Below are 144,179 nucleotides of genomic sequence, written 5' to 3'. Positions count from 1 at the left end.
AAAGAGAAAAATAGAGAATCTAGGAAAGAGAAAAATAGAGAACCTGGGAACAGTGAAATAGAGAATCTAGGAAAGATAAAAATAGAGAATCTAGGAACAGTGAAATAGAGAATCTAGGAAAGAGAAAAATAGAGAATCTAGGAACAGAGAAATAGAGAATCTGGGAAAGAGAAAAATAGAGAATCTAGGAACAGAGAAATAGAGAATCTAGGAAAGAGAAAAATAGAGAATCTAGGAAAGAGAAAAATCGAGAATCTAGGAAAGAGAAAAATAGAGAATCTAGGAAAGAGTGAAATAGAGAATCTAGAAAAGAGAAAAATAGAGAATCTAGGAAAGAGTGAAATAGAGAATCTAGAAAAGAGAAAAATAGAGAATCTAGGAAAGAGTGAAATAGAGAATCTAGAAAAGAGAAAATAGAGAATCTAGGAAAGAGAAAAATAGAGAATCTAGGAACAGAGAAATAGAGAATCTAGGAAAGAGAAAAATCGAGAATCTAGGAAAGAGAAAAATCGAGAATCTAGGAACAGTGAAATAGAGAATCTAGGAAAGAGAAAAATAGAGAATCTAGGAAAGAGAAAAATAGAGAATCTAGGAAAGAGTGAAATAGAGAATCTGGGAAAGAGAAAAATAGAGAATCTAGGAATGACAAAAATAGAGAATCTCGGAAAGAGAAAAATAGATAATCTAGGAATGACAAAAATAGAGAATCTAGGAAAGAGTGAAATGGTGAATTTAGGAAAGAGAAAAATAGAAAATCTAGGAAAGAGAGAAATAGAGAATCGAGGAAAGAGAAAAATCGAGAATCTAGGAAAGAGAAAAATAGAGAATCTAGGAACAGAGAAATAGAGAATCTGGGAAAGAGAAAAATAGAGAATCTAGGAACAGTGAAATAGAGAATCTAGAAAAGAGAAAAATAGGGAATCTAGGAACAGAGAAATAGAGAATCTGGGAAAGAGAAAAATAGAGAATCTAGGAACAATGAAATAGAGAATCTGGGAAAGAGAAAAATAGAGAATCGAAGAAAGAGTGAAATAGAGAATCTAGAAAAGCGAAAATAGAGAATCTAGGAAAGTGAAAAATAGAGAATCTAGAAAAGCGAAAATAGAGAATCTATGAAAGAGAAAAATAGAGAATCTAGGAATGACAAAAATAGAGAATCTCGGAAAGAGAAAAATAGATAATCTAGGAATGACAAAAATAGAGAATCTAGGAAAGAGTGAAATGGTGAATCTAGGAAAGAGAAAAATAGAAAATCTAGGAAAGAGAAAAATAGAAAATCTAGGAAAGAGAGAAATAGAGAATCTAGGAACAGAGAAATAGAGAATCTGGGAAAGAGAAAAATAGAAAATCGAGGAAAGAGAGAAATAGAGAATCTAGGAACAGAGACATAGAGAATTCAAAAGAGTTTGTTTAAGAAATAGAGGATTCAAAAAAAACACACTTCAAAAAGAGTTTTCCAAAACCCCTGAACAAGCCAAAATCCTTCTGGGAGAATGTCCTGTGGACAGATGAGACCAAATTAAAGCTTTTGAATAAAGCACATCATCTCTATGTTTACAGAAAACAAAATGAAGCCTTCCCTTCAGTCAAACATGGATTTAGATTAGGTTCAGTGATGTTTTGGGTTGCTGTGCTGCCTTTGGCACTGATTATCTTGAATGTGTGCATGGCATCATGAAATCAGGAGATACCAAGATATTTTGGAGCGCAACGTTCAACCCAGTGTCAACAAAGTTGTTATCAACTGTCTACTTTTTTTGAAGTTGTCAACAACAAAAGTTGTCAACAAGTTGTCAACAACAACTTTGTCAACTGTCAAGAACAATTCTCCATTGTCAACAATAATGTCAACAAAGCTGGGTCTCCATCGAAGGTCATGGGTCTTGCTTGCAGCAGCACTAATGACCCCACACAAACTTCCAAAAAGCACCGATGAATTGTTCAAGACAAAACGCTGGACTGTTCTGAAGTGGCCAGCAATGACTCCAGATCTAAATCCCATTGAACACCTCTGCGGGAGATCTGAAAACAGCAGTTGGGAGAAGGAACCCTTCAAATCTGGGAGAACTGGAGCAGTTTGCACAAGAAAAGTGGGCCAAACTTCCAGCAGAGAGGTGTAGGAAGCTCATTCATGGCTATAGGAAGTACTTGACTGCAGTTATTTTGTCCAAAGTCTGTGCTACGAATTATTAAGTTTAGGTTGTCAATAATTTTGTCAATGCCATTTCTTTTTCATTTATCGATTATAAAATATATATTAAGTTCTGAACCAAAAACAAAGGTTCTGTAATATTAACAGTGAAATAAAGAATTGTGGAGACCAAATGCTTTTGTCAATTATAACTTATTTTTAGAGAAAATTGTGATTTATTTGAAAAAAGTGCAAGGGTGCCTATGTTTTTGGCCACGACTATATAATTATGAAGAATCACTTAAAAATAGATGGTATTGCGAATCTGGATTTGGATCTTCACCAAAATCTAATAATATCGTCCTTGTCACACACCCGACCGATCCAACAAATTTCGTTTTAATCCATCCACAACTTTTTGAGATATCCTGTTCACAAACAGACAGACAGACAGGGGTGAAACCATTACCTCCATTTACCTTTGATGGTGGAGACAAACAGATTATTTAGTTCCTGAGCCGAGCACGTTTCTTTTCACTTTCATGACCATATCATCAGGATTTTACTTTGAGTTTATCATCAGGAAAGTTTTTAAAAACTTTGAAAAAACAATTTTTTGTTTTTTTTTTGTTTTTGTATACTGAATCGAGGCTCGTGAAAGAGCTAACATTTACTTCACAAACAAATCAACCAGACAAACAAAATATATAAAAAGAGGGAGCGGAAGACAAGATGGGGAGAGAAGGGGAAGCGCACAAACACAACATTTGAGAACAGGGAGATGTGTGGAAGGGAGAGGGCTTGGGGGGAGGAGGTGTGGGAAGGGGGGGGGGGGGGGAGGGAGAAGTATAAAACCCAAGGATACCGAGGACTTCCAGAACAGAAGTTGGTATTTCAAAAAAGTGGAATTGGGGTGAAATTAGCGGGGGTAGAAAAGATCAAGGTTTTGGAGGGTGGAAGATAAGAGATGGTGGTGAACAGCTGTTTTAAAGACCTGGAGGGTGGAGTGGGATTGAAGAGAGTGAGGGAGTTTGTTCCAGAGGTGGGAGAAAAGAGGAATGAAGGAGTGAAGGTGAGCAGAGAGTCTTGATTTTGGCAGTTTAACCATAAGAGGGTTGCAGGCAGATCTTGTGCGACCTGTAGTAATATTTGTGGGACAGAGCCCAGAGAGAGCTGGAGGGGCAAGGCCAGAGAGGAGTCGGTAGAAGACGGAAAGACCACCAACCTGCCTGCGGTGAGTGAGTGAGAGGCCCTTGGAGTTTTTTTTTTTTTTTTTTTTTTTTTTGTTTACTGAATCGAGGCTCGTGAAAGAGCTAACATTTATTTCACAAACAAATCAACCAGACAAACAAAATATACAAAAAGAGGGAGCGGAAGACAAGATGGGGAGAGAAGGGGAAGCACACAACCACAACATTTGAGAGCAGGGAGAAGTGTGGGGGGGAGAGGGCTTCGGGGCAGGAGGCATGGGAAGGAGAAGGGGGGGGGGGGGGGAGGGGAGAGGTATAAAACACAAGGGGACCGAAATTAGCGGGGGTAGAAAAGATCAAGGTTTTGGATGGGGGAGGATAAGAGATGGTGGTGAACAGCTGTTTTAAAGACCTGGAGGGTGGAGTGGGATTGAAGAGAGTGAGGGAGTTTGTTCCAGAGGTGGAAGAAAAGAGGAATGAAGGAGTGAAGGTGAGCAGAAAGTCTTGAGTTAGCTTCATCGCGGGAGATTCCAATGATTCTGAATGCTTTGGTTTCAACAGCGTGAAGACGAGCTAGGTGTGAGGCAGGAGCACCAGCCCAGAGGGGAGAGCAGTATTCCATTGAGCTGCGGATGAAAGCCTTGTATGTGGTGAGGAGCTCAGGTGTGCCAAGGAAGGACTTCGCACGACGGAGGATGCCCAGTCGGCGACTGGATTTGGAGGCCAGATTTGAAATGTGGTTTTCCCAGGAAAGATCATGGCAGATAGTGAGACCCAAAAGCTTGAGTGACAGAACTTCTTGGAGAGGATCATTCAGAAAGTGGATGGGAGGGTTGTCCAGTCGGTCTTTTCGGAGAGACATCGTAAGAGTGTGAGATTTGTCAGGATTGAAAGACATGTTCCACTTGTTTGCCCAGTCTGTGATTTTGTCCAGGTCTGCAGAGAGTGAGGAGGATGCAGACTGCCGATCTGAGGGATGAAGAATGGAGCGACAGAGAGTAGAGTCATCAGCAAAGAGATAGAGAGGATTTTCAAGAGAGTCAGAGAGATCATTGATGAAGACCAGAAAAAGCACAGGGCCCAGAACACTGCCTTGGGGAACTCCAGCCTGAACAGGAAGAGGAGATGAGAGAAACCCATTCAGGGCCACACGTTGACTACGACTAGAGAGGAAGTCCGCCAGCCATGCGTGGAGATTTCCATGGATACCAAAAGAGGAGAGTTTGGTGACCAGAGCGGGGTGCCAGACCGTATCGAAGGCACGTGATATGTCATGGGAGACTGCTCTAATTTCCTGTTTGGCATTGAGGACCTCCATCCATTGTTGTGAAAGCAGAAGCAGCATGTCCAGAGTAGAGTGTCCAGGTCTGAAACCAAATTGATGATCAGAGATCAAGCCATTGGAGAAGAGGAAAGATTTCATATCTGAAGCAATGATGGATTCCATGACTTTGTGATAATTGGGAGAAGGCTGATTGGTCTGTAGTTGCTGGGATCTGTTTTTGCACCTTTTTTGTGCAAAGCGGTGATGTTGGCAGATTTCCAAGCAGATGGAAGATGACCTTGAGCAATAGAGAGGGTGAAGAGAACAGAGAGAGGGAGTGAAAGAGTGGAAGAACAGGATTTTAGGACCCGTGGACTGATGCCGTCAGGTCCAGTTGCAGAATCCGAGTCGAGGGTTTTTTTTTTTATATACTGAATCGAGGCTCGTGAAAGAGCTAACATTTATTTCACAAACAAATCAACTAGACAAACAAAACTTTGGAAGAATTCCCAGGATGAGTTGATGTCAGAGGCGGTAGAGATGGGAGACCAGTCCAGATGATTGATGGCTGCTTGAAGACCATGCCAGTTGGCCTGAGTGAAATGTCAGACTCGTCGACGCTGAGGAGGCTCTCTGAGAATGGTCAGAGAGATGTCCACTTTAACAAGCACATGATCAGAAGAGCCGATTGGAGCAGAAGAAGAGCAGCAGACATTTTCTGGGAAGTTAGTCATAACCAAGTGCAGAAGAGAAGATGCTCCGTTGACTGAAATCCGGGTCGGGAAATTGACAGATTGAGTCAGTCCCAGTGACTCAAACAGTTTTACCGCTTGTTCCCATTTGCAAAACTTGCATGACAAGTGGCAATAAATTTCAAAACGACCTTTCATATAGAGAAGGAAGTGTTCGAGCCACAGTTTGAATGTCACCCCGGTACATTATCTTCATGGAGAGCAGGAACGGGCCCCAGGAGCAAACAGTATTACCGTCATGGAGAGCATGAACGGGCCCCAGTGGCAAACAGTATTACCGTCGACGAGAGCAGCCATGGTCCCCAGGGGCAAACCGTATTACCGTCATGGAGAGCAGGAACGGGCCCCAGGGGCAAACAGTATTACCGTCGACGAGAGCAGCCATGGTCCCCAGGGGCAAACAGTATTACCGTCGACGAGAGCAGCCATGCTCCCCAGGGGCAAACTGTATTACCGTCATGGAGAGCACGAATGGTCCCCAGGGGCAAACTATTACCGTCATTGAGAGCAGGAACGGGCCCCAGGGGCAAACAGTATTACCGTCATGGAGAGCAGGAACGGGCCCCATGGGCAAATAGTATTACGGTCGACGAGAGCAGCAATGGTTCCCAGGGGCAAACAGTATTACCATCGACGAGAGCAGCCATGGTCCCCAGGGGCAAAGAGTATTACCGTCGTGGAGAGCAGGAACTGGCCCCAGGGGCAAACAGTATTACCGTCGACGAGAGCAGCCATGGTCCCCAGGGGCAAACAGTATTACAGTCGACGAGAGCAGCCATGGTCCCCAGGGGCAAACAGTATTACCGTCATGGAGAGCAGGAACAGGCCCCAGGGGCAAACAGTATTACCGTCGACGAGAGCAGCCATGGTCCCCAGAGGAAAACAGTATTACGGTCGACGAGAGCAGCCATGGTCCCCAGGGGCAAACAGTATTACGGTCGACGAGAGCCGCCATGGTCCCCAGGGGGCAAACAGTATTACCGACATGGAGAGCAGGAACGGGCCCCAGTGGCAAACAGTATTACCATCGACGAGAGCAGGAACGGGCCCCAGTGGCAAACAGTATTACCGTCGACGAGAGCAGCCATGGTCCCCAGGGGGCAAACAGTATTACCGTCATGGAGAGCAGGAGCGGGCCCCAGGGGGCAAACAGTATTACCGTCGACGAGAGCAGGAACGGGCCCCAGTGGCAAACAGTATTACCGTCGACGAGAGCAGCCATGGTCCCCAGGGGCAAACAGTATTACCGTCATGGAGAGCAGGAACGGGCCCCAGGGGCAAACAGTATTACCGTCGACGAGAGCAGTCATGGTCCCCAGGGGGCAAACAGTATTACTGTCATGGAGAGCAGGAACGGGCCCCAGGGGGCAAACAGTATTACCGTCGACGAGAGCAGCCACGGTCCCCAGGGGCAAACAGTATTACCGTCGACGAGAGCAGGAACGGGCCCCAGGGGCAAACAGTATTACCATCGACGAGAGCAGCCATGGTCCCCAGGGGCAAACAGTATTACCGTCATGGAGAGCACGAATGGTCCCCAGGGGAAAACAGTATTACCGTCATGGAGAGCACGAATGGTCCTCGGGGCAAACAACCTCACCTCTCCCCCACCTCCACCCTTTGTCTCTCTTTTTAAACTGTTAAAGGATCTATCTAAAAAGAACATCCTAAATTAGCCGAGCAGCATATGCTGTAAACTGTAATGCATGAAGTGTAAAGCGCAAGGGTTTTTTTGTTTGCTTTACTGTTAAAGTAGGATTAAATGAGATGTGAAAAGAGAGGAGCTCATTAGGCCGTTCACGGACCCCAGTCCCAGGACACCGACCCTCTGTCCCTCCTATCTTGGTCCATGATTACTGGGACAGTGAACCCGGTCCCTCCTCTCGTGGTCCATGATTACTGGGGCAGCGACCCCCAGTCCCTCCTCTCATGGTCCATGATTACTGGGACAGCGACCCCCAGTCCCTCCTCTCGTGGTCCATGATTACTGGGGCAGCGACCCCCAGTCCCTCCTCTCATGGTCCATGATTACTGGGACAGCGACCCCAAGTCCCTTTTCTCATGGTCCATGATTACTGGGACAGCGACCCCCAGTAGTCCGGCAGCTAAGCTAAATATAGCATAACAATTGTGCATTTTGTGAGGAAAGCACCAAATTTGGCACACTACTAGACTATCATATTATGAAAAGATCTGGATATTGGGCCATCTCAGATTCAGAGATTTGATTTTTGCAAGATTTGCAGATTTTGCTGATTTGTAGGCTTTTTTTTTTGTTTGTTTTTGTATACAAGATCGAGGCTCGTGAAAGAGGCCAGGGACGGCCGACTCCTTCCTGCGAGCTGCCCACGTCACCCGCACAAGAAGAGCTCATCAAATCACTGCAGCGGCACTGCACATCCTGCAACACCGTGCGTATGAACGCCACTGTATGACATGCTGATGATGCAGAAGACCTGCCTGAGTTTGAAGACCTGTGTCACCAGAGAGGAGAAGACATTCCCAACTTTCAGTACTGGGCAACTGTGCTGGAACTAGAGATGTTGGTACTGGTCTACGTGCGTTCTCTGCGGCAGGCTTCATTCACGACGTACCTTGATGCCCTGACGGAACTGGTCCCATGGTTCCATGCCTTAGACCACACACACTATGCCAGGTGGGTCCCTGTTCACCTGAGGGACACGGTTGCACTCCCAATGAAGCACCCAGATGTAGCCAGAGAATTCAGGGCTGGCAACTTCACTGTACAGAAGACGAAGAAGGTGTTCTCTTCGATCCCAATCGAATCGAAATCTTGCAAAAATCAAATCTCTGAATCTGAGATGGCCCAATATCCAGATCTTTTCATAATATGATAGTCCACTAGTGTGCCAAATTTGGCGCTTTCCTCACAAAATGCACAATTGTTATGCTAAGTTGCCCCACTACAGTCCCTCCTCTCATGGTCCATGATTACTGGGACGGCGACCCCCAGTCCCTCCTCTCGTGGTCCATAATTACTGGGACAGCGACCCCCAGTCCCTCCTCTCATGGTCCATGATCACTGGGACAGCGACCCCAGTCCCTCCTCTCATGGTCCATGATTACTGGGACAGCGACCCCCAGTGCCTCCTCTCATGGTCCATGATTACTGGGACAGCGACCCCCAGTGCCTCCTCTCATGGTCCATGATTACTGGGACAGCGACCCCCAGTCCCTCCTCATGGTCCATGATTACTGGGACAGCGACCCCAGTCCCTCCTCTCATGGTCCATGATTACTGGTACAGCGTCCCCCAGTCCCTCCTCTCATGGTCCATGATTACTGGGAGAGCTTCCCCCAGTCCCTCCTCTCGTGGTCCATGATTACTGGGTGAGCGACCCCCAGTCCCTCCTCTCATGGTCCATGATTACTGGGAGAGCGACCCCAGTCCCTCCTCTCATGGTCCATAATTACTGGGACAGCGACCCCAAGTCCCTCCTCTCATGGTCCATGATTACTGGGACAGCGACCCCCAGTGCCTCCTCTCATGGTACATGATTACTGGGACAGCGACCCCCAGTCCCTCCTCATGGTCCATGATTACTGGTACAGCGTCCCCCAGTCCCTCCTCTCATGGTCCATGATTACTGGGAGAGCGACCCCCAGTCCCTCCTCTCGTGGTCCATGATTACTGGGAGAGCGACCCCCAGTCCCTCCTCTCATGGTCCATGATTACCTGGCAAACTGTTGCCTTGCGAGCAATTCTGAAATCAGCGATTCTGCCGCTGATTTTGAGCTAACGAGTCTGAACGTGTGAACAAGTTCCACACTTATTTTTGAATTTTAAGTACAGTTCTATTTTAAGACGAAAGTAAAATCAACCTCAAGAATCAGTTACGAAACCCTAAAAGGAACCCTCTTTTCATTTCTCAGCCCACGGTCTAATTAGGCAATTTTTTATGCATAATATTCCACGTTTTTTTGAAGAGTGAAGCGAGATGTTTAAAATTCAGAATTAATTGAAAGTCACAAACGAATGGAAATCGGATCGGAGATTGTTTTGGGGCATTGATAATGTACATTTATAACTAGATTGACCTTCTTTCTAATTGATCACGCATAAACAATAAGAACAATGTGATGTAAGAGTCTGCTAATTATTGATTATGGTGTCTGTTTCGATGATCTTGATCACATGTCACTGGAGAACTGATCACGAATCAAATTCAACAATTATGATGCATTCAGTGAGATCTTCACTTCTGCGAAAATGAATCATTGCACAAGTCGAAGACAAAATTGACCCCTTGAAAATTGTTTGACGTCGAACACGAGTATTGCAGTACAATGGCAATTCAGGTTCTCTGAGTACCAACAATAGTGACGTCAGATTCGTCACTGTGAGCAAATTCACAAGACTTTTCTTTTTTCTGGTTAAAAGTAGAACATTCTGACTATTTGCCAGAGAGTTGTTAGGGTTAGGGTTAGGTTTAGGGTTAGGGTTACGGTTGTTAGGGTTAGGTTAGGGTTGTTAGGGTTAGGGTTTGGGTTAGGTTAGGGTTAGGGTTAGGGTTAATGTTAGGGTAAGGTTAGGGTTAGGGTTAGGTTTAGGTTTAGGGTTAGGGTTAGGGTTGTTAGGGTTAGGGTTAGGTTTAGGGTTAAGGTTAGGGTTAGGGTTAGTGTTCGGTCGATGATGTAAATTTGTCATGACCGTACATGAGTGGTTAAGGCCTGGTGAAGCCATGAAATCTGAATACATTTGCATTGTCATTCTAGCCAGGTATCACATTGCCTCCAGGTAAATAAGCAGTGAAACGTTGATTAACTGCCAAGAACCAGTAATTGTTTATTTTCTTCATTTTCAAACACGACTATATCCAACTTTCAAGGTAGCTATAAGGTGAGTTTGCCAGGTGCTGAAGCACAACATTAGCTTGCTGTATACCTGGCATTGATGAGCCAACAAAGACTTTTCCTGTAACTGTGGAAATCAGGCCTATTATTAATATTAACTACGTCAAATGATGCAAAAATCACAAAATGGTGAAAAACGCAGTTTAATGTCAACTATTGATTGGTTCATTGAGAACAAAAACTTAGACAGTCATGATATATTCAAACCAAGTGAAGGCCATTATATTGTCGAAACATCAAAGCATTATGATTGTGAGTTAATGTTGGATACATTGACGAAATCAAATTGTTCGTTGGTTCATTCATTCATTCATTCATGCGCAGCATGCGGCTGCAGGTTGCATCATTTCTGGGAGCACACCTGTGCTGCTGATGCAATGTGCCCTGGACATCAGACCAGATGTTGAAGTTTGTTCAGGCAGTTGGCGATAACTAGTGAACTCTTTGCGAAAGACACCGTGGGATTTGAAGGTACACCAACAACCACATGGTCCTGTCAGACGACCCCTTTGGCCGAATGTCCTTCAAATGGACATTGACACTTGAATATTGACACTTGAACCTGCATGTGAAACACCAGGATGACAGTTTATAGATGGGTCGAGAATCAAACCCACGAGAGACGGCTCAGAAGTGAGTGCTATCTGTCAGCGCATGAAGTCCAAAAAACTGTGAACAGTTACTAAGTTGTCATGTGGAAGTGCTATCAATGTTTTCCCTTTTATAGTTAACATGTTACCATGGAGTACAGTAGTGTCGTGGAATACAGTGGTACTCCATATGTATGGATGGCACAGGAAATAAATGGCTGCCCATTCAAATGTGTACAAAATTATACGCTTCAAGGTTATTACGGAGTGAAGTCGTAAGCTTTTAGAAGCTATAGATTTTATTATCGAACGTTTTTTATAACTACCAAGAATGAAAAAGACGCCAGAATACATCGTTCAACTTCCAGATCGAGAGATCACAAAATCGGCGATTGGTTCATTCACAGAATTGTGGATAAATATCATCATGCCCAGCGCACAATAACGGCTGAAACAGTTCCAATGGTTCCAACAGAAGGAAGTGACATTCCCTCTTGTGTAAATCCATCAGAACCAGAACAAAAAAGTTATTTAATCGGATTTACAAATTAATACACCACAAAAGAGAACCAAAGCGATGACAAAATATTGGCCTAACAACGCACGGCCTGGTTTGATACTTTTGTAGGATATGACCGTCGTAGCTTTGTGAAGATAGTACAGGGTTTCGTTCCGGATTGTAATCACCAATCGGTGAATCATACAGTGCTTTCAGAAAGTATTCACACCCCTTGACTCTTTTTATAATTTGTTGTGTTACAGTCTGGATTTAAAATGGATTTAATTGAGATTATTTGTCACTGAACGACAAAAAATACCCCATAATGTCAAAGCAGAAAAAAAAATTGGAATTTTTTTCAAAATAATTACAAATGAAAAGCTGAAATGTCTTGAGTCAATAAGTATTCAATCCCTTTGCTATAACACTGCAAATTGAGCTCAGGTGCATCCAATTTCCTTTTATCATCCTTGAGATGTGTGTACAACTTAAATGGAGTCCACCTGTGACCAATTCAATTGATTATACATGATTTAGAAAGAAACACACCTGTCTATACAACGTCCCACAGGTGACAGTGCATGTCAGAGCAGAAACTGTACCATGAACTTCAAGGAACTGTCTGTAGAACTCTTTCTAGAGTGTTGAAAGTTCCCAAGAGCACATTGAGGTCCATCATTAGGAAATGGAAAGAACATGGAACTGCCCAGACTCTTCGTAGAGCTGGCCGTCCGACCAAACTGAACAACCGGGCAAGACGGACCTTTGTCTGGGAGGTGAACAAGAACCCAAGAACCACTTTAACAGACCTACTGCATCCTTGGCTGAGAGGAGAGAACTTGCCGAAAGGACAACAGTCTCTGCAGCACTTCACAAATCTAGGCTTTAATGGGAGAGTGGCAAGATGCAAGTCACTCTTGAGAAAAGGACCACAACAGCACACCTGGAGTTTGCAAAAAGGAATGTGAAAGACTCCGAGAGCATGAGGCAAAGGATTCTGTGGTTTGATGAGACATGGATTGAACTCTTTGGCCTGAATGCAAAGTGCTACTATTGTCGGAAATGGAGCACAGCTCATCACCAATCTAACAACATACATACCATGTGGCATGGTGGTGGTAGCATCATACCATGGGAATGCTTTTCAGTGGCAAGGACTGGGAGACTTATAAGGACAGAGGTAACAATGAATGGGGCCAAATACAGGAAATCCTGGAGGACAACTTACCTCACAGTACAAAAGATCTTAGACTGTGGTGAAGATTTATGTTCCAACAGGACAATGACCCCAAGCATACAGCCAAATCAACACTGGAATGGCTTCTGAACAAGAATGTGAAAGTCCTTGAGTGGCCCAGCCAAGGCCCAGACTTGAATCCCATTGAGAATCTGCGGAAAGACGAAGATTGCTGTTCAGTGACGCTCCTCATCTAACTTGACAGAGATTGAGAAAATCTGTGAGGAAGAATGGGAGAAACTCCCCAAATTCAGATGTGCAAACCTGATATAGATATACTGAAGAAGATTCGAAGATGTAATCACTACTAAATGGTGCTTCAACAAAGTTGTTGGAGGAGTTAATTGTGAACTCAGGGGTTGAATATTTATGTAAATTCGATATTTATGTATTTCTTTTTTAATTGTTTTCTAAAAATTTCTAAAAGGAAAATTCCACTTTGACATTATGGGGTATTATGTTTAGATCAGTGACAAAAAAAAACTCAATTTAATTCATTCTAATTTCAGGCTGTAGCACAACAAAATGTGAAAACGTCAAGGGGTGCGAATACTTTCTGTAGGCACTGCACCTGCAGCTTTTGTCATTTTCCGAAGGAACCAAGTGTTAAGCAACGGTGGATTGAACAAATAAGATGATGACTTATCACTTTTATTCTTCCTCTTCCTTCTCCTCCCTGAATAATGGGGGAGATCCAATGGTACCAGGCTTCTGCCCTGCCTTAACCAGGATTATCCTCCACCCCTCCCTCCCCCCATCTGTCCTCAGCCAACTCTCTCCACACTCAAACCATCCACCCTATTGATATCCCTCCTCACACAATCTTCCAATCTCACCCGCAGTCTACCTCATTTCCTCCTACCTCGGCTCTCTTAACCTTTCCGCTCTCTTTACCATTCTCTCTTCCCCCATCCACACCAAATGTCCAGCCCATCTCAGCCACATTTCACCAACCTCCCCATCAGGCTCATCTGCGCATCAATCTCCTCCGTCAGTTCATCCATTCTCCTTCTATCCACCATCTTCACTCCCACAATCTTCCTGACCAAGTTGTTCTCGCAAACCTGTAGCCTCTGTTGTTGTCTCTCTGCCAGTGCGATTGTCTCACAACTGTAAAGGTAGGCCGGCATTACATACGACATCAGCACCTTTCCTTTCAATCTCCTAGAAATATTTATATCTGCCATTACACCCTCCACCCTCCTCCGCACATTCACAATCACTTGAATCCTTCTCCACACTTCAACCTCTGACTTACCATCTCCGGTCATTGGGTTAGGGTTCATGAAGATGTACGAATATGAAGTTATGGCATGAAGCTATGGGTTAAGGTTCATGAAGATGTATGAACCCACCCAGACCTCAAACCTTTTTCTCTATCTGATCACCTTCCCCTCTAACCTGATATTTATTTATTTTCTCTGCTGCCCGACACACATTGCCTCCATCTTCCCCATGCTCATTTTCAGCCCATGTTTCTCAAATTCCCCCTTTCACTCCCCCAGTACTTCTTGCATCTCCCACTAACTGTCCACCCCAACAGCCGGATTGTCCACATACAATATCCTCCCCATAATACCCCTCGTGTTTACCTTCCTACTTAACAGCTCCATCACCATGATAAACAGGAGTCGGCTGAGAGCGCTTCCCTGCCTCAAACTGAAGTTCACAATTAACTCCGCCGCTCCAACATCCCAGGACCAACCAAAACTCTTCCCTTCATTCCCTTGTACATCCCCTTCCACCAACCTAACTTCTGCCTCCGGTGCTCCCATCCATCTCAGTGTCTCCATCACCATCTCTCTCGGGACAGTGTCCTTCTCCAGGCCCACAAATCCCAATGCCACTTCACCTTGCACCTCCAACCTCTTCTTCACCAGCTGTCTCAGCACTAACATCCCATCTGTAGTTCCCTACCCTTTCTGAACCCCTGCTGCTCTTCTCCGATCTCCTTCTCCACACTCTTATATAGGCAGAGAGTAAATTGAGGGGGAGAGAATGTATAACGATAGGAGAAGGAAAGCACCCTCTTTTGTTCTTTTCACTCTCTCTTTTGCTCAAGGTCATCTGCCAGCATCTTCGAAATCAGCCAATATCATCGCTTTACACAAAAAATGTGCAAAAACAGATCCTTGCAACTGCAGACCAATCACCCTACTCCCAATTATCAGCAAAGTCATGGAATCCGTCATTGCTTCGGATATCAAATCCTTCCTCTTCTCCAATGGCTTAATCTCCGATCATCAATTTGGATTCAGACCAGGTCATTCTACTCTGGACATGTTGCTTCTGCTGTCTCAACAATGGATGGAGGTCCTCAATGCCAAACAGGAAATCAGAGCTGTCTACCTTGACATGTCACGTGCCTTCATTACGGTCTGGCACCCAGCTCTGCTCACCAAACTCTCCTCCTATGGTATCCATGGAAATCTCCATGCTTGGCTTGCGGACTTCCTCTCTGGTCGTAGTCAACGTGTGGCCCTGAATGGATTTCTCTCATCGCCCCTTCCTGTTCTCGCTGGAGTTCCCCAAGGTAGTGTTCTGGGCCCTGTGCTTTTTCTGGTCTTCATCAATGATCTCTCCGACTCTCTGGAAAATCCTCTCTATCTCTTTGCTGATGACTCCATTCTCTGCCGCTCCAATCCTCATCCCTCAGATCGGCAGTCTACAGCCTCCTCACTCTCTGCAGACCTGGACAAAATCACAGACTGGTCAAACAAGTGGAACATGTCTTTCAATTCTGACAAATCTCACACTCTTACGATGTCTCTCCGAAAAGACCGACTAGACAACACTCCCATCTACTTTCTCAACAATCCTCTCCAAGAAGTTCTGTCACTCAAGCTTTTGGGTCTCACTATCTGCCATGATCTTTCCTGGGAAAACCACATTCCAAGCTGGCCGCCAAAGCCAGTCGCCGACTGGGCATCCTCCGTCGTGCGAAGTCCTTCCTTGGCACACCTGAGCTCCTCACCACATACAAGGCTTTCATCCGCAGCTCAATGGAATACTGCTCTCCCCTCTGGTCTGGTGCTCCTGCCTCACACCTAGCTCGGCTTCACGCTGTTGAAGCCAAATCTTTCAGCATCATTGGAATCTCCTGCGATGAAGCTAACTCCCAGGGCCTTTCACTCACTCACCACAGGCAGGTTGGTGGTCTTTCTGTCTTCTACCGACTCCTCTCCAGCCTTGTTCCCCCAGCTCTCTCTGTGCTCTGTCCCCCAAATATTCCGACAGGTCGACACAAGATCTGCCAGCAACCCTCTTCTGGTGAAACTGCCAAAATCTATGCTCTCTGCTCACATTAACTTTCATTCCCCTTTTCTGCTGCCTCTAGAACAAACTCCCTCACTCTCTTCAATCCCACTCCTCCCTCCAGGTCTTTAAAACAGCTGTTCACCACCATCTCTTATCTTCCCCCATCCAAAACCTTGATCTTTTCTACCCCGCTAATTCACCCCAGATACACTTTTTTGAAATTCCAACTTCTTTCCTGGAAGTCCTTGCAGTGTCCGTATGTTCTATACCTCTCCCACCTCCCCCCAAGCCCTCTCCCTCCCACAGTTCTCCCGATATCCCCGCTCTCAAATGTTGTGTTTGTGTCCTTCCCCATCTCTCCCCATCTTGTCGACCGCTCCCCTTATTCCGCTCCCCTACATTTTCATACAATTACACCAACACACACCACAAATCTACAACTACCTCTAACATAGACATTTTCATACAATTACACCAACACACACCACAAATCTACAATTACCTCTAACATTGACATTTTCATACAATTACACCAACACACACCACAAATCTACAATTACCTCTATCATAGACATTTTCATACAATTACACCAACACACACCACAAATCTACAATTACCTCTAACATTGACATTTTCATACAATTACACCAACACACACTACAAATCTACAACTACCGCTAACATAGACATTTCCATACAATTACACCAACACACACCACAAATCTACAACTACCTCTAACATAGACATTTTCATACAATTACACCAACACACACCACAAATCTACAACTACCTCTAACATTGACATTTTCATACAATTACACCAACACACATCACAAATCTACAACTACCTCTAACATAGACATTTTCATACAATTACACCAACACACACCACAAATCTACAACTACCTCTAACATTGACATTTTCATACAATTACACCAACACACACTACAAATCTACAACTACCTCTAACATAGACATTTTCATACAATTACACCAACACACATCACAAATCTACAACTACCTCTAACATAGACATTTTCATACAATTACACCAACACACACCACAAATCTACAATTACCTCTAACATTGACATTTTCATACAATTACACCAACACACACTACAAATCTACAACTACCTCTAACATAGACATTTTCATACAATTACACCAACACACACCACAAATCTACAACGTGAGAGATCACGGCGAGGTCACGTCTTTTCGAAGCTCTTCCATGCGGTCACGCTTTCGAAGCTAAGTGATATTTCTCAATTGTGTTTTTGTCGAGACTGTATCTATCTTTCGGTGTATGTACCTATAGCGTATCTTTTGGAAATTTTTCGGTGCTAATTTTTCGTACATGTATACACAATCGTCGGTTAATGCGTATCGAGTATTCTGCGGCCCAGTACTCGTAGGCTTCGGCTACCGTACCGTCTCCGACCTTGTGGTTTTGTTTTTCTCTCAGCGATTCGTCGAATGCGCTGAAATTATTTTCGTTCTCTGTTTCGTCCCAGTCGTTCACCCCATACCTCCTTGTTTAATATCTCTACTCACAAAAAAAAAAAAAACCCAAAAAAATATTTCCTTCCCAGGTCTTATTCGTTTATTTGTTGTTCTTTTTGTTCGTTCGTTCTTCGTTCGCGATCACGCGGTTAGAAATGTATAATCTCTCCCTTGAACAACTATTTTCTCTCATATATTATAACACCCTTTTCTTCTTTTCCTACAAAAGGATGCTTTCGTCTTGCTCACCAAATCTATTCATTCCAAAATATATATATAATACCATCTCTTACAGTTCCTCCTTTCTACATTCCCTAAACTATCCAGAACTCCACCCCTCCTCCAGTGTCCTCAAACGTATTTTTGACTCGAAGGTCTCAAACTCATTTTGCAAAAAATGTTCGTTTCCCATGAATCGTACACTTTTCAAAATGCAATCTCACCCCTCCGCTCCAAATCCTCCCCATCACCCATCCCTTTCAAATCTCCCCCCTTGCCCCTTCCCTCCCCTCCCTCCTAAACTCCCCCCACACCCCTCCCCTCTGAGACTCTCCCTCGCTCCTCCCATCCTAGACTCCCCTCTCACCCCTCCTCCTCAAAGCATCCTCCCTGCTTCTTCCCCCTTCCAACTTTCACCTTCATCTCCCCCAACCTTCTGCCTTTGCTCTTCCCCCTCCTCAAATAACACCTCACTGTGCCTCACCCAATCTCCATCAAACCTTTTGTCCGCCCCATTCTTCCCTTTCTCCAAGCTATTCTGAAATCTCTGACACACCTTCAACAGCTCTCCCTACCTCTTCCTCCTCTTCCACGTCTTACCCTACCCCTCCCCCCCCCCCTGTTCTGGCCCGATGCTCCCCCTTCCTCTTCATTAACGGTATGGACCTCAAACATCCGGGGCCTTCGCTCAAACTTGACTGACCTCTCCATACAGGTTGCTTCTGACAAACCAGATGTGATCTGCTTAACAGAAACTTTCCTCCTTCATGATATCTCTGATGCCTTGGTATCTCTCCCAGGTTACTCCCTCCTCTGGTATGATAGACCTGAGCCTCGTCCTGGAGGTGGGGTTGCTATCTTTATAAAAAACTCTCTTCCTCACTCGCCCTCCACTGCCCTCTCTCCACCTCACCCCCAGGAATACCTTTGGCTACGGCTTCCCCTTCGCTCCCACCTTTTGTTCATATGTGTGTTGTACCGTCCAGCAAACAGCGATGACTCCATCTACATCTCACTGTCTGATAATATGGACCAACTTCTATCTACCCATCCCAACTCTCTCTTCCTCATATGTGGTGATTTCAATTGTCACCATGCCAGTTGGCTGGGTGTGGGTACCTCTCTCACCAGCCATGGCTCTTCAGCAAAGGACTTCTGCGACTCACTGGGACTGACACAATCTGTCAATTTCCCGACCCGGATCTCAGTCAACGGAGCATCTTCTCTTCTGGATTTGGTTATGACAAACTTCCCTGAAAATGTCTGCTGCTCTTCTTCTGCTCCAATCGGCTCATCTGATCATGTGCTTGTCAAAGTGGACATCTCTCTGACCATTCTCAGAGAGCATCCTCAGCGTCGACGAGTCTGGCATTTCACTCAGGCCAACTGGCACGGTCTTCAAGCAGCCATCAATCATCTGGACTGGTCTCCCATCTCTACCGCCTCTGACATCAACTCATCCTGGGAATTCTTTCAAAGTAAATTGCTCTCTCTCATGCACAGATTTATCCCATCTCGTCTTCAGTTGTCATACCCTTCCTCCCGTCCATGGTACACGGATTCTTGTGGTGAGGCTGTTGCCCTGAAACAACTTGCTTTCGTCTCCTGGAAAGCAAATCCAACGGAAGGAAATCTCATTTCCTTTCACAAAGCCCGAAACAAGTGTGTGTCCACCCTCAGGAGAGCCAGGAAACAATATCTCACCATTCTCAAGACCGAACTCTCTTATCTGTCTCCCTCTTCCAAATCCTGGTGGCGTCTGGTCAAATCTGTTTCTGGTGTTTGTTCCCCCTCCATCCCCTCCCTCACCTCAAACGGCTTAACGGCTGACTCCGCACGTGAAAAAGCTGAATGCCTCAACTCTGTGTTTGCCTCTAAATCTTGTGTCCCAAACCCATCCCTCTCTGTACCCACCGTACCCAGTCGTACTCAGCTGCTCCTGGACTCTGTGTCCTTTCCTCCTGACAAGGTGGAAAAGTTTCTGTCAACCCTCGACTCTGATTCTGCAACTGGTCCTGACGGCATCAGCCCACGGGTCCTAAAATCATGTTCTTCTGCTCTTTCACTCCCTCTTTCTGTTCTCTTCACCCTCTCTTTTGCTCAAGGTCATCTGCCATCTGCTTGGAAATCAGCCAACATCACCGCTTTGCACAAAAAAGGTGCAAAAACAGATCCTAGCAACTACAGACCAATCAGCCTTCTCCCAATTATCAGCAAAGTCATGGAATCCATCATTGCTTCAGATATGAAATCTTTCCTCTTCTCCAATGGCTTGATCTCTGATCATCAATTTGGTTTCAGACCTGGTCACTCTACTCTGGACATGCTGCTTCTGCTTTCTCAACAATGGATGGAGGTCCTCAACGCCAAACAGGAAATTAGAGCTGTCTCCCTTGACATTTCACGTGCCTTCGATACGGTCTGGCACCCTGCTCTGCTCACCAAACTCTCCTCCTTTGGTATCCATGGAAATCTCCACGCATGGCTGGCGGACTTCCTCTCTGGTCGTAGTCAACGTGTGGCCCTGAAAGGGTTTCTCTCATCTCCTCTTCCTGTTCAGGCTGGAGTTCCCCAAGGTAGTGTTCTGGGCCCTGTGCTTTTTCTGGTCTTCATCAATGATCTCTCTGACTCTCTTGAAAATCCTCTCTATCTCTTTGCTGACGACTCTACTCTCTGTCGCTCCATTCCTCATCCCTCAGATCGGCAGTCTGCAGCCTCCTCACGCTCTGCAGACCTGGACAAAATCACAGACTGGGCAAACAAATGGAACATGTCTTTCAATCCTGATAAATCTCACACTCTTACGATGTCTCTCCGAAAAGACCGACTGGAAAACCCTCCCATCCGCTTTCTGAATAATCCTCTCCAAGAGGTTCTGTCACTCAAGCTTTTGGGTCTCACTATTTGCCATGATCTTTCCTGGGAAAACCACATTTCAAATCTGGCCTCCAAAGCCAGTCGCCGACTGGGCATCCTCCGTCGTGCGAAGTCCTTCCTTGACACACCTGAGCTCCTCACCACATACAAGGCTTTCATCCGCAGCTCTATGGAATACTGCTCTCCCCTCTGGTCTAGTGCTCCTGCCTCACACCTAGCCCGTCTTCACGCTGTTGAAACCAAAGCGTTCAGAATCATTGGAATCTCCCGCGATGAAGCTAACTCCAAGGGCCTTTCACTCACTCACCGCAGGCAGGTTGGTGGTCTTTCCGTCTTCTACCGACTCCTCTCTGGCCTTGCCCCCCCAGCCCTCTCTGGGCTCTGTCCCCCAAATATTCCTACAGGTCGCACAAGATCTGCCTGCAACCCTCTTATGGTTAAACTGCCAAAATCAAGACTTTCTGCTCACCTTCACTCCTTCATTCCTCTTTTCTCCCGCCTCTGGAACAAACTCCCTCACTCTCTTCAATCCCACTGCACCCTCCAGGTCTTTAAAACAGCTGTTCACCACCATCTCTTATCCTCGCCCATCCAAAACCTTGATCTTTTCTACCGCCGCTAATTTCGGTCCCCTTGTGTTTTATACCTCTCCACCCCGCCCTCCCCCTCCCACGCCTCCTGCCCCCAAGCCCTCTCCCTCCCACACTTCTCCCTGCTCTCAAATGTTGTGGTTGTGTGCTTCCCCTTCTCTCCCCATCTTGTCTTCCGCTCCCTCTTTTTGTGTGTTTTGTTTGTCTGGTTGATTTGTTTGTGAAATAAATGTTAGCTCTTTCACGAGCCTCGATTCAGTATACAAAAAAAAAAAAAAAAAAAAAAAAAAAAACTACCCCTAACATTGACATTTTCATACAATTACACCAACACACACTACAAATCTACAACTACCTCTAACATAGACATTTTCATACAATTACACCAACACACTCCACAAATCTACAACTACCTCTAACATTGACATTTTTATACAATTACACCAACACACACCACAAATCTACAACTACCTCTAACATTGACATTTTTATACAATTACACCAACACACCACAAATCTACAACTACCTCTGACATTGACATTTTTATACAATTACACCAACACACACCACAAAGCTACAACTACCTCTAACATTGACATTTTTATACAATTACACCAACACACACCACAAATCTACAACTACCTTTAACATTGACATTTTTAAACAATTACACCAACACACATCACAAATCTACAACTACCTCTAACATTGACATTTTCATACAATTACACCAACACACAATACAAATCTACAACTACCTCTAACATTGACATTTTTATACAATGACACCAACACACCACAAATCTACAACTACCTCTAACATTGACATTTTTATACAATTACACCAACACACATCACAAATCTACAACTACCTCTAACATAGACATTTTCATTCAATTACACCAACACACACCACAAATCTACAATTACCTCTAACATTGACATTTTTATACAATTACACCAACACACATCACAAATCTACAACTACCTCTAACATTGACATTTTTATACAATTACACCAACACACACCACAAATCTACAACTACCTCTAACATAGACATTTTCATACAATTACACCAACACACATCACAAATCTACAACTACCTCTAACATTGACATTTTTATACAATTACACCAACACACACCACAAATCTACAACTACCTCTAACATTGACATTTTTATACAATTACACCAACACACCACAAATCTACAACTACCTCTAACATTGACATTTTTATACAATTACACCAACACACACCACAAATCTACAACTACCTCTAACATTGACATTTTTATACAATTACACCAACACACACCACAAATCTACAACTACCTCTAACATTGACATTTTTATACAATTACACCAACACACCACAAATCTACAACTACCTCTAACATAGACATTTTCATACAATTACACCAACACACACCACAAATCTACACCTCTAATATAGACATTTTCATACAATTACACCAACACACACCACAAATCTACAACTACCTCTAACATTTACATTTTCATGCAATTACACCAACACACACTACAAAGCTACAACTACCTCTAACATTGACATTTTTATACAATTACACCAACACACACCACAAATCTACAACTACCTCTAACATTGACATTTTCATACAATTACACCAACACACAATACAAATCTACAACTACCTCTAACATTGACATTTTCATACAATTACACCAACACACACCACAAATCGACAACTACCTCTAACATAGACATTTTTATACAATTACACCAACACACATCACAAAGCTACAACTACCTCTAACATTGACATTTTCATACAATTACACCAACACACATCACAAATCTACAACTACCTCTAACATAGACATTTTCATACAATTACACCAACACACACCACAAATCTACAACTACCTCTGACATAGACATTTTCATACAATTACACCAACACACAATACAAATCTACAACTACCTCTGACATAGACATTTTCATACAATTACACCAACACACACCACAAATCTACAACTACCTCTAATATAGACATTTTCATACAATTACACCAACACACACCACAAATCTACAACTACCTCTAACATAGACATTTTCATACAATTACACCAACACACACCACAAATCTACAACTACCTCTGACATAGACATTTTCATACAATTACACCAACACACAATACAAATCGACAACTACCTCTAACATAGACATATTTATACAATTACACCAACACACGCGAAAAATCTACAACTACCTCAAACATAGACATTTTCATACAATTACACCAACACACACCACAAATCAACAACTACCTATAACATAGATATTTCATACAATTACACCAACACACACCACAAAGCTACAACTACCTCTAACATAGACATTTTCATACAATTACACCAACACACACCACAAATCAACAACTACCTATAACATAGATATTTCATACAATTACACCAACACACACCACAAAGCTACAACTACCTCTAACATAGACATTTTCATACAATTACACCAACACACACCACAAAGCTACAACTACCTCTAATATAGACATTTCATACAATTACACCAACACACACCACAAATCAACAACTACCTATAACATAGACATTTCATACAATTACACCAACACACACCACAAATCAACAACTACCTATAACATAGACATTTCATACAATTACACCAACACACACCACAAAGCTACAACTACCTCTAACATAGACATTTTCATACAATTACACCAACACACACCACAAATCTACAACTACCTCTAACATTGACATTTTCATACAATTACATCAACACACACCACAAATCGACAATTACCTCTAACATAGACATTTTCATACAATTACACCAACACACACCACAAATCTACAATTACCTCCAACATTGACATTTTCATACAATTACATCAACACACACCACAAATCTACAATTACCTCTAACATTGACATTTTCATACAATTACACCAACACACACCACAAATCTACAATTACCTCTAACATTGACATTTTCATACAATTACATCAACACACACCACAAATCTACAATTACCTCTAACATTGACATTTTCATACAATTACACCAACACACACCACAAATCTACAATTACCTCTAACATTGACATTTTCATACAATTACATCAACACACACCACAAATCTACAATTACCTATAACATAGACATTTCATACAATTACACCAACACACACCACAAAGCTACAACTACCTCTAACATAGACATTTTCATACAATTACACCAACACACACCACAAAGCTACAAGTACCTCTAATATCGACATTTCATACAATTACACCAACACACACCACAAAGCTACAACTACCTCTAACATAGACATTTTCATACAATTACACCAACACACACCACAAAGCTACAACTACCTCTAACAGACATTTTCATACAATTACACCAACACACACCACAAATCTACAACTACCTCTAACATTGACATTTTCATACAATTACATCAACACACACTACAAATCTACAACTACCTCTAACATAGACATTTTCATACAATTACACCAACACACACCACAAAGCTACAACTACCTCTAACATAGACATTTTCATACAATTACACCAACACACACCACAAATCTACAACTACCTCTAACATTGACATTTTTATACAATTACACCAACACACAATACAAATCGACAACTACCTCTAACATTGACATTTTCATACAATTACACCAACACACACCACAAATCTACAACTACCTCTAACATTGACATTTTCATACAATTACACCAACACACACCACAAATCTACAACTACCTCTAACATTGACATTTTCATACAATTACACCAACACACATCACAAATCTACAACTACCTCTAACATAGACATTTTCATACAATTACACCAACACACACTACAAATCTACAACTACCTCTAACATTGACATTTTCATACAATTACACCAACACACATCACAAATCTACAACTACCTCTAACATTGACATTTTTATACAATTACACCAACACACACCACAAATCGACAACTACCTCTAACATTGACATTTTTATACAATTACACCAACACACACCACAAATCTACAACTACCTCTAACATTGACATTTTCATACAATTACACCAACACACACCACAAATCTACAACTACCTCTAACATTGACATTTTCATACAATTACACCAACACACATCACAAATCTACAACTACCTCTAACATTGACATTTTCATACAATTACACCAACACACACCACAAATCTACAACTACCTCTAACATAGACATTTTCATACAATTACACCAACACACACTACAAATCTACAACTACCTCTAACATTGACATTTTCATACAATTACACCAACACACATCACAAATCTACAACTACCTCTAACATTGACATTTTTATACAATTACACCAACACACACCACAAATCGACAACTACCTCTAACATTGACATCTATCTATAATTCCAGTAATCTCTGTCTGTACGTTTGTACGTTTGTACGTTTGTCTGTGACCGCTGTTTCTCGACAACCACGGGTCCGATATACTTTTAACTTGCCAGGTATATTGCTGGGGACCCGAGGATGTGCCTTTTCAAGGTTTCATATTAATCGGACAATTACTTACCGAGCTATGTCCAAAAAACGATTCAACCAATCAGAGAGCAGCGAACTATCGCGTGATTAGCCGTTCGCCGTTCGCTTTGGCGTTGCGAATGGACCAAACCATTGCATGTAAATAGAGGGGGGGGGTTCTGTGGTCGTTGCGAATGGACCAAACCATTCATGTAAATAGAGGGGGGGGGGGGGGGTTCTGTGGTCGTTACTGCCACGTGGTTTCAAAGTTTTTTTTTGTTGTTGTTGTTTGCACGCATGTTTTTTTGCACCCACGTACGGGCACGCCCTAGGATGTTTACACACACACACCCCTACACAAATTTTTTTTTTTTTTTTTTTTGGCAAGGAACGGGCACCCACGTACGGGCACGTCCTAGCTTATATATAGTACGGGCATGCCCTAGTTTTTATACAATTACACCAACACACACCACAAATCTACAACTACCTCTAACATTGACATTTTCATACAATTACACCAACACACACCACAAATCTACAACTACCTCTAACATTGACATTTTCATACAATTACACCAACACACATCACAAATCTACAACTACCTCTAACATTGACATTTTCATACAATTACACCAACACACACCACAAATCTACAACTACCTCTAACATAGACATTTTCATACAATTACACCAACACACACTACAAATCTACAACTACCTCTAACATTGACATTTTCATACAATTACACCAACACACATCACAAATCGACAACTACCTCTAACATTGACATTTTTATACAATTACACCAACACACACCACAAATCTACAACTACCTCTAACATTGACATTTTCATACAATAACACCAACACACACCACAAATCTACAACTACCTCTAACATTGACATTTTCATACAATTACACCAACACACACCACAAATCTACAACTACCTCTAACATTGACATTTTCATACAATTACACCAACACACAATACAAATCTACAACTACCTCTAACATAGACATTTTTATACAAATGCACCAACACACACTACAAATCGACAACTACCTCTAACATTGACATTTTCATACAATTACACCAACACACAATACAAATCTACAACTACCTCAAACATAGACATTTTTATACAATTGCACCAACACACACTACAAATCTACAACTACCTCAAACATAGACATTTTTATACAATTGCACCAACACACAATACAAATCTACAACTACCTCTAACATAGACATTTTCATACAATTGCACCAACACACACTACAAATCGACAACTACCTCAAACATAGACATTTTTATACAATTGCACCAACACACACTACAAATCTACAACTACCTCAAACATAGACATTTTTATACAATTGCACCAACACACAATACAAATCTACAACTACCTCTAACATTGACATTTTCATACAATTACACCAACACACACCACAAATCTACAACTACCTCCAACATAGACATTTTCATACAATTACACCAACACACACCACAAATCTACAACTGCCTCTGACATAGACATTTTCATACAATTACACCAACACACAAAACAAATCGACAACTACCTCTAACATAGACATATTTATACAATTACACCAACACACACCACAAATCTACAACTACCTGTAACATAGACATTTTCATACAATTACACCAACACACACCACAAATCGACAATTACCTCTAACATTGACATTTTCATACAATTACACCAACACACACCACAAATCTACAATTACCTCTAACATTGACATTTTTATACAATTACACCAACACACACCACAAATCGACAACTACCTCTAACATTGACATTTTTATACAATTACACCAACACACACCACAAATCTACAACTACCTCTAACATTGACATTTTCATACAATTACACCAACACACACCACAAATCTACAACTACCTCTAACATTGACATTTTCATACAATTACACCAACACACACCACAAATCTACAACTACCTCTAACATTGACATTTTCATACAATTACACCAACACACAATACAAATCTACAACTACCTCTAACATTGACATTGTTATACAATTACACCAACACACACCACAAATCTACAACTACCTCTAACATTGACATTTTCATACAATTACACCAACACACAATACAAATCTACAACTACCTCTAACAGAGACATTTTTATACAAATGCACCAACACACACTGCAAATCGACAACTACCTCAAACATAGACATTTTTATACAATTGCACCAACACACAATACAAATCTACAACTACCTCTAACATAGACATTTTCATACAATTGCACCAACACACACTACAAATCGACAACTACCTCAAACATAGACATTTTTATACAATTGCACCAACACACACTACAAATCTACAACTACCTCAAACATAGACATTTTTATACAATTGCACCAACACACAATACAAATCTACAACTACCTCTAACATTGACATTTTCATACAATTACACCAACACACACCACAAATCTACAACTACCTCTAACATAGACATTTTCATACAATTACACCAACACACACCACAAATCTACAACTACCTCTAATATAGACATTTTCATACAATTACACCAACACACACCACAAATCTACAACTACCTCTAACATTTACATTTTCATGCAATTACACCAACACACACCACAAAGCTACAACTACCTCTAACATTGACATTTTTATACAATTACACCAACACACACCACAAATCTACAACTACCTCTAACATTGACATTTTCATACAATTACACCAACACACAATACAAATCTACAACTACCTCTAACATTGACATTTTCATACAATTACACCAACACACACCACAAATCTACAACTACCTCTGACATAGACATTTTCATACAATTACACCAACACACAATACAAATCTACAACTACCTCTGACATAGACATTTTCATACAATTACACCAACACACACCACAAATCTACAACTACCTCTAATATAGACATTTTCATACAATTACACCAACACACACCACAAATCTACAACTACCTCTAACATAGACATTTTCATACAATTACACCAACACACACCACAAATCTACAACTACCTCTGACATAGACATTTTCATACAATTACACCAACACACAATACAAATCGACAACTACCTCTAACATAGACATATTTATACAATTACACCAACACACGCGAAAAATCTACAACTACCTCAAACATAGACATTTTCATACAACTACACCAACACACACCACAAATCTACAACTACCTCTAACATAGACATTTTCATACAATTACACCAACACACACCACAAAGCTACAACTACCTCTAACATAGACATTTTCATACAATTACACCAACACACACCACAAATCAACAACTACCTATAACATAGACATTTCATACAATTACACCAACACACACCACAAAGCTACAACTACCTCTAACATAGACATTTTCATACAATTACACCAACACACACCACAAATCAACAACTACCTATAACATAGACATTTCATACAATTACACCAACACACACCACAAATCAACAACTACCTATAACATAGACATTTCATACAATTACACCAACACACACCACAAAGCTACAACTACCTCTAACATAGACATTTTCATACAATTACACCAACACACACCACAAAGCTACAACTACCTCTAATATCGACATTTCATACAATTACACCAACACACACCACAAAGCTACAACTACCTCTAACATAGACATTTTCATACAATTACACCAACACACACCACAAAGCTACAACTACCTCTAACATAGACATTTTCATACAATTACAACAACACACACCACAAATCTACAACTACCTCTAACATTGACATTTTCATACAATTACATCAACACACACCACAAATCTACAATTACCTCTAACATAGACATTTTTATACAATTACATCAACACACATCACAAATCTACAACTACCTCTAACATAGACATTTTCATACAATTACACCAACACACACCACAAATCGACAACTACCTCTAACATTGACATTTTCATACAATTACACCAACACACACCACAAATCTACAACTACCTCTAACATTGACATTTTTATACAATTACATCAACACACACCACAAATCTACAACTACCTCTAACATTGACATTTTCATACAATTACACCAACACACATCACAAATCTACAACTACCGCTAACATTGACATTTTTATACAATTACACCAACACACAATACAAATCGACAATTACCTCTAACATTGACATTTTCATACAATTACACCAACACACACCACAAATCTACAACTACCTCTAACATTGACATTTTTATACAATTACACCAACACACAATACAAATCTACAACTACCTCTAACATTGACATTTTCATACAATTACACCAACACACACCACAAAGCTACAACTACCTCTAACATTGACATTTTCATACAATTACACCAACACACAATACAAATCTACAACTACCTCTAACATTGACATTTTCATACAATTACACCAACACACGCCACAAATCTACAACTACCTCTAACATTGACATTTTCATACAATTACACCAACACACACCACAAATCTACAACTACCTCTAAGATTGACATTTTCATACAATTACACCAACACACACCACAAATCTACAACTACCTCCAACATTGACATTTTCATACAATTACACCAACACACACCACAAATCTACAACTACCTCTAACATTGACATTTTCATACAATTACACCAACACACACCACAAATCTACAACTACCTCTAACATTGACATTTTCATACAATTACATCAACACACACCACAAATCTACAACTACCTCTAACATTGACATTTTCATACAATTACACCAACACACACCACAAATCGACAACTACCTCTAACATTGACATTTTCATACAATTACACCAACACACACCACAAATCTACAACTACCTCTAACATTGACATTTTTATACAATTACATCAACACACACCACAAATCTACAACTACCTCTAACATTGACATTTTCATACAATTACACCAACACACATCACAAATCTACAACTACCTCGAACATAGACATTTTCATACAATTACACCAACACACACCACAAATCTACAACTACCTCTAACATTGACATTTTTATACAATTACACCAACACACAATACAAATCGACAATTACCTCTAACATTGACATTTTCATACAATTACACCAACACACACCACAAATCTACAACTACCTCTAACATTGACATTTTTATACAATTACACCAACACACAATACAAATCTACAACTACCTCTAACATTGACATTTTCATACAATTACACCAACACACACCACAAAGCTACAACTACCTCTAACATTGACATTTTCATACAATTACACCAACACACAATACAAATCTACAACTACCTCTAACATTGACATTTTCATACAATTACACCAACACACACCACAAATCTACAACTACCTCTAACATTGACATTTTCATACAATTACACCAACACACACCACAAATCTACAACTACCTCCAAGATTGACATTTTCATACAATTACACCAACACACACCACAAATCTACAACTACCTCTAACATTGACATTTTCATACAATTACTCCAACACACACCACAAATCTACAACTACCTCTAACATTGACATTTTCATACAATTACACCAACACACACCACAAATCAACAACTACCTATAACATAGATATTTCATACAATTACACCAACACACACCACAAAGCTACAACTACCTCTAACATAGACATTTTCATACAATTACACCAACACACACCACAAATCAACAACTACCTATAACATAGATATTTCATACAATTACACCAACACACACCACAAAGCTACAACTACCTCTAACATAGACATTTTCATACAATTACACCAACACACACCACAAAGCTACAACTACCTCTAATATAGACATTTCATACAATTACACCAACACACACCACAAATCAACAACTACCTATAACATAGACATTTCATACAATTACACCAACACACACCACAAATCAACAACTACCTATAACATAGACATTTCATACAATTACACCAACACACACCACAAATCAACAACTACCTATAACATAGACATTTCATACAATTACACCAACACACACCACAAATCAACAACTACCTATAACATAGACATTTCATACAATTACACCAACACACACCACAAATCAACAACTACCTATAACATAGACATTTCATACAATTACACCAACACACACCACAAATCAACAACTACCTATAACATAGACATTTCATACAATTACACCAACACACACCACAAATCAACAACTACCTATAACATAGACATTTCATACAATTACACCAACACACACCACAAATCAACAACTACCTATAACATAGACATTTCATACAATTACACCAACACACACCACAAAGCTACAACTACCTCTAACATAGACATTTTCATACAATTACACCAACACACACCACAAATCTACAATTACCTCCAACATTGACATTTTCATACAATTACATCAACACACACCACAAATCTACAATTACCTCTAACATTGACATTTTCATACAATTACACCAACACACACCACAAATCTACAATTACCTCTAACATTGACATTTTTATACAATTACATCAACACACACCACAAATCTACAACTACCTCTAACATTGACATTTTCATACAATTACACCAACACACATCACAAATCTACAACTACCTCGAACATAGACATTTTCATACAATTACACCAACACACACCACAAATCTACAACTACCTCTAACATTGACATTTTTATACAATTACACCAACACACAATACAAATCGACAATTACCTCTAACATTGACATTTTCATACAATTACACCAACACACACCACAAATCTACAACTACCTCTAACATTGACATTTTTATACAATTACACCAACACACAATACAAATCTACAACTACCTCTAACATTGACATTTTCATACAATTACACCAACACACACCACAAAGCTACAACTACCTCTAACATTGACATTTTCATACAATTACACCAACACACAATACAAATCTACAACTACCTCTAACATTGACATTTTCATACAATTACACCAACACACACCACAAATCTACAACTACCTCTAACATTGACATTTTCATACAATTACACCAACACACACCACAAATCTACAACTACCTCTAAGATTGACATTTTCATACAATTACACCAACACACACCACAAATCTACAACTACCTCTAACATTGACATTTTCATACAATTACACCTACACACACCACAAATCAACAACTACCTATAACATAGACATTTCATACAATTACACCAACACACACCACAAATCAACAACTACCTATAACATAGACATTTCATACAATTACACCAACACACACCACAAAGCTACAACTACCTCTAACATAGAAATTTTCATACAATTACACCAACACACACCACAAAGCTACAACTACCTCTAATATCGACATTTCATACAATTACACCAACACACACCACAAAGCTACAACTACCTCTAACATAGACATTTTCATACAATTACACCAACACACACCACAAAGCTACAACTACCTCTAACATAGACATTTTCATACAATTACACCAACACACACCACAAATCTACAACTACCTCTAACATTGACATTTTCATACAATTACATCAACACACACCACAAATCTACAATTACCTCTAACATAGACATTTTTATACAATTACATCAACACACATCACAAATCTACAACTACCTCTAACATAGACATTTTCATACAATTACACCAACACACACCACAAATCGACAACTACCTCTAACATTGACATTTTCATACAATTACACCAACACACACCACAAATCTACAACTACCTCTAACATTGACATTTTTATACAATTACATCAACACACACCACAAATCTACAACTACCTCTAACATTGACATTTTCATACAATTACACCAACACACATCACAAATCTACAACTACCTCTAACATTGACATTTTTATACAATTACACCAACACACAATACAAATCGACAATTACCTCTAACATTGACATTTTCATACAATTACACCAACACACACCACAAATCTACAACTACCTCTAACATTGACATTTTTATACAATTACATCAACACACACCACAAATCTACAACTACCTCTAACATTGACATTTTCATACAATTACATCAACACACACCACAAATCTACAATTACCTCTAACATAGACATTTTTATACAATTACATCAACACACATCACAAATCTACAACTACCTCTAACATAGACATTTTCATACAATTACACCAACACACACCACAAATCGACAACTACCTCTAACATTGACATTTTCATACAATTACACCAACACACACCACAAATCTACAACTACCTCTAACATTGACATTTTTATACAATTACATCAACACACACCACAAATCTACAACTACCTCTAACATTGACATTTTCATACAATTACACCAACACACATCACAAATCTACAACTACCTCGAACATAGACATTTTCATACAATTACACCAACACACACCACAAATCTACAACTACCTCTAACATTGACATTTTTATACAATTACACCAACACACAATACAAATCGACAATTACCTCTAACATTGACATTTTCATACAATTACACCAACACACACCACAAATCTACAACTACCTCTAACATTGACATTTTTATACAATTACACCAACACACAATACAAATCTACAACTACCTCTAACATTGACATTTTCATACAATTACACCAACACACACCACAAAGCTACAACTACCTCTAACATTGACATTTTCATACAATTACACCAACACACAATACAAATCTACAACTACCTCTAACATTGACATTTTCATACAATTACACCAACACACACCACAAATCTACAACTACCTCTAACATTGACATTTTCATACAATTACACCAACACACACCACAAATCTACAACTACCTCTAAGATTGACATTTTCATACAATTACACCAACACACACCACAAATCTACAACTACCTCTAACATTGACATTTTCATACAATTACACCTACACACACCACAAATCCACAACTACCTATAACATAGACATTTCATACAATTACACCAACACACACCACAAATCAACAACTACCTATAACATAGACATTTCATACAATTACACCAACACACACCACAAAGCTACAACTACCTCTAACATAGACATTTTCATACAATTACACCAACACACACCACAAAGCTACAACTACCTCTAATATCGACATTTCATACAATTACACCAACACACACCACAAAGCTACAACTACCTCTAACATAGACATTTTCATACAATTACACCAACACACACCACAAAGCTACAACTACCTCTAACATAGACATTTTCATACAATTACACCAACACACACCACAAATCTACAACTACCTCTAACATTGACATTTTCATACAATTACATCAACACACACCACAAATCTACAATTACCTCTAACATAGACATTTTTATACAATTACATCAACACACATCACAAATCTACAACTACCTCTAACATAGACATTTTCATACAATTACACCAACACACACCACAAATCGACAACTACCTCTAACATTGACATTTTCATACAATTACACCAACACACACCACAAATCTACAACTACCTCTAACATTGACATTTTTATACAATTACATCAACACACACCACAAATCTACAACTACCTCTAACATTGACATTTTCATACAATTACACCAACACACATCACAAATCTACAACTACCTCTAACATTGACATTTTTATACAATTACACCAACACACAATACAAATCGACAATTACCTCTAACATTGACATTTTCATACAATTACACCAACACACACCACAAATCTACAACTACCTCTAACATTGACATTTTTATACAATTACACCAACACACAATACAAATCTACAACTACCTCTAACATTGACATTTTCATACAATTACACCAACACACACCACAAAGCTACAACTACCTCTAACATTGACATTTTCATACAATTACACCAACACACACCACAAATCGACAACTACCTCTAACATTGACATTTTCATACAATTACACCAACACACGCCACAAATCTACAACTACCTCTAACATTGACATTTTCATACAATTACACCAACACACACCACAAATCTACAACTACCTCTAAGATTGACATTTTCATACAATTACACCAACACACACCACAAATCTACAACTACCTCTAACATTGACATTTTCATACAATTACACCAACACACACCACAAATCTACAACTACCTCTAACATTGACATTTTCATACAATTACACCAGCACACACCACAAATCTACAACTACCTCTAACATTGACATTTTCATACAATTACATCAACACACACCACAAATCTACAACTACCTCTAACATTGACATTTTCATACAATTACATCAACACACATCACAAATCTACAACTACCTCTAACATTGACATTTTCATACAATTACACCAACACACACCACAAATCTACAACTACCTCTAACATTGACATTTTCATACAATTACACCAACACACACCACAAATCTACAACTACCTCTAACATTGACATTTTTATACAATTACATCAACACACACCACAAATCTACAACTACCTCTAACATTGACATTTTTATACAATTAGGTACACCAACACACACCACAAATTCTACAATTACCTCTAACATTGACATTTTTATACAATTACACCAACACACACTACAAATCTACAACTACCTCTAACATTGACATTTTCATACAATTACACCAACACACACTACAAATCTACAACTACCTCTAACATAGACATTTTCATACAATTACACCAACACACACTACAAATCTACAACTACCTCTAACATTGACATTTTCATACAATTACACCAACACACACTACAAATCTACAACTACCTCTAACATTGACATTTTTATGCAATTACACCAACACACACTACAAATCTACAACTACCTCTAACATTGACATTTTCATACAATTACACCAACACACACCACAAATCTACAACTACCTCTAACATAGACATTTTCATACAATTACACCAACACACACCACAAATCTACAACTACCTCTAACATAGACATTTTCATACAATTACACCAACACACAATACAAATCTACAACTACCTCTAACATAGACATTTTCATACAATTACACCAACACACAATACAAATCTACAACTACCTCTAACATAGACATTTTCATACAATTACACCAACACACACCACAAATCTACAACTACCTCTAACATAGACATTTTCATACAATTACATCAACACACAATACAAATCTACAACTACCTCTAACATAGATATTTTCATACAATTACACCAACACACACCACAAATCTACAACTACCTCTGACATAGACATTTTCATACAATTACACCAACACACAATACAAATCGACAACTACCTCTAACATTGACATTTTCATACAATTACATCAACACACGCGAAAAATCTACAATTACCTCTAACATAGACATTTTCATACAATTACACCAACACACGCGAAAAATCTACAACTACCTCTAACATAGACATTTTCATACAATTACACCAACACACACCACAAATCTACAACTACCTCTGACATAGACATTTTCATACAATTACATCATCACACACGACAAATCTACAACTACCTGTAACATAGACAATTTCATACAATTACACCAACACACACCACAAATCTACAACTACCTCAAACATTGACATTTTTATACAATTACACCAACACACCACAAATCTACAACTACCTCTAACATAGACATTTTCATACAATTACACCAACACACACCACAAATCTACAACTACCTCTAACATTGACATTTTTATACAATTACACCAACACACACCACAAATCTACAACTACCTCTAACATTGACATTTTTATACAATTACACCAACACACACCACAAATCTACAACTACCTCTAACATTGACATTTTTATACAATTACACCAACACACCACAAATCTACAACTACCTCTAACATAGACATTTTCATACAATTACACCAACACACACCACAAATCTACACCTCTAATATAGACATTTTCATACAATTACACCAACACACACCACAAATCTACAACTACCTCTAACATTTACATTTTCATGCAATTACACCAACACACACTACAAAGCTACAACTACCTCTAACATTGACATTTTTATACAATTACACCAACACACACCACAAATCTACAACTACCTCTAACATTGACATTTTCATACAATTACACCAACACACAATACAAATCTACAACTACCTCTAACATTGACAATTTCATACAATTACACCAACACACACCACAAATCGACAACTACCTCTAACATAGACATTTTTATACAATTACACCAACACACATCACAAAGCTACAACTACCTCTAACATTGACATTTTCATACAATTACACCAACACACATCACAAATCTACAACTACCTCTAACATAGACATTTTCATACAATTACACCAACACACACCACAAATCTACAACTACCTCTGACATAGACATTTTCATACAATTACACCAACACACAATACAAATCTACAACTACCTCTGACATAGACATTTTCATACAATTACACCAACACACACCACAAATCTACAACTACCTCTAATATAGACATTTTCATACAATTACACCAACACACACCACAAATCTACAACTACCTCTAACATAGACATTTTCATACAATTACACCAACACACACCACAAATCTACAACTACCTCTGACATAGACATTTTCATACAATTACACCAACACACACCACAAATCTACAACTACCTCTGACATAGACATTTTCATACAATTACACCAACACACACCACAAAGCTACAACTACCTCTAACATAGACATTTTCATACAATTACACCAACACACACCACAAATCTACAACTACCTCTAACATTGACATTTTCATACAATTACATCAACACACACCACAAATCTACAATTACCTCTAACATAGACATTTTTATACAATTACATCAACACACATCACAAATCTACAACTACCTCTAACATAGACATTTTCATACAATTACACCAACACACACCACAAATCGACAACTACCTCTAACATTGACATTTTCATACAATTACACCAACACACACCACAAATCTACAACTACCTCTAACATTGACATTTTTATACAATTACATCAACACACACCACAAATCTACAACTACCTCTAACATTGACATTTTCATACAATTACACCAACACACATCACAAATCTACAACTACCTCTAACATTGACATTTTTATACAATTACACCAACACACAATACAAATCGACAATTACCTCTAACATTGACATTTTCATACAATTACACCAACACACACCACAAATCTACAACTACCTCTAACATTGACATTTTTATACAATTACACCAACACACAATACAAATCTACAACTACCTCTAACATTGACATTTTCATACAATTACACCAACACACACCACAAAGCTACAACTACCTCTAACATTGACATTTTCATACAATTACACCAACACACACCACAAATCGACAACTACCTCTAACATTGACATTTTCATACAATTACACCAACACACGCCACAAATCTACAACTACCTCTAACATTGACATTTTCATACAATTACACCAACACACACCACAAATCTACAACTACCTCTAAGATTGACATTTTCATACAATTACACCAACACACGCCACAAATCTACAACTACCTCTAACATTGACATTTTCATACAATTACACCAACACACACCACAAATCTACAACTACCTCTAACATTGACATTTTCATACAATTACACCAGCACACACCACAAATCTACAACTACCTCTAACATTGACATTTTCATACAATTACATCAACACACACCACAAATCTACAACTACCTCTAACATTGACATTTTCATACAATTACATCAACACACATCACAAATCTACAACTACCTCTAACATTGACATTTTCATACAATTACACCAACACACACCACAAATCTACAACTACCTCTAACATTGACATTTTCATACAATTACACCAACACACACCACAAATCTACAACTACCTCTAACATTGACATTTTTATACAATTACATCAACACACACCACAAATCTACAACTACCTCTAACATTGACATTTTTATACAATTAGGTACACCAACACACACCACAAATTCTACAATTACCTCTAACATTGACATTTTTATACAATTACACCAACACACACTACAAATCTACAACTACCTCTAACATTGACATTTTCATACAATTACACCAACACACACTACAAATCTACAACTACCTCTAACATAGACATTTTCATACAATTACACCAACACACACTACAAATCTACAACTACCTCTAACATTGACATTTTCATACAATTACACCAACACACACTACAAATCTACAACTACCTCTAACATTGACATTTTTATGCAATTACACCAACACACACTACAAATCTACAACTACCTCTAACATTGACATTTTCATACAATTACACCAACACACACCACAAATCTACAACTACCTCTAACATAGACATTTTCATACAATTACACCAACACACACCACAAATCTACAACTACCTCTAACATAGACATTTTCATACAATTACACCAACACACAATACAAATCTACAACTACCTCTAACATAGACATTTTCATACAATTACACCAACACACAATACAAATCTACAACTACCTCTAACATAGACATTTTCATACAATTACACCAACACACACCACAAATCTACAACTACCTCTAACATAGACATTTTCATACAATTACATCAACACACAATACAAATCTACAACTACCTCTAACATAGATATTTTCATACAATTACACCAACACACACCACAAATCTACAACTACCTCTGACATAGACATTTTCATACAATTACACCAACACACAATACAAATCGACAACTACCTCTAACATTGACATTTTCATACAATTACATCAACACACGCGAAAAATCTACAATTACCTCTAACATAGACATTTTCATACAATTACACCAACACACGCGAAAAATCTACAACTACCTCTAACATAGACATTTTCATACAATTACACCAACACACACCACAAATCTACAACTACCTCTGACATAGACATTTTCATACAATTACATCATCACACACGACAAATCTACAACTACCTGTAACATAGACAATTTCATACAATTACACCAACACACACCACAAATCTACAACTACCTCAAACATTGACATTTTTATACAATTACACCAACACACCACAAATCTACAACTACCTCTAACATAGACATTTTCATACAATTACACCAACACACACCACAAATCTACAACTACCTCTAACATTGACATTTTTATACAATTACACCAACACACACCACAAATCTACAACTACCTCTAACATTGACATTTTTATACAATTACACCAACACACACCACAAATCTACAACTACCTCTAACATTGACATTTTTATACAATTACACCAACACACCACAAATCTACAACTACCTCTAACATAGACATTTTCATACAATTACACCAACACACACCACAAATCTACACCTCTAATATAGACATTTTCATACAATTACACCAACACACACCACAAATCTACAACTACCTCTAACATTTACATTTTCATGCAATTACACCAACACACACTACAAAGCTACAACTACCTCTAACATTGACATTTTTATACAATTACACCAACACACACCACAAATCTACAACTACCTCTAACATTGACATTTTCATACAATTACACCAACACACAATACAAATCTACAACTACCTCTAACATTGACAATTTCATACAATTACACCAACACACACCACAAATCGACAACTACCTCTAACATAGACATTTTTATACAATTACACCAACACACATCACAAAGCTACAACTACCTCTAACATTGACATTTTCATACAATTACACCAACACACATCACAAATCTACAACTACCTCTAACATAGACATTTTCATACAATTACACCAACACACACCACAAATCTACAACTACCTCTGACATAGACATTTTCATACAATTACACCAACACACAATACAAATCTACAACTACCTCTGACATAGACATTTTCATACAATTACACCAACACACACCACAAATCTACAACTACCTCTAATATAGACATTTTCATACAATTACACCAACACACACCACAAATCTACAACTACCTCTAACATAGACATTTTCATACAATTACACCAACACACACCACAAATCTACAACTACCTCTGACATAGACATTTTCATACAATTACACCAACACACAATACAAATCGACAACTACCTCTAACATAGACATATTTATACAATTACACCAACACACGCGAAAAATCTACAACTACCTCAAACATAGACATTTTCATACAATTACACCAACACACACCACAAATCAACAACTACCTATAACATAGATATTTCATACAATTACACCAACACACACCACAAAGCTACAACTACCTCTAACATAGACATTTTCATACAATTACACCAACACACACCACAAATCAACAACTACCTATAACATAGATATTTCATACAATTACACCAACACACACCACAAAGCTACAACTACCTCTAACATAGACATTTTCATACAATTACACCAACACACACCACAAAGCTACAACTACCTCTAATATAGACATTTCATACAATTACACCAACACACACCACAAATCAACAACTACCTATAACATAGACATTTCATACAATTACACCAACACACACCACAAATCAACAACTACCTATAACATAGACATTTCATACAATTACACCAACACACACCACAAAGCTACAACTACCTCTAACATAGACATTTTCATACAATTACACCAACACACACCACAAATCTACAACTACCTCTAACATTGACATTTTCATACAATTACATCAACACACACCACAAATCTACAATTACCTCTAACATAGACATTTTCATACAATTACACCAACACACACCACAAATCTACAATTACCTCCAACATTGACATTTTCATACAATTACATCAACACACACCACAAATCTACAATTACCTCTAACATTGACATTTTCATACAATTACACCAACACACACCACAAATCTACAATTACCTCTAACATTGACATTTTTATACAATTACATCAACACACACCACAAATCTACAACTACCTCTAACATTGACATTTTCATACAATTACACCAACACACATCACAAATCTACAACTACCTCGAACATAGACATTTTCATACAATTACACCAACACACACCACAAATCTACAACTACCTCTAACATTGACATTTTTATACAATTACACCAACACACAATACAAATCGACAATTACCTCTAACATTGACATTTTCATACAATTACACCAACACACACCACAAATCTACAACTACCTCTAACATTGACATTTTTATACAATTACACCAACACACAATACAAATCTACAACTACCTCTAACATTGACATTTTCATACAATTACACCAACACACACCACAAAGCTACAACTACCTCTAACATTGACATTTTCATACAATTACACCAACACACAATACAAATCTACAACTACCTCTAACATTGACATTTTCATACAATTACACCAACACACACCACAAATCTACAACTACCTCTAACATTGACATTTTCATACAATTACACCAACACACACCACAAATCTACAACTACCTCTAAGATTGACATTTTCATACAATTACACCAACACACACCACAAATCTACAACTACCTCTAACATTGACATTTTCATACAATTACACCTACACACACCACAAATCAACAACTACCTATAACATAGACATTTCATACAATTACACCAACACACACCACAAATCAACAACTACCTATAACATAGACATTTCATACAATTACACCAACACACACCACAAAGCTACAACTACCTCTAACATAGACATTTTCATACAATTACACCAACACACACCACAAAGCTACAACTACCTCTAATATCGACATTTCATACAATTACACCAACACACACCACAAAGCTACAACTACCTCTAACATAGACATTTTCATACAATTACACCAACACACACCACAAAGCTACAACTACCTCTAACATAGACATTTTCATACAATTACACCAACACACACCACAAATCTACAACTACCTCTAACATTGACATTTTCATACAATTACATCAACACACACCACAAATCTACAATTACCTCTAACATAGACATTTTTATACAATTACATCAACACACATCACAAATCTACAACTACCTCTAACATAGACATTTTCATACAATTACACCAACACACACCACAAATCGACAACTACCTCTAACATTGACATTTTCATACAATTACACCAACACACACCACAAATCTACAACTACCTCTAACATTGACATTTTTATACAATTACATCAACACACACCACAAATCTACAACTACCTCTAACATTGACATTTTCATACAATTACACCAACACACATCACAAATCTACAACTACCTCTAACATTGACATTTTTATATAATTACACCAACACACAATACAAATCGACAATTACCTCTAACATTGACATTTTCATACAATTACACCAACACACACCACAAATCTACAACTACCTCTAACATTGACATTTTTATACAATTACACCAACACACAATACAAATCTACAACTACCTCTAACATTGACATTTTCATACAATTACACCAACACACACCACAAAGCTACAACTACCTCTAACATTGACATTTTCATACAATTACACCAACACACACCACAAATCGACAACTACCTCTAACATTGACATTTTCATACAATTACACCAACACACGCCACAAATCTACAACTACCTCTAACATTGACATTTTCATACAATTACACCAACACACACCACAAATCTACAACTACCTCTAAGATTGACATTTTCATACAATTACACCAACACACACCACAAATCTACAACTACCTCTAACATTGACATTTTCATACAATTACACCAACACACAGCACAAATCTACAACTACCTCTAACATTGACATTTTCATACAATTACACCAACACACACCACAAATCTACAACTACCTCTAACATTGACATTTTCATACAATTACATCAACACACACCACAAATCTACAATTACCTCTAACATAGACATTTTTATACAATTACATCAACACACATCACAAATCTACAACTACCTCTAACATAGACATTTTCATACAATTACACCAACACACACCACAAATCGACAACTACCTCTAACATTGACATTTTCATACAATTACACCAACACACACCACAAATCTACAACTACCTCTAACATTGACATTTTTATACAATTACATCAACACACACCACAAATCTACAACTACCTCTAACATTGACATTTTCATACAATTACACCAACACACATCACAAATCTACAACTACCTCGAACATAGACATTTTCATACAATTACACCAACACACACCACAAATCTACAACTACCTCTAACATTGACATTTTTATACAATTACACCAACACACGCGAAAAATCTACAACTACCTCAAACATAGACATTTTCATACAATTACACCAACACACACCACAAATCTACAACTACCTCTAACATAGACATTTTCATACAATTACACCAACACACACCACAAATCTACAACTACCTCTGACATAGACATTTTCATACAATTACACCAACACACAATACAAATCGACAACTACCTCTAACATAGACATATTTATACAATTACACCAACACACGCGAAAAATCTACAACTACCTCAAACATAGACATTTTCATACAATTACACCAACACACACCACAAATCAACAACTACCTATAACATAGATATTTCATACAATTACACCAACACACACCACAAAGCTACAACTACCTCTAACATAGACATTTTCATACAATTACACCAACACACACCACAAATCAACAACTACCTATAACATAGATATTTCATACAATTACACCAACACACACCACAAAGCTACAACTACCTCTAACATAGACATTTTCATACAATTACACCAACACACACCACAAAGCTACAACTACCTCTAATATAGACATTTCATACAATTACACCAACACACACCACAAATCAACAACTACCTATAACATAGACATTTCATACAATTACACCAACACACACCACAAATCAACAACTACCTATAACATAGACATTTCATACAATTACACCAACACACACCACAAAGCTACAACTACCTCTAACATAGACATTTTCATACAATTACACCAACACACACCACAAATCTACAACTACCTCTAACATTGACATTTTCATACAATTACATCAACACACACCACAAATCTACAATTACCTCTAACATAGACATTTTCATACAATTACACCAACACACACCACAAATCTACAATTACCTCCAACATTGACATTTTCATACAATTACATCAACACACACCACAAATCTACAATTACCTCTAACATTGACATTTTCATACAATTACACCAACACACACCACAAATCTACAATTACCTCTAACATTGACATTTTTATACAATTACATCAACACACACCACAAATCTACAACTACCTCTAACATTGACATTTTCATACAATTACACCAACACACATCACAAATCTACAACTACCTCGAACATAGACATTTTCATACAATTACACCAACACACACCACAAATCTACAACTACCTCTAACATTGACATTTTTATACAATTACACCAACACACAATACAAATCGACAATTACCTCTAACATTGACATTTTCATACAATTACACCAACACACACCACAAATCTACAACTACCTCTAACATTGACATTTTTATACAATTACACCAACACACAATACAAATCTACAACTACCTCTAACATTGACATTTTCATACAATTACACCAACACACACCACAAAGCTACAACTACCTCTAACATTGACATTTTCATACAATTACACCAACACACAATACAAATCTACAACTACCTCTAACATTGACATTTTCATACAATTACACCAACACACACCACAAATCTACAACTACCTCTAACATTGACATTTTCATACAATTACACCAACACACACCACAAATCTACAACTACCTCTAAGATTGACATTTTCATACAATTACACCAACACACACCACAAATCTACAACTACCTCTAACATTGACATTTTCATACAATTACACCTACACACACCACAAATCAACAACTACCTATAACATAGACATTTCATACAATTACACCAACACACACCACAAATCAACAACTACCTATAACATAGACATTTCATACAATTACACCAACACACACCACAAAGCTACAACTACCTCTAACATAGACATTTTCATACAATTACACCAACACACACCACAAAGCTACAACTACCTCTAATATCGACATTTCATACAATTACACCAACACACACCACAAAGCTACAACTACCTCTAACATAGACATTTTCATACAATTACACCAACACACACCACAAAGCTACAACTACCTCTAACATAGACATTTTCATACAATTACACCAACACACACCACAAATCTACAACTACCTCTAACATTGACATTTTCATACAATTACATCAACACACACCACAAATCTACAATTACCTCTAACATAGACATTTTTATACAATTACATCAACACACATCACAAATCTACAACTACCTCTAACATAGACATTTTCATACAATTACACCAACACACACCACAAATCGACAACTACCTCTAACATTGACATTTTCATACAATTACACCAACACACACCACAAATCTACAACTACCTCTAACATTGACATTTTTATACAATTACATCAACACACACCACAAATCTACAACTACCTCTAACATTGACATTTTCATACAATTACACCAACACACATCACAAATCTACAACTACCTCTAACATTGACATTTTTATACAATTACACCAACACACAATACAAATCGACAATTACCTCTAACATTGACATTTTCATACAATTACACCAACACACACCACAAATCTACAACTACCTCTAACATTGACATTTTTATACAATTACACCAACACACAATACAAATCTACAACTACCTCTAACATTGACATTTTCATACAATTACACCAACACACACCACAAAGCTACAACTACCTCTAACATTGACATTTTCATACAATTACACCAACACACACCACAAATCGACAACTACCTCTAACATTGACATTTTCATACAATTACACCAACACACGCCACAAATCTACAACTACCTCTAACATTGACATTTTCATACAATTACACCAACACACACCACAAATCTACAACTACCTCTAAGATTGACATTTTCATACAATTACACCAACACACACCACAAATCTACAACTACCTCTAACATTGACATTTTCATACAATTACACCAACACACACCACAAATCTACAACTACCTCTAACATTGACATTTTCATACAATTACACCAACACACACCACAAATCTACAACTACCTCTAACATTGACATTTTCATACAATTACATCAACACACACCACAAATCTACAATTACCTCTAACATAGACATTTTTATACAATTACATCAACACACATCACAAATCTACAACTACCTCTAACATAGACATTTTCATACAATTACACCAACACACACCACAAATCGACAACTACCTCTAACATTGACATTTTCATACAATTACACCAACACACACCACAAATCTACAACTACCTCTAACATTGACATTTTTATACAATTACATCAACACACACCACAAATCTACAACTACCTCTAACATTGACATTTTCATACAATTACACCAACACACATCACAAATCTACAACTACCTCGAACATAGACATTTTCATACAATTACACCAACACACACCACAAATCTACAACTACCTCTAACATTGACATTTTTATACAATTACACCAACACACAATACAAATCGACAATTACCTCTAACATTGACATTTTCATACAATTACACCAACACACACCACAAATCTACAACTACCTCTAACATTGACATTTTTATACAATTACACCAACACACAATACAAATCTACAACTACCTCTAACATTGACATTTTCATACAATTACACCAACACACACCACAAAGCTACAACTACCTCTAACATTGACATTTTCATACAATTACACCAACACACAATACAAATCTACAACTACCTCTAACATTGACATTTTCATACAATTACACCAACACACACCACAAATCTACAACTACCTCTAACATTGACATTTTCATACAATTACACCAACACACACCACAAATCTACAACTACCTCTAAGATTGACATTTTCATACAATTACACCAACACACACCACAAATCTACAACTACCTCTAACATTGACATTTTCATACAATTACACCTACACACACCACAAATCAACAACTACCTATAACATAGACATTTCATACAATTACACCAACACACACCACAAATCAACAACTACCTATAACATAGACATTTCATACAATTACACCAACACACACCACAAAGCTACAACTACCTCTAACATAGACATTTTCATACAATTACACCAACACACACCACAAAGCTACAACTACCTCTAATATCGACATTTCATACAATTACACCAACACACACCACAAAGCTACAACTACCTCTAACATAGACATTTTCATACAATTACACCAACACACACCACAAAGCTACAACTACCTCTAACATAGACATTTTCATACAATTACACCAACACACACCACAAATCTACAACTACCTCTAACATTGACATTTTCATACAATTACATCAACACACACCACAAATCTACAATTACCTCTAACATAGACATTTTTATACAATTACATCAACACACATCACAAATCTACAACTACCTCTAACATAGACATTTTCATACAATTACACCAACACACACCACAAATCGACAACTACCTCTAACATTGACATTTTCATACAATTACACCAACACACACCACAAATCTACAACTACCTCTAACATTGACATTTTTATACAATTACATCAACACACACCACAAATCTACAACTACCTCTAACATTGACATTTTCATACAATTACACCAACACACATCACAAATCTACAACTACCTCTAACATTGACATTTTTATACAATTACACCAACACACAATACAAATCGACAATTACCTCTAACATTGACATTTTCATACAATTACACCAACACACACCACAAATCTACAACTACCTCTAACATTGACATTTTTATACAATTACACCAACACACAATACAAATCTACAACTACCTCTAACATTGACATTTTCATACAATTACACCAACACACACCACAAAGCTACAACTACCTCTAACATTGACATTTTCATACAATTACACCAACACACACCACAAATCGACAACTACCTCTAACATTGACATTTTCATACAATTACACCAACACACACCACAAAGCTACAACTACCTCTAACATTGACATTTTCATACAATTACACCAACACACAATACAAATCTACAACTACCTCTAACATTGACATTTTCATACAATTACACCAACACACACCACAAATCTACAACTACCTCTAACATTGACATTTTCATACAATTACACCAACACACACCACAAATCTACAACTACCTCTAAGATTGACATTTTCATACAATTACACCAACACACACCACAAATCTACAACTACCTCTAACATTGACATTTTCATACAATTACACCTACACACACCACAAATCAACAACTACCTATAACATAGACATTTCATACAATTACACCAACACACACCACAAATCAACAACTACCTATAACATAGACATTTCATACAATTACACCAACACACACCACAAAGCTACAACTACCTCTAACATAGACATTTTCATACAATTACACCAACACACACCACAAAGCTACAACTACCTCTAATATCGACATTTCATACAATTACACCAACACACACCACAAAGCTACAACTACCTCTAACATAGACATTTTCATACAATTACACCAACACACACCACAAAGCTACAACTACCTCTAACATAGACATTTTCATACAATTACACCAACACACACCACAAATCTACAACTACCTCTAACATTGACATTTTCATACAATTACATCAACACACACCACAAATCTACAATTACCTCTAACATAGACATTTTTATACAATTACATCAACACACATCACAAATCTACAACTACCTCTAACATAGACATTTTCATACAATTACACCAACACACACCACAAATCGACAACTACCTCTAACATTGACATTTTCATACAATTACACCAACACACACCACAAATCTACAACTACCTCTAACATTGACATTTTTATACAATTACATCAACACACACCACAAATCTACAACTACCTCTAACATTGACATTTTCATACAATTACACCAACACACATCACAAATCTACAACTACCTCTAACATTGACATTTTTATACAATTACACCAACACACAATACAAATCGACAATTACCTCTAACATTGACATTTTCATACAATTACACCAACACACACCACAAATCTACAACTACCTCTAACATTGACATTTTTATACAATTACACCAACACACAATACAAATCTACAACTACCTCTAACATTGACATTTTCATACAATTACACCAACACACACCACAAAGCTACAACTACCTCTAACATTGACATTTTCATACAATTACACCAACACACACCACAAATCGACAACTACCTCTAACATTGACATTTTCATACAATTACACCAACACACGCCACAAATCTACAACTACCTCTAACATTGACATTTTCATACAATTACACCAACACACACCACAAATCTACAACTACCTCTAAGATTGACATTTTCATACAATTACACCAACACACACCACAAATCTACAACTACCTCTAACATTGACATTTTCATACAATTACACCAACACACACCACAAATCTACAACTACCTCTAACATTGACATTTTCATACAATTACACCAACACACACCACAAATCTACAACTACCTCTAACATTGACATTTTCATACAATTACATCAACACACACCACAAATCTACAATTACCTCTAACATAGACATTTTTATACAATTACATCAACACACATCACAAATCTACAACTACCTCTAACATAGACATTTTCATACAATTACACCAACACACACCACAAATCGACAACTACCTCTAACATTGACATTTTCATACAATTACACCAACACACACCACAAATCTACAACTACCTCTAACATTGACATTTTTATACAATTACATCAACACACACCACAAATCTACAACTACCTCTAACATTGACATTTTCATACAATTACACCAACACACATCACAAATCTACAACTACCTCGAACATAGACATTTTCATACAATTACACCAACACACACCACAAATCTACAACTACCTCTAACATTGACATTTTTATACAATTACACCAACACACAATACAAATCGACAATTACCTCTAACATTGACATTTTCATACAATTACACCAACACACACCACAAATCTACAACTACCTCTAACATTGACATTTTTATACAATTACACCAACACACAATACAAATCTACAACTACCTCTAACATTGACATTTTCATACAATTACACCAACACACACCACAAAGCTACAACTACCTCTAACATTGACATTTTCATACAATTACACCAACACACAATACAAATCTACAACTACCTCTAACATTGACATTTTCATACAATTACACCAACACACACCACAAATCTACAACTACCTCTAACATTGACATTTTCATACAATTACACCAACACACACCACAAATCTACAACTACCTCTAAGATTGACATTTTCATACAATTACACCAACACACACCACAAATCTACAACTACCTCTAACATTGACATTTTCATACAATTACACCTACACACACCACAAATCAACAACTACCTATAACATAGACATTTCATACAATTACACCAACACACACCACAAATCAACAACTACCTATAACATAGACATTTCATACAATTACACCAACACACACCACAAAGCTACAACTACCTCTAACATAGACATTTTCATACAATTACACCAACACACACCACAAAGCTACAACTACCTCTAATATCGACATTTCATACAATTACACCAACACACACCACAAAGCTACAACTACCTCTAACATAGACATTTTCATACAATTACACCAACACACACCACAAAGCTACAACTACCTCTAACATAGACATTTTCATACAATTACACCAACACACACCACAAATCTACAACTACCTCTAACATTGACATTTTCATACAATTACATCAACACACACCACAAATCTACAATTACCTCTAACATAGACATTTTTATACAATTACATCAACACACATCACAAATCTACAACTACCTCTAACATAGACATTTTCATACAATTACACCAACACACACCACAAATCGACAACTACCTCTAACATTGACATTTTCATACAATTACACCAACACACACCACAAATCTACAACTACCTCTAACATTGACATTTTTATACAATTACATCAACACACACCACAAATCTACAACTACCTCTAACATTGACATTTTCATACAATTACACCAACACACATCACAAATCTACAACTACCTCTAACATTGACATTTTTATACAATTACACCAACACACAATACAAATCGACAATTACCTCTAACATTGACATTTTCATACAATTACACCAACACACACCACAAATCTACAACTACCTCTAACATTGACATTTTTATACAATTACACCAACACACAATACAAATCTACAACTACCTCTAACATTGACATTTTCATACAATTACACCAACACACACCACAAAGCTACAACTACCTCTAACATTGACATTTTCATACAATTACACCAACACACACCACAAATCGACAACTACCTCTAACATTGACATTTTCATACAATTACACCAACACACGCCACAAATCTACAACTACCTCTAACATTGACATTTTCATACAATTACACCAACACACACCACAAATCTACAACTACCTCTAACATTGACATTTTCATACAATTACACCAACACACACCACAAATCTACAACTACCTCTAAGATTGACATTTTCATACAATTACACCAACACACACCACAAATCTACAACTACCTCTAACATTGACATTTTCATACAATTACACCAACACACACCACAAATCTACAACTACCTCTAACATTGACATTTTCATACAATTACACCAACACACACCACAAATCTACAACTACCTCTAACATAGACATTTTTATACAATTACATCAACACACATCACAAATCTACAACTACCTCTAACATAGACATTTTCATACAATTACACCAACACACACCACAAATCGACAACTACCTCTAACATTGACATTTTCATACAATTACACCAACACACACCACAAATCTACAACTACCTCTAACATTGACATTTTTATACAATTACATCAACACACACCACAAATCTACAACTACCTCTAACATTGACATTTTCATACAATTACACCAACACACACCACAAATCTACAACTACCTCTAACATTGACATTTTTATACAATTACATCAACACACACCACAAATCTACAACTACCTCTAACATTGACATTTTCATACAATTACACCAACACACACCACAAAACTACAACTACCTCTGACATAGACATTTTCATACAATTACACCAACACACAATACAAATCTACAACTACCTCTGACATAGACATTTTCATACAATTACACCAACACACACCACAAATCTACAACTACCTCTAATATAGACATTTTCATACAATTACACCAACACACACCACAAATCAACAACTACCTATAACATAGACATTTCATACAATTACACCAACACACACCACAAAGCTACAACTACCTCTAACATAGACATTTTCATACAATTACACCAACACACACCACAAAGCTACAACTACCTCTAATATCGACATTTCATACAATTACACCAACACACACCACAAAGCTACAACTACCTCTAACATAGACATTTTCATACAATTACACCAACACACACCACAAAGCTACAACTACCTCTAACATAGACATTTTCATACAATTACACCAACACACACCACAAATCTACAACTACCTCTAACATTGACATTTTCATACAATTACATCAACACACACCACAAATCTACAATTACCTCTAACATAGACATTTTTATACAATTACATCAACACACATCACAAATCTACAACTACCTCTAACATAGACATTTTCATACAATTACACCAACACACACCACAAATCGACAACTACCTCTAACATTGACATTTTCATACAATTACACCAACACACACCACAAATCTACAACTACCTCTAAGATTGACATTTTCATACAATTACACCAACACACACCACAAATCTACAACTACCTCTAACATTGACATTTTTATACAATTACATCAACACACACCACAAATCTACAACTACCTCTAACATTGACATTTTCATACAATTACACCAACACACACCACAAAACTACAACTACCTCTGACATAGACATTTTCATACAATTACACCAACACACAATACAAATCTACAACTACCTCTGACATAGACATTTTCATACAATTACACCAACACACACCACAAATCTACAACTACCTCTAATATAGACATTTTCATACAATTACACCAACACACACCACAAATCGACAACTACCTCTAACATTGACATTTTCATACAATTACACCAACACACACCACAAATCTACAACTACCTCTAACATTGACATTTTTATACAATTACATCAACACACACCACAAATCTACAACTACCTCTAACATTGACATTTTCATACAATTACACCAACACACATCACAAATCTACAACTACCTCGAACATAGACATTTTCATACAATTACACCAACACACACCACAAATCTACAACTACCTCTAACATTGACATTTTTATACAATTACACCAACACACAATACAAATCGACAATTACCTCTAACATTGACATTTTCATACAATTACACCAACACACACCACAAATCTACAACTACCTCTAACATTGACATTTTTATACAATTACACCAACACACAATACAAATCTACAACTACCTCTAACATTGACATTTTCATACAATTACACCAACACACACCACAAAGCTACAACTACCTCTAACATTGACATTTTCATACAATTACACCAACACACAATACAAATCTACAACTACCTCTAACATTGACATTTTCATACAATTACACCAACACACACCACAAATCTACAACTACCTCTAACATTGACATTTTCATACAATTACACCAACACACACCACAAATCTACAACTACCTCTAAGATTGACATTTTCATACAATTACACCAACACACACCACAAATCTACAACTACCTCTAACATTGACATTTTCATACAATTACACCAACACACACCACAAATCTACAACTACCTCTAACATTGACATTTTCATACAATTACACCAACACACACCACAAATCTACAACTACCTCTAACATTGACATTTTCATACAATTACATCAACACACACCACAAATCTACAATTACCTCTAACATAGACATTTTTATACAATTACATCAACACACATCACAAATCTACAACTACCTCTAACATTGACATTTTCATACAATTACACCAACACACAATACAAATCTACAATTACCTCTAACATAGACATTTTTATACAATTACACCAACACACACCACAAATCTACAACTACCTCTAACATTGACATTTTCATACAATTACACCAACACACACCACAAATCTACAACTACCTCTAACATAGACATTTTTATACAATTACACCAACACACACCACAAATCTACAACTACCTCTAACATTGACATTTTCATACAATTACACCAACACACACTACAAATCTACAACTACCTCTAACATAGACATTTTCATACAATTACACCAACACACACTACAAATCTACAACTACCTCTAACATAGACATTTTTATACAATTACATCAACACACATCACAAATCTACAACTACCTCTAACATTGACATTTTCATACAATTACACCAACACACAATACAAATCTACAATTACCTCTAACATAGACATTTTTATACAATTACACCAACACACACCACAAATCTACAACTACCTCTAACATTGACATTTTCATACAATTACACCAACACACACCACAAATCTACAATTACGTCTAACATAGACATTTTTATACAATTACACCAACACACACCACAAATCTACAACTACCTCTAACATTGACATTTTCATACAATTACACCAACACACACCACAAATCTACAACTACCTCTAACATTGACATTTTTATACAATTACATCAACACACACCACAAATCTACAACTACCTCTAACATTGACATTTTTATACAATTACACCAACACACACCACAAATTCTACAATTACCTCTAACATTGACATTTTTATACAATTACACCAACACACACTACAAATCTACAACTACCTCTAACATTGACATTTTCATACAATTACACCAACACACACTACAAATCTACAACTACCTCTAACATAGACATTTTCATACAATTACACCAACACACACTACAAATCTACAACTACCTCTAACATTGACATTTTCATACAATTACACCAACACACACTACAAATCTACAACTACCTCTAACATTGACATTTTTATGCAATTACACCAACACACACTACAAATCTACAACTACCTCTAACATTGACATTTTCATACAATTACACCAACACACACCACAAATCTACAACTACCTCTAACATAGACATTTTCATACAATTACACCAACACACACCACAAATCTACAACTACCTCTAACATAGACATTTTCATACAATTACACCAACACACAATACAAATCTACAACTACCTCTAACATAGACATTTTCATACAATTACACCAACACACAATACAAATCTACAACTACCTCTAACATAGACATTTTCATACAATTACACCAACACACACCACAAATCTACAACTACCTCTAACATTGACATTTTTATAAAATTACATCAACACACACCACAAATCTACAACTACCTCTAACATTGACATTTTCATACAATTACACCAACACACATCACAAATCTACAACTACCTCTAACATTGACATTTTTATACAATTACACCAACACACAATACAAATCGACAATTACCTCTAACATTGACATTTTCATACAATTACACCAACACACACCACAAATCTACATCTACCTCTAACATTGACATTTTTATACAATTACACCAACACACAATACAAATCTACAACTACCTCTAACATTGACATTTTCATACAATTACACCAACACACACCACAAAGCTACAACTACCTCTAACATTGACATTTTCATACAATTACACCAACACACACCACAAATCGACAACTACCTCTAACATTGACATTTTCATACAATTACACCAACACACGCCACAAATCTACAACTACCTCTAACATTGACATTTTCATACAATTACACCAACACACACCACAAATCTACAACTACCTCTAAGATTGACATTTTCATACAATTACACCAACACACACCACAAATCTACAACTACCTCTGACATAGACATTTTCATACAATTACACCAACACACAATACAAATCGACAACTACCTCTAACATAGACATATTTATACAATTACACCAACACACGCGAAAAATCTACAACTACCTCAAACATAGACATTTTCATACAATTACACCAACACACACCACAAATCAACAACTACCTATAACATAGATATTTCATACAATTACACCAACACACACCACAAAGCTACAACTACCTCTAACATAGACATTTTCATACAATTACACCAACACACACCACAAATCAACAACTACCTATAACATAGATATTTCATACAATTACACCAACACACACCACAAAGCTACAACTACCTCTAACATAGACATTTTCATACAATTACACCAACACACACCACAAAGCTACAACTACCTCTAATATAGACATTTCATACAATTACACCAACACACACCACAAATCAACAACTACCTATAACATAGACATTTCATACAATTACACCAACACACACCACAAATCAACAACTACCTATAACATAGACATTTCATACAATTACACCAACACACACCACAAAGCAACAACTACCTCTAACATAGACATTTTCATACAATTACACCAACACACACCACAAATCTACAACTACCTCTAACATTGACATTTTCATACAATTACATCAACACACACCACAAATCTACAATTACCTCTAACATAGACATTTTCATACAATTACACCAACACACACCACAAATCTACAATTACCTCCAACATTGACATTTTCATACAATTACATCAACACACACCACAAATCTACAATTACCTCTAACATTGACATTTTTATACAATTACATCAACACACACCACAAATCTACAACTACCTCTAACATTGACATTTTCATACAATTACACCAACACACATCACAAATCTACAACTACCTCGAACATAGACATTTTCATACAATTACACCAACACACACCACAAATCTACAACTACCTCTAACATTGACATTTTTATACAATTACACCAACACACACCACAAATCTACAACTACCTCTAACATTGACATTTTTATACAATTACACCAACACACAATACAAATCTACAACTACCTCTAACATTGACATTTTCATACAATTACACCAACACACACCACAAAGCTACAACTACCTCTAACATTGACATTTTCATACAATTACACCAACACACAATACACATCTACAACTACCTCTAACATTGACATTTTCATACAATTACACCAACACACACCACAAATCTACAACTACCTCTAACATTGACATTTTCATACAATTACACCAACACACACCACAAATCTACAACTACCTCTAAGATTGACATTTTCATACAATTACACCAACACACACCACAAATCTACAACTACCTCTAACATTGACATTTTCATACAATTACACCTACACACACCACAAATCAACAACTACCTATAACATAGACATTTCATACAATTACACCAACACACACCACAAATCAACAACTACCTATAACATAGACATTTCATACAATTACACCAACACACACCACAAAGCTACAACTACCTCTAACATTGACATTTTCATACAATTACACCAACACACAATACAAATCTACAACTACCTCTAACATTGACATTTTCATACAATTACACCAACACACACCACAAATCTACAACTACCTCTAACATTGACATTTTCATACAATTACACCAACACACACCACAAATCTACAACTACCTCTAAGATTGACATTTTCATACAATTACACCAACACACACCACAAATCTACAACTACCTCTAACATTGACATTTTCATACAATTACACCAACACACACCACAAATCTACAACTACCTCTAACATTGACATTTTCATACAATTACACCAACACACACCACAAATCTACAACTACCTCTAACATTGACATTTTCATACAATTACATCAACACACACCACAAATCTACAATTACCTCTAACATAGACATTTTTATACAATTACACCAACACACACCACAAATCTACAACTACCTCTAACATTGACATTTTCATACAATTACATCAACACACACCACAAATCTACAATTACCTCTAACATAGACATTTTTATACAATTACATCAACACACACCACAAATCTACAACTACCTCTAACATTGACATTTTTATACAATTACACCAACACACACCACAAATTCTACAATTACCTCTAACATTGACATTTTTATACAATTACACCAACACACACTACAAATCTACAACTACCTCTAACATTGACATTTTCATACAATTACACCAACACACACTACAAATCTACAACTACCTCTAACATAGACATTTTCATACAATTACACCAACACACACTACAAATCTACAACTACCTCTAACATTGACATTTTCATACAATTACACCAACACACACTACAAATCTACAACTACCTCTAACATTGACATTTTCATACAATTACACCAACACACACCACAAAGCTACAACTACCTCTAACATTGACATTTTCATACAATTACACCAACACACAATACACATCTACAACTACCTCTAACATTGACATTTTCATACAATTACACCAACACACACCACAAATCTACAACTACCTCTAACATTGACATTTTCATACAATTACACCAACACACACCACAAATCTACAACTACCTCTAAGATTGACATTTTCATACAATTACACCAACACACACCACAAATCTACAACTACCTCTAACATTGACATTTTCATACAATTACACCTACACACACCACAAATCAACAACTACCTATAACATAGACATTTCATACAATTACACCAACACACACCACAAATCAACAACTACCTATAACATAGACATTTCATACAATTACACCAACACACACCACAAAGCTACAACTACCTCTAACATTGACATTTTCATACAATTACACCAACACACAATACAAATCTACAACTACCTCTAACATTGACATTTTCATACAATTACACCAACACACACCACAAATCTACAACTACCTCTAACATTGACATTTTCATACAATTACACCAACACACACCACAAATCTACAACTACCTCTAAGATTGACATTTTCATACAATTACACCAACACACACCACAAATCTACAACTACCTCTAACATTGACATTTTCATACAATTACACCAACACACACCACAAATCTACACCTACCTCTAACATTGACATTTTCATACAATTACACCAACACACACCACAAATCTACAACTACCTCTAACATTGACATTTTCATACAATTACATCAACACACACCACAAATCTACAATTACCTCTAACATAGACATTTTTATACAATTACATCAACACACATCACAAATCTACAACTACCTCTAACATTGACATTTTCATACAATTACACCAACACACACCACAAATCTACAACTACCTCTAACATTGACATTTTCATACAATTACACCAACACACACCACAAATCTACAACTACCTCTAACATTGACATTTTTATACAATTACATCAACACACACCACAAATCTACAACTACCTCTAACATTGACATTTTTATACAATTACACCAACACACACCACAAATTCTACAATTACCTCTAACATTGACATTTTTATACAATTACACCAACACACACTACAAATCTACAACTACCTCTAACATTGACATTTTCATACAATTACACCAACACACACTACAAATCTACAACTACCTCTAACATAGACATTTTCATACAATTACACCAACACACACTACAAATCTACAACTACCTCTAACATTGACATTTTCATACAATTACACCAACACACACTACAAATCTACAACTACCTCTAACATTGACATTTTTATGCAATTACACCAACACACACTACAAATCTACAACTACCTCTAACATTGACATTTTCATACAATTACACCAACACACACCACAAATCTACAACTACCTCTAACATAGACATTTTCATACAATTACACCAACACACACCACAAATCTACAACTACCTCTAACATAGACATTTTCATACAATTACACCAACACACAATACAAATCTACAACTACCTCTAACATAGACATTTTCATACAATTACACCAACACACAATACAAATCTACAACTACCTCTAACATAGACATTTTCATACAATTACACCAACACACACCACAAATCTACAACTACCTCTAACATTGACATTTTTATAAAATTACATCAACACACACCACAAATCTACAACTACCTCTAACATTGACATTTTCATACAATTACACCAACACACATCACAAATCTACAACTACCTCTAACATTGACATTTTTATACAATTACACCAACACACAATACAAATCGACAATTACCTCTAACATTGACATTTTCATACAATTACACCAACACACACCACAAATCTACAACTACCTCTAACATTGACATTTTTATACAATTACACCAACACACAATACAAATCTACAACTACCTCTAACATTGACATTTTCATACAATTACACCAACACACACCACAAAGCTACAACTACCTCTAACATTGACATTTTCATACAATTACACCAACACACACCACAAATCGACAACTACCTCTAACATTGACATTTTCATACAATTACACCAACACACGCCACAAATCTACAACTACCTCTAACATTGACATTTTCATACAATTACACCAACACACACCACAAATCTACAACTACCTCTAAGATTGACATTTTCATACAATTACACCAACACACACCACAAATCTACAACTACCTCTGACATAGACATTTTCATACAATTACACCAACACACAATACAAATCGACAACTACCTCTAACATAGACATATTTATACAATTACACCAACACACGCGAAAAATCTACAACTACCTCAAACATAGACATTTTCATACAATTACACCAACACACACCACAAATCAACAACTACCTATAACATAGATATTTCATACAATTACACCAACACACACCACAAAGCTACAACTACCTCTAACATAGACATTTTCATACAATTACACCAACACACACCACAAATCAACAACTACCTATAACATAGATATTTCATACAATTACACCAACACACACCACAAAGCTACAACTACCTCTAACATAGACATTTTCATACAATTACACCAACACACACCACAAAGCTACAACTACCTCTAATATAGACATTTCATACAATTACACCAACACACACCACAAATCAACAACTACCTATAACATAGACATTTCATACAATTACACCAACACACACCACAAATCAACAACTACCTATAACATAGACATTTCATACAATTACACCAACACACACCACAAAGCAACAACTACCTCTAACATAGACATTTTCATACAATTACACCAACACACACCACAAATCTACAACTACCTCTAACATTGACATTTTCATACAATTACATCAACACACACCACAAATCTACAATTACCTCTAACATAGACATTTTCATACAATTACACCAACACACACCACAAATCTACAATTACCTCCAACATTGACATTTTCATACAATTACATCAACACACACCACAAATCTACAATTACCTCTAACATTGACATTTTCATACAATTACACCAACACACACCACAAATCTACAATTACCTCTAACATTGACATTTTTATTCAATTACATCAACACACACCACAAATCTACAACTACCTCTAACATTGACATTTTCATACAATTACACCAACACACATCACAAATCTACAACTACCTCGAACATAGACATTTTCATACAATTACACCAACACACACCACAAATCTACAACTACCTCTAACATTGACATTTTTATACAATTACACCAACACACACCACAAATCTACAACTACCTCTAACATTGACATTTTTATACAATTACACCAACACACAATACAAATCTACAACTACCTCTAACATTGACATTTTCATACAATTACACCAACACACACCACAAAGCTACAACTACCTCTAACATTGACATTTTCATACAATTACACCAACACACAATACACATCTACAACTACCTCTAACATTGACATTTTCATACAATTACACCAACACACACCACAAATCTACAACTACCTCTAACATTGACATTTTCATACAATTACACCAACACACACCACAAATCTACAACTACCTCTAACATTGACATTTTCATACAATTACACCTACACACACCACAAATCAACAACTACCTATAACATAGACATTTCATACAATTACACCAACACACACCACAAATCAACAACTACCTATAACATAGACATTTCATACAATTACACCAACACACACCACAAAGCTACAACTACCTCTAACATAGACATTTTCATACAATTACACCAACACACACCACAAAGCTACAACTACCTCTAATATCGACATTTCATACAATTACACCAACACACACCACAAAGCTACAACTACCTCTAACATAGACATTTTCATACAATTACACCAACACACACCACAAAGCTACAACTACCTCTAACATAGACATTTTCATACAATTCCACCAACACACACCACAAATCTACAACTACCTCTAACATTGACATTTTCATACAATTACATCAACACACACCACAAATCTACAATTACCTCTAACATAGACATTTTTATACAATTACATCAACACACATCACAAATCGACAACTACCTCTAACATTGACATTTTTATACAATTACACCAACACACACCACAAATCTACAACTACCTCTAACATTGACATTTTCATACAATTACACCAACACACACCACAAATCTACAACTACCTCTAACATTGACATTTTCATACAATTACACCAACACACACCACAAATCTACAACTACCTCTAACATTGACATTTTCATACAATTACACCAACACACATCACAAATCTACAACTACCTCTAACATTGACATTTTCATACAATTACACCAACACACACCACAAATCTACAACTACCTCTAACATAGACATTTTAATACAATTACACCAACACACACTACAAATCTACAACTACCTCTAACATTGACATTTTCATACAATTACACCAACACACATCACAAATCTACAACTACCTCTAACATTGACATTTTTATACAATTACACCAACACACACCACAAATCGACAACTACCTCTAACATTGACATTTTTATACAATTACACCAACACACACCACAAATCTACAACTACCTCTAACATTGACATTTTCATACAATTACACCAACACACACCACAAATCTACAACTACCTCTAACATTGACATTTTCATACAATTACACCAACACACACCACAAATCTACAACTACCTCTAACATTGACATTTTCATACAATTACACCAACACACAATACAAATCTACAACTACCTCTAACATAGACATTTTCATACAATTACACCAACACACACCACAAATCTACAACTACCTCTGACATAGACATTTTCATACAATTACACCAACACACAATACAAATCTACAACTACCTCTGACATAGACATTTTCATACAATTACACCAACACACACCACAAATCTACAACTACCTCTAATATAGACATTTTCATACAATTACACCAACACACACCACAAATCTACAACTACCTCTAACATAGACATTTTCATACAATTACACCAACACACACCACAAATCTACAACTACCTCTGACATAGACATTTTCATACAATTACACCAACACACAATACAAATCGACAACTACCTCTAACATAGACATATTTATACAATTACACCAACACACGCGAAAAATCTACAACTACCTCAAACATAGACATTTTCATACAATTACACCAACACACACCACAAATCAACAACTACCTATAACATAGACATTTCATACAATTACACCAACACACACCACAAAGCTACAACTACCTCTAACATAGACATTTTCATACAATTACACCAACACACACCACAAATCAACAACTACCTATAACATAGACATTTCATACAATTACACCAACACACACCACAAATCAACAACTACCTATAACATAGACATTTCATACAATTACACCAACACACACCACAAAGCTACAACTACCTCTAACATAGACATTTTCATACAATTACACCAACACACACCACAAAGCTACAACTACCTCTAATATCGACATTTCATACAATTACACCAACACACACCACAAAGCTACAACTACCTCTAACATAGACATTTTCATACAATTACACCAACACACACCACAAAGCTACAACTACCTCTAACATTGACATTTTCATACAATTACACCAACACACACCACAAAGCTACAACTACCTCTAATATCGACATTTCATACAATTACACCAACACACACCACAAAGCTACAACTACCTCTAACATAGACATTTTCATACAATTACACCAACACACACCACAAAGCTACAACTACCTCTAACATAGACATTTTCATACAATTACACCAACACACACCACAAATCTGCAACTACCTCTAACATAGACATTTTCATACAATTACACCAACACACACCACAAATCTACAACTACCTCTAACATTGACATTTTTATACAATTACATCAACACACATCACAAATCTACAACTACCTCTAACATAGACATTTTCATACAATTACACCAACACACACCACAAATCGACAACTACCTCTAACATTGACATTTTCATACAATTACACCAACACACACCACAAATCTACAACTACCTCTAACATTGACATTTTTATACAATTACATCAACACACACCACAAATCTACAACTACCTCTAACATTGACATTTTCATACAATTACACCAACACACACCACAAATCTACAACTACCTCTAACATTGACATTTTTATACAATTACACCAACACACAATACAAATCTACAACTACCTCTAACATTGACATTTTCATACAATTACACCAACACACACCACAAATCTACAACTACCTCTAACATTGACATTTTTATACAATTACACCAACACACAATACAAATCTACAACTACCTCTAACATTGACATTTTCATACAATTACACCAACACACACCACAAAGCTACAACTACCTCTAACATTGACATTTTCATACAATTACACCAACACACAATACAAATCTACAACTACCTCTAACATTGACATTTTCATACAATTACACCAACACACGCCACAAATCTACAACTACCTCTAACATTGACATTTTCATACAATTACACCAACACACACCACAAATCTACAACTACCTCTAAGATTGACATTTTCATACAATTACACCAACACACACCACAAATCTACAACTACCTCTAACATTGACATTTTCATACAATTACACCAACACACACCACAAATCTACAACTACCTCTAACATTGACATTTTCATACAATTACACCAACACACACCACAAATCTACAACTACCTCTAACATTGACATTTTCATACAATTACATCAACACACACCACAAATCTACAATTACCTCTAACATAGACATTTTTATACAATTACATCAACACACATCACAAATCTACAACTACCTCTAACATAGACATTTTCATACAATTACACCAACACACACCACAAATCGACAACTACCTCTAACATTGACATTTTCATACAATTACACCAACACACACCACAAATCTACAACTACCTCTAACATTGACATTTTTATACAATTACATCAACACACACCACAAATCTACAACTACCTCTAACATTGACATTTTCATACAATTACACCAACACACACCACAAATCTACAACTACCTCTAACATTGACATTTTCATACAATTACACCAACACACACCACAAATCTACAACTACCTCGAACATAGACATTTTCATACAATTACACCAACACACACCACAAATCTACAACTACCTCTAACATTGACATTTTTATACAATTACACCAACACACAATACAAATCGACAATTACCTCTAACATTGACATTTTTATACAATTACACCAACACACAATACAAATCTACAACTACCTCTAACATTGACATTTTCATACAATTACACCAACACACACCACAAAGCTACAACTACCTCTAACATTGACATTTTCATACAATTACACCAACACACAATACAAATCTACAACTACCTCTAACATTGACATTTTCATACAATTACACCAACACACACCACAAATCTACAACTACCTCTAACATTGACATTTTCATACAATTACACCAACACACACCACAAATCTACAACTACCTCTAAGATTGACATTTTCATACAATTACACCAACACACACCACAAATCTACAACTACCTCTAACATTGACATTTTCATACAATTACACCAACACACACCACAAATCTACAACTACCTCTAACATTGACATTTTCATACAATTACACCAACACACACCACAAATCTACAACTACCTCTAACATTGACATTTTCATACAATTACATCAACACACACCACAAATCTACAATTACCTCTAACATAGACATTTTTATACAATTATATCAACACACATCACAAATCTACAACTACCTCTAACATAGACATTTTCATACAATTACACCAACACACACCACAAATCGACAACTACCTCTAACATTGACATTTTCATACAATTACACCAACACACATCACAAATCTACAACTACCTCTAACATTGACATTTTAATACAATTACATCAACACACACCACAAATCGACAACTACCTCTAACATTGACATTTTTATACAATTGCACCAACACACAATACAAATCTACAACGACCTCTAACATAGACATTTTCATATAATTGCACCAACACACACTACAAATCGACAACTACCTCAAACATAGACATTTTTATACAATTGCACCAACACACACTACAAATCTACAACTACCTCAAACATAGACATTTTTATACAATTGCACCAACACACAATACAAATCTACAACTACCTCTAACATTGACATTTTCATACAATTACACCAACACACACCACAAATCTACAACTACCTCTAACATTGACATTTTTATACAATTACACCAACACACAATACAAATCTACAACTACCTCTAACATTGACATTTTCATACAATTACACCAACACACACCACAAATCGACAACTACCTCTAACATTGACATTTTCATACAATTACACCAACACACATCACAAAGCTACAACTACCTCTAACATTGACATTTTCATACAATTACACCAACACACATCACAAATCTACAACTACCTCTAACATAGACATTTTCATACAATTACACCAACACACACCACAAATCTACAACTACCTCTGACATAGACATTTTCATACAATTACACCAACACACAATACAAATCTACAACTACCTCTGACATAGACATTTTCATACAATTACACCAACACACACCACAAATCTACAACTACCTCTAATATAGACATTTTCATACAATTACACCAACACACACCACAAATCTACAACTACCTCTAACATAGACATTTTCATACAATTACACCAACACACACCACAAATCTACAACTACCTCTGACATAGACATTTTCATACAATTACACCAACACATAATACAAATCGACAACTACCTCTAACATAGACATATTTATACAATTACACCAACACACACCACAAATCTACAACTACCTGTAACATAGACATTTTCATACAATTACACCAACACACACCACAAATCGACAATTACCTCTAACATTGACATTTTCATACAATTACACCAACACACACCACAAATCGACAATTACCTCTAACATTGACATTTTTATACAATTACACCAACACACACCACAAATCTACAATTACCTCTAACATTGACATTTTTATACAATTACACCAACACACACCACAAATCGACAACTACCTCTAACATTGACATTTTTATACAATTACACCAACACACACCACAAATCTACAACTACCTCTAACATTGACATTTTTATACAATTACACCAACACACACCACAAATCGACAACGACCTCTAACATAGACATTTTTATACAATTACACCAACACACACCACAAATCGACAACGACCTCTAACATAGACATTTTTATACAATTACACCAACACACACCACAAATCTACAACTACCTCTAACATTGACATTTTTATACAATTGCACCAACACACAATACAAATCTACAACGACCTCTAACATAGACATTTTCATATAATTGCACCAACACACACTACAAATCGACAACTACCTCAAACATAGACATTTTTATACAATTGCACCAACACACACTACAAATCTACAACTACCTCAAACATAGACATTTTTATACAATTGCACCAACACACAATACAAATCTACAACTACCTCTAACATTGACATTTTCATACAATTACACCAACACACACCACAAATCTACAACTACCTCCAACATAGACATTTTCATACAATTACACCAACACACACCACAAATCTACAACTACCTCTAACATTTACATTTTCATGCAATTACACCAACACACACCACAAATCTACAACTACCTCTAACATTTACATTTTCATGCAATTACACCAACACACACCACAAAGCTACAACTACCTCTAACATTGACATTTTCATACAATTACACCAACACACAATACAAATCTACAACTACCTCTAACATTGACATTTTCATACAATTACACCAACACACACCACAAATCGACAACTACCTCTAACATTGACATTTTCATACAATTACACCAACACACATCACAAAGCTACAACTACCTCTAACATTGACATTTTCATACAATTACACCAACACACACCACAAATCTACAACTACCTCTAACATTGACATTTTTATACAATTACACCAACACACAATACAAATCTACAACTACCTCTAACATTGACATTTTCATACAATTACACCAACACACACCACAAATCTACAACTACCTCTAACATTGACATTTTTATACAATTACACCAACACACAATACAAATCTACAACTACCTCTAACATTGACATTTTCATACAATTACACCAACACACACCACAAAGCTACAACTACCTCTAACATTGACATTTTCATACAATTACACCAACACACAATACAAATCTACAACTACCTCTAACATTGACATTTTCATACAATTACACCAACACACGCCACAAATCTACAACTACCTCTAACATTGACATTTTCATACAATTACACCAACACACACCACAAATCTACAACTACCTCTAAGATTGACATTTTCATACAATTACACCAACACACACCACAAATCTACAACTACCTCTAACATTGACATTTTCATACAATTACACCAACACACACCACAAATCTACAACTACCTCTAACATTGACATTTTCATACAATTACACCAACACACACCACAAATCTACAACTACCTCTAACATTGACATTTTCATACAATTACATCAACACACACCACAAATCTACAATTACCTCTAACATAGACATTTTTATACAATTACATCAACACACATCACAAATCTACAACTACCTCTAACATAGACATTTTCATACAATTACACCAACACACACCACAAATCGACAACTACCTCTAACATTGACATTTTCATACAATTACACCAACACACACCACAAATCTACAACTACCTCTAACATTGACATTTTTATACAATTACATCAACACACACCACAAATCTACAACTACCTCTAACATTGACATTTTCATACAATTACACCAACACACACCACAAATCTACAACTACCTCTAACATTGACATTTTCATACAATTACACCAACACACACCACAAATCTACAACTACCTCGAACATAGACATTTTCATACAATTACACCAACACACACCACAAATCTACAACTACCTCTAACATTGACATTTTTATACAATTACACCAACACACAATACAAATCGACAATTACCTCTAACATTGACATTTTTATACAATTACACCAACACACAATACAAATCTACAACTACCTCTAACATTGACATTTTCATACAATTACACCAACACACACCACAAAGCTACAACTACCTCTAACATTGACATTTTCATACAATTACACCAACACACAATACAAATCTACAACTACCTCTAACATTGACATTTTCATACAATTACACCAACACACACCACAAATCTACAACTACCTCTAACATTGACATTTTCATACAATTACACCAACACACACCACAAATCTACAACTACCTCTAAGATTGACATTTTCATACAATTACACCAACACACACCACAAATCTACAACTACCTCTAACATTGACATTTTCATACAATTACACCAACACACACCACAAATCTACAACTACCTCTAACATTGACATTTTCATACAATTACACCAACACACACCACAAATCTACAACTACCTCTAACATTGACATTTTCATACAATTACATCAACACACACCACAAATCTACAATTACCTCTAACATAGACATTTTTATACAATTATATCAACACACATCACAAATCTACAACTACCTCTAACATAGACATTTTCATACAATTACACCAACACACACCACAAATCGACAACTACCTCTAACATTGACATTTTCATACAATTACACCAACACACATCACAAATCTACAACTACCTCTAACATTGACATTTTAATACAATTACATCAACACACACCACAAATCGACAACTACCTCTAACATTGACATTTTTATACAATTGCACCAACACACAATACAAATCTACAACGACCTCTAACATAGACATTTTCATATAATTGCACCAACACACACTACAAATCGACAACTACCTCAAACATAGACATTTTTATACAATTGCACCAACACACACTACAAATCTACAACTACCTCAAACATAGACATTTTTATACAATTGCACCAACACACAATACAAATCTACAACTACCTCTAACATTGACATTTTCATACAATTACACCAACACACACCACAAATCTACAACTACCTCCAACATAGACATTTTCATACAATTACACCAACACACACCACAAATCTACAACTACCTCTAACATTTACATTTTCATGCAATTACACCAACACACACCACAAAGCTACAACTACCTCTAACATTGACATTTTTATACAATTACACCAACACACACCACAAATCTACAACTACCTCTAACATTGACATTTTCATACAATTACACCAACACACATCACAAAGCTACAACTACCTCTAACATTGACATTTTCATACAATTACACCAACACACATCACAAATCTACAACTACCTCTAACATAGACATTTTCATACAATTACACCAACACACACCACAAATCTACAACTACCTCTGACATAGACATTTTCATACAATTACACCAACACACAATACAAATCTACAACTACCTCTGACATAGACATTTTCATACAATTACACCAACACACACCACAAATCTACAACTACCTCTAATATAGACATTTTCATACAATTACACCAACACACACCACAAATCTACAACTACCTCTAACATAGACATTTTCATACAATTACACCAACACACACCATAAATCTACAACTACCTCTGACATAGACATTTTCATACAATTACACCAACACACAATACAAATCGACAACTACCTCTAACATAGACATATTTATACAATTACACCAGCACACACCACAAATCTACAACTACCTGTAACATAGACATTTTCATACAATTACACCAACACACACCACAAATCGACAATTACCTCTAACATTGACATTTTCATACAATTACACCAACACACACCACAAATCGACAATTACCTCTAACATTGACATTTTTATACAATTACACCAACACACACCACAAATCTACAATTACCTCTAACATTGACATTTTTATACAATTACACCAACACACACCACAAATCGACAACTACCTCTAACATTGACATTTTTATACAATTACACCAACACACACCACAAATCTACAACTACCTCTAACATTGACATTTTTATACAATTACACCAACACACACCACAAATCGACAACGACCTCTAACATAGACATTTTTATACAATTACACCAACACACACCACAAATCGACAACGACCTCTAACATAGACATTTTTATACAATTACACCAACACACACCACAAATCTACAACTACCTCTAACATTGACATTTTTATACAATTGCACCAACACACAATACAAATCTACAACGACCTCTAACATAGACATTTTCATATAATTGCACCAACACACACTACAAATCGACAACTACCTCAAACATAGACATTTTTATACAATTGCACCAACACACACTACAAATCTACAACTACCTCAAACATAGACATTTTTATACAATTGCACCAACACACAATACAAATCTACAACTACCTCTAACATTGACATTTTCATACAATTACACCAACACACACCACAAATCTACAACTACCTCCAACATAGACATTTTCATACAATTACACCAACACACACCACAAATCTACAACTACCTCTAACATTTACATTTTCATGCAATTACACCAACACACACCACAAATCTACAACTACCTCTAACATTTACATTTTCATGCAATTACACCAACACACACCACAAAGCTACAACTACCTCTAACATTGACATTTTCATACAATTACACCAAAACACAATACAAATCTACAACTACCTCTAACATTGACATTTTCATACAATTACACCAACACACACCACAAATCGACAACTACCTCTAACATTGACATTTTCATACAATTACACCAACACACATCACAAAGCTACAACTACCTCTAACATTGACATTTTCATACAATTACACCAACACACATCACAAATCTACAACTACCTCTAACATAGACATTTTCATACAATTACACCAACACACACCACAAATCTACAACTACCTCTGACATAGACATTTTCATACAATTACACCAACACACAATACAAATCTACAACTACCTCTGACATAGACATTTTCATACAATTACACCAACACACACCACAAATCTACAACTACCTCTAATATAGACATTTTCATACAATTACACCAACACACACCACAAATCTACAACTACCTCTAACATAGACATTTTCATACAATTACACCAACACACACCACAAATCTACAACTACCTCTGACATAGACATTTTCATACAATTACACCAACACACAATACAAATCGACAACTACCTCTAACATAGACATATCTATCTATAATTCCAGCAATCTCTGTGTGTCTGTCTGTGTGTCTGTGTGTCTGTGTGTCTGTGACCGCTGTTTCTCGACAACCACGGGTCCGATATACTTGAAACTTGCCAGGTATATTGCTGGGGACCCGAGGATGTGCCTTTTCAAGGTTTGTAATTAATCGGACAAGTACCTACCGAGATATGTCCAAAAAACGCTTCAACCAATCAGAGAGCAGCGAGCTATCACGTGTGCCGAACCGTTAATGCAATGCAAGCGTTAATGCGTTAATGCAAGGCTTTTCTTTTTTTCCCTCTTCTCTTTCTACTTTTCCTTGCGATTAAATTGCAAACAGCCAAAATACGTTGGCGCTAATTGAATAATTGGCCATTAACACTAAAATAATCGTAACTGCGATATGCCAACTTCCGGACAGTGCAGCCTTCCATGTTGTTGTTGTTTGCAGCAGCTGTTTGCAGCAAGGCAAGGCTTTTCAACTATGTTGCCGTTAAACTATGTTTTAAAACGAATTCAAACTGCGATTAAATTAAAACGATTCATCCTAACTGCGATTTGCGAACTTCCGGACAGTGACGACTTATCTTCCGGCAGCCAATCACAGAACGCTCTGTTGCGTAGGCGTGGCCGATGTGAGACGAGCGGAGCTGAGCGCGTTACGAGCTGACCGCCATTACGGTACGTAATTCGATTTCTTATGCGCATTATTTCTCCCAATTCAGTCAGAGCGAAGGGCGGAAGCGAAGAGCGTTGCTTTTTTTGTTTACGGGCGTACGGGCGGGGTAGAGCGTACGGGTAGCGTTTTTTTTTTTTTTTGGCCACGGAACGGGCACCCACGTACGGGCAATGCCCTAGTTTATACAATTACACCAACACACACCACAAATCTACAACTACCTGTAACATAGACATTTTCATACAATTACACCAACACACACCACAAATCGACAATTACCTCTAACATTGACATTTTCATACAATTACACCAACACACACCACAAATCGACAATTACCTCTAACATTGACATTTTTATACAATTACACCAACACACACCACAAATCTACAATTACCTCTAACATTGACATTTTTATACAATTACACCAACACACACCACAAATCGACAACTACCTCTAACATTGACATTTTTATACAATTACACCAACACACACCACAAATCTACAACTACCTCTAACATTGACATTTTTATACAATTACACCAACACACACCACAAATCGACAACTACCTCTAACATTGACATTTTTATACAATTACACCAACACACACCACAAATCTACAACTACCTCTAACATTGACATTTTCATACAATTACACCAACACACACCACAAATCTACAACTACCTCTAACATTGACATTTTCATACAATTACACCAACACACACCACAAATCTACAACTACCTCTAACATTGACATTTTCATACAATTACACCAACACACATCACAAATCTACAACTACCTCTAACATTGACATTTTCATACAATTACACCAACACACACCACAAATCTACAACTACCTCTAACATTGACATTTTCATACAATTACACCAACACACACTACAAATCTACAACTACCTCTAACATTGACATTTTCATACAATTACACCAACACACATCACAAATCTACAACTACCTCTAACATTGACATTTTTATACAATTACACCAACACACACCACAAATCGACAACTACCTCTAACATTGACATTTTTATACAATTACACCAACACACACCACAAATCTACAACTACCTCTAACATTGACATTTTCATACAATTACACCAACACACACCACAAATCTACAACTACCTCTAACATTGACATTTTCATACAATTACACCAACACACACCACAAATCTACAACTACCTCTAACATTGACATTTTCATACAATTACACCAACACACAATACAAATCTACAACTACCTCTAACATAGACATTTTTATACAAATGCACCAACACACACTACAAATCGACAACTACCTCTAACATTGACATTTTCATACAATTACACCAACACACAATACAAATCTACAACTACCTCAAACATAGACATTTTTATACAATTGCACCAACACACACTACAAATCTACAACTACCTCAAACATAGACATTTTTATACAATTGCACCAACACACAATACAAATCTACAACTACCTCTAACATAGACATTTTCATACAATTGCACCAACACACACTACAAATCGACAACTACCTCAAACATAGACATTTTCATACAATTACACCAACACACACCACAAATCTACAACTGCCTCTGACATAGACATTTTCATACAATTACACCAACACACAAAACAAATCGACAACTACCTCTAACATAGACATATTTATACAATTACACCAACACACACCACAAATCTACAACTACCTGTAACATAGACATTTTCATACAATTACACCAACACACACCACAAATCGACAATTACCTCTAACATTGACATTTTCATACAATTACACCAACACACACCACAAATCTACAATTACCTCTAACATTGACATTTTTATACAATTACACCAACACACACCACAAATCGACAACTACCTCTAACATTGACATTTTTATACAATTACACCAACACACACCACAAATCTACAACTACCTCTAACATTGACATTTTCATACAATTACACCAACACACACCACAAATCTACAACTACCTCTAACATTGACATTTTCATACAATTACACCAACACACACCACAAATCTACAACTACCTCTTACATTGACATTTTCATACAATTACACCAACACACAATACAAATCTACAACTACCTCTAACATTGACATTGTTATACAATTACACCAACACACACCACAAATCTGCAACTACCTCTAACATTGACATTTTCATACAATTACACCAACACACAATACAAATCTACAACTACCTCTAACAGAGACATTTTTATACAAATGCACCAACACACACTACAAATCGACAACTACCTCAAACATAGACATTTTTATACAATTGCACCAACACACAATACAAATCTACAACTACCTCTAACATAGACATTTTCATACAATTGCACCAACACACACTACAAATCGACAACTACCTCAAACATAGACATTTTTATACAATTGCACCAACACACACTACAAATCTACAACTACCTCAAACATAGACATTTTTATACAATTGCACCAACACACAATACAAATCTACAACTACCTCTAACATTGACATTTTCATACAATTACACCAACACACACCACAAATCTACAACTACCTCTAACATAGACATTTTCATACAATTACACCAACACACACTACAAATCTACAACTACCTCTAATATAGACATTTTCATACAATTACACCAACACACACCACAAATCTACAACTACCTCTAACATTTACATTTTCATGCAATTACACCAACACACACCACAAAGCTACAACTACCTCTAACATTGACATTTTTATACAATTACACCAACACACACCACAAATCTACAACTACCTCTAACATTGACATTTTCATACAATTACACCAACACACAATACAAATCTACAACTACCTCTAACATTGACATTTTCATACAATTACACCAACAAACACCACAAATCGACAACTACCTCTAACATAGACATTTTTATACAATTACACCAACACACATCACAAAGCTACAACTACCTCTAACATTGACATTTTCATACAATTACACCAACACACATCACAAATCTACAACTACCTCTAACATAGACATTTTCATACAATTACACCAACACACACCACAAATCTACAACTACCTCTGACATAGACATTTTCATACAATTACACCAACACACAATACAAATCTACAACTACCTCTGACATAGACATTTTCATACAATTACACCAACACACACCACAAATCTACAACTACCTCTAATATAGACATTTTCATACAATTACACCAACACACACCACAAATCTACAACTACCTCTAACATAGACATTTTCATACATTTACACCAACACACACCACAAATCTACAACTACCTCTGACATAGACATTTTCATACAATTACACCAACACACAATACAAATCGACAACTACCTCTAACATAGACATATTTATACAATTACACCAACACACGCGAAAAATCTACAACTACCTCAAACATAGACATTTTCATACAACTACACCAACACACACCACAAATCTACAACTACCTCTAACATAGACATTTTCATACAATTACACCAACACACACCACAAAGCTACAACTACCTCTAACATAGACATTTTCATACAATTACACCAACACACACCACAAATCAACAACTACCTATAACATAGACATTTCATACAATTACACCAACACACACCACAAAGCTACAACTACCTCTAACATAGACATTTTCATACAATTACACCAACACACACCACAAATCAACAACTACCTATAACATAGACATTTCATACAATTACACCAACACACACCACAAAGCTACAACTACCTCTAACAGACATTTTCATACAATTACACCAACACACACCACAAAGCTACAACTACCTCTAATATCGACATTTCATACAATTACACCAACACACACCACAAAGCTACAACTACCTCTAACATAGACATTTTCATACAATTACACCAACACACACCACAAAGCTACAACTACCTCTAACATAGACATTTTCATACAATTACACCAACACACACCACAAATCTACAACTACCTCTAACATTGACATTTTCATACAATTACATCAACACACACCACAAATCTACAATTACCTCTAACATAGACATTTTTATACAATTACATCAACACACATCACAAATCTACAACTACCTCTAACATAGACATTTTCATACAATTACACCAACACACACCACAAATCGACAACTACCTCTAACATTGACATTTTCATACAATTACACCAACACACACCACAAATCTACAACTACCTCTAACATTGACATTTTTATACAATTACATCAACACACACCACAAATCTACAACTGCCTCTAACATTGACATTTTCATACAATTACACCAACACACACCACAAATCTACAACTACCTCTGACATAGACATTTTCATACAATTACACCAACACACAATACAAATCTACAACTACCTCTGACATAGACATTTTCATACAATTACACCAACACACACCACAAATCTACAACTACCTCTAATATAGACATTTTCATACAATTACACCAACACACACCACAAATCTACAACTACCTCTAACATAGACATTTTCATACAATTACACCAACACACACCACAAATCTACAACTACCTCTGACATAGACATTTTCATACAATTACACCAACACACAATACAAATCGACAACTACCTCTAACATAGACATATTTATACAATTACACCAACACACGCGAAAAATCTACAACTACCTCAAACATAGACATTTTCATACAACTACACCAACACACACCACAAATCTACAACTACCTCTAACATAGACATTTTCATACAATTACACCAACACACACCACAAAGCTACAACTACCTCTAACATAGACATTTTCATACAATTACACCAACACACACCACAAATCAACAACTACCTATAACATAGACATTTCATACAATTACACCAACACACACCACAAAGCTACAACTACCTCTAACATAGACATTTTCATACAATTACACCAACACACACCACAAATCAACAACTACCTATAACATAGACATTTCATACAATTACACCAACACACACCACAAAGCTACAACTACCTCTAACAGACATTTTCATACAATTACACCAACACACACCACAAAGCTACAACTACCTCTAATATCGACATTTCATACAATTACACCAACACACACCACAAAGCTACAACTACCTCTAACATAGACATTTTCATACAATTACACCAACACACACCACAAAGCTACAACTACCTCTAACATAGACATTTTCATACAATTACACCAACACACACCACAAATCTACAACTACCTCTAACATTGACATTTTCATACAATTACATCAACACACACCACAAATCTACAATTACCTCTAACATAGACATTTTTATACAATTACATCAACACACATCACAAATCTACAACTACCTCTAACATAGACATTTTCATACAATTACACCAACACACACCACAAATCGACAACTACCTCTAACATTGACATTTTCATACAATTACACCAACACACACCACAAATCTACAACTACCTCTAACATTGACATTTTTATACAATTACATCAACACACACCACAAATCTACAACTACCTCTAACATTGACATTTTCATACAATTACACCAACACACATCACAAATCTACAACTACCTCTAACATTGACATTTTTATACAATTACACCAACACACAATACAAATCGACAATTACCTCTAACATTGACATTTTCATACAATTACACCAACACACACCACAAATCTACAACTACCTCTAACATTGACATTTTTATACAATTACACCAACACACAATACAAATCTACAACTACCTCTAACATTGACATTTTCATACAATTACACCAACACACACCACAAAGCTACAACTACCTCTAACATTGACATTTTCATACAATTACACCAACACACAATACAAATCTACAACTACCTCTAACATTGACATTTTCATACAATTACACCAACACACGCCACAAATCTACAACTACCTCTAACATTGACATTTTCATACAATTACACCAACACACACCACAAATCTACAACTACCTCTAACATTGACATTTTCATACAATTACACCAACACACACCACAAATCTACAACTACCTCTAACATTGACATTTTCATACAATTACACCAACACACACCACAAATCTACAATTACCTCTAACATTGACATTTTCATACAATTACACCAACACACACCACAAATCTATAACTACCTCTAACATTGACATTTTCATACAATTACATCAACACACACCACAAATCTACAATTACCTCTAACATAGACATTTTTATACAATTACATCAACACACATCACAAATCTACAACTACCTCTAACATAGACATTTTCATACAATTACACCAACACACACCACAAATCGACAACTACCTCTAACATTGACATTTTCATACAATTACACCAACACACACCACAAATCTACAACTACCTCTAACATTGACATTTTTATACAATTACATCAACACACACCACAAATCTACAACTACCTCTAACATTGACATTTTCATACAATTACACCAACACACATCACAAATCGACAACTACCTCGAACATAGACATTTTCATACAATTACACCAACACACACCACAAATCTACAACTACCTCTAACATTGACATTTTTATACAATTACACCAACACACAATACAAATCGACAATTACCTCTAACATTGACATTTTCATACAATTACACCAACACACACCACAAAGCTACAACTACCTCTAACATTGACATTTTCATACAATTACACCAACACACAATACAAATCTACAACTACCTCTAACATTGACATTTTCATACAATTACACCAACACACACCACAAATCTACAACTACCTCTAACATTGACATTTTCATACAATTACACCAACACACAATACAAATCTACAACTACCTCTAACATTGACATTTTCATACAATTACACCAACACACACCACAAATCTACAACTACCTCTAACATTGACATTTTCATACAATTACACCAACACACACCACAAATCTACAACTACCTCTAACATTGACATTTTCATACAATTACACCAACACACACCACAAATCTACAACTACCTCTAACATTGACATTTTCATACAATTACACCAACACACACCACAAATCTACAACTACCTCTAACATTGACATTTTCATACAATTACACCAACACACACCACAAATCTACAACTACCTCTAACATTGACATTTTCATACAATTACATCAACACACACCACAAATCTACAATTACCTCTAACATAGACATTTTTATACAATTACATCAACACACATCACAAATCTACAACTACCTCTAACATAGACATTTTCATACAATTACACCAACACACACCACAAATCGACAACTACCTCTAACATTGACATTTTCATACAATTACACCAAACATTGACATTTTTATACAATTACATCAACACACACCACAAATCTACAACTACCTCTAACATTGACATTTTTATACAATTACATCAACACACACCACAAATCTACAACTACCTCTAACATTGACATTTTCATACAATTACACCAACACACATCACAAATCTACAACTACCTCGAACATAGACATTTTCGTACAATTACACCAACACACACCACAAATCTACAACTACCTCTAACATTGACATTTTCATACAATTACACCAACACACATCACAAATCTACAACTACCTCTAACATTGACATTTCTATACAATTACACCAACACACAATACAAATCGACAATTACATCTAACATTGACATTTTTATACAATTACACCAACACACAATACAAATCTACAACTACCTCTAACATTGACATTTTCATACAATTACACCAACACACACCACAAAGCTACAACTACCTCTAACATTGACATTTTCATACAATTACACCAACACACAATACAAATCTACAACTACCTCTAACATTGACATTTTCATACAATTACACCAACACACACCACAAATCTACAACTACCTCTAACATTGACATTTTCATACAATTACATCAACACACACCACAAATCTACAACTACCTCTAACATTGACATTTTCATACAATTACATCAACACACATCACAAATCTACAACTACCTCTAACATTGACATTTTCATACAATTACACCAACACACACCACAAAACTACAACTACCTCTAACATTGACATTTTCATACAATTACACCAACACACACCACAAATCTACAACTACCTCTAACATTGACATTTTTATACAATTACATCAACACACACCACAAATCTACAACTACCTCTAACATTGACATTTTTATACAATTAGGTACACCAACACACACCACAAATTCTACAATTACCTCTAACATTGACATTTTTATACAATTACACCAACACACACTACAAATCTACAACTACCTCTAACATTGACATTTTCATACAATTACACCAACACACACTACAAATCTACAACTACCTCTAACATAGACATTTTCATACAATTACACCAACACACACTACAAATCTACAACTACCTCTAACATTGACATTTTCATACAATTACACCAACACACACTACAAATCTACAACTACCTCTAACATTGACATTTTTATGCAATTACACCAACACACACTACAAATCTACAACTACCTCTAACATTGACATTTTCATACAATTACACCAACACACACCACAAATCTACAACTACCTCTAACATAGACATTTTCATACAATTACACCAACACACACCACAAATCTACAACTACCTCTAACATAGACATTTTCATACAATTACACCAACACACAATACAAATCTACAACTACCTCTAACATAGACATTTTCATACAATTACACCAACACACAATACAAATCTACAACTACCTCTAACATAGACATTTTCATACAATTACACCAACACACACCACAAATCTACAACTACCTCTAACATAGACATTTTCATACAATTACATCAACACACAATACAAATCTACAACTACCTCTAACATAGATATTTTCATACAATTACACCAACACACACCACAAATCTACAACTACCTCTGTCATAGACATTTTCATACAATTACACCAACACACAATACAAATCGACAACTACCTCTAACATTGACATTTTCATACAATTACATCAACACACGCGAAAAATCTACAATTACCTCTAACATAGACATTTTCATACAATTACACCAACACACGCGAAAAATCTACAACTACCTCTAACATAGACATTTTCATACAATTACACCAACACACACCACAAATCTACAACTACCTCTGACATAGACATTTTCATACAATTACATCAACACACACCACAAATCTACAACTACCTGTAACATAGACAATTTCATACAATTACACCAACACACACCACAAATCTACAACTACCTCAAACATTGACATTTTTATACAATTACACCAACACACCACAAATCTACAACTACCTCTAACATAGACATTTTCATACAATTACACCAACACACACCACAAATCTACAACTACCTCTAACATTGACATTTTTATACAATTACACCAACACACACCACAAATCTACAACTACCTCTAACATTGACATTTTTATACAATTACACCAACACACACCACAAATCTACAACTACCTCTAACATTGACATTTTTATACAATTACACCAACACACCACAAATCTACAACTACCTCTAACATAGACATTTTCATACAATTACACCAACACACACCACAAATCTACACCTCTAATATAGACATTTTCATACAATTACACCAACACACACCACAAATCTACAACTACCTCTAACATTTACATTTTCATGCAATTACACCAACACACACTACAAAGCTACAACTACCTCTAACATTGACATTTTTATACAATTACACCAACACACACCACAAATCTACAACTACCTCTAACATTGACATTTTCATACAATTACACCAACACACAATACAAATCTACAACTACCTCTAACATTGACATTTTCATACAATTACACCAACACACAACACAAATCGACAACTACCTCTAACATAGACATTTTTATACAATTACACCAACACACATCACAAAGCTACAACTACCTCTAACATTGACATTTTCATACAATTACACCAACACACATCACAAATCTACAACTACCTCTAACATAGACATTTTCATACAATTACACCAACACACACCACAAATCTACAACTACCTCTGACATAGACATTTTCATACAATTACACCAACACACAATACAAATCTACAACTACCTCTGACATAGACATTTTCATACAATTACACCAACACACACCACAAATCTACAACTACCTCTAATATAGACATTTTCATACAATTACACCAACACACACCACAAATCTACAACTACCTCTGACATAGACATTTTCATACAATTACACCAACACACAATACAAATCGACAACTACCTCTAACATAGACATATTTATACAATTACACCAACACACGCGAAAAATCTACAACTACCTCAAACATAGACATTTTCATACAATTACACCAACACACACCACAAATCAACAACTACCTATAACATAGATATTTCATACAATTACACCAACACACACCACAAAGCTACAACTACCTCTAACATAGACATTTTCATACAATTACACCAACACACACCACAAATCAACAACTACCTATAACATAGATATTTCATACAATTACACCAACACACACCACAAAGCTACAACTACCTCTAACATAGACATTTTCATACAATTACACCAACACACACCACAAAGCTACAACTACCTCTAATATAGACATTTCATACAATTACACCAACACACACCACAAATCAACAACTACCTATAACATAGACATTTCATACAATTACACCAACACACACCACAAAGCTACAACTACCTCTAACATAGACATTTTCATACAATTACACCAACACACACCACAAATCTACAACTACCTCTAACATTGACATTTTCATACAATTACATCAACACACACCACAAATCTACAATTACCTCTAACATAGACATTTTCATACAATTACACCAACACACACCACAAATCTACAATTACCTCCAACATTGACATTTTCATACAATTACATCAACACACACCACAAATCTACAATTACCTCTAACATTGACATTTTCATACAATTACACCAACACACACCACAAATCTACAATTACCTCTAACATTGACATTTTTCTACAATTACATCAACACACACCACAAATCTACAACTACCTCTAACATTGACATTTTCATACAATTACACCAACACACATCACAAATCTACAACCACCTCGAACATAGACATTTTCATACAATTACACCAACACACACCACAAATCTACAACTACCTCTAACATTGACATTTTTATACAATTACACCAACACACAATACAAATCTACAACTACCTCTAACATTGACATTTTCATACAATTACACCAACACACACCACAAAGCTACAACTACCTCTAACATTGACATTTTCATACAATTACACCAACACACAATACAAATCTACAACTACCTCTAACATTGACATTTTCATACAATTACACCAACACACACCACAAATCTACAACTACCTCTAACATTGACATTTTCATACAATTACACCAACACACACCACAAATCGACAACTACCTCTAACATTGACATTTTCATACAATTACACCAACACACACCACAAATCTACAACTACCTCTAACATTGACATTTTTATACAATTACATCAACACACACCACAAATCTACAACTACCTCTAACATTGACATTTTCATACAATTACACCAACACACATCACAAATCTACAACTACCTCTAACATTGACATTTTTATACAATTACACCAACACACAATACAAATCTACAACTACCTCTAACATTGACATTTTCATACAATTACACCAACACACACCACAAAGCTACAACTACCTCTAACATTGACATTTTCATACAATTACACCAACACACACCACAAATCGACAACTACCTCTAACATTGACATTTTCATACAATTACACCAACACACGCCACAAATCTACAACTACCTCTAACATTGACATTTTCATACAATTACACCAACACACACCACAAATCTACAACTACCTCTAAGATTGACATTTTCATACAATTACACCAACACACACCACAAATCTACAACTACCTCTAACATTGACATTTTCATACAATTACACCAACACACACCACAAATCTACAACTACCTCTAACATTGACATTTTCATACAATTACACCAACACACACCACAAATCTACAACTACCTCTAACTTTGACATTTTCATACAATTACATCAACACACACCACAAATCTACAATTACCTCTAACATAGACATTTTTATACAATTACATCAACACACATCACAAATCTACAACTACCTCTAACATAGACATTTTCATACAATTACACCAACACACACCACAAATCGACAACTACCTCTAACATTGACATTTTCATACAATTACACCAACACACACCACAAATCTACAACTACCTCTAACATTGACATTTTTATACAATTACATCAACACACACCACAAATCTACAACTACCTCTAACATTGACATTTTCATACAATTACACCAACACACATCACAAATCTACAACTACCTCGAACATAGACATTTTCATACAATTACACCAACACACACCACAAATCTACAACTACCTCTAACATTGACATTTTTATACAATTACACCAACACACAATACAAATCGACAATTACCTCTAACATTGACATTTTCATACAATTACACCAACACACACCACAAATCTACAACTACCTCTAACATTGACATTTTTATACAATTACACCAACACACAATACAAATCTACAACTACCTCTAACATTGACATTTTCATACAATTACACCAACACACACCACAAAGCTACAACTACCTCTAACATTGACATTTTCATACAATTACACCAACACACAATACAAATCTACAACTACCTCTAACATTGACATTTTCATACAATTACACCAACACACACCACAAATCTACAACTACCTCTAACATTGACATTTTCATACAATTACACCAACACACACCACAAATCTACAACTACCTCTAAGATTGACATTTTCATACAATTACACCAACACACACCACAAATCTACAACTACCTCTAACATTGACATTTTCATACAATTACACCTACACACACCACAAATCAACAACTACCTATAACATAGACATTTCATACAATTACACCAACACACACCACAAATCAACAACTACCTATAACATAGACATTTCATACAATTACACCAACACACACCACAAAGCTACAACTACCTCTAACATAGACATTTTCATACAATTACACCAACACACACCACAAAGCTACAACTACCTCTAATATCGACATTTCATACAATTACACCAACACACACCACAAAGCTACAACTACCTCTAACATAGACATTTTCATACAATTACACCAACACACACCACAAAGCTACAACTACCTCTAACATAGACATTTTCATACAATTACACCAACACACACCACAAATCTACAACTACCTCTAACATTGACATTTTCATACAATTACATCAACACACACCACAAATCTACAATTACCTCTAACATAGACATTTTTATACAATTACATCAACACACATCACAAATCTACAACTACCTCTAACATAGACATTTTCATACAATTACACCAACACACACCACAAATCGACAACTACCTCTAACATTGACATTTTCATACAATTACACCAACACACACCACAAATCTACAACTACCTCTAACATTGACATTTTTATACAATTACATCAACACACACCACAAATCTACAACTACCTCTAACATTGACATTTTCATACAATTACACCAACACACATCACAAATCTACAACTACCTCTAACATTGACATTTTTATACAATTACACCAACACACAATACAAATCGACAATTACCTCTAACATTGACATTTTCATACAATTACACCAACACACACCACAAATCTACAACTACCTCTAACATTGACATTTTTATACAATTACACCAACACACAATACAAATCTACAACTACCTCTAACATTGACATTTTCATACAATTACACCAACACACACCACAAAGCTACAACTACCTCTAACATTGACATTTTCATACAATTACACCAACACACACCACAAATCGACAACTACCTCTAACATTGACATTTTCATACAATTACACCAACACACGCCACAAATCTACAACTACCTCTAACATTGACATTTTCATACAATTACACCAACACACACCACAAATCTACAACTACCTCTAAGATTGACATTTTCATACAATTACACCAACACACACCACAAATCTACAACTACCTCTAACATTGACATTTTCATACAATTACACCAACACACACCACAAATCTACAACTACCTCTAACATTGACATTTTCATACAATTACACCAACACACACCACAAATCTACAACTACCTCTAACATTGACATTTTCATACAATTACATCAACACACACCACAAATCTACAATTACCTCTAACATAGACATTTTTATACAATTACATCAACACACATCACAAATCTACAACTACCTCTAACATAGACATTTTCATACAATTACACCAACACACACCACAAATCGACAACTACCTCTAACATTGACATTTTCATACAATTACACCAACACACACCACAAATCTACAACTACCTCTTACATTGACATTTTTATACAATTACATCAACACACACCACAAATCTACAACTACCTCTAACATTGACATTTTCATACAATTACACCAACACACATCACAAATCTACAACTACCTCGAACATAGACATTTTCATACAATTACACCAACACACACCACAAATCTACAACTACCTCTAATATTGACATTTTTATACAATTACACCAACACACAATACAAATCGACAATTACCTCTAACATTGACATTTTCATACAATTACACCAACACACACCACAAAGCTACAACTACCTATAACATAGATATTTCATACAATTACACCAACACACACCACAAAGCTACAACTACCTCTAACATAGACATTTTCATACAATTACACCAACACACACCACAAAGCTACAACTACCTCTAATATAGACATTTCATACAATTACACCAACACACACCACAAATCAACAACTACCTATAACATAGACATTTCATACAATTACACCAACACACACCACAAATCAACAACTACCTATAACATAGACATTTCATACAATTACACCAACACACACCACAAAGCTACAACTACCTCTAACATAGACATTTTCATACAATTACACCAACACACACCACAAATCTACAACTACCTCTAACATTGACATTTTCATACAATTACATCAACACACACCACAAATCTACAATTACCTCTAACATAGACATTTTCATACAATTACACCAACACACACCACAAATCTACAATTACCTCCAACATTGACATTTTCATACAATTACATCAACACACACCACAAATCTACAATTACCTCTAACATTGACATTTTCATACAATTACACCAACACACACCACAAATCTACAATTACCTCTAACATTGACATTTTTATACAATTACATCAACACACACCACAAATCTACAACTACCTCTAACATTGACATTTTCATACAATTACACCAACACACATCACAAATCTACAACTACCTCGAACATAGACATTTTCATACAATTACACCAACACACACCACAAATCTACAACTACCTCTAACATTGACATTTTCATACATTTACACCAACACACAATACAAATCTACAACTACCTCTAACATTGACATTTTCATACAATTACACCAACACACACCACAAATCGACAACTACCTCTAACATAGACATTTTTATACAATTACACCAACACACATCACAAAGCTACAACTACCTCTAACATTGACATTTTCATACAATTACACCAACACACATCACAAATCTACAACTACCTCTAACATAGACATTTTCATACAATTACACCAACACACACCACAAATCTACAACTACCTCTGACATAGACATTTTCATACAATTACACCAACACACAATACAAATCTACAACTACCTCTGACATAGACATTTTCATACAATTACACCAACACACACCACAAATCTACAACTACCTCTAATATAGACATTTTCATACAATTACACCAACACACACCACAAATCAACAACTACCTATAACATAGACATTTCATACAATTACACCAACACACACCACAAAGCTACAACTACCTCTAACATAGACATTTTCATACAATTACACCAACACACACCACAAAGCTACAACTACCTCTAATATCGACATTTCATACAATTACACCAACACACACCACAAAGCTACAACTACCTCTAACATAGACATTTTCATACAATTACACCAACACACACCACAAAGCTACAACTACCTCTAACATAGACATTTTCATACAATTACACCAACACACACCACAAATCTACAACTACCTCTAACATTGACATTTTCATACAATTACATCAACACACACCACAAATCTACAATTACCTCTAACATAGACATTTTTATACAATTACATCAACACACATCACAAATCTACAACTACCTCTAACATAGACATTTTCATACAATTACACCAACACACACCACAAATCGACAACTACCTCTAACATTGACATTTTCATACAATTACACCAACACACACCACAAATCTACAACTACCTCTAACATTGACATTTTTATACAATTACATCAACACACACCACAAATCTACAACTACCTCTAACATTGACATTTTCATACAATTACACCAACACACATCACAAATCTACAACTACCTCTAACATTGACATTTTTATACAATTACACCAACACACAATACAAATCGACAATTACCTCTAACATTGACATTTTCATACAATTACACCAACACACACCACAAATCTACAACTACCTCTAACATTGACATTTTTATACAATTACACCAACACACAATACAAATCTACAACTACCTCTAACATTGACATTTTCATACAATTACACCAACACACACCACAAAGCTACAACTACCTCTAACATTGACATTTTCATACAATTACACCAACACACACCACAAATCGACAACTACCTCTAACATTGACATTTTCATACAATTGCACCAACACACGCCACAAATCTACAACTACCTCTAACATTGACATTTTCATACAATTACACCAACACACACCACAAATCTACAACTACCTCTAAGATTGACATTTTCATACAATTACACCAACACACACCACAAATCTACAACTACCTCTAACATTGACATTTTCATACAATTACACCAACACACACCACAAATCTACAACTACCTCTAACATTGACATTTTCATACAATTACACCAACACACACCACAAATCTACAACTACCTCTAACATTGACATTTTCATACAATTACATCAACACACACCACAAATCTACAATCACCTCTAACATAGACATTTTTATACAATTACATCAACACACATCACAAATCTACAACTACCTCTAACATAGACATTTTCATACAATTACACCAACACACACCACAAATCGACAACTACCTCTAACATTGACATTTTCATACAATTACACCAACACACACCACAAATCTACAACTACCTCTAACATTGACATTTTTATACAATTACATCAACACACACCACAAATCTACAACTACCTCTAACATTGACATTTTCATACAATTACACCAACACACATCACAAATCTACAACTACCTCGAACATAGACATTTTCATACAATTACACCAACACACACCACAAATCTACAACTACCTCTAACATTGACATTTTTATACAATTACACCAACACACAATACAAATCGACAATTACCTCTAACATTGACATTTTCATACAATTACACCAACACACACCACAAATCTACAACTACCTCTAACATTGACATTTTTATACAATTACACCAACACACAATACAAATCTACAACTACCTCTAACATTGACATTTTCATACAATTACACCAACACACACCACAAAGCTACAACTACCTCTAACATTGACATTTTCATACAATTACACCAACACACAATACAAATCTACAACTACCTCTAACATTGACATTTTCATACAATTACACCAACACACACCACAAATCTACAACTACCTCTAACATTGACATTTTCATACAATTACACCAACACACACCACAAATCTACAACTACCTCTAAGATTGACATTTTCATACAATTACACCAACACACACCACAAATCTACAACTACCTCTAACATTGACATTTTCATACAATTACACCAACACACACCACAAATCTACAACTACCTCTAACATTGACATTTTCATACAATTACACCAACACACACCACAAATCTACAACTACCTCTAACATTGACATTTTCATACAATTACATCAACACACACCACAAATCTACAATTACCTCTAACATAGACATTTTTATACAATTACATCAACACACATCACAAATCTACAACTACCTCTAACATTGACATTTTCATACAATTACACCAACACACACCACAAAGCTACAACTACCTCTAACATTGACATTTTCATACAATTACACCAACACACACCACAAATCTACAACTACCTCTAACATTGACATTTTTATACAATTACATCAACACACACCACAAATCTACAACTACCTCGAACATTGACATTTTTATACAATTACACCAACACACACCACAAATTCTACAATTACCTCTAACATTGACATTTTTATACAATTACACCAACACACACCACAAATCTACAACTACCTCTAACATTGACATTTTCATACAATTACACCAACACACACTACAAATCTACAACTACCTCTAACATAGACATTTTCATACAATTACACCAACACACACTACAAATCTACAACTACCTCTAACATTGACATTTTCATACAATTACACCAACACACACTACAAATCTACAACTACCTCTAACATTGACATTTTTATGCAATTACACCAACACACACTACAAATCTACAACTACCTCTAACATTGACATTTTCATACAATTACACCAACACACACCACAAATCTACAACTACCTCTAACATAGACATTTTTATGCAATTACACCAACACACACCACAAATCTACAACTACCTCGAACATAGACATTTTCATACAATTACACCAACACACAATACAAATCTACAACTACCTCTAACATTGACATTTTTATGCAATTACACCAACACACACCACAAATCTACAACTACCTCGAACATAGACATTTTCATACAATTACACCAACACACACCACAAATCTACAACTACCTCTAACATAGACATTTTCATACAATTACACCAACACACAATACAAATCTACAACTACCTCTAACATAGACATTTTCATACAATTACACCAACACACAATACAAATCTACAACTACCTCTAACATAGACATTTTCATACAATTACACCAACACACACCACAAATCTACAACTACCTCTAACATTGACATTTTTATACAATTACATCAACACACACCACAAATCTACAACTACCTCTAACATTGACATTTTCATACAATTACACCAACACACATCACAAATCTACAACTACCTCTAACATTGACATTTTTATACAATTACACCAACACACAATACAAATCGACAATTACCTCTAACATTGACATTTTCATACAATTACACCAACACACACCACAAATCTACAACTACCTCTAACATTGACATTTTTATACAATTACACCAACACACAATACAAATCTACAACTACCTCTAACATTGACATTTTCATACAATTACACCAACACACACCACAAAGCTACAACTACCTCTAACATTGACATTTTCATACAATTACACCAACACACACCACAAATCGACAACTACCTCTAACATTGACATTTTCATACAATTACACCAACACACGCCACAAATCTACAACTACCTCTAACATTGACATTTTCATACAATTACACCAACACACACCACAAATCTACAACTACCTCTAAGATTGACATTTTCATACAATTACACCAACACACACCACAAATCTACAACTACCTCTGACATAGACATTTTCATACAATTACACCAACACACAATACAAATCGACAACTACCTCTAACATAGACATATTTATACAATTACACCAACACACGCGAAAAATCTACAACTACCTCAAACATAGACATTTTCATACAATTACACCAACACACACCACAAATCAACAACTACCTATAACATAGATATTTCATACAATTACACCAACACACACCACAAAGCTACAACTACCTCTAACATAGACATTTTCATACAATTACACCAACACACACCACAAATCAACAACTACCTATAACATAGATATTTCATACAATTACACCAACACACACCACAAAGCTACAACTACCTCTAACATAGACATTTTCATACAATTACACCAACACACACCACAAAGCTACAACTACCTCTAATATAGACATTTCATACAATTACACCAACACACACCACAAATCTACAACTACCTCTAACATTGACATTTTCATACAATTACATCAACACACACCACAAATCTACAATTACCTCTAACATAGACATTTTCATACAATTACACCAACACACACCACAAATCTACAATTACCTCCAACATTGACATTTTCATACAATTACATCAACACACACCACAAATCTACAATTACCTCTAACATTGACATTTTCATACAATTACACCAACACACACCACAAATCTACAATTACCTCTAACATTGACATTTTTATACAATTACATCAACACACACCACAAATCTACAACTACCTCTAACATTGACATTTTCATACAATTACACCAACACACATCACAAATCTACAACTACCTCGAACATAGACATTTTCATACAATTACACCAACACACACCACAAATCTACAACTACCTCTAACATTGACATTTTTATACAATTACACCAACACACAATACAAATCGACAATTACCTCTAACATTGACATTTTCATACAATTACACCAACACACACCACAAATCTACAACTACCTCTAACATTGACATTTTTATACAATTACACCAACACACAATACAAATCTACAACTACCTCTAACATTGACATTTTCATACAATTACACCAACACACACCACAAAGCTACAACTACCTCTAACATTGACATTTTCATACAATTACACCAACACACAATACAAATCTACAACTACCTCTAACATTGACATTTTCATACAATTACACCAACACACACCACAAATCTACAACTACCTCTAACATTGACATTTTCATACAATTACACCAACACACACCACAAATCTACAACTACCTCTAAGATTGACATTTTCATACAATTACACCAACACACACCACAAATCTACAACTACCTCTAACATTGACATTTTCATACAATTACACCTACACACACCACAAATCAACAACTACCTATAACATAGACATTTCATACAATTACACCAACACACACCACAAATCAACAACTACCTATAACATAGACATTTCATACAATTACACCAACACACACCACAAAGCTACAACTACCTCTAACATAGACATTTTCATACAATTACACCAACACACACCACAAAGCTACAACTAGCTCTAATATCGACATTTCATACAATTACACCAACACACACCACAAAGCTACAACTACCTCTAACATAAACATTTTCATACAATTACACCAACACACACCACAAAGCTACAACTACCTCTAACATAGACATTTTCATACAATTACACCAACACACACCACAAATCTACAACTACCTCTAACATTGACATTTTCATACAATTACATCAACACACACCACAAATCTACAATTACCTCTAACATAGACATTTTTATACAATTACATCAACACACATCACAAATCTACAACTACCTCTAACATAGACATTTTCATACAATTACACCAACACACACCACAAATCGACAACTACCTCTAACATTGACATTTTCATACAATTACACCAACACACACCACAAATCTACAACTACCTCTAACATTGACATTTTTATACAATTACATCAACACACACCACAAATCTACAACTACCTCTAACATTGACATTTTCATACAATTACACCAACACACATCACAAATCTACAACTACCTCTAACATTGACATTTTTATACAATTACACCAACACACAATACAAATCGACAATTACCTCTAACATTGACATTTTCATACAATTACACCAACACACACCACAAATCTACAACTACCTCTAACATTGACATTTTTATACAATTACACCAACACACAATACAAATCTACAACTACCTCTAACATTGACATTTTCATACAATTACACCAACACACACCACAAAGCTACAACTACCTCTAACATTGACATTTTCATACAATTACACCAACACACACCACAAATCGACAACTACCTCTAACATTGACATTTTCATACAATTGCTCCAACACACGCCACAAATCTACAACTACCTCTAACATTGACATTTTCATACAATTACACCAACACACACCACAAATCTACAACTACCTCTAAGATTGACATTTTCATACAATTACACCAACACACACCACAAATCTACAACTACCTCTAACATTGACATTTTCATACAATTACACCAACACACACCACAAATCTACAACTACCTCTAACATTGACATTTTCATACAATTACACCAACACACACCACAAATCTACAACTACCTCTAACATTGACATTTTCATACAATTACATCAACAAACACCACAAATCTACAATTACCTCTAACATAGACATTTTTATACAATTACATCAACACACATCACAAATCTACAACTACCTCTAACATAGACATTTTCATACAATTACACCAACACACACCACAAATCGACAACTACCTCTAACATTGACATTTTCATACAATTACACCAACACACACCACAAATCTACAACTACCTCTAACATTGACATTTTTATACAATTACATCAACACACACCACAAATCTACAACTACCTCTAACATTGACATTTTTATACAATTACACCAACACACAATACAAATCTACAACTACCTCTAACATTGACATTTTTATACAATTACACCAACACACACCACAAATCTACAACTACCTCTAACATTGACATTTTCATACAATTACACCTACACACACCACAAATCAACAACTACCTATAACATAGACATTTCATACAATTACACCAACACACACCACAAATCAACAACTACCTATAACATAGACATTTCATACAATTACACCAACACACACCACAAAGCTACAACTACCTCTAACATAGACATTTTCATACAATTACACCAACACACACCACAAAGCTACAACTAGCTCTAATATCGACATTTCATACAATTACACCAACACACACCACAAAGCTACAACTACCTCTAACATAAACATTTTCATACAATTACACCAACACACACCACAAAGCTACAACTACCTCTAACATAGACATTTTCATACAATTACACCAACACACACCACAAATCTACAACTACCTCTAACATTGACATTTTCATACAATTACATCAACACACACCACAAATCTACAATTACCTCTAACATAGACATTTTTATACAATTACATCAACACACATCACAAATCTACAACTACCTCTAACATAGACATTTTCATACAATTACACCAACACACACCACAAATCGACAACTACCTCTAACATTGACATTTTCATACAATTACACCAACACACACCACAAATCTACAACTACCTCTAACATTGACATTTTTATACAATTACATCAACACACACCACAAATCTACAACTACCTCTAACATTGACATTTTCATACAATTACACCAACACACATCACAAATCTACAACTACCTCTAACATTGACATTTTTATACAATTACACCAACACACAATACAAATCGACAATTACCTCTAACATTGACATTTTCATACAATTACACCAACACACACCACAAATCTACAACTACCTCTAACATTGACATTTTTATACAATTACACCAACACACAATACAAATCTACAACTACCTCTAACATTGACATTTTCATACAATTACACCAACACACACCACAAAGCTACAACTACCTCTAACATTGACATTTTCATACAATTACACCAACACACACCACAAATCGACAACTACCTCTAACATTGACATTTTCATACAATTGCTCCAACACACGCCACAAATCTACAACTACCTCTAACATTGACATTTTCATACAATTACACCAACACACACCACAAATCTACAACTACCTCTAAGATTGACATTTTCATACAATTACACCAACACACACCACAAATCTACAACTACCTCTAACATTGACATTTTCATACAATTACACCAACACACACCACAAATCTACAACTACCTCTAACATTGACATTTTCATACAATTACACCAACACACACCACAAATCTACAACTACCTCTAACATTGACATTTTCATACAATTACATCAACAAACACCACAAATCTACAACTACCTCTAACATAGACATTTTCATACAATTACACCAACACACACCACAAATCTACAACTACCTCTAACATTGACATTTTCATACAATTACACCAACACACACCACAAATCTACAACTACCTCTAACATTGACATTTTTATACAATTACATCAACACACATCACAAATCTACAACTACCTCTAACATAGACATTTTCATACAATTACACCAACACACACCACAAATCGACAACTACCTCTAACATTGACATTTTCATACAATTACACCAACACACACCACAAATCTACAACTACCTCTAACATTGACATTTTTATACAATTACATCAACACACACCACAAATCTACAACTACCTCTAACATTGACATTTTCATACAATTACACCAACACACACCACAAATCTACAACTACCTCGAACATAGACATTTTCATACAATTACACCAACACACAATACAAATCTACAACTACCTCTAACATAGACATTTTCATACAATTACACCAACACACAATACAAATCTACAACTACCTCTAACATAGACATTTTCATACAATTACACCAACACACACCACAAATCTACAACTACCTCTAACATTGACATTTTTATACAATTACATCAACACACACCACAAATCTACAACTACCTCTAACATTGACATTTTCATACAATTACACCAACACACATCACAAATCTACAACTACCTCTAACATTGACATTTTTATACAATTACACCAACACACAATACAAATCGACAATTACCTCTAACATTGACATTTTCATACAATTACACCAACACACACCACAAATCTACAACTACCTCTAACATTGACATTTTTATACAATTACACCAACACACAATACAAATCTACAACTACCTCTAACATTGACATTTTCATACAATTACACCAACACACACCACAAAGCTACAACTACCTCTAACATTGACATTTTCATACAATTACACCAACACACACCACAAATCGACAACTACCTCTAACATTGACATTTTCATACAATTACACCAACACACGCCACAAATCTACAACTACCTCTAACATTGACATTTTCATACAATTACACCAACACACACCACAAATCTACAACTACCTCTAAGATTGACATTTTCATACAATTACACCAACACACACCACAAATCTACAACTACCTCTGACATAGACATTTTCATACAATTACACCAACACACAATACAAATCGACAACTACCTCTAACATAGACATATTTATACAATTACACCAACACACGCGAAAAATCTACAACTACCTCAAACATAGACATTTTCATACAATTACACCAACACACACCACAAATCAACAACTACCTATAACATAGATATTTCATACAATTACACCAACACACACCACAAAGCTACAACTACCTCTAACATAGACATTTTCATACAATTACACCAACACACACCACAAATCAACAACTACCTATAACATAGATATTTCATACAATTACACCAACACACACCACAAAGCTACAACTACCTCTAACATAGACATTTTCATACAATTACACCAACACACACCACAAAGCTACAACTACCTCTAATATAGACATTTCATACAATTACACCAACACACACCACAAATCAACAACTACCTATAACATTGACATTTTCATACAATTACACCAACACACACCACAAATCTACAACTACCTCTAACATTGACATTTTTATACAATTACATCAACACACACCACAAATCTACAACTACCTCTAACATTGACATTTTCATACAATTACACCAACACACACCACAAATCTACAACTACCTCTAACATAGACATTTTCATACAATTACACCAACACACAATACAAATCTACAACTACCTCTAACATAGACATTTTCATACAATTACACCAACACACAATACAAATCTACAACTACCTCTAACATAGACATTTTCATACAATTACACCAACACACACCACAAATCTACAACTACCTCTAACATTGACATTTTTATACAATTACATCAACACACACCACAAATCTACAACTACCTCTAACATTGACATTTTCATACAATTACACCAACACACATCACAAATCTACAACTACCTCTAACATTGACATTTTTATACAATTACACCAACACACAATACAAATCGACAATTACCTCTAACATTGACATTTTCATACAATTACACCAACACACACCACAAATCTACAACTACCTCTAACATTGACATTTTTATACAATTACACCAACACACAATACAAATCTACAACTACCTCTAACATTGACATTTTCATACAATTACACCAACACACACCACAAAGCTACAACTACCTCTAACATTGACATTTTCATACAATTACACCAACACACACCACAAATCGACAACTACCTCTAACATTGACATTTTCATACAATTACACCAACACACGCCACAAATCTACAACTACCTCTAACATTGACATTTTCATACAATTACACCAACACACACCACAAATCTACAACTACCTCTAAGATTGACATTTTCATACAATTACACCAACACACACCACAAATCTACAACTACCTCTGACATAGACATTTTCATACAATTACACCAACACACAATACAAATCGACAACTACCTCTAACATAGACATATTTATACAATTACACCAACACACGCGAAAAATCTACAACTACCTCAAACATAGACATTTTCATACAATTACACCAACACACACCACAAATCAACAACTACCTATAACATAGATATTTCATACAATTACACCAACACACACCACAAAGCTACAACTACCTCTAACATAGACATTTTCATACAATTACACCAACACACACCACAAATCAACAACTACCTATAACATAGATATTTCATACAATTACACCAACACACACCACAAAGCTACAACTACCTCTAATATAGACATTTCATACAATTACACCAACACACACCACAAATCAACAACTACCTATAACATAGACATTTCATACAATTACACCAACACACACCACAAATCTACAACTACCTCTAACATTGACATTTTCATACAATTACATCAACACACACCACAAATCTACAATTACCTCTAACATAGACATTTTCATACAATTACACCAACACACACCACAAATCTACAATTACCTCCAACATTGACATTTTCATACAATTACATCAACACACACCACAAATCTACAATTACCTCTAACATTGACATTTTCATACAATAACACCAACACACACCACAAATCTACAATTACCTCTAACATTGACATTTTTATACAATTACATCAACACACACCACAAATCTACAACTACCTCTAACATTGACATTTTCATACAATTACACCAACACACATCACAAATCTACAACTACCTCGAACATAGACATTTTCATACAATTACACCAACACACACCACAAATCTACAACTACCTCTAACATTGACATTTTTATACAATTACACCAACACACAATACAAATCGACAATTACCTCTAACATTGACATTTTCATACAATTACACCAACACACACCACAAATCTACAACTACCTCTAACATTGACATTTTTATACAATTACACCAACACACAATACAAATCTACAACTACCTCTAACATTGACATTTTCATACAATTACACCAACACACACCACAAAGCTACAACTACCTCTAACATTGACATTTTCATACAATTACACCAACACACAATACAAATCTACAACTACCTCTAACATTGACATTTTCATACAATTACACCAACACACACCACAAATCTACAACTACCTCTAACATTGACATTTTCATACAATTACACCAACACACACCACAAATCTACAACTACCTCTAAGATTGACATTTTCATACAATTACACCAACACACACCACAAATCTACAACTACCTCTAACATTGACATTTTCATACAATTACACCTACACACACCACAAATCAACAACTACCTATAACATAGACATTTCATACAATTACACCAACACACACCACAAATCAACAACTACCTATAACATAGACATTTCATACAATTACACCAACACACACCACAAAGCTACAACTACCTCTAACATAGACATTTTCATACAATTACACCAACACACACCACAAAGCTACAACTACCTCTAATATCGACATTTCATACAATTACACCAACACACACCACAAAGCTACAACTACCTCTAACATAAACATTTTCATACAATTACACCAACACACACCACAAAGCTACAACTACCTCTAACATAGACATTTTCATACAATTACACCAACACACACCACAAATCTACAACTACCTCTAACATTGACATTTTCATACAATTACATCAACACACACCACAAATCTACAATTACCTCTAACATAGACATTTTTATACAATTACATCAACACACATCACAAATCTACAACTACCTCTAACATAGACATTTTCTTACAATTACACCAACACACACCACAAATCGACAACTACCTCTAACATTGACATTTTCATACAATTACACCAACACACACCACAAATCTACAACTACCTCTAACATTGACATTTTTATACAATTACATCAACACACACCACAAATCTACAACTACCTCTAACATTGACATTTTCATACAATTACACCAACACACATCACAAATCTACAACTACCTCTAACATTGACATTTTTATACAATTACACCAACACACAATACAAATCGACAATTACCTCTAACATTGACATTTTCATACAATTACACCAACACACACCACAAATCTACAACTACCTCTAACATTGACATTTTTATACAATTACACCAACACACAATACAAATCTACAACTACCTCTAACATTGACATTTTCATACAATTACACCAACACACACCACAAAGCTACAACTACCTCTAACATTGACATTTTCATACAATTACACCAACACACACCACAAATCGACAACTACCTCTAACATTGACATTTTCATACAATTGCTCCAACACACGCCACAAATCTACAACTACCTCTAACATTGACATTTTCATACAATTACACCAACACACACCACAAATCTACAACTACCTCTAAGATTGACATTTTCATACAATTACACCAACACACACCACAAATCTACAACTACCTCTAACATTGACATTTTCATACAATTACACCAACACACACCACAAATCTACAACTACCTCTAACATTGACATTTTCATACAATTACACCAACACACACCACAAATCTACAACTACCTCTAACATTGACATTTTCATACAATTACATCAACAAACACCACAAATCTACAATTACCTCTAACAAAGACATTTTTATACAATTACATCAACACACATCACAAATCTACAACTACCTCTAACATAGACATTTTCATACAAATCCACAAACACACACCACAAATCGACAACTACCTCTAACATTGACATTTTCATACAATTACACCAACACACACCACAAATCTACAACTACCTCTAACATTGACATTTTTATACAATTACATCAACACACACCACAAATCTACAACTACCTCTAACATTGACATTTTCATACAATTACACCAACACACACCACAAATCTACAACTACCTCTAACATTGACATTTTTATACAATTACACCAACACACAATACAAATCGACAATTACCTCTAACATTGACATTTTCATACAATTACACCAACACACACCACAAATCTACAACTACCTCTAACATTGACATTTTTATACAATTACACCAACACACAATACAAATCTACAACTACCTCTAACATTGACATTTTCATACAATTACACCAACACACACCACAAAGCTACAACTACCTCTAACATTGACATTTTCATACAATTACACCAACACACAATACAAATCTACAACTACCTCTAACATTGACATTTTCATACAATTACACCAACACACACCACAAATCTACAACTACCTCTAACATTGACATTTTCATACAATTACACCAACACACACCACAAATCTACAACTACCTCTAAGATTGACATTTTCATACAATTACACCAACACACACCACAAATCTACAACTACCTCTAACATTGACATTTTCATACAATTACACCTACACACACCACAAATCAACAACTACCTATAACATAGACATTTCATACAATTACACCAACACACACCACAAATCAACAACTACCTATAACATAGACATTTCATACAATTACACCAACACACACCACAAAGCTACAACTACCTCTAACATAGACATTTTCATACAATTACACCAACACACACCACAAAGCTACAACTACCTCTAATATCGACATTTCATACAATTACACCAACACACACCACAAAGCTACAACTACCTCTAACATAGACATTTTCATACAATTACACCAACACACACCACAAAGCTACAACTACCTCTAACATAGACATTTTCATACAATTACACCAACACACACCACAAATCTACAACTACCTCTAACATTGACATTTTCATACAATTACATCAACACACACCACAAATCTACAATTACCTCTAACATAGACATTTTTATACAATTACATCAACACACATCACAAATCTACAACTACCTCTAACATAGACATTTTCATACAATTACACCAACACACACCACAAATCGACAACTACCTCTAACATAGACATTTTCATACAATTACACCAACACACACCACAAATCTACAATTACCTCTAACATAGACATTTTTATACAATTACATCAACACACATCACAAATCTACAACTACCTCTAACATAGACATTTTCATACAATTACACCAACACACACCACAAATCTACAACTACCTCTAACATAGACATTTTCATACAATTACACCAACACACACCACAAATCTACAACTACCTCTAACATAGACATTTTCATACAATTACACCAACACACAATACAAATCTACAACTACCTCTAACATAGACATTTTCATACAATTACACCAACACACAATACAAATCTACAACTACCTCTAACATAGACATTTTCATACAATTACACCAACACACACCACAAATCTACAACTACCTCTAACATAGACATTTTCATACAATTACATCAACACACAATACAAATCTACAACTACCTCTAACATAGATATTTTCATACAATTACACCAACACACACCACAAATCTACAACTACCTCTGACATAGACATTTTCATACAATTACACCAACACACAATACAAATCGACAACTACCTCTAACATTGACATTTTCATACAATTACATCAACACACGCGAAAAATCTACAATTACCTCTAACATAGACATTTTCATACAATTACACCAACACACGTGAAAAATCTACAACTACCTCTAACATAGACATTTTCATACAATTACACCAACACACACCACAAATCTACAACTACCTCTGACATAGACATTTTCATACAATTACATCAACACACACCACAAATCTACAACTACCTGTAACATAGACAATTTCATACAATTACACCAACACACACCACAAATCTACAACTACCTCAAACATTGACATTTTAATACAATTACACCAACACACCACAAATCTACAACTACCTCTAACATAGACATTTTCATACAATTACACCAACACACACCACAAATCTACAACTACCTCTAACATTGACATTTTTATACAATTACACCAACACACACCACAAATCTACAACTACCTCTAACATTGACATTTTTATACAATTACACCAACACACACCACAAATCTACAACTACCTCTAACATTGACATTTTTATACAATTACACCAACACACCACAAATCTACAACTACCTCTAACATAGACATTTTCATACAATTACACCAACACACACCACAAATCTACACCTCTAATATAGACATTTTCATACAATTACACCAACACACATCACAAATCTACAACTACCTCTAACATTTACATTTTCATGCAATTACACCAACACACACTACAAAGCTACAACTACCTCTAACATTGACATTTTTATACAATTACACCAACACACACCACAAATCTACAACTACCTCTAACATTGACATTTTCATACAATTACACCAACACACAATACAAATCTACAACTACCTCTAACATTGACATTTTCATACAATTACACCAACACACACCACAAATCGACAACTACCTCTAACATAGACATTTTCATACAATTACACCAACACACATCACAAATCTACAACTACCTCTAACATAGACATTTTCATACAATTACACCAACACACACCACAAATCTACAACTACCTCTGACATAGACATTTTCATACAATTACACCAACACACAATACAAATCTACAACTACCTCTGACATAGACATTTTCATACAATTACACCAACACACACCACAAATCTACAACTACCTCTAATATAGACATTTTCATACAATTACACCAACACACACCACAAATCTACAACTACCTCTAACATAGACATTTTCATACAATTACACCAACACACACCACAAATCTACAACTACCTCTGACATAGACATTTTCATACAATTACACCAACACACAATACAAATCGACAACTACCTCTAACATAGACATATTTATACAATTACACCAACACACGCGAAAAATCTACAACTACCTCAAACATAGACATTTTCATACAATTACACCAACACACACCACAAATCAACAACTACCTATAACATAGATATTTCATACAATTACACCAACACACACCACAAAGCTACAACTACCTCTAACATAGACATTTTCATACAATTACACCAACACACACCACAAATCAACAACTACCTATAACATAGATATTTCATACAATTACACCAACACACACCACAAAGCTACAACTACCTCTAACATAGACATTTTCATACAATTACACCAACACACACCACAAAGCTACAACTACCTCTAATATAGACATTTCATGCAATTACACCAACACACACCACAAATCAACAACTACCTATAACATAGACATTTCATACAATTACACCAACACACACCACAAATCAACAACTACCTATAACATAGACATTTCATACAATTACACCAACACACACCACAAAGCTACAACTACCTCTAACATAGACATTTTCATACAATTACACCAACACACACCACAAATCTACAACTACCTCTAACATTGACATTTTCATACAATTACATCAACACACACCACAAATCTACAATTACCTCTAACATAGACATTTTCATACAATTACACCAACACACACCACAAATCTACAATTACCTCCAACATTGACATTTTCATACAATTACACCAACACACACCACAAATCTACAATTACCTCTAGCATTGACATTTTCATACAATTACACCAACACACACCACAAATCTACAATTACCTCTAACATGGACATTTTTATACAATTACATCAACACACACCACAAATCTACAACTACCTCTAACATTGACATTTTCATACAATTACACCAACACACATCACAAATCTACAACTACCTCGAACATAGACATTTTCATACAATTACACCAACACACACCACAAATCTACAACTACCTCTAACATTGACATTTTTATACAATTACACCAACACACACCACAAATCTACAATTACCTCTAACATTGACATTTTCATACAATTACACCAACACACACCACAAATCTACAACTACCTCTAACATTGACATTTTTATACAATTACACCAACACACACCACAAATCTACAACTACCTCTAACATTGACATTTTCATACAATTACACCAACACACAATACAAATCGACAATTACCTCTAACATTGACATTTTCATACAATTACACCAACACACACCACAAATCTACAACTACCTCTAACATTGACATTTTTATACAATTACACCAACACACAATACAAATCTACAACTACCTCTAACATTGACATTTTCATACAATTACACCAACACACACCACAAAGCTACAACTACCTCTAACATTGACATTTTCATACAATTACACCAACACACAATACAAATCTACAACTACCTCTAACATTGACATTTTCATACAATTACACCAACACACACCACAAATCTACAACTACCTCTAACATTGACATTTTCATACAATTACACCAACACACACCACAAATCTACAACTACCTCTAAGATTGACATTTTCATACAATTACACCAACACACACCACAAATCTACAACTACCTCTAACATTGACATTTTCATACAATTACACCTACACACACCACAAATCAACAACTACCTATAACATAGACATTTCATACAATTACACCAACACACACCACAAATCAACAACTACCTATAACATAGACATTTCATACAATTACACCAACACACACCACAAAGCTACAACTACCTCTAACATAGACATTTTCATACAATTACACCAACACACACCACAAAGCTACAACTACCTCTAATATCGACATTTCATACAATTACACCAACACACACCACAAAGCTACAACTACCTCTAACATAGACATTTTCATACAATTACACCAACACACACCACAAAGCTACAACTACCTCTAACATAGACATTTTCATACAATTACACCAACACACACCACAAATCTACAACTACCTCTAAGATTGACATTTTCATACAATTACACCAACACACACCACAAATCTACAACTACCTCTAACATTGACATTTTCATACAATTACACCAACACACACCACAAATCTACAACTACCTCTAACATTGACATTTTCATACAATTACACCAACACACACCACAAATCTACAACTACCTCTAACATTGACATTTTCATACAATTACATCAACACACACCACAAATCTACAATTACCTCTAACATAGACATTTTTATACAATTACATCAACACACATCACAAATCTACAACTACCTCTAACATTGACATTTTCATACAATTACACCAACACACACCACAAATCTACAACTACCTCTAACATTGACATTTTCATACAATTACACCAACACACACCACAAATCTACAACTACCTCTAACATTGACATTTTTATACAATTACATCAACACACACCACAAATCTACAACTACCTCTAACATTGACATTTTTATACAATTACACCAACACACACCACAAATTCTACAATTACCTCTAACATTGACATTTTTATACAATTACACCAACACACACTACAAAGCTACAACTACCTCTAACATTGACATTTTCATACAATTACACCAACACACACTACAAATCTACAACTACCTCTAACATAGACATTTTCATACAATTACACCAACACACACTACAAATCTACAACTACCTCTAACATTGACATTTTCATACAATTACACCAACACACACTACAAATCTACAACTACCTCTAACATTGACATTTTTATGCAATTACACCAACACACACTACAAATCTACAACTACCTCTAACATTGACATTTTCATACAATTACACCAACACACACCACAAATCTACAACTACCTCTAACATAGACATTTTCATACAATTACACCAACACACACCACAAATCTACAACTACCTCTAACATAGACATTTTCATACAATTACACCAACACACAATACAAATCTACAACTACCTCTAACATAGACATTTTCATACAATTACACCAACACACAATACAAATCTACAACTACCTCTAACATAGACATTTTCATACAATTACACCAACACACACCACAAATCTACAACTACCTCTAACATAGACATTTTCATACAATTACATCAACACACAATACAAATCTACAACTACCTCTAACATAGATATTTTCATACAATTACACCAACACACACCACAAATCTACAACTACCTCTGACATAGACATTTTCATACAATTACACCAACACACAATACAAATCGACAACTACCTCTAACATTGACATTTTCATACAATTACATCAACACACGCGAAAAATCTACAATTACCTCTAACATAGACATTTTCATACAATTACACCAACACACGTGAAAAATCTACAACTACCTCTAACATAGACATTTTCATACAATTACACCAACACACACCACAAATCTACAACTACCTCTGACATAGACATTTTCATACAATTACATCAACACACACCACAAATCTACAACTACCTGTAACATAGAAAATTTCATACAATTACACCAACACACACCACAAATCTACAACTACCTCAAACATTGACATTTTAATACAATTACACCAACACACCACAAATCTACAACTACCTCTAACATAGACATTTTCATACAATTACACCAACACACACCACAAATCTACAACTACCTCTAACATTGACATTTTTATACAATTACACCAACACACACCACAAATCTACAACTACCTCTAACATTGACATTTTTATACAATTACACCAACACACACCACAAATCTACAACTACCTCTAACATTGACATTTTTATACAATTACACCAACACACCACAAATCTACAACTACCTCTAACATAGACATTTTCATACAATTACACCAACACACACCACAAATCTACACCTCTAATATAGACATTTTCATACAATTACACCAACACACACCACAAATCTACAACTACCTCTAACATTTACATTTTCATGCAATTACACCAACACACACTACAAAGCTACAACTACCTCTAACATTGACATTTTTATACAATTACACCAACACACACCACAAATCTACAACTACCTCTAACATTGACATTTTCATACAATTACACCAACACACAATACAAATCTACAACTACCTCTAACATTGACATTTTCATACAATTACACCAACACACACCACAAATCGACAACTACCTCTAACATAGACATTTTCATACAATTACACCAACACACATCACAAATCTACAACTACCTCTAACATAGACATTTTCATACAATTACACCAACACACACCACAAATCTACAACTACCTCTGACATAGACATTTTCATACAATTACACCAACACACAATACAAATCTACAACTACCTCTGACATAGACATTTTCATACAATTACACCAACACACACCACAAATCTACAACTACCTCTAATATAGACATTTTCATACAATTACACCAACACACACCACAAATCTACAACTACCTCTAACATAGACATTTTCATACAATTACACCAACACACACCACAAATCTACAACTACCTCTGACATAGACATTTTCATACAATTACACCAACACACAATACAAATCGACAACTACCTCTAACATAGACATATTTATACAATTACACCAACACACGCGAAAAATCTACAACTACCTCAAACATAGACATTTTCATACAATTACACCAACACACACCACAAATCAACAACTACCTATAACATAGATATTTCATACAATTACACCAACACACACCACAAAGCTACAACTACCTCTAACATAGACATTTTCATACAATTACACCAACACACACCACAAATCAACAACTACCTATAACATAGATATTTCATACAATTACACCAACACACACCACAAAGCTACAACTACCTCTAACATAGACATTTTCATACAATTACACCAACACACACCACAAAGCTACAACTACCTCTAATATAGACATTTCATACAATTACACCAACACACACCACAAATCAACAACTACCTATAACATAGACATTTCATACAATTACACCAACACACACCACAAATCAACAACTACCTATAACATAGACATTTCATACAATTACACCAACACACACCACAAAGCTACAACTACCTCTAACATAGACATTTTCATACAATTACACCAACACACACCACAAATCTACAACTACCTCTAACATTGACATTTTCATACAATTACATCAACACACACCACAAATCTACAATTACCTCTAACATAGACATTTTCATACAATTACACCAACACACACCACAAATCTACAATTACCTCCAACATTGACATTTTCATACAATTACACCAACACACACCACAAAACTACAATTACCTCTAGCATTGACATTTTCATACAATTACACCAACACACACCACAAATCTACAATTACCTCTAACATTGACATTTTTATACAATTACATCAACACACACCACAAATCTACAACTACCTCTAACATTGACATTTTCATACAATTACACCAACACACATCACAAATCTACAACTACCTCGAACATAGACATTTTCATACAATTACACCAACACACACCACAAATCTACAACTACCTCTAACATTGACATTTTTATACAATTACACCAACACACACCACAAATCTACAACTACCTCTAACATTGACATTTTTATACAATTACACCAACACACCACAAATCTACAACTACCTCTAACATAGACATTTTCATACAATTACACCAACACACACCACAAATCTACACCTCTAATATAGACATTTTCATACAATTACACCAACACACACCACAAATCTACAACTACCTCTAACATTTACATTTTCATGCAATTACACCAACACACACTACAAAGCTACAACTACCTCTAACATTGACATTTTTATACAATTACACCAACACACACCACAAATCTACAACTACCTCTAACATTGACATTTTCATACAATTACACCAACACACAATACAAATCTACAACTACCTCTAACATTGACATTTTCATACAATTACACCAACACACACCACAAATCGACAACTACCTCTAACATAGACATTTTCATACAATTACACCAACACACATCACAAATCTACAACTACCTCTAACATAGACATTTTCATACAATTACACCAACACACACCACAAATCTACAACTACCTCTGACATAGACATTTTCATACAATTACACCAACACACAATACAAATCTACAACTACCTCTGACATAGACATTTTCATACAATTACACCAACACACACCACAAATCTACAACTACCTCTAATATAGACATTTTCATACAATTACACCAACACACACCACAAATCTACAACTACCTCTAACATAGACATTTTCATACAATTACACCAACACACACCACAAATCTACAACTACCTCTGACATAGACATTTTCATACAATTACACCAACACACAATACAAATCGACAACTACCTCTAACATAGACATATTTATACAATTACACCAACACACGCGAAAAATCTACAACTACCTCAAACATAGACATTTTCATACAATTACACCAACACACACCACAAATCAACAACTACCTATAACATAGATATTTCATACAATTACACCAACACACACCACAAAGCTACAACTACCTCTAACATAGACATTTTCATACAATTACACCAACACACACCACAAATCAACAACTACCTATAACATAGATATTTCATACAATTACACCAACACACACCACAAAGCTACAACTACCTCTAACATAGACATTTTCATACAATTACACCAACACACACCACAAAGCTACAACTACCTCTAATATAGACATTTCATACAATTACACCAACACACACCACAAATCAACAACTACCTATAACATAGACATTTCATACAATTACACCAACACACACCACAAATCAACAACTACCTATAACATAGACATTTCATACAATTACACCAACACACACCACAAAGCTACAACTACCTCTAACATAGACATTTTCATACAATTACACCAACACACACCACAAATCTACAACTACCTCTAACATTGACATTTTCATACAATTACATCAACACACACCACAAATCTACAATTACCTCTAACATAGACATTTTCATACAATTACACCAACACACACCACAAATCTACAATTACCTCCAACATTGACATTTTCATACAATTACACCAACACACACCACAAATCTACAATTACCTCTAGCATTGACATTTTCATACAATTACACCAACACACACCACAAATCTACAATTACCTCTAACATTGACATTTTTATACAATTACATCAACACACACCACAAATCTACAACTACCTCTAACATTGACATTTTCATACAATTACACCAACACACATCACAAATCTACAACTACCTCGAACATAGACATTTTCATACAATTACACCAACACACACCACAAATCTACAACTACCTCTAACATAGACATTTTTATACAATTACACCAACACACAATACAAATCGACAATTACCTCTAACATTGACATTTTCATACAATTACACCAACACACACCACAAATCTACAACTACCTCTAACATTGACATTTTTATACAATTACACCAACACACAATACAAATCTACAACTACCTCTAACATTGACATTTTCATACAATTACACCAACACACACCACAAAGCTACAACTACCTCTAACATTGACATTTTCATACAATTACACCAACACACAATACAAATCTACAACTACCTCTAACATTGACATTTTCATACAATTACACCAACACACACCACAAATCTACAACTACCTCTAACATTGACATTTTCATACAATTACACCAACACACACCAGAAATCTACAACTACCTCTAAGATTGACATTTTCATACAATTACACCAACACACACCACAAATCTACAACTACCTCTAACATTGACATTTTCATACAATTACACCTACACACACCACAAATCAACAACTACCTATAACATAGACATTTCATACAATTACACCAACACACACCACAAATCAACAACTACCTATAACATAGACATTTCATACAATTACACCAACACACACCACAAAGCTACAACTACCTCTAACATAGACATTTTCATACAATTACACCAACACACACCACAAAGCTACAACTACCTCTAATATCGACATTTCATACAATTACACCAACACACACCACAAAGCTACAACTACCTCTAACATAGACATTTTCATACAATTACACCAACACACACCACAAAGCTACAACTACCTCTAACATAGACATTTTCATACAATTACACCAACACACACCACAAATCTACAACTACCTCTAACATTGACATTTTCATACAATTACATCAACACACACCACAAATCTACAATTACCTCTAACATAGACATTTTTATACAATTACATCAACACACATCACAAATCTACAACTACCTCTAACATAGACATTTTCATACAATTACACCAACACACACCACAAATCGACAACTACCTCTAACATTGACATTTTCATACAATTACACCAACACACACCACAAATCTACAACTACCTCTAACATTGACATTTTTATACAATTACATCAACACACACCACAAATCTACAACTACCTCTAACATTGACATTTTCATACAATTACACCAACACACACCACAAATCTACAACTACCTCTAACATTGACATTTTCATACAATTACACCAACACACATCACAAATCTACAACTACCTCTAACATTGACATTTTTATACAATTACATCAACACACACCACAAATCTACAACTACCTCTAACATTGACATTTTCATACAATTACACCAACACACATCACAAATCTACAACTACCTCTAACATTGACATTTTCATACAATTACACCAACACACATCACAAATCTACAACTACCTCTAACATTGACATTTTCATACAATTACACCAACACACAATACAAATCGACAATTACCTCTAACATTGACATTTTCATACAATTACACCAACACACACCACAAATCTACAACTACCTCTAACATTGACATTTTTATACAATTACACCAACACACAATACAAATCTACAACTACCTCTAACATTGACATTTTCATACAATTACACCAACACACACCACAAAGCTACAACTACCTCTAACATTGACATTTTCATACAATTACACCAACACACACCACAAATCGACAACTACCTCTAACATTGACATTTTCATACAATTACACCAACACACGCCACAAATCTACAACTACCTCTAACATTGACATTTTCATACAATTACACCAACACACACCACAAATCTACAACTACCTCTAAGATTGACATTTTCATACAATTACACCAACACACACCACAAATCTACAACTACCTCTAACATTGACATTTTCATACAATTACACCAACACACACCACAAATCTACAACTACCTCTAACATTGACATTTTCATACAATTACACCAACACACACCACAAATCTACAACTACCTCTAACATTGACATTTTCATACAATTACATCAACACACACCACAAATCTACAATTACCTCTAACATAGACATTTTTATACAATTACATCAACACACATCACAAATCTACAACTACCTCTAACATAGACATTTTCATACAATTACACCAACACACACCACAAATCGACAACTACCTCTAACATTGACATTTTCATACAATTACACCAACACACACCACAAATCTACAACTACCTCTAACATTGACATTTTTATACAATTACATCAACACACACCACAAATCTACAACTACCTCTAACATTGACATTTTCATACAATTACACCAACACACATCACAAATCTACAACTACCTCGAACATAGACATTTTCATACAATTACACCAACACACACCACAAATCTACAACTACCTCTAACATTGACATTTTTATACAATTACACCAACACACAATACAAATCGACAATTACCTCTAACATTGACATTTTCATACAATTACACCAACACACACCACAAATCTACAACTACCTCTAACATTGACATTTTTATACAATTACACCAACACACAATACAAATCTACAACTACCTCTAACATTGACATTTTCATACAATTACACCAACACACACCACAAAGCTACAACTACCTCTAACATTGACATTTTCATACAATTACACCAACACACAATACAAATCTACAACTACCTCTAACATTGACATTTTCATACAATTACACCAACACACACCACAAATCTACAACTACCTCTAACATTGACATTTTCATACAATTACACCAACACACACCACAAATCTACAACTACCTCTAACATTGACATTTTCATACAATTACACCAACACACACCACAAATCAACAACTACCTATAACATAGACATTTCATACAATTACACCAACACACACCACAAAGCTACAACTACCTCTAACATAGACATTTTCATACAATTACACCAACACACACCACAAAGCTACAACTACCTCTAATATCGACATTTCATACAATTACACCAACACACACCACAAAGCTACAACTACCTCTAACATAGACATTTTCATACAATTACACCAACACACACCACAAAGCTCCAACTACCTCTAACATAGACATTTTCATACAATTACACCAACACACACCACAAATCTACAACTACCTCTAACATTGACATTTTCATACAATTACATCAACACACACCACAAATCTACAATTACCTCTAACATAGACATTTTTATACAATTACATCAACACACATCACAAATCTACAACTACCTCTAACATAGACATTTTCATACAATTACACCAACACACACCACAAATCGACAACTACCTCTAACATTGACATTTTCATACAATTACACCAACACACACCACAAATCTACAACTACCTCTAACATTGACATTTTTATACAATTACATCAACACACACCACAAATCTACAACTACCTCTAACATTGACATTTTCATACAATTACACCAACACACATCACAAATCTACAACTACCTCTAACATTGACATTTTTATACAATTACACCAACACACAATACAAATCGACAATTACCTCTAACATTGACATTTTCATACAATTACACCAACACACGCCACAAATCTACAACTACCTCTAACATTGACATTTTCATACAATTACACCAACACACACCACAAATCTACAACTACCTCTAAGATTGACATTTTCATACAATTACACCAACACACACCACAAATCTACAACTACCTCTAACATTGACATTTTCATACAATTACACCAACACACACCACAAATCTACAACTACCTCTAACATTGACATTTTCATACAATTACACCAACACACACCACAAATCTACAACTACCTCTAACATTGACATTTTCATACAATTACATCAACACACACCACAAATCTACAATTACCTCTAACATAGACATTTTTATACAATTACATCAACACACATCACAAATCTACAACTACCTCTAACATAGACATTTTCATACAATTACACCAACACACACCACAAATCGACAACTACCTCTAACATTGACATTTTCATACAATTACACCAACACACACCACAAATCTACAACTACCTCTAACATTGACATTTTTATACAATTACATCAACACACACCACAAATCTACAACTACCTCTAACATTGACATTTTCATACAATTACACCAACACACATCACAAATCTACAACTACCTCGAACATAGACATTTTCATACAATTACACCAACACACACCACAAATCTACAACTACCTCTAACATTGACATTTTTATACAATTACACCAACACACAATACAAATCGACAATTACCTCTAACATTGACATTTTCATACAATTACACCAACACACACCACAAATCTACAACTACCTCTAACATTGACATTTTTATACAATTACACCAACACACAATACAAATCTACAACTACCTCTAACATTGACATTTTCATACAATTACACCAACACACACCACAAAGCTACAACTACCTCTAACATTGACATTTTCATACAATTACACCAACACACAATACAAATCTACAACTACCTCTAACATTGACATTTTCATACAATTACACCAACACACACCACAAATCTACAACTACCTCTAACATTGACATTTTCATACAATTACACCAACACACACCACAAATCTACAACTACCTCTAAGATTGACATTTTCATACAATTACACCAACACACACCACAAATCTACAACTACCTCTAACATTGACATTTTCATACAATTACACCAACACACACCACAAATCTACAACTACCTCTAACATTGACATTTTCATACAATTACATCAACACACACCACAAATCTACAATTACCTCTAACATAGACATTTTTATACAATTATATCAACACACATCACAAATCTACAACTACCTCTAACATAGACATTTTCATACAATTACACCAACACACACCACAAATCGACAACTACCTCTAACATTGACATTTTCATACAATTACACCAACACACACCACAAATCTACAACTACCTCTAGCATTGACATTTTTATACAATTACATCAACACACACCACAAATCTACAACTACCTCTAACATTGACATTTTTATACAATTACATCAACACACACCACAAATCTACAACTACCTCTAACATTGACATTTTCATACAATTACACCAACACACATCACAAATCTACAACTACCTCGAACATAGACATTTTCGTACAATTACACCAACACACACCACAAATCTACAACTACCTCTAACATTGACATTTTCATACAATTACACCAACACACATCACAAATCTACAACTACCTCTAACATTGACATTTTTATACAATTACACCAACACACAATACAAATCGACAATTACCTCTAACATTGACATTTTCATACAATTACACCAACACACACCACAAATCTACAACTACCTCTAACATTGACATTTTTATACAATTACACCAACACACAATACAAATCTACAACTACCTCTAACATTGACATTTTCATACAATTACACCAACACACACCACAAAGCTACAACTACCTCTAACATTGACATTTTCATACAATTACACCAACACACAATACAAATCTACAACTACCTCTAACATTGACATTTTCATACAATTACACCAACACACACCACAAATCTACAACTACCTCTAACATTGACATTTTCATACAATTACACCAACACACACCACAAATCTACAACTACCTCTAAGATTGACATTTTCATACAATTACACCAACACACACCACAAATCTACAACTACCTCTAACATTGACATTTTCCTACAATTACACCAACACACACCACAAATCTACAACTACCTCTAACATTGACATTTTCATACAATTACACCAACACACACCACAAATCTACAATTACCTCTAACATTGACATTTTTATACAATTACACCAACACACACCACAAATCTACAACTACCTCTAACATTGACATTTTCATACAATTACATCAACACACACCACAAATCTACAACTACCTCTAACATTGACATTTTCATACAATTACATCAACACACATCACAAATCTACAACTACCTCTAACATTGACATTTTCATACAATTACACCAACACACACCACAAATCTACAACTACCTCTAACATTGACATTTTCATACAATTACACCAACACACACCACAAATCTACAACTACCTCTAACATTGACATTTTTATACAATTACATCAACACACACCACAAATCTACAACTACCTCTAACATAGACATTTTCATACAATTACACCAACACACACCACAAATCTACAACTACCTCTAACATTGACATTTTTATACAATTACACCAACACACACCACAAATTCTACAATTACCTCTAACATTGACATTTTTATACAATTACACCAACACACACTACAAATCTACAACTACCTCTAACATTGACATTTTCCTACAATTACACCAACACACACCACAAATCTACAACTACCTCTAACATTGACATTTTCATACAATTACACCAACACACACCACAAATCTACAATTACCTCTAACATTGACATTTTCATACAATTACACCAACACACATCACAAATCTACAACGACCTCTAACATTGACATTTTCATACAATTACACCAACACACATCACAAATCTACAACTACCTCTAACATTGACATTTTTATACAATTACACCAACACACAATACAAATCGACAATTACCTCTAACATTGACATTTTCATACAATTACACCAACACACACCACAAATCTACAACTACCTCTAACATTGACATTTTTATACAATTCCACCAACACACAATACAAATCTACAACTACCTCTAACATTGACATTTTCATACAATTACACCAACACACACCACAAAGCTACAACTACCTCTAACATTGACATTTTCATACAATTACACCAACACACAATACAAATCTACAACTACCTCTAACATAGACATTTTCATACAATTACACCAACACACACCACAAATCTACAACTACCTCTAACATTGACATTTTCATACAATTACACCAACACACACCACAAATCTACAACTACCTCTAAGATTGACATTTTCATACAATTACACCAACACACACCACAAATCTACAACTACCTCTAACATTGACATTTTCATACAATTACACCAACACACACCACAAATCTACAACTACCTCTAACATTGACATTTTCATACAATTACACCAACACACACCACAAATCTACAACTACCTCTAACATTGACATTTTCATACAATTACATCAACACACACCACAAATCTACAACTACCTCTAACATAGACATTTTCATACAATTACACCAACACACACCACAAATCGACAACTACCTCAAACATTGACATTTTCATACAATTACACCAACACACACCACAAAGCTACAACTACCTCTAACATTGACATTTTCATACAATTACACCAACACACAATACAAATCTACAACTACCTCTAACATAGACATTTTCATACAATTACACCAACACACACCACAAATCTACAACTACCTCTAACATTGACATTTTCATACAATTACACCAACACACACCACAAATCTACAACTACCTCTAAGATTGACATTTTCATACAATTACACCAACACACACCACAAATCTACAACTACCTCTAACATTGACATTTTCATACAATTACACCAACACACACCACAAATCTACAACTACCTCTAACATTGACATTTTCATACAATTACACCAACACACACCACAAATCTACAACTACCTCTAACATAGACATTTTTATACAATTACATCAACACACATCACAAATCTACAACTACCTCTAACATAGACATTTTCATACAATTACACCAACACACACCACAAATCGACAACTACCTCAAACATTGACATTTTCATACAATTACACCAACACACACCACAAATCTACAACTACCTCTAACATTGACATTTTTATACAATTACATCAACACACACCACAAATCTACAACTACCTCTAACATTGACATTTTCATACAATTACACCAACACACATCACAAATCTACAACTACCTCGAACATAGACATTTTCATACAATTACACCAACACACACCACAAATCTACAACTACCTCTAACATTGACATTTTTATACAATTACACCAACACACAATACAAATCGACAATTACCTCTAACATTGACATTTTCATACAATTACACCAACACACACCACAAATCTACAACTACCTCTAACATTGACATTTTTATACAATTACACCAACACACAATACAAATCTACAACTACCTCTAACATTGACATTTTCATACAATTACACCAACACACACCACAAAGCTGCAACTACCTCTAACATTGACATTTTCATACAATTACACCAACACACAATACAAATCTACAACTACCTCTAACATTGACATTTTCATACAATTACACCAACACACACCACAAATCTACAACTACCTCTAACATTGACATTTTCATACAATTACACCAACACACACCACAAATCTACAACTACCTCTAAGATTGACATTTTCATACAATTACACCAACACACACCACAAATCCACAACTACCTCTAACATTGACATTTTCATACAATTACACCAACACACACCACAAATCTACAACTACCTCTAACATTGACATTTTCATACAATTACACCAACACACACCACAAATCTACAACTACCTCTAACATTGACATTTTCATACAATTACATCAACACACATCACAAATCTACAACTACCTCTAACATAGACATTTTCATACAATTACACCAACACACACCACAAATCGACAACTACCTCTAACATTGACATTTTCATACAATTACACCAACACACACCACAAATCTACAACTACCTCTAACATTGACATTTTTATACAATTACATCAACACACACCACAAATCTACAACTACCTCTAACATTGACATTTTTATACAATTACATCAACACACACCACAAATCTACAACTACCTCTAACATTGACATTTTCATACAATTACACCAACACACATCACAAATCTACAACTACCTCGAACATAGACATTTTCGTACAATTACACCAACACACACCACAAATCTACAACTACCTCTAACATTGACATTTTCATACAATTACACCAACACACATCACAAATCTACAACTACCTCTAACATTGACATTTTTATACAATTACACCAACACACAATACAAATCGACAATTACCTCTAACATTGACATTTTCATACAATTACACCAACACACACCACAAATCTACAACTACCTCTAACATTGACATTTTTATACAATTACACCAACACACAATACAAATCTACAACTACCTCTAACATTGACATTTTCATACAATTACACCAACACACACCACAAAGCTACAACTACCTCTAACATTGACATTTTCATACAATTACACCAACACACAATACAAATTCACAACTACCTCTAACATTGACATTTTCATACAATTACACCAACACACACCACAAATCTACAACTACCTCTAAGATTGACATTTTCATACAATTACACCAACACACACCACAAATCTACAACTACCTCTAACATTGACATTTTCCTACAATTACACCAACACACACCACAAATCTACAATTACCTCTAACATTGACATTTTTATACAATTACACCAACACACACCACAAATCTACAACTACCTCTAACATTGACATTTTCCTACAATTACACCAACACACACCACAAATCTACAACTACCTCTAACATTGACATTTTCATACAATTACACCAACACACACCACAAATCTACAATTACCTCTAACATTGACATTTTTATACAATTACACCAACACACACCACAAATCTACAACTACCTCTAACATTGACATTTTCATACAATTACATCAACACACACCACAAATCTACAACTACCTCTAACATTGACATTTTCAGACAATTACATCAACACACATCACAAATCTACAACTACCTCTAACATTGACATTTTCATACAATTACACCAACACACACCACAAATCTACAACTACCTCTAACATTGACATTTTCATACAATTACACCAACACACACCACAAATCTACAACTACCTCTAACATTGACATTTTTATACAATTACATCAACACACACCACAAATCTACAACTACCTCTAACATAGACATTTTCATACAATTACACCAACACACACCACAAATCTACAACTACCTCTAACATTGACATTTTTATACAATTACACCAACACACACCACAAATTCTACAATTACCTCTAACATTGACATTTTTATACAATTACACCAACACACACTACAAATCTACAACTACCTCTAACATTGACATTTTCCTACAATTACACCAACACACACCACAAATCTACAACTACCTCTAACATTGACATTTTCATACAATTACACCAACACACACCACAAATCTACAATTACCTCTAACATTGACATTTTCATACAATTACACCAACACACATCACAAATCTACAACTACCTCTAACATTGACATTTTCATACAATTACACCAACACACATCACAAATCTACAACTACCTCTAACATTGACATTTTTATACAATTACACCAACACACAATACAAATCGACAATTACCTCTAACATTGACATTTTCATACAATTACACCAACACACACCACAAATCTACAACTACCTCTAACATTGACATTTTTATACAATTCCACCAACACACAATACAAATCTACAACTACCTCTAACATTGACATTTTCATACAATTACACCAACACACACCACAAAGCTACAACTACCTCTAACATTGACATTTTCATACAATTACACCAACACACAATACAAATCTACAACTACCTCTAACATTGACATTTTCATACAATTACACCAACACACGCCACAAATCTACAACTACCTCTAACATAGACATTTTCATACAATTACACCAACACACACCACAAATCTACAACTACCTCTAACATTGACATTTTCATACAATTACACCAACACACAATACAAATCTACAACTACCTCTAACATTGACATTTTCATACAATTACACCAACACACGCCACAAATCTACAACTACCTCTAATATTGACATTTTCATACAATTACACCAACACACACCACAAATCTACAACTACCTCTAACATTGACATTTTCATACAATTACACCAACACACACCACAAATCTACAACTACCTCTAACATTGACATTTTCATACAATTACACCAACACACAATACAAATCTACAACTACCTCCAACATTGACATTTTCATACAATTACACCAACACACGCCACAAATCTACAACTACCTCTAACATTGACATTTTCATACAATTACACCAACACACACCACAAATCTACAACTACCTCTAAGATTGACATTTTCATACAATTACACCAACACACACCACAAATCTACAACTACCTCTAACATTGACATTTTCATACAATTACACCAACACACACCACAAATCTACAACTACCTCTAACATTGACATTTTCATACAATTACACCAACACACGCCACAAATCTACAACTACCTCTAACATTGACATTTTCATACAATTACATCAACACACACCACAAATCTACAATTACCTCTAACATAGACATTTTTATACAATTACATCAACACACATCACAAATCTACAACTACCTCTAACATAGACATTTTCATACAATTACACCAACACACACCACAAATCGACAACTACCTCTAACATTGACATTTTCATACAATTACACCAACACACACCACAAATCTACAACTACCTCTAACATTGACATTTTTATACAATTACATCAACACACACCACAAATCTACAACTACCTCTAACATTGACATTTTCATACAATTACACCAACACACACCACAAAGCTACAACTACCTCTAACATTGACATTTTCATACAATTACACCAACACACACCACAAATCTACAACTACCTCTAACATTGACATTTTCATACAATTACACCAACACACACCACAAATCTACAACTACCTCTAAGATTGACATTTTCATACAATTACACCAACACACACCACAAATCTACAACTACCTCTAACATTGACATTTTCATACAATTACACCAACACACACCACAAATCTACAACTACCTCTAACATTGACATTTTCATACAATTACACCAACACACACCACAAATCTACAACTACCTCTAACATTGACATTTTTATACAATTACACCAACACCCACCACAAATCTACAACTACCTCTAACATTGACATTTTTATACAATTACACCAACACACCACAAATCTACAACTACCTCTAACATAGACATTTTCATACAATTACACCAACACACACCACAAATCTACACCTCTAATATAGACATTTTCATACAATTACACCAACACACACCACAAATCTACAACTACCTCTAACATTTACATTTTCATGCAATTACACCAACACACACTACAAAGCTACAACTACCTCTAACATTGACATTTTCATACAATTACACCAACACACACCACAAATCTACAACTACCTCTAAGATTGACATTTTCATACAATTACACCAACACACACCACAAATCTACAACTACCTCTAACATTGACATTTTCATACAGTTACACCAACACACACCACAAATCTACAACTACCTCTAACATTGACATTTTTATACAATTACACCAACACCCACCACAAATCTACAACTACCTCTAACATTGACATTTTTATACAATTACACCAACACACCACAAATCTACAACTACCTCTAACATAGACATTTTCATACAATTACACCAACACACACCACAAATCTACACCTCTAATATAGAGATTTTCATACAATTACACCAACACACACCACAAATCTACAACTACCTCTAACATTTACATTTTCATGCAATTACACCAACACACACTACAAAGCTACAACTACCTCTAACATTGACATTTTCATACAATTACACCAACACACACCACAAATCTACAACTACCTCTAAGATTGACATTTTCATACAATTACACCAACACACACCACAAATCTACAACTACCTCTAACATTGACATTTTCCTACAATTACACCAACACACACCACAAATCTACAACTACCTCTAACATTGACATTTTCATACAATTACACCAACACACACCACAAATCTACAATTACCTCTAACATTGACATTTTTATACAATTACACCAACACACACCACAAATCTACAACTACCTCTAACATTGACATTTTCATACAATTACATCAACACACACCACAAATCTACAACTACCTCTAACATTGACATTTTCATACAATTACATCAACACACATCACAAATCTACAACTACCTCTAACATTGACATTTTCATACAATTACACCAACACACACCACAAATCTACAACTACCTCTAACATTGACATTTTCATACAATTACACCAACACACACCACAAATCTACAACTACCTCTAACATTGACATTTTTATACAATTACATCAACACACACCACAAATCTACAACTACCTCTAACATAGACATTTTCATACAATTACACCAACACACACCACAAATCTACAACTACCTCTAACATTGACATTTTTATACAATTCCACCAACACACAATACAAATCTACAACTACCTCTAACATTGACATTTTCATACAATTACACCAACACACACCACAAAGCTACAACTACCTCTCACATTGACATTTTCATACAATTACACCAACACACAATACAAATCTACAACTACCTCTAACATTGACATTTTCATACAATTACACCAACACACGCCACAAATCTACAACTACCTCTAACATAGACATTTTCATACAATTACACCAACACACACCACAAATCTACAACTACCTCTAACATTGACATTTTCATACAATTACACCAACACACAATACAAATCTACAACTACCTCTAACATTGACATTTTCATACAATTACACCAACACACGCCACAAATCTACAACTACCTCTAACATTGACATTTTCATACAATTACACCAACACACACCACAAATCTACAACTACCTCTAAGATTGACATTTTCATACAATTACACCAACACACGCCACAAATCTACAACTACCTCTAACATTGACATTTTCATACAATTACACCAACACACACCACAAATCTACAACTACCTCTAAGATTGACATTTTCATACAATTACACCAACACACACCACAAATCTACAACTACCTCTAACATTGACATTTTCATACAATTACACCAACACACAATACAAATCTACAACTACCTCTAACATTGACATTTTCATACAATTACACCAACACACAATACAAATCTACAACTACCTCTAACATTGACATTTTCATACAATTACACCAACACACGCCACAAATCTACAACTACCTCTAACATTGACATTTTCATACAATTACACCAACACACACCACAAATCTACAACTACCTCTAAGATTGACATTTTCATACAATTACACCAACACACACCACAAATCTACAACTACCTCTAACATTGACATTTTCATACAATTACACCAACACACAATACAAATCTACAACTACCTCTAACATTGACATTTTCATACAATTACACCAACACACAATACAAATCTACAACTACCTCTAACATTGACATTTTCATACAATTACACCAACACACGCCACAAATCTACAACTACCTCTAACATTGACATTTTCATACAATTACACCAACACACACCACAAATCTACAACTACCTCTAAGATTGACATTTTCATACAATTACACCAACACACGCCACAAATCTACAACTACCTCTAACATTGACATTTTCATACAATTACACCAACACACACCACAAATCTACAACTACCTCTAAGATTGACATTTTCATACAATTACACCAACACACACCACAAATCTACAACTACCTCTAACATTGACATTTTCATACAATTACACCAACACACAATACAAATCTACAACTACCTCTAACATTGACATTTTCATACAATTACACCAACACACGCCACAAATCTACAACTACCTCTAACATTGACATTTTCATACAATTACACGAACACACACCACAAATCTACAACTACCTCTTAGATTGACATTTTCATACAATTACACCAACACACACCACAAATCTACAACTACCTCTAACATTGACATTTTCATACAATTACACCAACACACACCACAAATCTACAACTACCTCTAACATTGGCATTTTCATACAATTACACCAACACACACCACAAATCTACAACTACCTCTAACATTGACATTTTCATACAATTACATCAACACACACCACAAATCTACAATTACCTCTAACATAGACATTTTTATACAATTACATCAACACACATCACAAATCTACAACTACCTCTAACATAGACATTTTCATACAATTACACCAACACACACCACAAATCGACAACTACCTCTAACATTGACATTTTCATACAATTACACCAACACACACCACAAATCTACAACTACCTCTAACATTGACATTTTTATACAATTACATCAACACACACCACAAATCTACAACTACCTCTAACATTGACATTTTCATACAATTACACCAACACACATCACAAATCTACAACTACCTCGAACATAGACATTTTCATACAATTACACCAACACACACCACAAATCTACAACTACCTCTAACATTGACATTTTTATACAATTACACCAACACACAATACAAATCTACAACTACCTCTAACATTGACATTTTTATACAATTACACCAACACACAATACAAAGCTACAATTACCTCTAACATTGACATTTTCATACAATTACACCAACACACACCACAAATCTACAACTACCTCTAACATTGACATTTTTATACAATTACACCAACACACAATACAAATCTACAACTACCTCTAACATTGACATTTTCATACAATTACACCAACACACACCACAAAACTACAACTACCTCTAACATTGACATTTTCATACAATTACACCAACACACAATACAAATCTACAACTACCTCTAACATTGACATTTTCATACAATTACACCAACACACACCACAAATCTACAACTACCTCTAACATTGACATTTTCATACAATTACACCAACACACACCACAAATCTACAACTACCTCTAAGATTGACATTTTCATACAATTACACCAACACACACCACAAATCTACAACTACCTCTAACATTGACATTTTCATACAATTACACCAACACACACCACAAATCTACAACTACCTCTAACATTGACATTTTTATACAATTACACCAACACACAATACAAATCTACAACTACCTCTAACATTGACATTTTCATACAATTACACCAACACACACCACAAAGCTACAACTACCTCTAACATTGACATTTTCATACAATTACACCAACACACAATACAAATCTACAACTACCTCTAACATTGACATTTTCATACAATTACACCAACACACAATACAAATCTACAACTACCTCTAACATTGACATTTTCATACAATTACACCAACACACACCACAAATCTACAACTACCTCTAACATTGACATTTTCATACAATTACACCAACACACACCACAAATCTACAACTACCTCTAAGATTGACATTTTCATACAATTACACCAACACACACCACAAATCTACAACTACCTCTAACATTGACATTTTCCTACAATTACACCAACACACACCACAAATCTACAACTACCTCTAACATTGACATTTTCATACAATTACACCAACACACACCACAAATCTACAATTACCTCTAACATTGACATTTTTATACAATTACACCAACACACACCACAAATCTACAACTACCTCTAACATTGACATTTTCATACAATTACATCAACACACACCACAAATCTACAACTACCTCTAACATTGACATTTTCATACAATTACATCAACACACATCACAAATCTACAACTACCTCTAACATTGACATTTTCATACAATTACACCAACACACACCACAAATCTACAACTACCTCTAACATTGACATTTTCATACAATTACACCAACACACACCACAAATCTACAACTACCTCTAACATTGACATTTTTATACAATTACATCAACACACACCACAAATCTACAACTACCTCTAACATAGACATTTTCATACAATTACACCAACACACACCACAAATCTACAACTACCTCTAACATTGACATTTTTATACAATTCCACCAACACACAATACAAATCTACAACTACCTCTAACATTGACATTTTCATACAATTACACCAACACACACCACAAAGCTACAACTACCTCTAACATTGACATTTTCATACAATTACACCAACACACAATACAAATCTACAACTACCTCTAACATTGACATTTTCATACAATTACACCAACACACGCCACAAATCTACAACTACCTCTAACATAGACATTTTCATACAATTACACCAACACACACCACAAATCTACAACTACCTCTAACATTGACATTTTCATACAATTACACCAACACACAATACAAATCTACAACTACCTCTAACATTGACATTTTCATACAATTACACCAACACACGCCACAAATCTACAACTACCTCTAACATTGACATTTTCATACAATTACACCAACACACACCACAAATCTACAACTACCTCTAAGATTGACATTTTCATACAATTACACCAACACACACCACAAATCTACAACTACCTCTAACATTGACATTTTCATACAATTACACCAACACACAATACAAATCTACAACTACCTCTAACATTGACATTTTCATACAATTACACCAACACACGCCACAAATCTACAACTACCTCTAACATTGACATTTTCATACAATTACACCAACACACACCACAAATCTACAACTACCTCTAACATTGACATTTTCATACAATTACACCAACACACACCACAAATCTACAACTACCTCTAAGATTGACATTTTCATACAATTACACCAACACACACCACAAATCTACAACTACCTCTAACATTGACATTTTCCTACAATTACACCAACACACACCACAAATCTACAACTACCTCTAACATTGACATTTTCATACAATTACACCAACACACACCACAAATCTACAATTACCTCTAACATTGACATTTTTATACAATTACACCAACACACACCACAAATCTACAACTACCTCTAACATTGACATTTTCATACAATTACATCAACACACACCACAAATCTACAACTACCTCTAACATTGACATTTTCATACAATTACATCAACACACATCACAAATCTACAACTACCTCTAACATTGACATTTTCATACAATTACACCAACACACACCACAAATCTACAACTACCTCTAACATTGACATTTTCATACAATTACACCAACACACACCACAAATCTACAACTACCTCTAACATTGACATTTTTATACAATTACATCAACACACACCACAAATCTACAACTACCTCTAACATAGACATTTTCATACAATTACACCAACACACACCACAAATCTACAACTACCTCTAACATTGACATTTTTATACAATTCCACCAACACACAATACAAATCTACAACTACCTCTAACATTGACATTTTCATACAATTACACCAACACACACCACAAAGCTACAACTACCTCTAACATTGACATTTTCATACAATTACACCAACACACAATACAAATCTACAACTACCTCTAACATTGACATTTTCATACAATTACACCAACACACGCCACAAATCTACAACTACCTCTAACATAGACATTTTCATACAATTACACCAACACACACCACAAATCTACAACTACCTCTAACATTGACATTTTCATACAATTACACCAACACACAATACAAATCTACAACTACCTCTAACATTGACATTTTCATACAATTACACCAACACACGCCACAAATCTACAACTACCTCTAACATTGACATTTTCATACAATTACACCAACACACACCACAAATCTACAACTACCTCTAAGATTGACATTTTCATACAATTACACCAACACACACCACAAATCTACAACTACCTCTAACATTGACATTTTCATACAATTACACCAACACACAATACAAATCTACAACTACCTCTAACATTGACATTTTCATACAATTACACCAACACACGCCACAAATCTACAACTACCTCTAACATTGACATTTTCATACAATTACACCAACACACACCACAAATCTACAACTACCTCTAAGATTGACATTTTCATACAATTACACCAACACACACCACAAATCTACAACTACCTCTAACATTGACATTTTCATACAATTACACCAACACACACCACAAATCTACAACTACCTCTAACATTGGCATTTTCATACAATTACACCAACACACACCACAAATCTACAACTACCTCTAACATTGACATTTTCATACAATTACATCAACACACACCACAAATCTACAATTACCTCTAACATAGACATTTTTATACAATTACATCAACACACATCACAAATCTACAACTACCTCTAACATAGACATTTTCATACAATTACACCAACACACACCACAAATCGACAACTACCTCTAACATTGACATTTTCATACAATTACACCAACACACACCACAAATCTACAACTACCTCTAACATTGACATTTTTATACAATTACATCAACACACACCACAAATCTACAACTACCTCTAACATTGACATTTTCATACAATTACACCAACACACATCACAAATCTACAACTACCTCGAACATAGACATTTTCATACAATTACACCAACACACACCACAAATCTACAACTACCTCTAACATTGACATTTTTATACAATTACACCAACACACAATACAAATCGACAATTACCTCTAACATTGACATTTTCATACAATTACACCAACACACACCACAAATCTACAACTACCTCTAACATTGACATTTTTATACAATTACACCAACACACAATACAAATCTACAACTACCTCTAACATTGACATTTTCATACAATTACACCAACACACACCACAAAGCTACAACTAACTCTAACATTGACATTTTCATACAATTACACCAACACACAATACAAATCTACAACTACCTCTAACATTGACATTTTCATACAATTACACCAACACACACCACAAATCTACAACTACCTCTAAGATTGACATTTTCATACAATTACACCAACACACACCACAAATCTACAACTACCTCTAACATTGACATTTTCATACAATTACACCAACACACACCACAAATCTACAACTACCTCTAACATTGACATTTTCATACAATTACACCAACACACACCACAAATCTACAACTACCTCCAACATTGACATTTTTATACAATTACACCAACACACACCACAAATCTACAACTACCTCTAACATTGACATTTTTATACAATTACACCAACACACCACAAATCTACAACTACCTCTAACATAGACATTTTCATACAATTACACCAACACACACCACAAATCTACACCTCTAATATAGACATTTTCATACAATTACACCAACACACACCACAAATCTACAACTACCTCTAACATTTACATTTTCATGTAATTACACCAACACACACTACAAAGCTACAACTACCTCTAACATTGACATTTTTATACAATTACACCAACACACACCACAAATCTACAACTACCTCTAACATTGACATTTTCATACAATTACACCAACACACAATACAAATCTACAACTACCTCTAACATTGACATTTTCATACAATTACACCAACACACACCACAAATCGACAACTACCTCTAACATAGACATTTTTATACAATTACACCAACACACATCACAAAGCTACAACTACCTCTAACATTGACATTTTCATACAATTACACCAACACACATCACAAATCTACAACTACCTCTAACATAGACATTTTCATACAATTACACCAACACACACCACAAATCTACAACTACCTCTGACATAGACATTTTCATACAATTACACCAACACACAATACAAATCTACAACTACCTCTGACATAGACATTTTCATACAATTACACCAACACACACCACAAATCTACAACTACCTCTAATATAGACATTTTCATACAATTACACCAACACACACCACAAATCTACAACTACCTCTAACATAGACATTTTCATACAATTACACCAACACACACCACAAATCTACAACTACCTCTGACATAGACATTTTCATACAATTACACCAACACACAATACAAATCGACAACTACCTCTAACATAGACATATTTATACAATTACACCAACACACGCGAAAAATCTACAACTACCTCAAACATAGACATTTTCATACAATTACACCAACACACACCACAAATCAACAACTACCTATAACATAGATATTTCATACAATTACACCAACACACACCACAAAGCTACAACTACCTCTAACATAGACATTTTCATACAATTACACCAACACACACCACAAAGCTACAACTACCTCTAATATAGACATTTCATACAATTACACCAACACACACCACAAATCAACAACTACCTATAACATAGACATTTCATACAATTACACCAACACACACCACAAATCAACAACTACCTATAACATAGACATTTCATACAATTACACCAACACACACCACAAAGCTACAACTACCTCTAACATTGACATTTTCATACAATTACATCAACACACACCACAAACTACAATTACCTCTAACATAGACATTTTCATACAATTACACCAACACACACCACAAATCTACAATTACCTCCAACATTGACATTTTCATACAATTACATCAACACACACCACAAATCTACAATTACCTCTAACATTGACATTTTCATACAATTACACCAACACACACCACAAATCTACAATTACCTCTAACATTGACATTTTCATACAATTACATCAACACACACCACAAATCTACAATTACTTCTAACATTGACATTTTCATACAATTACACCAACACACACCACAAATCTACAATTACCTCTAACATTGACATTTTCATACAATTACATCAACACACACCACAAAACTACAATTACCTATAACATAGACATTTCATACAATTACACCAACACACACCACAAAGCTACAACTACCTCCAACATAGACATTTTCATACAATTACACCAACACACACCACAAAGCTACAACTACCTCTAACAGACATTTTCATACAATTACACCAACACACACCACAAATCTACAACTACCTCTAACATTGACATTTTTATACAATTACACCAACACACAATACAAATCTACAACTACCTCTAACATTGACATTTTCATACAATTACACCAACACACACCACAAATCTACAACTACCTCTAACATTGACATTTTCATATAATTACACCAACACACACCACAAATCTACAACTACCTCTAACATAGACATTTTCATACAATTACACCAACACACACCACAAATCTACAACTACCTCTGACATAGACATTTTCATACAATTACATCAACACACACCACAAATCTACAACTACCTGTAACATAGACAATTTCATACAATTACACCAACACACACCACAAATCTACAACTACCTCAAACATTGACATTTTCATACAATTACACCAACACACACCACAAATCTACAACTACCTCTAACATAGACATTTTCATACAATTACATCAACACACACCACAAATCTACAACTACCTGTAACATAGACATTTTCATACAATTACACCAACACACACCACAAATCTACAACTACCTCAAACATTGACATTTTCATACAATTACACCAACACACACCACAAATCTACAACTACCTCTAACATCGACATTTTCATACAATTACACCAACACACACCACAAATCTACAACTACCTCTAACATTGACATTTTCATACAATTACACCAACACACACCACAAATCTACAACTACCTCTAACATTGACATTTTCATACAATTACACCAACACACACCACAAATCTACAACTACCTCTAACATTGACATTTTCATACAATTACACCAACACACACCACAAATCTACAACTACCTCAAACATTGACATTTTCATACAATTACACCAACACACACCACAAATCTACAACTACCTCTAACATAGACATTTTCATACAATTACATCAACACACACCACAAATCTACAACTACCTGTAACATAGACAATTTCATACAATTACACCAACACACACCACAAATCTACAACTACCTCAAACATTGACATTTTCATACAATGACACCAACACACACCACAAATCTACAACTACCTCTAACATAGACATTTTCATACAATTACATCAACACACACCACAAATCTACAACTACCTGTAACATAGACATTTTCATACAATTACACCAACACACACCACAAATCTACAACTACCTCAAACATTGACATTTTCATACAATTACACCAACACACACCACAAATCTACAACTACCTCTAACATAGACATTTTCATACAATTACATCAACACACACCACAAATCTACAACTACCTGTAACATAGACATTTTCATACAATTACACCAACACCACCACAAATCTACAACTACCTCAAACATTGACATTTTCATACAATTACACCAACACACACCACAAATCTACAACTACCTCTAACATCGACATTTTCATACAATTGCAGCAACACACACTACAAATCAACAACTACCTCTAACATAGACATTTTTATAAAATTGCACCAACACACACCACAAAGCTACAACTACCTCTAATATAGACATTTTTATAAAATTGCACCAACACACACCACAAATCAACAACTACCTCTAATATAGACATTTTTATAAAATTGCACCAACACACACCACAAATCAACAACTACCTCTAATATAGACATTTTAATAAAATTGCACCAACACATACCACAAATCAACAACTACCTCTAATATAGACATTTTTATAAAATTGCACCAACACACACCACAAATCAACAACTACCTCTAACATAGACATTTTTATAAAATTGCACCAACACATACCACAAATCAACAACTACCTCTAATATAGACATTTTTATAAAATTGCACCAACACACACCACAAATCAACAACTACCTCTAACAGACATTTTAATAAAATTGCACCAACACATACCACAAATCAACAACTACCTCTAACATTGACATTTTTATACAATTACACCAACACACACCACAAATTAACAACTACCTCTAATATAGACATTTTTATACAATTACACCAACACACACTACAAATCAACAACTACCTCTAATATAGACATTTTTATAAAATTGCACCAACACACACTACAAATCAACAACTACCTCTTATATAGACATTTTTATACAATTACACCAACACACACTACAAATCAACAACTACCTCTAACATAGACATTTTTATAAAATTGCACCAACACACACCACAAATCAACAACTACCTCTAACATTGACATTTTTATAAAATTGCACCAACACACACCACAAATCAACAACTACCTCTTATATAGACATTTTTATACAATTACACCAACACACACTACAAATCAACAATTACCTCTAATATAGACATTTTTATAAAATTGCACCAACACACACTACAAATCAACAACTACCTCTAATATAGACATTTTCATACAATTACACCAACACACACTACAAATCAACAACTACCTCTAATATAGACATTTTTATAAAATTGCACCAACACACACTACAAATCAACAACTACCTCTAATATAGACATTTTTATACAATTGCTCCGATTGCCACCTATAACAAAAGTGTCAAAATATGTTGTGATGTCAAACCGTGAAGGGATTGTGGTGTTGTATTGTGGTTTTCATTCCTCCCTTGCCATTGTTTCCTCGTCATTGCTTCCTACCTTGTTTGGTAGTTTTTTGGGGATTTCATACCAACATTTTTTTTCTTTTTTAATGTTTTTTTCTGACTTGAACACAAATATAAACCTTAAATTACAAATAATTTTTGCATGTTTATGATGTGTAAGTAAGCTGGTCAATCGGATATATTTGGCAATTAAAAGTTTATTTAACTGCATGTACAGGGTGAGTCAAAAGTAGCGCCCGATTTCTGTTTCTGTCAGTTGATTGTTTGTTTGCCATTTGTATTACAGTGTACAAGAAGGTAGGAATAAATGAATGACATGTTTATCTAACCATTTGTTCGGGGGAAAATTATTACGGAAGTGTACTAAGCTGTAAATTTACCTCCTCAACTGTCACTCTTGGGTTCTCCGCAGCCAAGTAGACACAATTGTGTCTGTTAATTGTGCCGTTAAGCTTAAAACATGCCTCGTCTGACCACCAGATGTTGTCTAGCATTGTGTCCTCTTCGTGAAGTTTAGCTAAAAACTCTTCGCAAAATTGAAGACGGCGGTCGTCATCTCCACCATGAAGGGCATGCAGTAAGCGTGGAATGTAAGGTTTCCAGTTTTTCTGGTGAAGGATACGGATAACACTTGGTTGGCTCACTTCCAACTCTGCAGATAAACGGCGAGTTGACTTTTGCGGACTTTGTTCCAGTCTCCTGATGGCTTCTTCAGCCTCAGCTACATTCGTTGCCGTTTTCGGACGACCGGACTTCTTTGCAGTGGCTCCCGGCCCTGTTGCTTCAAATTTCTCGACAATCAATCGTATGTTTCTTCCCCGGGGTGGGTTAATATCGAATTCCTGTGCCAAACGGCGTGCCGCCATCGTTGGTTGTTCATTACATTTGTAGAAATGTTTCACGGCCGCAATGCGTCGATTCATTGAAAGGTAATTCATGGTTCAATTTGGTGCAAATTCAGTAACTTTACAAACTCTCAGCAATAACCTGCAAAACAAAAACAAAAATAAATAAATTAAGAAAATTAATAATCTGCAAGACAATTATTAACATGACATACCAGGAAGAATCTGACAGCCGAAAAAACAGAAATCGGGTGCGGGCGCTACTTTTGGTTCACCCTGTATTTACCGAGTTGTTAGAGAAGGTTTGGACAGGTGAGACCTTTTAGAAATCCTTGTTGTGATGTGGTTCGTACTTTGTCACCCATAAATGCCACTCCATGCTTTCCAAAGTATTGCATCGCTTTTCAATTGAATTAGACCGACTGAACAACATCGGCCTTTCAGAAATGTGATTCTGCCCTGTCGAGTATAATTGCCATCAGGTGTACATTTGCAAAAGCGAGGCTGGGATAGAAAATTTGATAAAAGCAATGGCGAATTGTGAAACGGTGACATTGATAAGCCCTCAATTGTAACTAGGCCTTTCGTGCTGTTACCGTCACTTTTCGTCAACATCATGATAGCCAATCAAGTGTACAAGGCACGTCACTCTAAATACCTCAGTACAGACAGGAAGACATTACTTTTGATGGTCTGTTTCACCACCATATAAGTTCCCAAAACTACAATAACTTAATCGGTTTTTGTTTTTTTCATAACCCTTGTTGAACTGAATTTGTTTGGCCTCAAAATAATTCCAGTTTGATCACAGGTAGCATAATATATATACAACTGAGCTTATCCATATAATATGCTTCCGTCTCCCACTCCCCAATTACATGGTTTCTGCATTTGTTTTCTTTTTTATTTCGTGAATGTAAAGTTTGGAATGCCTGGAAAAAAATATTTCGTCATCAAACGAAATCTTAGCTCTTGTTCAGATTGTTTTATTAACCCTAAATAGCCTGTTGCAAGATTTGACATTTATTTATTAATGAGGTTCAGACAAGGCCTGGTGTTGCCTAAGCGGTTAGGGTGCTCGCTTGGGATCCTAGGATCCTGGGTTCGAATCCCGGTCGATCACTGAATTAACGCCAGGGGGGTTGACTCAGCCTGTTCATCCTTCCGAGGTCGACAAATTGAGTACCAGTTCACTGGTAATTACCATGCGTATCTCAAGAGGCGACGAACAGGGTTGGCGGCAGGAAGGGCATCCGGCCATCAAACATTCCTTCAAAAAGGGGACCAAGGTGCTCGAAAAAGGACCAAGCCCTGCTCTGCGGGGAAAAATGGTCTCTAAAGGTGGTTCAATGAGGTTCAGACAAGTTCAGTCAACTGTTCAAGGAAATTATGACTTTCGTTTCCATTTCCTTCAATTTCACTAAACCTAGTCAATCATAATTTTCCGTGAACATTGTTCTGCATTTTATTCCCTCATGTTCCTATCTAATTTCTTATACCTAATGTCAAACATCAGTCCAAGTGTTGATACAACATCAATATGGACATGCGGATTTCTCCGCTAAACACCAATAAATACAATTTGGCTAACTATAAAATATATATGTAAAATTCATACGCCAATAAAAAATTCAAAATCAACAAAATAAATAAATTAAATAAAATTAAAATATGAGAGAAAGTTATCAGACTGATTCGTGAGACTTTTCTTGAGTGCACAACCCAAGGACATTCAAAAATCCATTAATAGTGAAAGTGCAAAACGATTTCATAACGTCCATCACAAGTTACACTGAAGTGGTGTTCAAGTTTTGATCTTCCTCAGTGTTCTTCAACCTGAGACCCTCAAAAGACCATTGTGAAATTGGTCGACAATCCAATCATCTGTGCGTTGGCTCAGGATG

This window comes from Myxine glutinosa, chromosome 8 (genome assembly GCF_964187855.1).
Source record: "Myxine glutinosa chromosome 8, kmMyxGlut1.1, whole genome shotgun sequence".
NCBI classification, from domain to species: Eukaryota; Metazoa; Chordata; class Myxini; order Myxiniformes; family Myxinidae; genus Myxine; species Myxine glutinosa.
Note: the sequence above shows the minus strand (reverse complement) of the source record.